Below are 144,179 nucleotides of genomic sequence, written 5' to 3'. Positions count from 1 at the left end.
GGGATCAAACCCGTGACGCTGCGTGCCGGTTAAAGGATGGTCTCTCTGACCGGCGGGGCCATTCTGCCACCTGAACCAAACCCAAACTGAAGGCTAACTGTGCCTGTTGTTTTGATCAGACCACATCCATGAGTCACGCAGGCCAGTGACACAAAGGAAGTAAAACGACACCGACAACACAGAGACAGGAAACAAGAGAACATACTACAATCCAGGCCAGAGACGGGAAAATAAAGCCTGGGAGACAAATTGGGCCAACCAGTTGGTTCTGGTCCTGCTGGTCTCACTGTGAACAACACACACACCGAGGCACCTCTCACTGTGAACAACACACACACACCGAGGCACCTCTCACTGTGAACAACACACACACCGAGGCACCTCTCACTGTGAACAACACACACACACCGAGGCACCTCTCACTGTGAACAACACACACACCGAGGCACCTCTCACTGTGAACAACACACACACACCGAGGCACCTCTCACTGTGAACAACACACACACCGAGGCACCTCTCACTGTGAACAACACACACACCGAGGCACCTCTCACTGTGAACAACACACACACCGAGGCACCTCTCACTGTGAACAACACACACACACCGAGGCACCTCTCACTGTGAACAACACACACACACCGAGGCCCCTCTCACTGTGAACAACACACACACTGAGGCACCCTCTCACTGTGAACAACACACACACACTGAGGCACCTCTCACTGTGAACAACACACACACCGAGGCACCCTCTCACTGTGAACAACACACACACACCGAGGCACCTCTCACTGTGAACAACACACACACACCGAGGCACCCTCTCACTGTGAACAACACACACACACCGAGGCACCTCTCACTGTGAACAACACACACACCGAGGCACCTCTCACTGTGAACAACACACACACCGAGGCACCTCTCACTGTGAACAACACACACACTGAGGCACCCTCTCACTGTGAACAACACACACACCGAGGCACATCTCACTGTGAACAACACACACACCAAGGCACATCTCACTGTGAACAACACACACACCGAGGCACCTCTCACTGTGAACAACACACACACCAAGGCACCTCTCACTGTGAACAACACACGCACACCGAGGCACCTCTCACTGTGAACAACACACACACCAAGGCACCTCTCACTGTGAACAACACACACACACTGAGGCACCCTCTCACTGTGAACAACACACACACACCGAGGCACCCTCTCACTGTGAACAACACACACACCGAGGCACCTCTCACTGTGAACAACACACACACTGAGGCACCTCTCACTGTGAACAACACACACACCGAGGCACCTCTCACTGTGAACAACACACACACTGAGGCACCTCTCACTGTGAACAACACACACACCGAGGCACCTCTCACTGTGAACAACACACACACCGAGGCACCTCTCACTGTGAACAACACACACACTGAGGCACCCTCTCACTGTGAACAACACACACACAGAGACACCGGAAGTCCATTCATCGCCCACGAAACTCAACAACATGTGGACCCATCAACTAGCAGTGTTTCCCCTAGAAAAATGTTCAGGCCTGGAGGGATTTCGAAACGTACCCCGACCGCAACGGCGGGGGCCCTCGCTGGTGACGCTAAACTTTTAGCTAACCTGTTCGCATCTACAGTACGTTCGCAATGGCATCCCAAGTATCATCATACTATTATGGGATGCGATGCGAACAGTTGTATTATGGGATGTGCGTTTCCCAGGCAACGACACACGTTGACACGTTTGGGAACACCGCTGCACGCTGGCACAATGCTCCTAAAAGCAAAATGCTTATTGTTTTGAATGATTTGGCATCTTCTATTACTGTTGACACTGTCAACACCAGTATTGTTGTATTGTAATAATATGCCATAAAGGTGTATTTCAAGTTTGGGGAGAGCAGGGAAAAAAAAAAAAAAAAAAATCAATTTAATTTTATTCTTTTTTTGCATTTTTTTTTCTGGCCTGGCGGGGGCGCCGTTGGCCTTGCGTGTGCGTGTGGTAGTAGCGGTACTGCTCCATCTCATCCATGTCCGTGTCCGTAAGCTTTCAGAAAACATGCACAAATATGGACGAAATGGACGCAGAGTGCGACAGAATAATTGAGCCTTAACGAGTACAAAATGGACAAGAAGTTGACTCCAGCCATTCAAAGCTTCCCAGTTCCCTTGAATTTAAATAAATGTATCAAAAGCGGTACTTGGACAACGCTTGCGTCTATCGTTGGGGTCAATAGTAAGTGTTGAAGTAATTTTTCTGTTGACTTTGGATTCATGCTATGCTACCTCAAAATTGACTGTTTAAAACTTCATAGCTGCAGCAGCAGACCACAATATCAACCAAGTTGTTCCTCGTGTGAAAACAGGATGGCTGGACTGCCAGGCAACATTTCCAGCTTCCAGATACTCAAAACAAAAGTGCTGCATGATTGTTGTCAATAGATAGAACTGCTGATAGAAATGATTTCAGAGAGAATGACTGATTCAGTGTAGGAAATTTTAAAAAATATTTTGGGGGCAACTTTTGCCCTCACTGGGGACATTTACAAAATGTGGGGGGTAATTAGTAATTAGTGCATGAAGTTGCTAAAGCCAAGCATCATGTGAACAACAACACTATTTGTGTGAGTGTGTTCTTCTTCTTCGTCATCTTCTGGCAACCAGCTTGCAGGTATTGAGTGTGTGCAAGAGATAGAAATCGAAATTAAATTAATTGAATGAAAATAAAATGATCCCAATATTGGGAGCCATTTTTGCCCCTCGATCAGTTTTTAGGGGCAATCTGAGATTTCTTGGGGCATTTTTGCCCCTGGCTCATTTCCTACACTGCTTCGATTGCTTTGATAAGTGATTATAGATCATATATACAGTGATAAAGATCATTTGGCTACACAGCAGAACGTTTCACAATAGGAAAAAAAAAAAAAACACCACACTCATGTAACTCCTGACATCACCTCTCATCATCATCGACCACAAGTCGGACGCTTTCACTCACCCTGGTGACGGCAACTTTGGCGCCCTTGTTGATGAGCTGCACCACATTGTGGGCGTGGCCCTTGTGCGCGGCTACCAGCAGGCGCTCGGAGAGTGCGAGGACCGCAGCCGCATCCTGCTGGCTCATGAAGCAGGGCGGAGTGACGCTGCCTGCCCGTCTGCAGACACGCTGCTCCAGGTGGCGGAGGAGGGGGGAGGTGGAGGGGGGGGGGTCTCTCCGACGCCCACACTAACTCATGGTGAAGTCTGGTGCGGGGCTGCAGAGGGGAGGGGCCTGACGCTGCTGCTGCTGCTGCTGCTGCTGCTGCTGCTTCTCCTCCTGCTACGAGCTCCGTTAACTGCCAGGATTGCTGCCCTCCATCCTCTCAGCTGCTGGGAAGAGAGCAGGAAACACATGGAAGGAGAACAGGTCAGGTCAGCACGCTCATATAGTAGCCTGGCAAACAGGAAAACAGCAGGGGGGGGCCGGCCAGTGTGGACCGACATTTCATTCGCGATTACATCAGCAGCGCACCACTGGTGTCCGGACCGCTAAGTCCATGTACAGTCCTCTTGGGTTCAATGGACAGAAATAATCTAGCCTGGTAAAAAAAAAACATATCCTGATTACACCACCAGCCATTTCCAGAAATTACAATGTAACCGGGCCAATCAGGGACCTGCATCGTAGTTGACAACATAGCCGGTGGCAAAACAATAATGGCGGATCCCGAAGCAACAAGTGGAAATGTTAAAGGTCCCATTCCGTGCAAAAGCTGTTTTTACTTGTAAATGCATATATACTGCTGTCAGCCCTCCCTGTAATGAGTGGTCACACGCTCAGAACTGCCGCAGTTGGATTTGTCCCTATCCAGCGTCCCCCTGCAGTCTCCTCCAAGCCACACCCCCAAACGCTTCGTTTGCCCAGAGGGGAATCTGGGGGAATTGGGACGTCACTAGCTTCCTCCTGCATACTGCGCGGGTCTCTCTCACACAAGCTACCTGCACCATTTAGTCTATAGCCACAAAATTAACACTTCTAGCTGGAGCGACGCCAACTGTACGTGATCCAGCAACTGCAGAGGTGCATTCGGTAAGTCTAGGCATTTTGAGATGTCCTCTTTAGCGTAGTACCGTTAAGTTAACGATTACTCGCAACCTAGCGTGCTGGTCCACAGACGCTAATCTGATTGGCCGCCTGGGCCGCTGGGAGCCTGGGGCGGGCTCTCCCTCAGCGGCCAATGGGAACTGTTAGTTCTGAATATATTATAGAAACAGGCCATTCTTGGGAAGCGACGAGATGAGGAAGTGAGAACTCCATCACAACAAACGGGGTTGCTATATTTTCGACAGATTAATCCAGAATCATGTTTTATGGACCAGAGACACACGTTTTTAAGAGGTTACAGCTGCACAAATTGGGACCTTTAAAGAGCGTGGTGCAAGTTGTAGGTAAAAAAAAAATGAATTTACATTATGGACTCAAGACTCCTATGAAAATAGTATTTTCAAACCCCCCACCCCAAAAAACAACAACAACAACAACAACAACAAAAACATGGCCCCAGGGCAGAAATATGGAGAGAAAGCTGGCATTCTAATGCATGTATGTGGTCAATAAAGAGTAATCTGGGCAGATAACACCAGTGACATCACTCCCCCAGCCTGGCTGCTGTACAGCTGCTCAGCAGGCTGTCTAGAGACCAGATCATAACAGTACAGTAGCCTGGCTGGCTGAGTGATGTCACTGGTGTTACGCCCAGATTACTTTTTATTGAACACGTGCCAGCTGCTTTACAAAAACCAGTCTAGATCCTATTGCTACACCCCGGTAAAGCCATCCTTTAACTTCAGTAGAGTAAACACAGCCATAAGTGCAGAAATAGAGTCAACAACAGCAATTAAACAAGAACAAGAATATTTTATTTTTTATTTTATTTCACCTTTGTTTATACAGGGGAAAAAAAGTCCCTTGAGAGCAAGCTCTCATTTTCAAGGGAGCCCTGTTACAGTAAAACATTTACAGTAAACACATGTTACCAGACAGACAGTTACAAACAAAGCAGAGGATACATCAAGTAAAACAAGAGCATACATTCTGTAGGGTATCCTCAAGGAGTGGTCTAAAAGAATTAAAGGAAATAAATTGGTCAAGTTTTAAAATATTCTGGAGCTTGTTCCATCTGTCAGGGGCATAAAAAGAGAAAGCAGTCCTCCCTAGGTCCGTCCTTACTCGCGGAACAAGCAATCTGATGTGCGATTGTGCACGTGTTCTGTAACATGTGTTACTCAGATTGATGAGCGATGACAGATAGGAGGGAAGCTTCCCTATCAGAGCTTTATAAATAAATAAGAGACAGTGTTGCTCCCTTCTAACTGACAGAGCGGGCCAACCCACTTTCTCATATAAAATACATCGATGCGTGAGAAATCTATCACCCGTTATAAAACGCAGGGCGCTGTGATACACCGCATCAAGTGGCTTTAAGATAGCAGATGTGGCATGAGCATATACAACATCACCATAATCAAATACAGACAAAATTAAAGATTGAACAACGGTCTTTCTAGAGTCAAATGAAAAACAGGCTTTATTCCTGTATAAAAACCCGATTTTTCTCCTCAATTTCTTAGTAAGGTGTTCCACATGGGTCTGGAAGGTTAACTTAGAATCCAGCCATAAGCCTAGATATTTATAAGAGTCAACAGTTTCAATTTGAAAACCTTGAAGTGTTCTAATACAAACATCAATATCAACACCAGAGGACCGTGAGAACAGCATCGCTTTGGTCTTGTTGCACCAGCATACTCAGAAAAGACACTTTCGCCGTTCTTCCGACTGGATTTGGATTAGATTTCGTGACGCTGATTGGCTGAAGGAGTTGTCTGTCAAGGCAAGTATACTCCCGCCCACTGAAATCACTGTGTAACAGAATGTGAGGTTGCGCGATCAGCAAGGTTTTTACCAGGCTGGAACTAATCTGCAATGAGAGCCGGGGGAGAGGTCAAATGTGGTCAGAGATTGACAGCCTGCCCCGCGCCACTCACTCCCACACAGCCAAACATAAATACCTCCTGAGCCCAGTCATAACCACAAGGTACAACACACACACACACACACACACACACACACACACACACACACACACACACACACACACACACACACACACACACACACACACACACACACACACACACACACACACACACACACACACACACACACACCCTGAGCCCCACCAGTCATAACCACAAGGTACAACACACACACACACACACACACACACACACACCCTGAGCCCCACCAGTCATAACCACAAGGTAGAACGAACACACACACACACACACACACACACACACACACACCCTGAGCCCCACCAGTCATAACCACAAGGTACAACACACACTTGTGTGGTTTGACGAGAGAGGCGAGGTGTAACCGCAGGGCAGGAGAGGAAGGAACAGGAAAAGGCTGCCACACCGCAACAGTCTCATCTCATTTAAAATCCAACAGCAGATGTCAAGCTGTCGTTTATCTCACTGTCTCTACAAGCTCCTTCCCAATTATACATGTCCATCTCATGCAGGGAGCACAAATCTCACATTTAGCTTTTTAAGTGTGTGCCGTAAATGACAGCTGACATTGTCTCAAAATGTCACAAAATGACCCAAGCCAAACCATGTTACAACGTTCAATGGGAAAAAATCAACCATCTTTTTTCTTTTTCTTTTCTTTCTTCATCAGAATCAGAATAACTTTTATTGCCACAATATGCAAGAATACATACAATGAATTTGTCTTAGTTTAAGCGTAGTGGTCACATCAATATTCAGAGATAAAAAGAAAATATCTAAAAGACAAAATCACAAAATTTCAAGTGCAGTGCAATATACAATATACAGTGTTGGGCAAGTTACTTTCAAAATGTAATATACTACATATTACTAGTTACTTTCATTTGAAAGTAATAAGGTACTTTACAATATTACTTTCTGTGTAGAGTAACTCATTACTTATTACACTACTTTTGCATTACTTTCACCAAAACAACAGCAGCAGCAGAATGACATCGCTGCCCCGGAACCATCCCGAATAATAATGTCAACCGCCTTGAAGTCAGTGTAAACAATCCAAAATTCTAAATGTTATTATTTTCCTTTGTTATTGTCATCTATAGTGGTTATTTGCATAAAAACCACACAGTTTGATTAGTAAATGATTGTATCTTTTTTAAACATGTGCTTTGATTTAATAAAATGTAACTCAATTTGTAACTTTAGTTACTTGACAAAGTAACTGGTATAATATTACTGAAATCCTATCCACCTTATTTTTGAATGCCCCACTGTAAAAAATAATTGTGCGTACAAGGTCCGGTTTAACGTGACTATTGCTGCAGCTTGCCATTTCCTAATGTATTCTACTTGATTTGAAAAGATGGCTGCCTACACTCAGTCTCTTGTACCCTGGCTGAATTGAACATAACTTGGTCGATAAGTATGTAACATACAAAATAAAACAACCCGTAATATCTTAATTTTATGTAGAATGCAGAGGACATGTAACTGTTTAGTTAAACTTGCATTCAAGGAATATTGTGCTCTTAAGATGACGTTAGTGGCTCGAGTCTGTTTTGTCCTGAAACCCACACGCTTTGCGGTGGTGGTTTTAGCGGAACCTATGTGCGATTCGAGGCGTAAAGTATGTGCGTTTTAGCGTAACTTATGTGGGATTCGAGGCGTAACCTATGTGGGGTTTGGCGTAACCTATGTGCGATTCGAAATAACGTATCCGAGATAGAAAACGTTATGAATATAGCCACGTTATAAACAACAAACTAACGCCGGTGATCCGTATGGAAACAGTGTTACTCGAAATGGTTAATATTGGCCACAGCAGGCGATTACCCATGAATGCACTGCGCTCTTAAAGGGATATTTATCGACGAGATTTTTGCCAAGCTGGACCTGATTAGTGATTTGCTCCGTTCGCCCAGACGGGTGTCAAGCTGTCAGCAACAAGGCTGGGAGGATCACACCGGAAGAAGCACCCATCAGCAGATCAGGCAAAAATGGCCGCCAAAAATAAGGTGGATAAGTAATAAGTTATATTACTGAGTTACTGCTAAAAGTAATATATTACATGTAATATGTTACTTTTGTAATGAGTTACCCCCAACACTGATAATATATACCCAAATAGGGGAATTTACAGTCCAAGTTAAATAGGCATTAAATGAATGGCTTTATGCAGATAGCTATAAGACTTACGACGAGTGCAACAGTGGTGTTGTTTGATGCTTCTGTGTCAAAACCAAGGCTGTTTATCAAGCCAGTGCGATATCAATAGTAGGGAAAAAACATGTGAAGAGAGGCCTAATTGTCCCTGATGGACAGCTGAGGCTAAATTTACAGACACATTCTCCCATCAGCTTTACATTAGCTTGATATAACTTTACAAACTAGCCGACGTGACAAGCTGCAAAAAATCTTGAAAAATGACACTATTACCTCTATTGATGCTCCCAAAATCTGACCAAGTTCAGATGCATTCAAGGCATTTGATGCTAAATTGGACTGGCCAACCTGGTGTGTGTTTGTCCATTGAAAATAATATATATATACTGTATAATGTTAGCATACAGAGCAGCAGAGTGAATTGTTTCATGAACACACACACAGATGATTCTGGTGTCTCTGTTCGCATCGCTTAGCGCCCCTAAGTTAGCGGATAAGTTGACCAGCAGGCGAATCTCCCAAAAACTTGCAGTAGCCTACGGTATCAGGTTGGAACTGTGTTCACTTGCGTAGATAAAGTTAGACGGTGTTGGGTGACAGTTGAGAGACAAAGCCAGCAGCACTTCCTCCTTCTAGCAGCTCGGCAGGTTAAGGAGCAGATTGTCAACGCACGATGATGTAATCCACGTCTTTGTAAATCATCCCCTAGTAGTCCCTCAAGCCAATCTATCTCTGCCACAATCTTTGAATGCTCCAGAGAGAGTCAGTGTCTCTCTCTCACTCTCTCTCCTCTCTCTCTGCTCCAGAGTCATGTCTCTCTCTCACTCTCTCTCCTCTCTCTCTGCTCCAGAGACAGTCAGTCTCTCTCTCTCTCTCTCTCTCTCTCTCTCTCTCTCCTCAAGTTTCAAACATCTATAAAAACAGCGTGTATCAGCTGATCATGTGACCAGGCAGTTGGAGGAGGCTGTCAAACCCATGTAATATCATAAAAATGTTCAGTCTGAGTAGGTATAGGTTTCTTCCTCGTCTGATTTGTTTTCATCGCCGGTATCAACTGGGAGGCATGTGATGATGATGAGCACTTGATGATTTGTGGGTGAAAACAGACGCTCCAGTCTGTTTCTCCAAAGCAAGTCTTGACAGGAGTTACTACCTGATTAAAGAGGCCCCATTACAGGTTATTTAGTGCTGTCACTATACTCCATTACACCTCCAGCACACAGGGGTGCCAACTTCTGTAAACTATGTATAGCTGCTGCTAGAAACATTTGATGATGCATGAAGTGTTTACCGGCTGTTGAGTCTAAGCCACCTCTATAATCCTGCACGCTAAGTTCAGCACGGGTGAAACACGGCCTTCAGTACACAGCAGCACAGCACACCAGCCTCTTCAATACGAGGGTTAAAGGGACAGCTCACCCTAAAATCCAAAGTACATATTTTTCCTCTCACCTGTAGTGCTATTTATCCATCGATATCATTTTGGGATGGTTGCCTGAGTTTTGGAGATATCGGCCGCAGAGATGTCTGCCTTCTCTTGAATACAACGGGACTGGGTGGCACTCGGCTTGTAGTGATCGAAGCACCAAAAAAATACATTTGAAAAACTCAACAGCATTGTCTCTTTCCAGAAATCATGACCCGGTTACTCAAAACAATGCACAGACTTTGTTGTGAGGAGTTTCATGTAGGAACTATTTTCTTTTGCAGTCTCATGTAGGAACTAGCTAGCAGCTACCTAGCGGGTGTAGTTCGGTCAAAAGAAAATAGTTCCTCCGTGAAACTGCTCATAACGAGGTCTGTGGATTATCTTGAGTGACGGGGTCATGATTTCTGGAAAGAGACATTGCTGTTGAGTTTATCAAATGTTTTTCTTTGGCACTTTGAGCACCACAAGCCGAGTGCCATCCAGCTCCATTGTATTGGAGAGAAGGCAGAAACTCTGCGGCCGATATCTCCAAAACTCAGGCAACTAACACAAAACCATATAGATGGATAAATAGCACTACAGGCGAGAGGGGATATATGTATTTTGGATTTTAGGGTGAGCTGTTCCTTTAAGTTTTCTGCCTCACCTATCAGCAGCACACACACACACACACACACACACACACACACACACAGAGAGAGCGTCTTGGATCTTTGAAGAGATGAATATACACCGTAACAGCCGGGGCCTATCCAGCCGCTCCAGATCAAACAAACGCCTGCTGATAAGACTTCAAAACATCCGTTTCATCTGGGATCTACTCTGCATGCCTGCATAATTCCCCCACCAGGCTGTGCAGGGAGAAGCCTGGTGCTGTCTGACTCTGTCTCTCATCATAACGGGGCTGTTCTCCGGATCCTGGCAGGTGAAGGAAACGGGCGCCATGCTGGCAGCAGGCACTCGAGGGGCTGCGAGGATATTTCCACCTGCTGGTTAAAAAGCAGGTACAGGCGAGGCTCTGCTCAGTTGAGGCTTTTATCACAGCAAACTCCCCCCCTCTCTCTCTCTCTCCCCCCCCCCCAGTGGTTAATCAAGGTTCTCACAGCCTATCGCACGTGTAAAAGTTGGCCCCAATTAACGGGATTAACGTTGGTGTGTAATGCCAAGCTCAGATTATTACTCTTATGGCTCATTTACACCACTCATACCAGCACAGTACGGCTCTACTCTTGTGGCGAGTGGAGCCGGGCGGGGCTAATACCAGCGGTGGAAATGGGCCAGAAGAGATCACTGCAGGTGCCTCTTAGCCTGAGGCCATCTGATCCCCTCCCCTGGCTGGATCACTTAATCATGTGATCCCCTCCCCTGTCTGGATCACCTAATCATGTGATCCCCTCCCCTGTCTGGATCACCTAATCATCTGATCCCCTCCCCTGTCTGGATCACCTAATCATGTGATCCCCTCCCCTGTCTGGATCACCTAATCATCTGATCCCCTCCCCTGGCTGGATCACTTAATCATGTGATCCCCTCCCCTGTCTGGATCACCTAATCATCTGATCCCCTCCCCTGTCTGGATCACCTAATCATGTGATCCCCTCCCCTGTCTGGATCACCTAATCATGTGATCCACTCCCCTGGCTGGATCACCTAATCATCTGATCCCCTCCCCTGTCTGGATCACCTAATCATGTGATCCACTCCCCAGGCTGGATCACTTAATCATGTGATCCCCTCCCCTGGCTGGATCACCTAATCATCTGATCCCCTCCCCTGGCTGGATCACCTAATCATGTGATCCCCTCCCCTGTCTGGATCACCTAATCATGTGACCCCCCTCCCCTGTCTGGATCACCTAATCATGTGATCCCCCTCCCCTGTCTGGATCACCTAATCATGTGATCCCCCTCCCCTGGCTGGATCACCTAATGGCTCAACCAATACTGAAGGCAGTAAATCCTCCTCTTCACTGTCAACTACCCTCTGCAGTCTGCACTGAGGAGGTGATGCCAACACTGTCTTTAAGCAGGTCTGACCCGTGGTGGAAAGGCTTAGCACATTGTGATCAGCACATGTCATTCTCTTGTAGAGGGACATGTGCTGGTAACCTGAGACAAAGAGAGGATGTGAGAAACAGTGAACTGAAGAGGAAGAGGCATGTCCCATCTGGTCCCTGGAGTCCAATCTATGATGATGACAGCGATGCTAACGAGTCGACAGTGTTTTTCATTTGTGGAAATACAGCAGAGACCAGAGAGAGGGCAAGAGAGAGGAGGAGGAGGAGGAGGAGCTACAGATGAGAGAATGAGACAATTGTGTTGTATTAATAACGACCTGGGAAGATGAGAACCGCGTTGACTCAATCTGACTCCGAAATCACATCAACTCAAGCAGGAAATAAGCTACAAGATGAATCATGGCAACAACATTGTATTTGCAGTGGTTCAATGAAGTGCTTCATATCAATGATGCAATACAATTTCTCAGCCAAATCCTATGTTAGTTTTAATAACCTCTGCCAAGGAAGTTATGTTTTCAGTGGCGTTTATCTGTCTGTTTGCCTGTTAGCAGGATTATGGAGAAACTACTGTTGGATCCAATCTGATTCACAGCAGACTGGACTATTGGCCTTGGTGAGGTCTGCATTCTCTCCAAGTGCCGTTCTAGTTTAAAATAGACATCTCACCTACTACCCCCAGACTCAACTCCATCACAATACTGACATCTACTCTAACCTGTGTGTGTGTTACTGTTCACCACCACATTATGTTAATATCAACAAATTGACACAAAATATCTTGCATTGAAAAGTATCCCAAATGTTTACTGTGCTAAACCAGATTACATCGATGTATTGAAAATTAATTATCCTGTTTAAGTGTCATGAAGATGACTGAAAAAGCCAAGAGCTTCCTCGTTTCTTTCATGAAATCAGCAGATAAAGATGGCCTGACGTGGAGGAGAGAAAAGCATAGTTTTGTCTTCACGCAATCTGCAGAAGGCCATCGCAGAAGCATAGGAAAAGTTGTCTGGAGGTCTGCAACAGCTACAGACAAGTTGAACGCAGCCTTAGAAATAAATAAAAAATGAGACCACACAAACTGAAGAAGAATGTGGTAGAACCGTGCAGGCTTTACGTGCTTCAGGTCATTTTACTCGAGCTGAAAAGGGTGTTAATGCACTATGGTAACGTTTGAATGACTCCCTCCTGCCGGCTGAAGATTGAATAAGATGAAGCCGGGAGGGGGAGAGGGTAGGAGGGGGGATTCTGTCTCCCCCCCTGCATTCCTGCTGGATCTCCAGAAGAGGCCTGTTCAGTGGGAGACACAGACCTGCAGCTAGGCAACGGGCCTTTTGTGTGAAACCTTCGGGAACTCGGGACTCGGTTCAAAAACAAGAAGTGCCAAGCCCTCAGCCAAGCCCTGGCTGTGTTCACATGGCCCAGGCCAGGGAGGAGGAGGCCTCAGCAAAGCCCTGGCTGTGTTCACATGGCTCAGGCCAGGGAGGAGGAGGCCTCAGCCAAGCCCTGGCTGTGTTCACATGGCTCAGGCCAGGGAGGAGGAGCCCTCAGTCAAGCCCTGGCTGTGTTCACATGGCTCAGGCCAGGGAGGAGGAGGCCTCAGTCAAGCCCTGGCTGTGTTCACATGGCCCAGGCCAGGGAGGAGGAGGCCTCAGCCAAGCACTGGCTGTGTTCACATGGCCCAGGCCAGGGAGGAGGAGCCCTCAGCCAAGCCCTGGCTGTGTTCACATGGCTCAGGCCAGGGAGGAGGCCTCAGTCAAGCCCTGGCTGTGTTCACATGGCTCAGGCCAGGGAGGAGGAGGCCTCAGCCAAGCCCTGACTGTGTTCACATGGCCCAGGCCAGGGAGGAGGAGGCCTCAGTCAAGCCCTGGCTGTGTTCACATGGCTCAGGCCAGGGAGGAGGAGGCCTCAGCCAAGCCCTGGCTGTGTTCACATGACTCAGGCCAGGGAGGAGGAGGCCTCAGTCAAGCCCTGGCTGTGTTCACATGGCCCAGGCCAGGGAGGAGGAGGTCTCAGCTAAGCCCTGGCTGTGTTCACATGGCCCAGGCCAGGGAGGAGGAGGCCTCAGTCAAGCCCTGGCTGTGTTCACATTGCCCAGGCCAGGGAGGAGGAGCCCTCAGCCAAGCCCTGGCTGTGTTCACATGACCCAGGCCAGGGAGGAGGCCTCAGTCAAGCCCTGGCTGTGTTCACATGGCCCAGGCCAGGGAGGAGGAGGCCTCAGCTAAGCCCTGGCTGTGTTCACATGGCTCAGGCCAGGGAGGAGGAGCCCTCAGCCAAGCCCTGGCTGTGTTCACATGGCTCAGGCCAGGGAGGAGGAGCCCTCAGCCAAGCCCTGGCTGTGTTCACATGGCTCAGGCCAGGGAGGAGGAGGCCTCAGGGACCAGCTCTGTGCTGCAAAACAGCTCGCTTCTCATGCAAGCTAGCTCACGGCTTCATATCTGTTATTTCCTACCTGCCTGGCACTATAGGGACGATCTGAGAGTGTGTGTTCTTGTACAGCTATGAGGACCGGTTTGAGTTTTATACCTGGGAAGTGAGTCACTTTCTCACACACCTTCAAAGGGCTGTTTGAAGGTTAAGACTTGGTTTTAAGAGTTAGGTTAGAATTGGGTTTAGGGGGTTAGGACCAGTGTTCGAATTGGGGGGGAGCTAAGGGGAGCTGAGCTCCCCTAAGAAGGACATTGGCTCCCCTGAAAGACTGCTTTGTGAAATGTAGGGGGAGCTCTAAAATATTGGCTGTTTCTTTCTCACCAACTCCGTAAGACAGGCCTATGATGTGTTTTTTGCGATTTCCGAACAAGAAAAAGGATAATCTTTTCCGCGTTGCTCTCCGAGACACAGCTGCTGCACTGCCAGCCAAGACGAGAGGAGTAGGACTGAGAGAGGAGAGGGGAGGGGCTGGGGGCGTGCTTGAGAGCACCCACCACACACATGATGCACAGCACAGGGAACAGGGAACCGGCGGAGGAGCAGGCAGATAGACTAGACATGCAACTGAGCAGAGCACACGTTAAGAATGGCTGAAAGAACGAAGCGATCAGATTCTAAAGTGTGGTTGTACTTCACTCGAGTCGATGGTGACAATTCACGTTGTCACAAGTGCAATAAAACCTTCGCTAGTAAAAGGTGGAAACACGAGCAATTTGTCTAAACACTTAGCCAAAGTGCATCACATTCAAACGGAGAAATGCACAGTTTTTTTTCTCTCTAGCTGTTTTGTTCTCTTTCTACTAAAAACAGCAAATATTGCCAATAGCCTATAATAAGATGTCAATGGATATGTCATGCACATAATTGTAATTGACATTGTTATGGAATGTCTGTTGTTTTTAACATTTCAGTTCTAGTTAGGCTACAAGTTACCTAATATATTGGCCTACTGAAAAAGCTTTATTTTTGACTCAGGGTATTTATTTTAGAAACATTATTCTAGAAATATTTTTTGTTAATTAATATTTAATTTTACAGCATATTGATTGTATAGGTTATACAGGATTCTTGAAGGGGTGTTTTGAGCAGAAAAAACGTTGCCTGTGTGTCCCCTTGCTGCTTTTCTTTAGTCTGATTAATAAATGAGTTCGATCATCCAATACGGCTAGTAGAATGTTTTTCACATGGTCTTTAACCCAGCAAGCACCGTTCTAAAAGAGGAGCAAATGATACATTTGTTTATTTATATTGAGACCCGTTATGTTGCCAAATTGCGTCAATTAATTTGCTTCAAAGTGAAAATTTCGGGAGGGGGGGGGGGACTTGCCCCCCCCCCCGAAAGTTAGGCTACAAGTTACCTAATATATTGGCCTACTGAAAAAGCTTTATTTTTGACTCAGGGTATTTATTTTAGAAACATTATTCTAGAAATATTTTTTGTTAATTAATATTTAATTTTACAGCATATTGATTGTATAGGTTATACAGGATTCTTGAAGGGGTGTTTTGAGCAGAAAAAACGTTGCCTGTGTGTCCCCTTGCTGCTTTTCTTTAGTCTGATTAATAAATGAGTTCGATCATCCAATACGGCTAGTAGAATGTTTTTCACATGGTCTTTAACCCAGCAAGCACTGTTCTAAAAGAGGAGCAAATGATACATTTGTTTATTTATATTGAGACCCGTTATGTTGCCAAATTGCGTCAATTAATTTGCTTCAAAGTGAAAATTTCGGGAGGGGGGGGGCAAGTCCCGTACCCACCCCCCCGTCCAAACCCTAAAAAATGTTGGCTCCCCCAGGACCCATGGTCCAATTCGAACCCTGGTTAGGACCTTATGTCAATGAAAGTCCTCACTAAGATAGCGGTACAAACGTGTGTGCTTGGACTGGCATCGAAATGTCCACTAAAGCCTTGAAGGGTAATCATACATTCCATAATTCATACGGCTCTTCCATTATGAAACTTTTGCATTTGCCAATTTCTTAGAAAAGGCTTGGTTGATGAGGAGGAATGAAATGTATAGATAAAATAAGAAAAAGAAAATGTATATATTTTGTGTAACTGTGTCCTATAATCCCATGTGGGATGGGCCACAATGTGGCATGACACGCAAATAAAATAATTATTCATTCATTCATTCATTCATAGACTGTAAAATAGTTGGACTTAGTGAGTGTGATGAGTGTGAAGCCTTGGGTTTGGCATTTTGGCTGCTGCCATCTTGTTTTTTTGGAGCCAGAGGTGACGTAGTACTTGTAACCATATTTGGTTGAGATGGGGCCGCCTGCTATTGGTGTGAGATCGACGAGCTGCGCGATCACTGGACAGGCGACCTGTCAATCACGCCCAAAACAGTCTTTTCTATCGTCTATTTCACTCTAAATGGGTGACATATAAAAATGCACTCCCTATTCACCTTATGTAGAAGAGACAGTCTGGCTTGAGAGACTAACAGGAAGTCTAAACACAATCGGTTTACACTTCCTGCGACTCATAAACCTAGTCTGAGTCATATGTGAGTCAAACTAGGTTTGACCAGGTGAGTCAGACTAGTTTGAGCAGGTAAAACAGACGGCGTTTTGAACAGGAAGTCGTGACACAATGGGTGAAGTGGGGGGGGGGGGAAATTAGATATACAGACCAAAATGTTTTTTTTTTTAAACCAGGCTTGTTTATTTATGCTGTAAAGCCAAGCATTTTAACATGGGGGTGAATGAGGAACGACTTTCCCTCAAGTGGCCATTTAAGGAACTGCAGTCTTTGGCGATCCTGCATTGGCCTCAATGCGACCAACCGGGACTGCCCCCTCGGGGGGAACCAGGTGTCACAGGGAGTTTACACACAAGTATATGGGATGGCTCGTCCACCCAGGTCCTTATCCTTCAACCCCCCCACCCCACCCCACCCCTGGAGGGAGAGGCCCGGGTCAGAGTGGGGTCAGCAGCCTGGGCAGACAGGTCACTCTGACCTCACTGGAATCCACACACTCTGTTGTTTATTCCTTGTGTTTTTTTCCAAAGCCCATCAGCTCTCTTTATTACATTTCGTGCTACATTGGATCCTGAATGTGTACAAAACCTGACCCGCTATAAGAAGTGACATCACTTCTTTATATTTTGGCTCAATTGTAAAACTAAACTAAACATAATCCAGATTCTCAATTAATTCCCATTTCTCGGGAACCTGAATAAAATACCAGGATTATGCGGATAGGCTTGGTCGGGCGCAGAGCCATGTATATAGAAGAGTCGCGACATCTCCATTCACTCCAATGGACCAGTTTTTTACTCTCAAGACTTCCAGGAAGTAATGGATTACTGTCGAGTTGCAGCAAAATGGACAGTTTGTGTTGTACTTTGATTTTTTTTTTTTTTTTTGCTCTGGTCGGGCGTCCATACATGTCTGGGAAGCCGGATTAAGGGTTGCTGACCTGGTCACTGCCCTCTAGCACCACCTCTGGTCGGTCGGGGGAGGGGGAAGTGGGGGGAATAGCGTGATCCTCCCACCACACGCTTCATCCTGCCGGTGAAACTCCTCACTGTCAGGTGAAAAGAAGCGGCTGGTGGCTGCACATGTATCGGAGGAAGCATATGTACTAGGTCTACAATTCTCCCCAGATTTACTCTGCAGCCAGGTGGTGTCATCAGCCTAATCTAATATCTGTGATTTGGAAATGCCCAATTGATAACCACCACAATGCTCTCACCCACAGTCCCGCCCCCTTCCCTCTCATAACCAGGCCACGTTCCTGCACAGCCAAATGCATACTGCACTGTATATATGCATGTTAAGCTCATTCATTTGTTCAGATGTTGGTATGGTGCCAGGGGTTCAGTCACACTCAGAAATGTACACTGATCAGCCACAACATCAAAACCACCTGCTGTTGTACAGGTCTCCCTCGTGCCACCAAAACAGCCCTGACCTGTGAAGGCATGGAGTCCACACAAGAGCAGACTCTGAAGTTGTCCTGTAGTCTCTGGCACCTGTAAGGTGTGAGGTGGAGCCTTCATGGATGAGGTTTGTCCCACAGAGATGCTCGATCAGAGTGAGATCTGAGGAGTTTGGAGGCCAAGTCAACACACCTTGTACTCTTGTGTCATGTTCCCCAAACCACTCCTGAACCATTGTTGCCCTGTGGCAGGGTGCAGCTGGCAGGGTGCATTTTCCTGCTGAAAGAGGCCACTAGCATCAGGGAATACCGTCATTGCCATGAAGGGGGGTACTTGGTCTGCAACAATCTTTAGGTAGGTACGTGGTATACAGCAAGCTGCACCTTGGCTGCAAAAGGGAGTCCATCCCCATTCACCCCCATGTTAAAATGCCCGAATTTACAGCAGAGAATACGTCCATCTCTTTTATTCACCTTATGTAGCCCCGCCCACTTGACCCAGTTGTGTCACGACTTCCTTCCTTCAAAACGCTGTCTGTTTTACCTGCTCGAACCTAGTCTGGCTCACTGGTGGCTCTTAGGGGTCTGCACACACATTAAAGCCCCTCAGCAGTGTTGGCCACAGTTAACACAATTGAACACAATATAGTACTGTACTGTCACAGGAAGTGTCAACACAATAGGAAGTAATTGGCTGAGCCCTGCGTTGGAACATAAGGTGAATACAGTCTATGGTTTGTACAGTACAACATGACTTTCCTAGCACAAGGGATAGTTACATCAGGCATGTGTAGCAAGGCAAAGTGGAACGTCACTTCCTGCTTCAGCGCTGTACCAGAGATTTTCTCCCGCAATTTATTTTCCCCATAGACATTTCGTAAAATGCTTATAAAAATAGTTGTACTTGGTCAAACCAAACGGTTCAGCTTAGAATCGGGAGAGAGAGACCCTAGGGCCTAGAACATTTCACTCAGACCAAAAACAACAACAACATAGACAAATTATTTTCTTTATACCCGCATTTTTTTTAACGTTTTGGTCTGAGTGAAATGTTATGTGATCTCCCCTGTTTCGAAATATATCTGAACCGTTTGGTTTGAACAAGTAAAACTATTTCTATACGCATTTTACGAAATGTCTATGGGAAAATAAAGGGCGGTTGAAAATCTCTGGTACGGTGCTGAAGCAGGAAGTGACGTTCCACTTTGGCTCTCTATTGGTAAACTTTATGTAGCCTACAACTACTTTAACATTTGATAAAGTACCTAAAAACCTAAAAACCTAAAAAGTGTAGTATATAATCACATGCAAAGCTGTACCTCAACAGAGAGGATGGGGTCTTTATCCATTTTAACGCACCAAATGAGCTCACTCTAAATCCTGGCATTACCAACCCTGCAACGATAAACCCTGGCATGTGCCTCTGCATACCAATTCTTCCTTGTTAATGTTATTCCACATGATGTCTGATCATGATCAGGCCTAAAACTAGCACACGAGATAACGTTTCAGCGGAGGGGCTTTTCCATAGTGAATGTGCCAGCTAAGCAAAAACCACCTAAGACTCAGAGATAGCCATGAATTACTCCTTTCAAAACACTATTTAAGTGATGCGTAATACATCCTGAGCAGGTGCTGCCTCCATGACACACACACACACACACACACACAAACACACACACACACACACACACACACACACGGTGTTCTGTTCAACACTTTCACGGTGTAGTGCTGCCGGGGTCAGTGTCGCTCGCTGTCGAACCCGTCGCCACGACTGACCAATGAGGAGACGACTGCCCGTCTTTAAAGACACCACACAGCACTTGATATATTCCAAAGTATGGCAGGAATGTAGGCGCCAGTGGCCCCCTGTCAATACACAGCACACACACAGGGCCATTCACCAATCCAGCCAGCAAACACTTCATTCAAGTGTTGGTGGGTGTGAGAATTTCACATCTGAGAGAAAAGAAGGAAATTCACTGACCCTAAAAAAAAAAAAAACACCCCAAAAAGTCTAGAAAATGTTCTTTGTACTGGATGTCAGGAATGGAACGCCGTGTCGCCTTTTGTGACGACGAGTTTGCACTTATTAACCCAGTTTCATAATGATTAGTGGAGACGGTGGGAAATTCAATCAGCCAAACGCTGTCAAAGTTTGACTCCACCCACTTTGGCAGAAAACATCATTTGGAGCTTCTATTCTTTTTCTCTCTCTCTCTCTTTTTAACTATGGTAGTTGGCTGCTGAAATAGAAAGTATGAAAGTAGCTGGTGACTTTTGGCGACAGGAAAGTGTCCTGATCTGATCTGATCTGATCTGATAGTATAGCTAGAGTTGCAAAAGTATCAATTCCATCCATTCATAAATAAATACATCTAATATAATACATCTTTATTTTTACCGTTTAAGACCTCCCGCTCCCAGAAACGAGATGACACATACTGCATCATATGATCCCCTGGTGGTGAAAATAAAGACCTGTTCACACTTCAAAAGGTAGCTTTGAAATATAGTCCTTATTTACAGAAATGGAGAAATTCCCCCGAGGAGGTCATTAAATGCATTCCGACACCTGGCAGCACAGATTGTGTGTGTGTGTGCGTGTGTGTGTGTGTGTGTGTGTGTGTGCGTGTGTGTGTGTGTGTGTGTGTGCGTGTGTGTGTGTGTGTGTGTGTGTGTGTGTGTGTGTGTGTGTGTGTGCGCTCACTGAAACTGTGAGAGGTCACACAGCCTGCGTCGTGCCGTGCGTATACATCCAGCTTCACACAGTCACTTCCACAGCAACGCTCCAGCTGAGGCTAAAAACTAGCATGGACACACTCAAAACAGAACTCGCAGCATTACCTGTGCAATGAGGCAAGACATGAACGAGCGCGCTCAAATTAACCGGATGGCTCTGAGCTGCACAATGCATTGCTATTATGTGGGTCAACCTTTGCTTCTGTTTGGATGACCGCGCCATGCTGCTCCAGGGCTCCAAGTAACCTCTCCTGGTCCAATTCTACAGCTCATATCTTATATATGAAGCTTTAGTGCAGGGCCAATGCATTGCATAAGACCTCAATGAAAAATACAACCTAAAACACACATTTTCACAGCAGCCATTTAGTGTCTAAAAGGCAGGATAAACAAAGGTGCAACCAAAACATGAATGAGGGTTTCCGACTTCCAATCCATTTAGGTGTTCCAGTGCTGCCTGGGGCCCTCATTAATGTTTTGGTTGCACCTGTGTTTACCCTGCCTTTTAGACACAACGTGGCTGCTGTGAAAAAGGCCCATCGGGGTGGTGTTGGTGTTGTGTTACTGGCCTAAAACAACGCGGAGCTCATTCTCAGCTACAATTGATTAAGTTTAAGCGAGCTAAAACAACAAAGGTAAACGTCAGCTTTTGGTGTCCGATTTTTCCTCATTAACACACCGCAGTGAAAAGATCACATCTGGGCTAGTAGTCATCAAGCATCTTAAGTGCTGATCTGGGGTCAGTTTATCCTTCAAGAAAATACTGAATGTGAAGTGATCAGTGGTTTCAGATCAGTACACACACTGTTTGAGAGGCTTAGTAACTATGGGGGCCCCGGCCGGGCCACAAAAAGAGTTAAAAATCAGATTTTCTTGTTCTTGTGCCAGACCAGCACCATGCTGTGGACAGTCTGTTACTGCTGGGCACGCTGTATTGTTTCCCCTAATCAAATTACCACAAACCAAACTGATTGTGACCCCGGGGGTGGACAATGTGGCCATCTTCCCCGCAGGAGGGCTTCCCCTGTCTGCTTAGTGTGGGATCAGTGATGCGACTGGACGATGTGTGACACCAGCGGTCAGTACAGAGGGGACTGCCCGCCCCCCCCTCCCTCCCCTCCCTCCATCCAACCCAGGATTTCCCTCCAACCCAGCCATCTGTCTTTCCCTTCAGCAGCTCCGTCAGGGAGCGAGAGCCAGATTAAAACAATACTCTGACCCGCTCGCTAATCCCAAGATCGGTTTCAGCGCTACCTAGCTATAGCTCACTGCTGCACCATATCTGATGCAGACTGAGGCAGCAAAGATCCACTTAACTGTTGACAAACCTGGCTGTAAATATGCTGGAAACAATGGCATAAAAGCGTTTACTACTCAGTTCACAAATCACTGTCTGTGTCAAGCAGCTGTGTATTCTGGGCAAAGATGCAGGAGTCTGACAAGATGTTGGCTAATCCTGAGGGTGAATGCTGGTGTTTTCTGTAGTCCGTGTGATGGAAGAACCAGATGTGAAAACAGATAATACAGAGGTCATGCTAAGGATATATAACCTTTTATACAGTCTCTATGGATATAATGTAATGCCTTTCAGTATGAAACAGGAAAACAGACTTCAGCAAACCAACTACAATAAGAAAAAAAAAATCATTGAAAGAGTGATCATCAGTGGAAAAACCACCACCACAACAGGTCTTAAGGCAAATTACATAACAGTATAAGAATGACTACAATATCAAAAAATTACCATAATAACATGTAAATCTACCTGGTTTGTTAATAATGCTGCTATTACCAAGACTAAATAAATCCAAACTTGGTTGGAGAATTGTCTTTCCGCCCGCTTCTTTTTAAAAACCAAACGTAAAATCTAAAATGAATAATAAATGAAAAATGGCTAGAGTGCACCACTGGTGAACTCTTGTCAGATCGATGCTGTATATGGAAACATATTTTCCCCCTGAAAGTTCAGCAGAAGCTAACCGTGCTGCTACTTATCAGTGACACAATGCTTTGTGAAGCAGATGATCCATCTGGCAGGAGGAGAGCCTCCAGGATGATGTTTTACTACTACTTAGGTCTGGGATGGTAGATCTCCAGTGTGCTAGGAGAGAGGCCTGGCTCTCTTATCAATGACCGTTTAAGGACTACACCAACTTTTGGGGAGTTTGATCCATGACCTACCCTAATATACATAACCTAATATGAGACCAGATGATTGACACTATCATAGGGCAGTGGTTTTCAAAGTGGGGGCTGGGGCAGCCTGGGGGGCCGTCAGTGGCCACTAGGGGTGCGTGCGTGCCTCAGCAAATGAATGGAAATGCTATGTGTTAATACTACAGTATAATAAAATAAAGAATATAATACATTTTTAATTATATTTTATAATTTAATTCAATTTAATTTAGTGTAGTGTTAACAAATATAATTGAATCCTTTCCTTCCACATAAAAAATCATATTTGCTTGCCATGCCATTGCGTGGTAGTCTGACTCTGGAACAATGTTTATAATGGAAAACAGAAAAGAAAAGATTTGAGATACAAATGTAATTATTAGGTTAATGCATTAACCCTCTGTCCCTGTCCTGTCTCTTGTGTCACTCTTGATTGTATACTCTCCAGTGAAGTAGAAACCAGGCCACCTGCAGAACATTGTGGTTGAGAGTCTCATGGTCAGGCAGAAGATGTCTGACGTCTGGAGGACACATGGTGTTTAGGTACACGATGAGAAGCTCTTATCACATGAAACACACAGAGCCCAGCCACAGCTGCCAGAGAGGACTTGTGGTAAGATGATGTGAGGATGTTGGCCTACTTTTCGCCTTCTCTCTTTCTGGACTCCCGCAACTTGGGGTTATGACACTTTCTTCGCTTACACTGCAAAAAAAAAAGTCAATCTCAAAGGATAAGGCTGGTGTTTTTAATGCATTGCTTATCTTGAACAAATCCTATGAAAATAACAAAATCAATAATGTGTTGATTATCTTGTTACTTTGCGGCTTTTCTGACTTCTCACGTACCGTTTTTAGCCTTCAACCCAGAAGTCATTGGCTCCAATTGTTAAGCTAAAAAACCTTGAAATACAGCTCACAAAGACATTGTTTTTTTCCATTTTTAAAATCGCTAACTTACCACTAAAAGTCAGGCTGTTGTAGTACAAATTCAAACAGGAACAAATTCGTCATTACGCTGGGGACTATATCTATTTTCGGTGCTACGGAACTAAAGCACTTTCCTGAGTTTGCAAAGTTTTCCAGACGGCTTATTACCATAAGTTGTTTGAGGGAAAAAGTCAGGCCGGATGCTGATGAAATATGCTGCCCAGAGCAGCAGCTTGGCTCTTTGACGGGTTTTTAATTGTCTTTTAAATACAATGGAGTTCTGTGCCTGCTGGAACAGGGCTGCATTGGGCACTGACTACATGGACGAGACTTGTTGGCAAAACATGGACCCAAAATCTCACAGCGTTTTCCATCTTCCTGAATAATTCTGATCAAAATGAGAGGAAAGATGTCCCTTTGATATGTCAAGACTGCGACAAAGAATCAACTCATTCGCTGATATCGCTAAATAAGTACTCATTTTAAGTCTCTGTAAAAGAATAAATCGCAAAGCAACAGTGCTAGTCTCTCTCAGGTCGCTTTCACATATAAGCTGATGGACTCGGTGCGATTCGGGGGGGTGAAGTTGCAACATTGTTGCGATTTTCGTTTGGTCTGGTTCGCTTTCACACAACAATTTTCCAAGCGCACCAAACTTTTTGAACAATGTCACGTGGTCGAAACAGTCACTCATCTATTGGACAGAATAGAGAAGAGAAATCTCTCCACTCTTCAGCAGGCTTCTTGCCTGATCTGAGGGCTGACTGAACAACACAAGTGAATCCGCAAAACACAAACCATGGAGCAACACCACCTGCGATATTGTGATTTCTGGTTTTACTTTGGTGTTACTATCAAATAATTATTTAACAAGAATGTGCCCAATATGAGTATGGATGCACCGATCCACATTTTTTCACTTCCGATCCGATTCCGATAACTGAATTATTTGGATATCTGCCATTACCGATATTATGCCGATACCAATACTTTTCTTGAATATACAGTATAGGCAAAGATTTGGCCAATTAAAGATTTTTTTGTTTAAATATACCTTGCAAAAAGCAGACAAAATTAAGAAAATATACAAGGCAAAGAAGGATACTATTATACATGGGCAAATTACGGCCTGCGCTGGAATTGGAAAAAAAATAAAAAATAAATACATTTAAAAAATCCCCCCTGATTCCGATCCGATCCGTGAATTAGTGCGATGTGTTGTTGTTGTTATGATGACGTTGATGTGACGTGATGAGTGTGACCTTTTAAACTACATACTTTTGTGATGCTCACATTTTTTCACAATACTTGTCAGCTGCCATGAAGGAGGAGACCCTCCTCTCTCCATGCACGTTTTTGAAGACCTTTGCCAATCTAGTAATCATAATCATCTGCCTGGTCCAGGTTCATTGTCCAGGGGCACTGGGCAGAAAAGGCTCCTTGTGTTTCTCAAAGAGAGGCCTACTCTTTAGTGCTGCCTCACAATGAGCTGCACCACCCGTAGGCTGTGTTCGGCACACACTCGCATTCAGCCGGGCGGAGGCAATGCAACCTTTTCAGCAGAATACCACATGGCTATTCAATAAAGTGGACAAAACTCACACATTCCCTCTCACTTCTCTGCCACACATCAGAGCATTTGTGGTCAAGACAGAGACTGAGCCGCCCTCAGGGGGGGGGTTTGGTTGGTCGCAAAACCGCAGTTCCTCGAATGGCCACTTAAGGCTGGCTCCAAATGCAAGTCATTCCCCGTTCACCCCCACGTTAACTTTACAGCATAAATATACATGTTTACAGCCTGGTTCAAAACACAGTTTTTCTCTATACTTTACAGCAGTGTTTCCCAAAATATGTGTCGGGACCCAATTTGGGTCGCGGGCCCGTGGGGGACGGGTCACCAACTGCTCATCATGGCAACTCATTACCGTAGGTTTTTTTTGTGAGTTTGGGTCCCAGGTAGGCACAAAATGTATCTTTTGGGTCCCAAGATGAAAACATTTGGAAACCCCTGGTCTATAGCTAATCCTTTCATGACAACTGTATGGGGGTGAATTTTTATATAATGCTGCCTACACACTAGAGGATTTTCAAATCTTAACCGATTTTAAAAACATGAGAGACCACAGACATAAGGACAATTTCATCAGATTTTAACATTAAAATCGCCTGAACGCACACACTAGACGATTCGGCCAGACTGCGAGACCACACACCAGCCGTTTGAAGTACCGACTCACAGCGATTCCAGCAACTAGACTGTAGGCTGTTTATATCCCACAAAACCGCAATTTTTTCACACAGACAACAGCAGATGGCTCTCCAAACATGCACCGAGCGGCGGGTCCACTTCAAGCAGCGCGGACACGCTCGCAAAATGAGCTAAAACAACGTCCTGTCTGAGAGCTCATATTACAGCATATCCACTCCCTTGAAGCAAACCGCTCCGCTCCGCTCGGCACATGTTTGGAGAGCCATCCGCCGCTGTCCACCCTGTTTTAAGCTGTGAGGATGCTGGGGAGAGAGGAGCTACATGGCACTGCTGTTGCCACAACTCGTAGCGCTGCATTAACATCCGGGTATGACCGTCGACGCGTCCCGGTCTGCTCGCTCTCATTGGCTATTGCGGGTTCCGTCGGGAGACAGCCATCGTAAATATCAAACATGTTTGATATGCCCGATTCGAGATCGGGCCGGCTCCGATTCAATCAATAATTTATTGACACCAGACACTTGACAATTATTTTGACAAAAAATCGGTTGAGACTAGCCTCGAATCGGGCCACGCCCCCCCGAGGGGAATCGGGCATTACATCGGGCCTTTTATCCTCTAGTGTGTGGGAGGCACTCACTCGTTTATAGTAAAATAGACAATAAAAAATACTGGGCCCTATCTTCCGACAGGTGCTATCCCCTAATAGCGCTTGCGCACCTGTTTGCGCGTGCCTTAAGGCAGGGAAGATAGCAGTCCGCCTTGCGCCATCCGCCAGGTGTTCTGCTGAGTTTTGCTCCCCCGCCCAGCAGCAAAAAAAGCATCCCCACCTCACGGGAGCATACTTGTAATGATTTATACAGAAATGTAACTGTTTAAAAGTGATATAATTGTCTGGTAGACGTGACCTCCCTGATTTCTAAGTTAAAACAGCCCCGAAATATGTTGGGGATGCAATTCTCGGCGAGGTGCGCTCACGCCACGTGTCGCAAGCGCAAATTAGAGCAGGTGTGATTGACAGGTCGCCTGTCCAGTGATGGGCATGATTGACAGGTCGCCTGTCCAGTGATGGCCGTGATTGACAGGTGGCCTGTCCCCTGATGGGTGTGATTGACAGGTGGCCTGTCCCCTGATGGGTGTGATTGACAGGTGGCCTGTCCCCTGATGGGTGTGATTGACAGGTGGCCTGTCCCCTGATGGGTGTGATTGACAGGTGGCCTGTCCCCTGATGGGTGTGATTGACAGGTGGCCTGTCCAGTGACAGGCATGATTGACAGGTGGCCTGTCCCCTGATGGGTGTGATTGACAGGTGGCCTGTGCAGTGATCGCGCAGCTTGCTTGGATCCCATCCAAATATGGCTACAAATACATCACGTGTGGCTCCAAAAGAAGGAGAATGCCAAACCCGTCACACTCGACTCCCCTACGTTCATCTGTTTTTTACAGTCTATGACAGAGAGGCAGGTGGGCAGGAGTCTCTTTCTGTGTTTGTCTCCCACAGACGGCAATAATGCTAATTCAAGACACACACTTGTTGGGAATGTACACACAGCATGTACACACAGACACAGTCAATTAGAGCAGGGAGGAGGGGAAGCTGCTTATCTAGTCTCCAGCTGGAGAGGACCAACCACAAGTGAGTGTGTCAGCTGGGGGGCAGAGCATCCTGGGCCCCCCTCCTCCACCCCTCCTCCACCCACCCCACCCCACCCATAGCCATTGTGTCTTTCCACATTGGCCCTGAAAGAAACAACCAAACACCAACATTTCCCCCTCGTCTTCTTTCATCCTGGGAGAAAACTTAATGAAGGCAGATGCAGTGTCTGTGAAAGAGTGAGGGGCCGTGCAGCGCCACAACAGCCCATTGTTTCAAGCCAATAAAGGCCTTTTCAAATGCAGAGCCCCCGCGAGGCAGGAGACTCAAGAAAGCTCCTTTTCTTATGCGCCACCCAAGCCTTTCACTCGCACCTCCAGTAGAGCTCGACTTTTCGTGACGTTCCCCGCCCCGGAAGTAAGTTCCGCATTCATTTTCTCCATAGACAAAAATAAATCAAAAAAATGTTTTTTTGCTTTCGCTCAAACCAAATGTTTTATGGTCACTCACTCACGATTCAGTAGGTCACGACGTTGGCTTGGTTCCAGCCTTAAAACTCGTTATAATCAGGATCTTTCAAAATGTCTATGGAGAAAATGAATGGAGAACTCACTTCCAGGGCGAGAAAAGTCACGTGACTGTTGAGCTCTATGCCTCACTAGGCTTCAACACTATATGAAAAAGTAGCTGCTAAAATGTGCTAATCCATGGATTTGTCCAATTATATCGCCTCCCTTCCCGAGGCTGTTTGTAAAATGTAAACGTGCAAATCTGATTCCGAAGCGATATCATCTCTGAGGTAATACACGTGCTAAAGTGGCACACAGCACCCTAACAGCTTTAACAGCATCGATTTGGACTCATCCTGGGAGTTCCTATTATGGCCATTATCAGCATCTGTAGCAGCACCTGACTACTACTCCTACTAATGGGTACCATCTCACCATCTGACTGACAGGCAGGCAAATCTAATTATCACTTTTCCTACAGTGTCGAGTTTCCGGGAGCCTTTGAACCCCCCTGCCCCGGGGCCCATTAAGGCTCATTATGTGCCCATTACACACCTGGTGACCCTTGACCTCTGACAGCATAGTGCTCTGCTAATCAGCTGCTCCCCGGGGAGCGCAGCAGAAGGAGAGACGGGCGAGTTTGGCCGTTCCTACTGAAAGCGCATGGATGCATTCATCAGCCTCATGGCACAGAGTGCCGATTATACCATGTGGTGAGATGAGGAATTGGGCAAAATGATTATCCTCAGACAGCAAACTGACACTGAATCAACTCAATTAATATCTCATGTTTCAAACCTCAATTAAAATGAATCGAGCTGTCAATGAATGACACCTTGATAGATGGGTGGTAATCTCAACTGTCAAGTTAGCCTACTAGGGGGGATAACACACACACACACACACACACACACACACACACACACACACACACACACACACACACACACACATACACACACTTGTCAAATCATGTCAAATGTGTTTAAAAGGCAAAAATGTGTATCCTCATTCTGAGATAAAATGCTAGAAATATTTCACATGGATTTAAACAATAGCTCTGTTCAAACTGCCATTTCTATAATGGAATAAACTCATTTCAACTTATTTCAACTTACATTTTAACTTATTTCAACTGCACCTCTGACTGCCAATTCTATCTTTTGAAATTAAAGTAATAAAGTAAAATTAAACAGTAGAACCTTCTCAATCCCAAAGAATCTGCCTGCTGTTTTAATACATGTGGAGGGGAGCTAGTAGTTCATATACCCAAACAAGTTCCCTTCCCTCTGCCTGGCTGTAGCTGAATTATCATTTTAACACATTATTGTCTGGCCTGTATACTGCTGTTAATTAACTCACACTTTCTCTCCAGTCTTAATAGAGTTAAATAGCATTGATGTGAACCCTTGTAGTCTTAAATATGTAAAGCCTTAAGCCTGAGGCTAAGCTACATGCTGCTGAGAGGATTTCACTTTGGCCTGCTTTATTTCTGATACTTCTGTACCTTCATTTGCATCAGATAATAGGCTATATGAGGTCTATCATATTTGCACTGGAATTCAGATTTCCATTTGAATGTTTCTGTTTTAGGATTATGTGCCCACATCTCTCACATTGATTCACTAAAGGTGGTTACGACTTCAGGTCAAGAGGTCAGCCGTTAAAACATAAATAGTCATCCTATAATACATTTTTAGGATACTTTTTATGCTCATATCACAGCTGTTTAAGTCCATATATTACTGAGGTCACAGTGAACTCATCACCACAGACACACTATTATAAGTTTAGGAAATATGAGTGATTTATTAAGTGGGAGGGGCACTTCAACTAAATAGAAACACAGGTTTTTAGTTTAGTTCTTCTTTTTTTTAAGTACAATCATTATAAAACACTATTGCGCACCAAAGGCATACTATAACAATGTAGTGATTTGTTTATTTATTAGGGAAATCAGACACCAGCATATCAAATATAAGGTCAGGACCATAGAGACATTATTAATTAGAATACTAAGGGAATATTATAGTGTTGTTGTTAAATTTATCTTTCTCATTAAGGAGATGAACACTTCAGTTAGATATAGGTTAGTTTTAGTGTTAAAAACAACAACAATGCTATGATAAAATCAAAACAGTGGCATAGAGGTCCGAGAGAAAGGCATTTCAACTGAATAGAACCCGTTTTAGTGATTAAAAATAGCCAAAAATAGACAAAATCACTAGCTAAACTGACCAAATCACTTGTCACAGTCACAGACATATTATACGTTGCTAATACTATAGGAATATAGTGATTTATTTAACGTGTTTCCATTCTCAGGTCTTCAACTCAATAGAACCAGACTAGCGCACATGCTTTTCCCCCAACACGCAGCAGTAAAGATCCCACCGAACCGTGCGTACCTACCCAACTGTATTCCAGAAAACCAGCCAAAGAGACAATTAAATAACGGACAAACCTGGAAGAGAAACGTCCACACTTGTGTCGAGTCAGTCCAGACGAAAGGCTGTGGTGTTTAGTCCGAGTTAAATCCCATGTAGCCAAGCCAGAAGCGTCATGCCCATTGTAACTGAGGGGGCAATTGCCCCCTCAGATTTTTGAGAGGTAAAAAAAAAAAAAAAAATTTTTTTTTTTTTTTTAATAAACACGCTATAATATTATAGGCTGTGTATAGTAGTTGAAACATAGTTTCAAGTTTACGTTTATGTATGTTTGTAGTTAAAACAAAAACATAAATACTGTATAGGCTACATACAGTACAACACAAAAGGCTGTTATTTACCCTTTGTCGCCACCTGGTGAGTAAATATATATAACTAAAACCATTAGAATTGACAACCGGTCCGCGACTTTTTTTCCCATGTATCTACCAGTCCTTGGCACAAAAAAGGTTGGGAACCCCTGCTCTAGAGGAAAGATTTCTACCTTCTGAAAAGGCAATACCAGACAAAATAAACATTGTGTTACATTGCTTTGAAACATGTGGTCTCCCTTTTTTGTCAAGTCCATTGAGCCTGGGCAGTGGCAATGTACTTAGTCTGGTGATTATGGATCTTTCCAGGAGGCTGAGCAGTTTGGAAAATAGTCTTATGGTTACACCTGCTCAATCTGTTAATTTAAAATTAGATATTCCTCTAAATCTGGCTTCCAACCCCCCAAATTTTTTGCCGCCCTTTGGGCGGCACCAGAGTTCGCCCCCTCAGATTGTTGGTTTGCATGACGCCCCTGAGCCAAGCTAATGTTGGGCTGAAGACAGACAACAAAAGTGGAAGAAAACTGTGGTTTCTGTCGTCGGTCTCTCCTCCAGCCGCCGCGCCTCCCTCACTCTGATTTGCATGTGAATGGAGGCAGTGACAGCCTCTGTCAACACGGACAGCCTACCAAGAGGAGAGGAGAGGAGAGCCAGCCTACCGAGAGGAGAGCCAAGCCAGCCTGCCGAGAGAGGAGAGCCTACCGAGAGGAGAGCCGTTTCTTCTTCCCAGAACAAACATTTGAGTCCAGCTTCCCTCCTCCTGTCCTGGCTTCCACTGCTTTCTGGAATGGAACTCGTAAACACAGGTGGTTGCAGACAGTAGGCTAGAATAGATCACATCATTTCATGTCAATGTTGTCTACATTAACTTACTAGGCAATTATTATTATGATTATGATTATGATTATGATTATGATTATTATGATTATTATTAGGCCTATTATTATTATTATTATTGTAATATATTAGGACTTGGCTGAGAAACAGCAATATTTCTCATTTTATGTAGGCTACTAGTTGTTTGGTTTGGTTCTTATTTTTGATTGCGCTTGTTTTATCTCATCGGATTTTCAATTTATAAAACCATAAGGTGATATTTTACATATTTATTTGTCTTTCCCTACTTTTAAGCCCCCCTTCTGTGGGTTCCTACTAGTAATTAGGATTAGTTCATTTTCACTGTTCACTCACTCAGTTAATTAGCCAAACCAGAGAATGAAAAAATGACTAGCCTATATTCTTTTTCTGACATATCCACATTTATTATGATTATTATTTATTCAAAGTAGAGAAGCAGGAATAAATGGGCTGGGGGTAGAGGGGGGTGGGGGGGGGGGGTGACATGCGAAAGGTCCTGGGACAAACTGAAACCCAGGACATGGGGTTTACATGGTATACGCCCCACTAGTCACCAGGACGCCCCAGAAAATGATTATGCTGACAGGTTTTTCTCAGCCCTCCTACACAGACCACACAACTCTGCTCAGTTACTGGTAGAGAGAGAAAACGCTACTGTCAATCAAGGGTTTAAGTTACCTCTCCAGCTCTCCTTCAAGAAATACCACAATTTGTTTTAACTTGCTGCTGCCAATCATTTTGTGAGAGTAGCCCTTAATTCAGCTAAATATTGGCCATTATTAGGCATTAGGTGACCATGGTGGTGACACCTGAGCAAGTCCCTTGTCTCTGGATCTCCCAGATTATCTCGGCATCATACCAGCCCCCGCGGCCCCGAGCTATGGAGCCCAGAGTGGGGCCCGTCCGGGGGAAACACTGGGTGTGTCTGCAGCCAGCAACCTGGATGTCTCATTCCTCCTGTCATTGTGCTCTTCCTCATCTGCTGTCAGGTTAAGACAATAGCTTCCCCGAGAGCGCCATTTGATATTGGAGCATATACTGTAGCCTATAAATGTGCCGTGAGACTTTCAATAACGAGCCTGTGGTCAATTCCCTTGGCAAAAACCACCAGCGTATAGACCTATCTTCTCAAACCTGTGGAGAAGTCATTGTCTCAACCAATGAGTCAGAGGAATGGGAGCCTCTCCAAATTGTGTTGGGGTAACCTAAGGGCTTGATCCTGATGACAGGTGAAGAAGAAGAAGAAGAAGAAGACACATCAGGTGTAGATTTCACAGTGAGAGGATAGCGCGGTGAAAGATGGGGGGGGGGGGGGGGTGGGATAATGTAAGGATGAACATCAAGATAATGGAAATACAGATTCACAAAACTTTTTACTTTTCAATTTGAGACAATCTTCACAGACATTGGCACAGTAGCACAGACAAAACAGAGGCAAAAGGAGATAAAAAAACAAAAAAAAAAAAAAAAAACATGATAGCAAATAATATATATCATAGCAAATGAAAGCACATGAAATACAAGTTTATAATCTAATATACATATCTGTCCTATCATGACCCTCCACAGTCGTTCCTCTCACCCTGTCAGCTTTATTCTCTTCTTTAGTTTCGATTTACAGTGATGTACACTTTACTGTTTGTTGCTTGAGTAAATCCCGCGCGCCTTTGGAAAATCTCCCTCCTGAAGTTTCTGAAGTAGACTCCTATGCCTGCACTGATTTGGCTAAATCCACCAGAATGAGTTGAAGACGCTCACAACAGCCATATCCAGTGACTTCCCACACTGCAATCCACACTGCAATCCCAGCATTCCAGTTGGGGTGAGAGGCGAGAGATGAAGTCTGTCATTACTGCTGCACTGGACATGGTCACAACTCACAACAGGGAAAAGGAGGGACTTGAATACCGCTATTACCTGGGTGTGACGGTGTCAAAAACAACCTAACCCTAACCCGGAGATCATGGCTAGTCACTATAATATACAGTATTATTATTATTATTATTACAAAAGACAGGGTTTTTCCTGCCCCCCCCCCCCAAAAAAAAAAGCATTTTACAAGTATCATTTTAGAGAATTTCAAAGTTAAAGTCCCACATTTGTACCTTGAAATGGCTTCCTTTCTGTTCTGAAACTGGAGGTGCTTTAAAAACACATTGCTCCATAAGATCTGACATGACTGATATGGTTGTAGTTATTCAGGATAACCCTGACTACACTACACACACTAAGCCAAAATCAAGCATTTTTACTGTAATCATTTTAGAGAATTTCAAACAGGGTGCTTTAAAAACACATTGCTCCATGTTCAGTATTTTGTGTGTGTGTGTGGCATTTTTCTCTTTATTTAGATAGGACAGTAGGCAAACAGGAAATGTGGAGAGAGAGAGGGGATCGAACCCGCGTCGGCCACGCGAAGGACCGAGCCTCCGTCATACGCAGCGTGACACCAGGTGAGCTACCAGGACGCACTCCAAGTTCAGTCTTTACGTGGAGCGATCACGCTGTTGTGTAGTCACCTCCAAAAGAGATGGCCAAGATTGCTCTCTAGAACCTTTTGATCCCAAAAACCAAGTGTGGAGGTGTGTGTGTGTGTGTGTGGGGGGGGGGGGAGAAACCCCTCAAATGCAATTTGAGAGGCGGAGCTCTCGCGTGCTAAAGCATGGAGTGCCTTTGTGATCTCGTCCCAGAGATTTGGGAGTAAAGATCATTGAAACCTGATCTCTCTCCCACAAGTCTTTACGGGATCCAAACTATAATCCTTTGACCTGGAACTGAGACTCTAAACCATACATGGGCAACATACGGCCCGCGGGCCGTATGCGGCCCGCCGGCGCCCCCTGTGTGGCCCGCGATGGAATTGCACAAAAAAAAAAAAAAATTTTTTTTTTTTTTTTTTTTTTTTTACAGTTCACTTGAACGCAACATGCAATATACCCGCTGAATAAGTGTCCAAATGTTCATGTCATTCTGGGCAATACTCTTCTGTTATAGCATTTCAGTCTGGAATATGGAATATTTATGACTAAAAGGCTAAAAGTAATCTCATGTGTAAGAAATGACTGTTCAACATTGAAGTAGAAATTTAAATAATTAACTTGTTGGTTTTGGATTTATTTAGCTTCAAGAGTGCATTTTTGTTCTTGTGTGACCCTCAACACAGGCTTTGAGAATCCCGGGCCACTTACTGATACTTATGCTTAAATTAACCCACTCATATTCTGGTTTATTTCAAGAAAAACATTTCGGCTACTGGAAATTATAATTGGCTGGTAACTTTAAAATCTAGCAGCCATATTGGCAGGTGGTGAAAAAAGTTAATTTCAAGCCCTGCAGGGAGAGCAGGTGGTGACATAGGAGTGAGTGAGGAAAAGGATCAAATATTGGTGGTTAAGACTGAATAATGACATCACAATTGTTAATTTAAAATGAGTTATTCCTCTAAACCTGGCTTCAAATGCCCCAAATTTTTCACGCTGGCGCCGTTCAGCCCTCAGCAAAATCTGGTAGCGAGGAATTTTTTTTGTGGCCCTCTCTATCATCAAAGTTGCCCATCCATGGGTTACGGCATGACAATATTTGTTCGGCCCCCGGCAACAATCTGGGTTCTCATGTGGCCCCCCATGAAAAATAGTTGCCCACCCCTGCTCTAAACCCCCAAGTGATTTGTCAGGTCATGTCAGCAGCTTTACTGCAGTCATCTGCAGGCTAACCTTTCTGAGGAAAAGGCACGTCTGTGGCTTTGACCTTTGATGTTCAAGAGAGGGTTCCTCAACAAAAGTGGTCAAAGCCATTTTGCCCGAAGTCCATTTCTCTCGTCTCGTCTCAAATGCCAGAGCAGAAATCTGATGCTGCATTACCGCATCACCTTCTGGCTCTTCTCCTGAGTTTTGCCAGAAGAAACGTCTGCGGTGCATCTATGTGAATTGCCACTGAAAGTATAAATAACCTCAACCTTGTGGAATGTGATACAGCTGTCTATACACTGTTGGTCAACACTCTTTCACATGTTTAGAGAAAGCTTGAAACTTGAGCAGGCCAAATAGTAACACGGGCCAACAAGACTGGTGTAGCTGTAGGACATTTCTTAATGACTTCTAAAATGACAGGATCCTCTATTCAAGTTTGACACACTACATGCTATGTCAGTATGATGTGTTTAAAATGATTTAAGCATTTAAAATGACCTTGAAGGGATAGTTCTGATTTTTGGAACGTTAGCCCTATTTGCCATAGCCTGATATCAGACATTTTTCTTCTAGTCTGAGATTGCCACATGTTTAAGTGTTTTCCTTGAGGGGAATCCCACATGGGGAATTCAATTTCCCCTAACAATCATAGAGACCAGCAAATCCCCCTGGATCTAATGATTTTAATCCAGTCGGAAGAACGCAAAAAAATAATAATCTCCCATTCAAATAAATGCCTTCAAAGCATAGTGCCATTCGCTTTTAAAAGTAATTGGTACTTTTAATCGATTTAAAGGGATACACCACTTTTTTTTAAGTTTAGCTAATTTGCCACATCCCCCCCACATAGCCAAGATACCCCCTGCCTTTACCGGCATTGTCCAAGCAGTATACAGTGAGATACAGTCGTGAAGTTAGTCATTATCGCCATAGAATGGAGGCCAATGGTATCGCTGTTAAAAATCTGCTAAAACACACATCTCACGGCGCTGAAATACATGTGCTTCGGGGACTCACCATGATGAAATATCAATCCAAAATGCACGTAGCTGTGTTTTTGGAAGGTCCTCCTACCTACGGCTATGCAACAGTCTCTGATGGTCCGTTTCTGGCCTACCTTGACGAGGTTGGGGAGGACGCGTGACTCACCCGGCTGGTTACTCATAGACCCCTTGCGCGCGATCCCATGTACAATATCTCTTACAAGCACATAAGCACCTCACGTGGCTGGTAGCACCACGTTGTAATATAACATATGTATGCTTTTTTTTGTCGTTTGTTTTTTCTTTTTCCTGTGTTTGTTCAATTTTTTTCTTTGTGTTCTGAAAAAGATTGGAAAAAAAAGAGTAAAAGTTGTAACTGATGTTGATTGGTAGATTACTTTATGTTGTTTTGTATGCTGTTTCACATACGACTGTAGCTCGAGATAGTTAGCCAAAAATCAATCTGGGAATACATTGGTTAAAAAAATAATATATTTTTTTCTAACATCTGGGGGCAAGCTCGTTTCAATACCTGGATAATCGGAACCGGAACTCTATCATCCGGCCACGTGCCTTTATGCTAATTTTACCATCGGCTTACACTATAGAGACAGTCAGTCATGTGGGAACGCCCACAGAATGTTACTATGGCTGGTTCGCGAGTGGGGTAAAATGGGCTGACTCACCAAAGGACGGTGCTGCACTACAGGATTGGGGATTCTAGAGCAGAACACAAGGCGTCTGTTCAGATGTGCGTTTACTGCGGGGGTTAAATCCCCGATCGTGTCTGCCTGGGCTGGGCTAGCAGCTAAGAGCTAAATGTTAACTATGCTGAATGGATAGAACGGGGGATTCACCCCACCCTGACCCCGCCCCCAGCCAGCTACCCCAGCGTCTATGACGAGACGCAGACTATCTCTATTATCAGGAGTGCTACATCCCGATTTTCTTTGCCCATGCCGACAGATTTTCATGTAAATCTCATGTCTTGAGATATTAGCCACAAACCAATATAAGATCAATGGGGTCACGCTCCTGTCTGTGCAAGCTGACTGAGGCTCACTGAAATGTCCTCCACAGTGCACACACACAGTGCACACGCACGGTCCACACGCACGGTCCACACGCACGGTCCACACGCACGGTGCACACGCACAGTGCACACACACAGTGCACACGCACAGTGCACACGCACAGTGCACACACACACAGTGCACACGCACAGTGCACACACACAGTGCACACGTGCACACACACAGTGCACACACACAGTGCACACACACAGTGCACACGTGCACACACACAGTGCACACACACAGTGCACACACACAGTGCACACGCACAGTGCACATGCACAGTGCACACACACAGTGCACACGCACAGTGCACACGCACACGCACAGTGCACACGCACGGTCCACACACAGTGAATTTCAGTGAGGCTCAGTCAGCTTGCACAGACAGGAGTGACCCCATTGACCTTGTATTGGTTTGTGGCTAACTATCTAGAGCTAGTATGAACAGCATTATGCTGAGAAAGGAATCTACCAATCAGCATCATCATTGGTAGCAAGTAGCAAATAGAGCTAGGGTTCCAATAATCAGAATGAATACTATGAGAAATGACTGAGAGCATTAAAATAATGACAAAGGTGGAGTTAAATTTGCAATACCATATACTTTTTTTAAATAATAATAATAATAATAATAATAATAATAATAATAATAATAATAATAATAATAATAATAATAATAATAATAATAATTCATGTTTAAATACTTACAATGACAGAATCTCAATATGAAATGTTCAAGTACAAAACCAGATAAAAACAAAATCCCACCTCCTACAACATGACCATAATCACTTATAGGCCTACCTTGCCAGACTTTCTTAGGATGCAAAACCATAATGCAATCAGCCTTCAAGTGCTTGGTGACCATATGGTGCCATCATGTGGTGAGTTACTGAATAACACCAGTAATATCAACCATAGGTAGCAACTAATGGCATGCAACTGTTGTCACACACAACAAGACAGACACAAGAAAGAGAAAGGCTGCATGCTGCTGTATTAAGCCTGGGCACAAAGAATCAGGCAAGGACTGTGAAAGCAGTGCTTACACACATCACTGCCACAGGATTACTCCTGTGGACATAGACACACTATGAACAGCAATAGACTCCCGACCTGTGAGAGGCAGCAGCGTGCCGCAAGCCATCCAGGCTGCAGGAAAGCCATAAGTAGAAGAAGAAGAAGTAGAAGTAGTAGTAGTGGTGGTGGTGGTGTGCTTGTTCCATTTCCACTTCTGCTTTCAGAGTATCTGTGCGAGCAGCTAAATGTAAGTCATATAAATTGCAATCATATTCTGTATCAGTTCTGTACTTTCTGCGGTGAGTGATAGGGCTGAACGGGTTTGGAAAATCTATTTAATTGCAATTATTTTTACTGACTAGACGTTCGGCCTAGCCTGCTCACATGATGACATCACTCACATGATGACATCACAATTGCTCGAGTCACCATCACTGATCACATCATGGCGTGCTCAAGTGACATCACTCAGCGCACAATTGCTCAACTTCGCATGTCATAGACATTGTGACATCATCAGTGACGTCACAATTGCTCGAGTGACCATCACTGATGACATCATCGAGTGACTCGCCCGTAGCTCACAGAGCCCACCACGTAATTTTATGCAATACAAATAATCATTCTATATGTGATTTTATTGCTCTTTGTGTGTACCATGTATTTATTTTTCTTTTAGATATGTAAAGCACTTTGAATGGAACTGTTGAAAAATCCCAATTGTATAATAGAATCATATTATATCTGACCCTGAAATCACGGGCTGTATATTTTATAGATGTTTTCTGATGTTTCTCTAACTTCTCTGCCTCTTTGTCATTACTGGCTGATGAGCAGCAGAAAAACATGTTGAGATTCTCAAACTGTCCAGGGTGTGGCAATGGAAGCCTGCCTATTGATGAATTGTGCCACGACTAGCCTATCTTGAGATTGCTTCACAGTCGTGTAACGCCGGAGGATTCAAACTCAAAATGACAAAGGAATCATCAGACCTGCCAAGTTACTCTCCCTTGGCATTTTCATTTTGTCATTGGTTTTTAAACTAATCCTAATCTGACTAAATGAGTTTCAGTGAGGGAACAATATGAAATACTGGCTGATTTCATATAGCCCCTATATGGAGCTCATGCATGTCAGAGGCCTGTTTCTACTGCATCCACTTCAAGTCAAGTTTATTCATATAACGCATGTAAATGGTAAATGGCAATTATTTGCATTTATATAGGGCTATTATCCGAAGCGCTTTACAATGCGCCTACATTCACCCATTCGCACAACGAAGGCGGCCAGCGGGGGGGGGGGGGGGGGGGGGGGGGGTTCAGTGTCTTGCCCAAGGACACTTCAACATGCGGACTGGAGGAGCCGGGGATCGAACCACCGACCTTCTGATTAGTGGACGACCCGCTCTACCTCCTGAGCCACAGCCGCATGTCTCAGAGGACCTTGCAGAGACTGCCTCTAGCAGCTAACCAAGCACAATCAATAAACAGAATTGATCAACTGTTATAAAGTTTATAAAAGCAAGTATAGAAGAGAATAGAGGGGGAAGAGAGGAGAGAACAGAAGAAGATCATGAATAACTCAATGATTCTCAATGGGGTCCGGGCCATTGGAGGGTAAATGCAAGTAAACACAGTTTACCCACCTCTTTGAAATGATGCTGAGAGAGTTTACTCACCAAGGATTCTGTCTGAGTTATTGAGTGTTTTGTGATGTCACACTCTGCTCCTCTCAGTGAACTGATGATTCATTGATTTAAATTCATGCATACAGATCTCTGGAGTGACTACAGTGGCTGAGCAGACAGGGGGTTCAGTGTCTGGCTCCAGAACAGGACACACACACACACACACACACAAACATACACACACACACACACGCACACACGCACACACACACGCACACACGCACACGCACACACGCACACACGCACACACGCACACGCACACACACACACACACACACACACACACACACACACACACACACACACACACACACACACACACACACCTACAGCCATTGATAGGCTACTAACTTTTTTTCTCAATTAGTCTCCATCTTTGTTGCTCAGCCTCATTGCTGTGGTGTTTATGCAGTGAACTTCACACATATCACCTGTCAATCAAACGGTGTGGGCGGAGCTTGGAGCCACTGCCACTACTAGAACTACTACTGCATTGCTTTTCATATCGCTCTCTTCTTGCAGCTGTTGAAACGGAGAGAGTGTAATGGAGGACACCCAGCTCCAACATACCCGTTCGAACATCTAATGATGGATTTTGTAGAATTAACACCATCAGAGGGCCAAAAATACTGTCTTGTTGTGTTCCTATAAGATGTTTTTCCACTATGACAACGGATGTTTTGCCCCAGATAAGAGTTTCACTTCGTTATGAAAGACCCGTAGCATGAGACAACAGGAGGACCCCTGTTGAAAAACAAGGATGTGTACCTGGCTACTAGCTGGTTCTGTCTTCTAAGCAGACATTATGAAAGAGATTAGATCCCTACTTTGGACAAAAACAGCTATTATAGCAATATATATATTAATGTGACATTGAGTTGAAGACGAGGAAGCAGGAAAGGCTTAAGTGAACACTGCTCACTCTGATGTGAGACAGACAAAAGATCTCACAGACACAAAGTTTAATTTCAAAATTTAACATTTTAGTAGCAGTAGAATCACCTTCAATTCCGATATCACTATGACAAGCAAGGCTAAAGTGCCTTTAAAAACAGAATTTTAGCCACTAGCCTACTGCTACTGCTGCTGCCAGTAAAGCTGACCAAATCATATTCATCATAACAAGTGCAGTTTCTGTGCAGTCCCACGGTTTATTTGAGACGATGACGTGTCTTTCCTCCTCAAAACCACAAGAGGACTGAGGGAGTTTCACAGCTCATAAGGTGTGAAGCTTCACAGCTCAAGACAAATACTGACAATAATGCAACTTTTATATCCTTAACTAACATTCTGATCAGTAAAGAACAGACAGGATTTGTGCCATAATGGAGTCTGATATAGATATAGAGGAGTGGAGAGTCTCACTCTTAACTGACCACTACAGCAGACATTTTGACATGTAAAGCAAGGCAAACAGGTGTAACCAATAACATTATTGATGGTTCCATTCCATTTAGGTGTTCCCGTGCCAGGGCCATCATTAATGTTATTGGTCACATGTGTTTACCCTGTTTTGACAGGTCAAAATAGCTGCTGTGAAAAGGGTCTATTTGTCTCTTGATCCCCGTGGTGCATTTGCATTATATTGTGGAAAAACACAGATATGAGGGTACTTTAGTACGAGAGTTCCTAGAGAGTACGTTAGTTCCTCATTGCAGCTTGACTCTATTTTCTGCAGAGAGATGTGCAGGACGTGTGTTGGTGTGAACGTTGGTCCAGCCAGCAGAGGTCTGGTGGTTTGGCCTTCTCACGAGCAGATCAGCTTAACCACAGCAGGCTGCCAGGAACAGCCTGTCCTCACTTAGGAAATGATGCCAATTACACAAGTTACCAGTTAAATGCAACTATTTCACGAAGGTGAACTAAAACTAGTTCTCAGCTGTGGCTTAATAGAAATGACACTACAATAGGTTGATTCAAAGTTTAGGGGCTCTGATACCAAATGCCTGATCACCTTTTGAACAATCTAAGAGCCTTTCTGGTAAATATAAGACCTTGTATGTCCTTTAACTGATTACATTCTGTTCTTAAAGGACAGGATTGTGTGCCGTGAGGAAGTCTGATAGCAGGGGCACCGTGTAGAGGCCGTGCAGCGGTATATTCCCTACCTATCAACACGAAGGTCGCAGGTTCAAGCCCCCGTGTTGCCTCCAGATCAAAACGAAACAAACCAAAACTGATAAAAAGAAGAAAAAGACTAGGCAAGCCATAAAGCCAGACCCAGACTGCAGCAGCTTCAGGCCCGGCCAAGAAATGTCTCAGGGGCTGACTGACTGACTGACTGACTGACTGACTGTTTCTCTCCTGACTAGTCTAGGGCTGTGACGACCACTATACCGTGATACAGCGTTATTAAGCAACCACGGTTATCATACAATAAGCGTTCCCTTTGATACCGTGCCCACGATATTTTGTGCAATATGCAGGCTGCCACACCTCACTACAAATAACATCCTGCTCTGCTAGCTGTGGCATGGGGCTTCCACCATCCTGCTCTGCTAGCTGTGGCCTGGGGCTTTCACCATCCTGCTCTGCTAGCTGTGGCCTGGGGCTTTCACCATCCTGCTCTGCTAGCTGTTGGCCTGGGGCTTTCACCATCCTGCTCTGCTAGCTGTTGGCCTGGGGCTTTCAGCATCCTGCTCTGCTAGCTGTGGCATGGGGCTTCCACCATCCTGCTCTGCTAGCTGTGGCCTGGGGCTTTCACCATCCTGCTCTGCTAGCTGTTGGCCTGGGGCTTTCACCATCCTGCTCTGCTAGCTGTGGCCTGGGGCTTTCACCATCCTGCTCTGCTAGCTGTTGGCCTGGGGCTTTCACCATCCTGCTCTGCTAGCTGTGGCCTGGGGCTTTCACCATCCTGCTCTGCTAGCTGTTGGCCTGGGGCTTTCACCATCCTGCTCTGCTAGCTGTGGCCTGGGGCTTTCACCATCCTGCTCTGCTAGCTGTGGCCTGGGGCTTTCACCATCCTGCTCTGCTAGCTGTGGCCTGGGCTTTCACCATCCTGCTCTGCTAGCTGTGGCCTGGGGCTGGGGCCCACTCCATCCACCCTGCTCTGCAGCCTGAGGCCCACTCCATCCACCCTGCTCTATATAACTCTTTATGACTATAACTATAACTCCAATGACTCTTGGGCCCACATACATGGTCATGCACGCACAGTCCTACTAGTCCAGTCAATCTAACTCAAAAAAGGGCCCAACATAGAAGTAATTGCAATAGTAATGTTTCATAGTTTTTATTGGTCCTAATACCCACCTACATCATATATTAAAAGTATAACTTCATGGATTTAGTGGAACATACTTTTTTCCAAGGTCAAAAGCAAATTTTCCATGTTTTAGAGTGACGCAGTCTGGGTAAAATGGTGTTAATATTAGAGGGTCTATGTACACCTATCCAACATGTTTGGTGTCTTTTTCTAGGTTTTTGGGGTCAATCTTTCCAATAAAATACTTTTTCAGAGGATATTCTAATGTATTATACCTGTATTTGAGGTACTACTACCTTTTTTAAGTCAGAATTGAGTTAAAATCGAATATTTAATCTGCAATCTCTCAATGTTTTCAATCTAATATTTAATTAAAGACTAAGTAAAAATATCTGCTCTGTCTGCATAGTTGCATTTGGATTGTGTGCCCAAGTAGTATATTCCAACCTGCCAGCATGCACTACATACCACAGTCTGTGGGACGATGCGATTGGGAATGGTGCAATGTCCAGCTTGACACATGGATAATCTATGGACCATGCCAAAGACTTAGAGGAACTAGCAAAAGCCTCAGATCTGTATGACAGTGTAATGGCTGTCACTGCAACCGGGACAAATGAAAGTGAACTACTCCAGATCATAGCCCACCGTTTGGAGGCAGAGAAGACAACCATGGTAGATGACCGAACAGCAGCACACTGGCTACAGTACATGGAGATGATCGATCTAGTCCATGCATTCATCAGATCGGAGAGAACTGGAAATTGGGTTCAGCACCTTGATACCCTGACAGACATGATGCCATTCATGGCCGCCTCTGGACATAACTTGTATGTCAAATCATTGAGCATATACCTCCAGAAAACGCAGCAACTAGAAAACACGCACCCCCAAGTTTATGAAAGATTTCAGGAAGATGGTCTACAAGTTGTCCGTAGGTCAGATAAATACTGGGCTGGACTCTCCCCAGACCTTGTGATAGAACAAGCCCTCATGCGAAGTATGAAAACGACCGGAGGACTGACACGGGAAGGGGTATGTCTGAAACACAATGTTTGGTGTGGGTTCTTTCCAACCCTACAACATCTGAAATCAACAATGTCATGCAAGAACTGACAGGGTTAAATTACGAAACTAGTGAACAGCACAAGGACCTTTCTGCATCAAGACAGGCAAGAGACAACGTGGACACTATCAAAATTCTTAGTTTGTTAGAGTTGCAAAATCCGTTTGCCGGGTATGACCACCTTCAACATTTAATCACTGGTGTGACAGCCCATAATACGGTGAATGTGGACCATTCAAAAGAGGTTGGTAGAATGGTCCTAAAGGACATGGTAGGGAAAAAGGTGACAGAATATACGTTCAAGAGGAAAGCACATGCATGGACTCCAAATCCACAGTCAAACTGAACAAAGAAGAAGTTGTCAATATCGATCCGCAGCTCTTGTTTCAGAGACTAGTGATTGCTGGGACACAGGCAGACAAGTTGGCTGAAGCCTTCAAGTACGAACTTTATGGGTATCCACCTGCCCTCTTTGAAACGAAAACGGTGTTTCTCCCAGCGAACAAACCGCAAATTGCAAGAGATATATGGAATGCTGTGCCTCATGATGATGTGCCAGAAAGAGACATCCTGTATGTCTTAGATGGAGGGGCCCTCCTCCACCGACTACCCTGGGAGATAGGAAAGACATACGGGGAAATAGTGGAAACTTACAGTGGTTACGTTCGAAAACCTTATGGCCAATCAGTGGTGATCGTGTTTGATGGGTACAGTAGCCAGCCATCTACGAAGGATGGTGCCCATAAAAGGAGGAATGCAAAAACTGGCCGGAAGGTTTCATTCACGTCAACCATGTCACTGACGTTGAAAAAACAGGAATTTCTGTCAAACAATGAAAACAAACAACGCTTCATAAACCCGTTGGGGGAAGGACTACAACTTGCAGGGTTTGACGTTCAAAATGCTCAGGGAGATGCAGATGTGCTCATAGTTCAGACAGCAGTTACAGCAACATTGAAACAAAGAACTGTCCTTGTTGGAGATGACACTGACCTCATTCTTCTGTTACACCTCTATCAGCAAGGAGAGCTGTATTTCATGTCTGAGCCCAAGAAGTCGTCTTTGTCATGTCGCAGTTTTTTGAACATTGGGCATGCAAGAGATGTGTTGGGTGAGGATGTTAGCAACAACATCTTATTCGCGCATGCCTTGCTTGGCTGTGATACAACATCCAGAGTGTTTGGAGTTGGGAAAGGGGTATCTCTGCGTCTGGTTCAAGAAAGCGACTCATTCAGAGTGCAGGCCAGCATTTTTCAAAAACAATCTGCTACCAAGGATGAAATTGCTGCTGCAGGGGAAAGGGCAATGATACTAATCTACAAAGGCGGATAAACAGATTCTCTCAATGACCTCAGGCTGAAACGTTTCTATGCTAAGGTGACTGAAAGCAAAACGGCTATCCACCCTCGCAACTTGCCACCAACATCTTCGTCTGCCATGTTTCACAGCTTCAGAGTGTACCATCAGGTTCAGGAATGGAGGGGAAACTTGCTACCACCGGAGTAATGGGGCTGGAGGATCCAAGACTCATGTCTTATTCCCATCCATTCCGATCAGGTCCCTGCTCCTCAGTCCTTGTTGGAGCTTGTGCGCTGCAGATGCAAGTCAGGTTGCGGCACTATGCGCTGCAAATGCCGTCGTCAAGGACTTGATTGCTCCCGAGCCTGTTCAGAGTGCAGAAGTGTGTGCGCCAATATGTCGGCACATCATTTGGATGAGGACATGGAGTGAAGATTACATGTTGGCCTCCAGTCAAGGCATGTTTGAAGCTTACCAAGACAAATTTGTATGTACAGAAAATTCAATGATAATAAAACGTTTATAACCTGATTTTATTGACTTTGTTTGGATTTTTTTTAAAGGTAATTTTGGGGTAAGGATACTAATACATTCAGAACAGGTCATATCTGATGGTTTTATGTGAAAGAACACCCTAAAAAACATGTTCAGAAGCAGAGGTACTCACTTCTTTATGTGAGACAGTGACAAGAAGGCCCCAGATATCAACCCCTGAATTTACATTGATCCACTAAATATATAATCTTATACTTTTAATATGTTATTTATATGACCCTAGGGATCACATAAAACCTTGAATGATTACTATTGCAATTTGTTCTATCTCAAACCACAGATTGACTGGACTATACCCTCTCCTTCCTTTCTTTTTGTTGTTTGTCTGTGTTTTATGTCTGTCTCTGTTGTGTTTTATGTTCAGAGGCTGGCCCTGCTCCGGTTGAGTGAACGCTGGCGCGTTTGGCTGCCGCTGCTCTCTGGTTGCTATGGCCAACCCCCCCGCACCCCCCCCTTCCTTTCCTTTTGTTGTTTGTCTGTGTTTTATCTGTCTGTTATGTTTTATGTTTGACCCATGTATTCTGTAAAGCGACTTTGAGTTCTTGAAAAGCGCTATATAAAATAAATTTATTATTATTATTATTATTATTAAATAAGTTACAGTCACACATCATCCATCTTCACAAAATAATTCAATTATATATGATCCTACCCTATACTGTTAACTTGACATAGGCCTACATCGTTCATTTACTAATGTTCCAAATGTTATTTAAAAAATAAGATTTTGTTCAATGATATTATCATTTCTTTCTTTCTTTCTTTCTTTCTTTTTACACAGATGTTACAATAGCACATCATATAGGTGTGTGTGTGTGTGTGTGTGTGTGTGTGTGTGTGTGTGTGTGTGTGTGTGTGTTGTTGAGTGACATTTAATATAGAATTCAGGTAACAATTCGCCCTAAAAGAGATGCATAGAATAAAACTTTAAAAGTATAGTAGCCTACTTATCTCCACCTTCCACTGTGAAAGCCATGGCACATGGATGAATTATGATGATACATGATGACACAATGTGTGACTGAGTATTAAACAATCTTTTATTTGCAGATAATATAAATGAACAGCAATAATCAGCTAACAAAGAATATAAGAATATACTGACTCCATTAAGGCCCACAGATCATCAAGCATGATATACAAAATCCAGGGAAACATGTTGGACTCCCAACAAACAAGTTAACAGTACTACTAGCATAATGATAACAATGTTAACAAGTTACCTGTAAGAAACTATAAAGTTCTCTAATTTGCTCATGTTGTTTCAAAGTGTATGATTGCAAATGCATGATCACTATCTGTAAACTAAACTCTGTAACAATTTAAGAGCTTAATTTGTTTAATCTAAAACTTTTGTTATGTAGGCCTACATGATATGTTGTGCTGTGTAATATAAACTGAGGCTAAGCTACTTACTTCAAAAGCAATACATACAATCTTAAAATTCTTAAAATCAAGATGCAAATTAAACATCAAGCCAATTCAAGGCAACTAAAATAGGAGTTCTATGATCTGTCCTGATAGATTAATTAAAATCCTAGCTGCTGCATTCTGAAAGACACATTTTACAAAGACTTATAATAGTTAGTACAAGATGAAATAACAGCTTGAATATCTTTCTCCAAGACAGGAAAAGATAGAAATTACCTATACTCTAGAAAGATGCAATATATACAGAGTGGAGCACACCCAAACAAGTTGAAGAGGTGCAGACTAACAAAACATCAAATAATAGAAAGGAAAAAAGAAAGTCACACACTCAAAAATTCTCCTCTGCTGAAACATGTTGGATAATTTTTGAGTGTGCAACTTTCTTTCTTTATACTATACTCTAGAAAGAGAAAATAATATACTCTATGATATATACATGATGATAATAGAACAATATGATACAATACAATATGTAGCCTACAAAATGTTGTCTCTCAATAATCAGTTATAACCATAGGGAAGATACTGCCTCTAGACCCTTTTCACAGAAACCGTAAGGTGGTAAAGCACTAAAAGCAGGGGGCATACACAGGTGTAACTAATACCATTAATGATGGTTCCATTCCATCCATGTTCCAGTGCCAGGGCCCTCATTAATGTTATTGCTTAACTTACACCTGTGTTTACCCTGCTTTTACACTCAAAATGGCAGCTGTGAAAAGGGTCTGGAATTCAGAAAACATTGGGGACTACTACAACATATAAAGGTTTTGTTGTTGTTGTTGTTGTTGTTGTTTTTCAGGTTGGTTCAAAGTGTCTGATTGCAAATGCATGATCACCGTCTGTTAAATAAACTCTGGAACAATTTAAAAGCTTTCATAAAACTGTTATTCTGTACATTGTTCTGTGAAATATAAACTAAGATACTTAAAAAGCAATCCATACAATTTTAAAATAAACCCAAAATTCAACTAAAACAGGAGTCATGCTCTGTCCCGTTAGATCTAGTTTAAATCCTAACTGCTGCTCTATCTGCAGATGGGAAAGAGCAACAACTGAGACAGGAAAAGACACATTTGAATAAAACAGAGAAATAATACTAATAGAGAGTCAAAGTGAACGTCACTTCCTGCTTTTCTCCCTGTACCAAGCGCTGAAAAAATATGAATGGCGGTGAGCGGAGAATAACGTTACTTTTTTTTATCCCGTTTGAATATACCACGGGGTGCCAAGTTTGCCAACATAAATTTGGTCAATTTAAAACATAACTTTGCAAGAAAATCGCAGTTTGTCGCCAAACTGTTGCACTAGAAGTTATAAATCAGAAAGACTACGGTACATACACTGTGACCTAAGTGATGTCACTTTCTCTACCGGCAAAGCTGAAGACCGGCGAAATGCCACGAGCTTCCACAAGCTATGTAGTTTTTATACGAAATTAACCCCTACGTTTCAGTTTGACTACAAACCGTGACTTTCTTGACATGCAAAGTTATGTTTTAAATTGACAAAATTAATGTTGGCACCCCGTGGCACAATTCAAACGGGATAAAAAAGTAACCTTATTCTCCATTCACTGCCATGCATATTTTTCCCAGCGCTGGTACAGGGAGAAAGCAGGAAGTGACGTTTCACTTTGGCTCTCTATTCAGAGTCAAAGTAGGTGAAACGCACACCTGTGATAAGGTGCCGGCCGACGAGAAACAAATGAAATCACATCTTAAATATCTTTCCCCAAGTCAGAAAATGATGGAAATTAGCTATAGTCTAGAAATAGTTTTTGTAACCGTTATTTATACAGGGGGAGTCTAGTCTCACTGAGAGCAATGTTTTTCAGGAGCGCCCTGTTCACATTCACACCTGGAAGCTTACCAGTACAACCACAGTCTGTCTACTGGCCACTGATCAGCTCCACTGGAGCGGTTAGGGTTAAGGGCCTTGCTCAAGGGCACCTCAGTGGTGCTAATGAGGGAGGGGCAAGCGCTGCTTTTTCACTTTCCCCACCCAGATTTATCCTGCTGGTCCGAGGAATTGAACCTACGACCTTCCGGTCAAAAGCTCGATTCTCTAACCTTTAACGCCCACAAATAATACATTGTGGGCATTCATATGAATACATAATGTTCCTTACTTTCATACCTGCAGTCTTTTTGTAGGCCTCAGTTACTACTCTTGATTATTTCATGTCTCTGTCCGGTATGTTTATGTGAGAAAGCATGCCATTCAGTTGTGTAAATTGGCCAATAAAGTCATTATCTTAATGTTAGTAGCCTATTAAATTAGCTGTCTCAGATTTGATCTTTGATATTTGCTCATGATCATTGAATTTAGTACATATAGCTATACTAGGCTATTGGCTTCAAAATGCTTCCAGGTGTGTGAATGTTTCCCATCACCTGAAAGTTCACAGCATCTACTGTTTGTAAGTGCACAATGACTAATAGTGCTAAGATGATCTTTATCTGCTGTGGTCTCTTATCTCTGGTTAGTTGACGTTGGTGTGCAGGTTGTTGATCAGTGGATCAGGACAGAGACAGATGGGGCTTCTGCGTTGACATAGTTCACATCATCATCATCATCATCATCATCATCATGCACCTGTGGATCACAACACAACACAATGTAATGCAGCACAACGCAACACACATGAGGTTCTGTTAGTGTTCAATGTCTTGGTCGATGAGCAGCTCCACTGGAGCAGCTGGAGTTTTAGTGCCTTGCTCATGAGAACTTCAATGATAGTTGTTGAGGGAGATCATCAGACTCATTCTGAGCAATACTGAATTTATAATTCAAGCAAATCAAATACTTAATTAAATGAACATGGATTAATCTGTGGAAAGGTCAGTTGTAAATAAAATGTTATGAAATGACTAGAATTGTACTGAATATATTGGAGTTGAATGTAGAGACTAACTACTCGTCTCCGCCCACACCTGGTCGTCATAGCGACCGCATATCTGTCCTCCGCCCATAGCCGAAGTAGCCTATAACGTATAACGTTCAAATGAAATCCATACACGGAACTTTTAAACTCGTTATGAAATACTGGTGCCTCTAAATGACCTACAGTGTACATGGGTAAATGTGACAATCGGCTAGGAGAATGGATATCACTTTGTTGTTACTCAAACTCACATGCATGCGCTGTGCGGGGGACGGGAGTACGCTACAGGGAGAAGGGAAGCCTCTACCCCGGCGGCAACTCACCAGGCAAGACCTAGCGGAGCCGACGTTACACATAACTACAAAGGGCTTCCCGAGGAGCAGACTTTTTCTCTCTCAAAACAATTGAAAACCACCTGAGCAAGGAGATCGATTTTATTTCACCAGAGCCGAAGGCAGCAACACAAAAGACTAATGGAAATAACATTAACAGAAGAGAAGGTAACCCCCACTAAACTGGTATCCAGCATTGACAGTAAATACAGTAAACATGATTCTGCCTGACCAATCAGTCGTCTGCAGTGTTTTCATGTCACTGTATGGTACCGGGTCCACAGCGCTGGAACCTCAACAAAGCAGGGACCAAAACTAGCACGACTCAACCCCGACTCAACCCGAGCTGTCCACGTTTTTGATCGGTGGAATGAGACAAAGAAGCGAGACGAGCTGGGCAGGGCCGCGTTGATACCAGCGGCGGAAATGGGCCATTATATTGCCAGGGCAGCCATTTTGAAACTCTACATGGAAGAGTAGGCTACACCCCAGCTCTGTCTTTCTGTTGTGGACCAAGACACATGTAAGTTAGGAAGCAGACATTTATCACAGTTTCACCACTGAAAAATGTATAGTATTAAATGAGTGGCTCTATAGAGGAATTTGAAACTTTGAGGCCATTTACACCTGGCGTTAACATGCGTTTTCTGCCATCAGATTGCAATCAGATTGTATTTTATCACTTCAGCCTGATTCCAGTTACACCTGGCGTTAACATACGTTTTCTGCCATCAGATTGCAATCAGATTGTATTTTATCACTTCAGCCTGATTCCATTTACACCTGGCGTTAACATGCATTTTCTGCAATCTGATTGCAATCTGATTGCAATCAGATTGCAGAAATGGTTGTCCTCTCAATCCGCATACAGTTGCTGTATCCAGATTGAGAGGACACATTGCATTTACACTTGTGTTCAATGTGTACACAATGCATCCCTGTGCACCTCCCGGAGGTGGTTTGGCCGATCAGATTGCAATCCTTCTTCAATGCGTTTTGGGGGTGTTTACACATGTACTTTCAAGTGATAAAACACAATCTGATTGCAATCTGATCACAGAAAACGCATGTTAACGCCAGGTGTAAATGGCCTCTAAATCTAATGGACCACGATAGGTAGGCCTATAGCAACTGGAATATAGCATATATAGCTATAGTAGCTGATTTAATGCAATTAGTGTTGTAGTTCTGAAGATTGGAAGTTAATTTGAGAGCCATCAGTTTGATCTGAAGTTCACACTTCAGCACTAATGTGTTGCACTAACACTTTATGTTGTCTTCAGGTGGAGTTTCCTGAGTGTGAAGTCAGTTCAAAATGGGCGCCATGAGAACAAGGTGCTGGTGAGTTACGCCTACATTCCACTAGGTCCGTGTTCGGTCCGTCTGCGCTGCGGTACGGCATCGGAGCCGATACGTTTCCACTCTAATCATTGTGTCAACTCCCACCTACTCCGCTGCGTTGCGTGTCTACTCCGTCCCAGCTCCGACGATCCGGAGCTCTCCGAAAAAGATACGCAAGGGTTCTATTTTTCACGGATGACGGAGCAAAGCCGCAGCAAGTTGGGCGGAGCCAGGCATGAAATCAACAGGGCAGAGGTGTTTACAGCATTCAATATCAAGCCAGAGGACAAATATGTATGAGGAAAAGTTCATAATTGAAGTGGAAAACCACAAAATAATATATGACACAACACATCCTTTTTACAAGGACAACACCAAGCAAGTCCACCCCTCCTCTGCTCCTCCAGTTGGGAACAATGATCTTCTGCCTGTTTGTCGTTGTATTTATCCCACATACAAATTGTCTCGCTCGATTTTACAGTGATAACCTGTCGGTCTCGTCACTCTAGCTGTCTGGCGCAGCTGAGCCGTGACGTGCTCTACACGCAGCCAGTGAGTGTTGCCGCAGCACAGAGCACGGAGTAAAACCGGAGATCAGCCGCAAAGCAACGCAATGCAACCAGTGGAATGCCGGCGTTAAGCGCCCGGCATGGTTTTGCGCAGCCACGACTTGGAGCCTTGCCGACGACGAGCGGCGACAGCGAGACTGTGCATACTCGAACGTAACTCGTCCAAAACACGTCCAAAACGTTATCGTGTCGTTTACCAAGAACTTGCAATCATGTCGGTGGGGGAACATTTTATTGTCCCTCCATTTCAAAACTCATTCCGGTGAGCCTGCAGAAGGCTTTGCTAGATGAGGGACAAGCACGTTAAATGAGGAAATGGCATTTCCTCATTCCTCACAACAAAGTTGACGGCACTAGAGAGTGACACAGAGTGACATTTTTGAGGAGCTGCACGCCCCCTACGCCGAGCTGCGCCGATAGGACGCCCAGCTGCGGCGACCCCTTCGGCGCAGTCAGTGCCGTCGATTTCACTCGAGCATAATTAGCGCTTTACTGTATGATCTGACCTTTACCTGACCGGCTGCTGGACCAGACTGGCTCACTGCAGGGCTGCTCACTGAGTGTAACACCTGCACAAAGACAGACACACAGTTAGTCGTACAGCACAGTGATGAAGAGCTATGACAATGGACAGTTACCACCAACAGCTTGATCATTTTACATTCAACGTTACAGTCCTGACCACAGACATATTACGAACAACCTAGACATTGCATTTTTAAAGTCAGTTCAGTTTTAGTTTTAAACTCACAATGTTGTGATCAGGTGGTGTCTGTTTCCCTGGAAAAATAAATCAGAGAGAACGGTTAAAATTATGATGTATGATAAATTATATGATAAAATAGGATTTATCTGAACCATAACAACAAATGTTTGTTCTGAGTTGTCTGACCTGTAGGCCTCGTCCTCCAGCGTGTGAAGAGAAGAGCAGTAACGACAGTAATGAGGAACAGCTCTGCAGCGCGCAGAGCCAACATGACGTAGTTCACAACAGAGCAGTCTGTGTCAGCTGTGGGACATGGAGAAAAACATGTCAGTAAAGACAGTTAAAGACAACAGAGCAGTCTGTGTCAGCTGTGGGACATGGTGGAGAAAAACATGTCAGTAAAGACAGTTATTAAAGGGAAATAAGTCTGATTTAAATGATCATAATTATATCTAGGCCTATATATCATATAGGGCTGATAGTGTTGTTGATCATTACTAATGATCACTCAGCCAGCTGAGATTTCTGGGTTTCAAAACTCACTCTGTGTGTGTGTGTGTGTGTGTGTGTGTGTGTGTGTGTGTGTGTGTGTGTGTGTGTGTGTGTGCGTGCGTGCGTGCGTGCGTGCGCTCGTGTGTGAGAGGCTTGCTTGATCAGTTAGAACTGTTCCCACAACTTATAAATTATCATAATTGTTCAAAACCCAGTCAAACTTAAGATAAGTAAGAGCTCCTGATGATCATACCTTAAATGAATAGGGTAGATTTAATAAAGGCATGTATATCATACAGTATTAAGTAAATGAAAATACTTTGGTCACATCATGTTAACAAAGAGATATATACCGGTGTGTTACACACACACACACACACACACACACACACACACACACACACACACACACACACACACACACACACACACACACACACACGCACACACACACACACACACACACACACACACAGGGAGAGAGCGAGAGAGAGACAGAGGTGGAGAGAGATAGAGTGAGTACCTGTTGAATTGGTTGTCGGCCCTGAAATGAAATAACAAAGTCCAAAATAAATATAGGGTCAGTCAAGAGCTCACATTAATCGTAAATAAGTAAGAAATAATAAAACAATATTTTGCATGGTCAGAGAGAGAGAGAGAGAGGGGGAGAGAGAGGGGGATTGAGACAGAGAGACAGAGAAAGAGAGAGAGAGGCTCAGCTGTGGAAACATGTCAGATGGACAGTGATACAGTACCTTGTGGTGTAAAGTTGTGTGTAGGTCCTGTTTCTTTTGTCACTGTCGTTGTTGCTATTGTTGTTGTTGCTGTCTTACCTAGACAAATGAAATAACAAAGCCCAACAAAAATAGGGTCAGTCAAAAGCTCACATTTATCATATCCAGTAAATAAGTAAGAAATAAATCAAATTAAAAAATATATAGTTTTCGTTATTTTTCATATCAAGATGCAGATATTTTAAACAGTTCTTTATCATATTCTCAGAGCTTTCTCACCTGAGGACAGAGAGGTGAAGTTAAACGTCTGCACTGTTCCACGACCAGTCACTTCACACTGGAATCTCTCTTTGGTACGATCAGAAGTCAGAAAGGTCACAGTGGCGCTGCAGAGAGACCGTGATGTCTGAATGCCTTCAATGGTTCCACTCAACCTCGCGCCCTCATACCGCCAACTCAGTCTCTCTGTACACCCTCCATATGTCACCACAGAGCAGGACAACGTCAGTTTACCTGTGTCCTCCTGTTCAGTCACTGTGAAGAAGATATTGTGAGAGGAAGACTATAACAGGAACATTATCTCAGGATTATGATCATGTTTTAGTATATTGTTCAAAGAAGGTAGTTTGAGCTGAATATGTTATAATGTTAATACTCACTGTTTACAAGAGACAGGTAAACATAAGCAGCAAAGTCAGAGCGTCCTGCCAGGTGGCAGGTGTAGACGCCAACATCCTCAACTGTGACGTTCTTTATAGTCAGAGAACAGTCGGCTGTAACACTCAGTCTGTCTGCTCTAGCTTTAGCAAACTCATTTGATGCAATCTGACCACTGGAAACCAGCTCTACTTGACGCTTTACATAATGATTGAAGTTCCAGCCACATTTATCCTGACTCACATTGTCACAAGGCAGAGTGACTTCATCTCCATCTCTGACATAGAAGGAGTGCACACGTTGTCCAGTTACTGCTGTGGAGAAAATGATAGAGAAATATGATGAACATCGAATGTAATCAGAATAGGGATATGGCTGCTATGTTCATTATTTCAAGTTTGCAAATGTGCCCTGACAAGTCAGAACGAGTTCACTAAACAAATCATTCATCTTGTTAACATAAATGGCATCATTGACCATCTCACTTCAATGAAGATAAATTCATAAAGTTGAAATGAAGATGAATTAATAAAGTGCATAGTGAGTAATATTAGTACGTTTTGTAATGTATTTGTTATTGCAGCCTTACCTGTTACATGAAACACGAGTATCAAACACAAAGTGATTTGAGTCAGTCTGAATTCAGCCATTCTGCTCCTTCTCTCAGTCTCTTTAAATCTTATTATCCATCTTGTTCTCTCACTCTCAACTGTCAAAGTGTCTGAACTGATGCTTCTTAAGACAAAGATATACTTCCTGTGATTAGACATGTCACTTCCTCATAGCGGCCAGTGGCCACAATTACTTTTCTCTCTCTCTCTCTTCTGTCTCTGGTTGTAGTTTTCTTATCTCTCTGAACTTCTTGCAGTTGAAACTGACAGCAAAAGATCTGACCCACAGAAAGATGTAATTTAAAATGTTACACTTGAGCATCTAAAGTGACTTACAATGAGTGCAACAGTAGAATCAGCTTCAATTCCTATCACCAATATGACAAACAAGCCTAGAGCCTTTCAAAACTAAATTTGATCTAAGTACTAGAACTGCTGCTGCCACTACTAGCTGACCAAATCATATTCATCATAACAAGTGCAGCTTCTGTGCATGTAGTTCCCTCTCAAAACCACAAGAGGACTGGACTTCCACAGCTCACCAAGGTGTGAAGATTCACCGTTCTAAGCAGTTTTGAGTACTTTGCCAAGTGTTTATAGTCTGCCTGTCTGCCTGCCTGTCTGTCTGTCTGTCTGCCTGCCTGCCTGCCTGTCTGTCTGTCTGTCTGTCTGTCTGCCTGCCTGTCTGTCTGCCTGTCTGTGTGCATGCCTGCCTGTCTGTCTGCCTGTCTGTCCGTCCCTCTGTCTGCCCCCCGGTATGCCTGCCTGCCTGTCTGTCTGTCTGTCTGTCTGGCTGCCTGTCTGGCTGCCTGTCTGCCTGTCTGTCTGCCTGTCTGTCTGCCTGCCTGTCTGTCTGTCTGTCTGTCTGTCTGTCTGCCTGTCTGCCTGTCTGTCTGTCTGTCTGCCTGTCTGTCTGCCTGTCTGTCTGTATGCCTGTCTGCCTGTCTGCCTGCCTGTCTTTCTGCCTGCCTGTCTGTCTGCTTGTCTGTCTGTCTGCCTGCCTGCCTGCCTGTCTGTCTGCCTGTCTGCCTGTCTGTCTGCCTGTCTGTCTGTCTGTCTGTCCGTCTGTCCGTCTGCCTGTCTTTCTGCCTGCCTGTCTATCTGTCTGTCTGTCTTTCTGCCTGCCTGCCTGTCTATCTGTCTGTCTTTCTGCCTGCCTGTCTTTCTGCCTGCCTGCCTGTCTATCTGTCTGTCTGTCTGTCTGTCTGCCTGCCTGCCTGTCTGCCTGCCTGTCTTTCTGCATGCCTGTCTGTCTGCCTGCCTGTCTGTCTGTCTGTCTGTCTGTCTGTCTGTCTGTCTGTCTGTCTGCCTGTCTGCCTGCCTGTCTGCCTGTCTGTCTATCTGTCTGTCTGTCTGCCTGCCTGTCTTTCTGCCTGCCTGTCTATCTGTCTGTCTGTCTGTCTGTCTGTCTGCCTGTCTGCCTGTCTGCCTGCCTGTCTGTCTACCTGTCTGCCTGCCTGTCTGTCTACCTGTCTGCCTGCCTGTCTACCTGTCTGCCTGCCTGTCTGCCTGTCTACCTGTCTGCCTGCCTGTCTGCCTGTCTGCCTGTCTGTCTGTCTGCCTGTCTGCCTGTCTGTCTGTCTGCCTGTCTGTCTGTCTGTCTGTCTGTCTGTCTGCCGTCCCTCTGTCTGCCCGCCCATATGCCTGTCTGTCTGCCTGTCTGTCTGTCTGCCTGTCTGCCTGTCTGTCTGTCTGTCTGTCTGTCTGTCTGCCTGTCTGTCTGTCTGTCTGTCTGTCTGTCCGTCCCTCTGTCTGCCCGCCCGTATGCCTGTATGCCTGTCTGCCTGTCTGCCTGTCTGTCTGCCTGTCTGTCTGCCTGCCTGTCTGTCTGCCTGTCTGTCTGCCTGTCTGTCTGTCTGTCTGTCTGTCTGTCTGTCTGCCTGCCTGCCTGTATGTCTGCCTGTCTGTCTGTCTGCCTGTCTGTCTGCCTGTCTGTCTGGCTGCCTGCCTGTATGTCTGCCCGGCCGTCTGCCTGTCTGTCTGTCTGCCTGTCTGCTTGCCTGTCTGTCTGCCTGTCTGTCTGCCTGTCTGTCTACCTGTCTGTCTGTCTGCCTGTCTGCCTGCCTGTCTGTCTACCTGTCTGCCTGCTGTCTGTCTGTCTGTCTGTCTGTCTACCTGTCTGTCTGCCTGCTGTCTGTCTGTCTGCCTGTCTGCCTGTCTTTCTGCCTGTCTGCCTGTCTGTCTGCTTGTCTGTTGCCTGCCTGTCTGTCTATCTGTCTGTCTGCCTGTCTGCCTGCCTGTCTGCCTGTCTGTCTACCTGTCTGTCTGTCTGTCTGTCTGTCAGTCTGCCTGTCTTTCTGCCTGCCTGTCTATCTATCTATCTGTCTGTCTGTCTGTCTTTCTGCCTGCCTGTCTTTCTGCCTGCCTGCCTGTCTTTCTGCCTGCCTGCCTGTCTATCTGTCTGTCTGTCTGTCTGTCTGTCTGTCTGTCTGTCTGTCTGTCTGTCTGTCTGTCTGCCTGTCTGCCTGCCTGTCTTTCTGCATGCCTGTCTGTCTGTCTGCCTGCCTGTCTGTCTGTCTGTCTGTCTGTCTGCCTGTCTGCCTGTCTGCCTGTCTGCCTGTCTGCCTGTCTGCCTGTCTGTCTGCCTGCCTGTCTGTGTGCCTGTCTGTCTATCTGTCTGTCTGCCTGCCTGCCTGTCTATCTGTCTGTCTGTCTGTCTGTCTGCCTGTCTGTCTGCCTGTCTGTCTACCTGTCTGCCTGCCTGTCTGTCTGTCTGCTTGCCTGTCTGCCTGCCTGCCTGTCTGTCTGTCTGTCTGCCTGTCTGTCTGTCTGTCTGTCTGCCTGCCTGTCTTTCTGCCTGTCTGTCTACCTGTCTGTCTGTCTGTCTGTCTGTCTGCCTGTCTGCCTGTCTGCCTGTCTGTCTGTCTGTCTGTCTGTCTGTCTGTCTGTCTGTCTGTTTGTCTGCCTGTCTGTCTGTCTGTCTGTCTGTCTGTCTGTTTGTCTGCCTGTCTGTCTGCCTGTCTGCCTGTCTGTCTGTCTGTCTGTCTGTTTGTCTGCCTGTCTGTCTGTCTGTCTGTCTGCCTGTCTGCCTGTCTGTCTGTCTGTCTGTCTGTCTGTCTGTCTGTTTGTCTGCCTGTCTGTCTGTCTGTCTGTCTGTCTGCCTGTCTGCCTGTCTGCCTGTCTGTCTGTCTGTCTGTTTGTCTGCCTGTCTGTCTGTTTGTCTGCCTGTCTGTCTGTCTGTCTGTCTGTCTGTCTGTCTGTCTGTTTGTCTGCCTGTCTGTCTGTCTGTTTGTCAGTTATTGGCGACCAGTAGGAATTGCAACAACATTGACTAACCCGATAGAAAGTACAGGTAAGCTAGCTAATAAAAGCATAGATCCAATAGAAATGTTTACTGAAGAAGTTATATCACCATGCAAAATATGTAATAATAATATTGCTTTATTTACTTTAAAATGTTTCTTATTGCCAATTTAAATGATAAGTTTATTTTATTGTATTGTTAATCAAAAGACAACGCACAGGCCTTCTTGAAAGAAAACTGAACAGAAACGTTTCGACTACAAAGCCATCTTCAGTCTGCTTTGTAGCCGAAACGTTTCTGTTCAGTTTTCTTTCTTTTGTTTCACATGGTAGCACCTTTGTATTGTTTTGTATATTCATTTATGGACCATTAAACATATGGCATCTTCACATCCGTGAACCTTTGGAGTGGACATTCCATTTTTTCTATCAGTGTGCGAGCTTCTCCTGGTTCCTTCTTGACAATTTTCTGGCCTACGCACCTGATGTGAGTGTTTCTTTGGACTTGTAGCAAGAGCGCAAACACCCTATCTCATTTTTGCCTGTATTTGAGCAATGAAATGTTTACCAAAGGTATGCTAGTTGATTTATCCATGATGTCATGATTTGGCACTATACACTATACGTTTTTAATTCGTCTGTCTTGTGGTGGCAGACAGCTGCTTTTGACTTTATTATATTATACCTTTAAAAAAATATTCATTTTGTTGACATGTTTGAAATTTATCTTTCACTTACAGGTGTAACATGTTAAAGAATACACTCCCATGCTGCAGTATTTTATGAAGACTTTGCTATCTGGATTGAATATGATATTGAAATATTGCTTAACTGTGTGTTGTCTGCCTGTGTATCAGCCATGATGAGGTTGATTGAATAATTTGCTCATGACTTTTTATGGATACTAACACTGTCAGGATCAAAGGTTCCTCGTTGTCACACTTTCATCTCAGAATCTCAAATTCAGTAAACAGTTACATAGCCTACAGTTAGGTTATTGTTTTATTGTTTTATTTGCACATGCAGAGAGGAGAAATAACAGCAGATAATACAACAAGTAACTTAATACAAAATTGTGCAGGTGAGGGGCTTATAGTATCTCACCTTATTTAAAAGAAAATCTAAATAAATAAAACACTATAATAAATGAAAAACAGACAATCAAACAATGAGTTAAAACAATTCTCTACAAGAAAAGATAATAAAAAGCAGAAAATAAAATAGAAAATACAACAAAAAAACAGCCACGTTCCTGAAGACATAACAGTTATATAGCATATTGTTAGGTTATTGTCACAGTGAAACAGTTTTCACTTGCTAGTTAATTCTTCATATGATTGCCTCCACCTATTTACCAATAAATGCCCCCAAAATAGTAACTTTTAGCTGCACTTTTTGGCCCACTGGCTGCGATTTTTTCCTTTTGGTGAATCAGATTTGTGACAGCTCAGATCAGGTGTGTGGGTCAAGTTATCTGTTATAATACAGTAAGTTACTGCAGGCAAGCATGAAGTTCTTCTGCATAAGTTTACTGGTCAGTTACGGTACAACACGCTCACATTTAAACATTCCATCCCTGCATAATGTCCTGTTTCAACCTATGGTTTCCACCAGAAAATGAAATCATTGCATTCCTTTCACATACTATATTTAGTATTTGAAGAAATGTTATTAACAATGACAGTACAGGTTGGACATTTGTCACAAACAACCTCATGGCAAAGTTGTCACAGTGTAGGACGGGTTGCTTTCAACTATTCTAGTATGATGAATAAGCAGAATAAAATAGCGTAACTCAAGGCTCATTTGAACATTAGATGGAGGAAACATCATGCAATCAATCAGCATGCACACACACACACACACACACACACACACACACACACACACACACACACACACACACACACACACACACACACACACACACACACACACACACAGACACACACACACACACACACACACACACACACACACACACACACACACACACACACACACACGTTGATGGAAACACATTGGCATGGGAATCAAACCTGTGACCTGTGACGGTTCCATAACATTTCAGTTATGGAATTGTCTCTCAAAGCGCTAGGTCGCCACCATCCGTGCACCAAGAGTTTCCCAGGAGACACATCTGCTGCGTTTGCCACTACACAGGATGTGGTGGAAACATCCTTTGCGCCATTAACATTCATAATTATTTTGCATCATCATTTTGCCAACATGAAAGTCGCAATTGAGTTGAGCATCAACAATCTCCTATCCGATCCCTCATGCCAATTTCTCTTCTTTCTCTGATGCCAGCGTCTAATTTTGTGCACAACAACACTGATGAGATGTGTGAAGTCCTCAGGGTGTGTTTGTGCGTGCTCGCCGTGGCTGTGACATGCCTGTCTGCACATTTCACACCTTTAGAAAAATAATTAACGAATGCACCGCGGTGACCCGGGGCTCAGCAGGCTAGACATGTGCGCTAAACACCTGATGTGTTTCCAGCCTGATAAGTTCATTCTCATGCAGTGCTTTCTATCCAGCCTTACAGTCCCTTTGAAGCAACCTAAGCTGGTCTAGTGCAAATTGCCATTATGCATCGTCCCTGAAATTAACATTTAATCAGCATTTCACCTTTGACCTTTTGAATTTGCTTTGCATTCATATCAGGATATAATGAGAGAGAGAGAGAGAGAGAGAGAGAGAGACACACACACACACACACACACACACACACACACACACACACACACACACACACACACACACACACACACACACACGCACACACACACACACACACACACACACACACACACACATTGATAACCTGATTTATTTTTCCATATTCAAAACTTACACTTTGGAACATTTGGTGGCAGAAGGAGGAATGCAATAAGAAGCTTGACATGAACGACGAAGACAAGTGGCCTAAACACACTTGGAACAGAGAGATTAAAGGAGGTGAATCATATATATGTGTGTCATATCCAGTGGGATTGACAGTGGTGCTGGAGAGAAATGTCAGCAGTGTAAATATTGTCTCTTCACAAGCGGTTGGAGCGGTTGAAAAGCAAACTTGGGAGTTGTCAAGTCTGTGAAAGTCACAGGAAGTAGAATGGCTGTGACTGACTGCACTTTGAGTCACAATAAAGCCGATGGGACACGGAAGCTTTCTTCCACGTCACCTGACAGCAGCTCAAAAAGGACTGGCAGGTGGCATGCCACCACACTCAGTGCTCAGAAACCTGAAGAGGCAGCAAGTGTTTAAATATTGAAAAACATGAGATCAGATATGAATAAAACATACATGGAGCCAGGCCCTGCACCATAAAAATGTACAAATATGCATATTATAAGATACTTTTTGATAAAGTATCTTATGACCTGCGGCCTATAGCCTTAACATCATTGGTGATGAAATGTCTGGAGAAGATTGTCAAAAGTGAAAGTGTTAATGTAACCAGATCAGCTCTTGACCCCATGCAATTTGCATATAAGCCTGAGAGAGGTGTTGATGATGCCAAGTTATTTATTTTGAATTCTGTACATGAACACCTGGAACAAAAAAACACATATGCAAGATTACTTTTGTTGATTTTTCATCAGCCTTTAATACAATGCAACCTCACATATTAGTAGAAAAACGTATAAATTATTTTCACTTGGATCATCAACTCATCAGATGGATTATTAGTTTTCTTACTAGTAGAACTCAGACAGTAAGTATAAATGGAAAAACCTCCAAATCGATTTTAATTTCCACTGGGTCACCGCAGGGCTGTGTTCTTTCTTCCTTTCTTTTTATTTTATACACAAATGACTTTCTTAGCAAATATAAAACTCACCATATTATAAAATTGGCTGACGACAGTGTTATCTTATCTCTTCTCAGTCAGTCAGACCAATCACATGGATCCATAATACAAGACTTTGTAGACTGGTGTGATCGCTCTCTTCTAGATTTAAATGTGTCCAAAACCAAAGAAATGGTAATCTCACCAAAACACATAGACATCGCTCCAACAACCATCCAGGGAGCTGATGTGGAAATTGTCCAGAACTATAAATATTTGGGAACTGTGTTTGATGACAAACTGAGATTCAGTGACAATACAGATGTTGTTGTGAAAAAAGGCTTATCAGCGTCTGTACTGTCTTCATAAACTAAACTCCTTTGGAGTCGACCAGAGAATTCTGGCCACGTTTTATTCTTCCTTTATTGAAAGTATTTTAACATTTTAATTTATCTGCTGGTTCTCATCCCTCTGTCAAAAAGACAAGAACAGACTACAAGGTGTTACCTTAGCTCTAAAATTATAGGCAAAACACAAAGATCCCTAGTAGGCTACAGTTTAATAGTGCACAAGTGCTCAAGAAAGCGCACAAGATAATCAATGACTCCACACATGTCCTTCATGTCTGTTTTGATTTAATGCCATCAGGAAAGTGCTTTAGACTGCAAAACAAACAGAAGGAAGTTTGGTTTTGTTCCAGAGGCCATACGACTGGTGAACAGCCACAGTACAAGGAATGGTCAGTTTATATAGACTTAGTATGCACCTTGACCTTTTGATTTTAACCTTTTGAACAAGTCTAATATGCACTTTAGATTGTATTGACTGAATTTAATTTATATTGACTTGACTCCTATATTCCTTTGTGGTGTTGGATACATTGTAATCAGGGATCCTTGCTTTATCAGTGTCATGTATTGTCTTGTTTCTTGTTTTGTTTAAATTGCCCCTTGCGGGACTAATACAGTTTTTTGAATTGAATTGAATTGAATTGAATTGAATTGAATTGAATTGAATTGAATTGAATTGAAAAAGGTGTTGCCAAATGGCATGTTCAATGTTTGAATGTCTCCAATGTTTAGTTTGTTTCTTACCCTGTGAGACCAATTTCACAGCTTATACAATACTGCATTTACACTGTATGTATTAGTACATTCTCTACAAACAAGTTTGTATGTATCTCTGGACACTTTTTCTGTAGATACAGTATAACACTTCCATCCACAAATATATTCTGATAAAATTAGGAGATTTTACTGTACATAATATGGTACCTAGCCTACGTCTGAAGTTTTTGATAAGGTAGACTGCCAGTAATGCACTACAAATTGTTAGTTTGCATATAGGCTACAAATATTTTTTTCTAAATGTTTCTCTACTGCTACTACTACTGTTGCTATTTTACATGCCCTCTTAGGCCTACAATCAATACATTTCTGCTTGATATTCTAGTGTTGGTTTAAACTGTCAGATGAGTATGTTGACATAACTCAATCCCATTTTCCCTATCCATATAATTCTATTTTCTGTTGACGTCCTGGTCCTGTTTGCAACTAGTTATTCAAGTTTAATCGATATCTCAATCAAATTATTATTAATAACACTGAGTTTGCAATGTTTTCTCGTGAAATAAATTGTCATTGAAAGATCACAAAATATACAGCTTTTTTGTCTATTCGTCACCTGTGGCTGTGTGGGGCAGCAATGCGCCTGGTCCGCTCCAAATCTCTCGAGATAGGAAGACGAAGAAGAAATCAAACTTCCTGTTTACGTTTTCACAGATGACGTCACACGGCTGACATCTATCAGTTTCAAGCGGTTTCTCAAACAGAAAGAACAGCAGATAACTTGTGAAACAACTCTTAACATCTTTTTGCCACGCCGGCATTTGAATATATTCTATATTACAAACCTACTGGATTATCGAGGCGATTGAACGACACCCAGTTTTGACTGTCTTGGTCAGAGTTGAGGACCGAAACCAGCTAACGTTAGCTAACATTCGGTAGCTTGTTGTTAGCTAGCTAAGTTAGCCGCAGAAACTACATAACAGGACTTGCATCGCTAAAGACTGAATCGTTATGGAGAATAAGTATAACCTGAAGAGTCCAGGTAAGCGTACAAAAGCAAACATTATTTGTTATCTTATTCTGGAAGATAACGGGTATCTAAGCAGCCAACTGAAATATAACTATATATAAAAATATAGCAGTAACAGTTGGTTTTACATTATCTGATTTTATCCATCCAGTCCGAGTCACATGAGCTACATGCTAAATAAATAAAACAATATTTGTGCTAAAATTGCTCTTAAGGTAGACAGTGTGTGAGTTACTCTCTAGTCCTTGTCTTTTTCCTACACTGGCAGAACCTGTTATAGCTTTCTTTCCGAGCTCCAAATGGCATTTACTGGGACTATGCGCTGCTGTGGTGCTGACTATACAGCTACCTTGTTTGGAACATGTCTACGTGTTTAAATGTGTGGACAATGAGTGAGGGTGTGAGCAGTGAGTGTTTTGTGCAGGGGGGTTACTATGTGGGGTACCGCCGGATGACAATTGTGGTGGTCATGATGGTGTACTGTGGTGATGTACGTAGATAGGCAGCGATCCCAGCAACATGTAACAAGGCTCCACAGTATCAAATCTCGATCTTTTGTGATCAGAACAGCAACAATGCTGAGGCAACTGTGGTGATCCTGTGTAGCAAAAGTAGAGCATGGCACTAAAACACTGACGGGGGTTTGGTGTTTGATTTCCTCCGCAGCAAGTTGCTAAAAATGTATGTTCTCATGGTGCTGTAAGCAAGCCATTATGGATAAAAGCAACCACTAAATGGCATATGCGACTTCTTGGACATTGTTTTCTAGCAGAGTAGCCCAAAAAGTCGCCCTGTCATCGCCCTGAGTAAAATATGACCTCTCTAAATGATGGTTCCTTACCTGCAAAAAATAGTGCGAGTAAACAAACTTACAAGCTACAGCCAAAGTTGACCAAAAGAATTCATTTGAAATTGTATTTGTTGGCATTTTTAAGACATATGGAAATCATTTTTATATTTGTGGGGTTTCTGTGTGTAACAGGCCTGGGCAAATTACGTAATGACTTTAGTATATCATATGGTAACAGTATATTAGAAATGTAATGATAGAGTCAAATGCACAAGTCCCCTAGCAGTTTTCAGCATTGATATGGCCAAGTGGAGTATTTCACACTTCTGTCATCATGTCATAGTTTGCCGCTGGGCTTACAGCGGACCTCCTTCACAAGCAGGTGACTACTTATCATAGCATAACTACTTTTCTGGAGGAAATGGAAACTCAGAATTTATCAGGCCAAAAAAAAAACGAAACTTTGGGCTGGCTGCCATACAGAAGGCAAGGCAGGGAATACGGCACAAAAGCCAAAAACAAGATAAGCCAGACAGACACACACACACACACAGAATCTTAGCAGTGAGTTAATGCCACGTATCACCAAGTGTGTCATAGAAACTTGATGTTTGCTCTGCACTCCAGATTTGTCTTGCCCCAAGGACACATGCAAACACACACACACACACACACACACACACACACACACACACACACACACACACACACACACACACACACACACAGGTGTTCAGTAGACCCCTGTCACACTAGATTTGTTTAGATTTGGTGATTTATAACGGGGTGGTTTCGGTTTTCAGATCGGTAGGCACCAATGTACCTTGAAACTAGCAGCAGCAGCAGCAGCAGCAGCCTGCTTGGTTCTGAGCGAAATGCTAGTAGGAATGTTAACAACCTGTTTTTTGAGGAAGTAGAGAATGTGGAAATATTTGCCCTTTAATATGACAGGACTTGAATATAAATGAGGAAAAGTAAGACTGTTACAAAATGGTAAAAAAAGGGTATATTCTACACTGAATTGAATTTATGCAAAACATGGAGGAATGAGGTTCCAAAATCATAGCTTACTTCTCAAAATAAAACATGAATTTATATGAAAATTCCCTTGAAAATGTTAAAAGCTGGTCTTATTCATAGCTTTCAAGGGGCGTTACGTGCTGCCGGGAACACCCACCTGACGGTCAAAAAAAAACTTGTTCATTCCGCTGCCAGACGAGTCGACTAGTTTCTCACGCTTGAATGAAAGTAAAAGTAGAAACTATCCCAACACACCAAGCTTATCTTTGCTTGTGATCAAAATAAATGTCCCCAACAGGGTGTGGGTGAGGAAATCGTGTACATGTATCAGCTACATACAAACGTGTCGATGGCTGATGTTCTGGCCTTGACAGTAGACCTTGAGTGGTGCAGCTGTTGCAGTATTGACTCAGCCTGGCCTCGGCCTCTTGTTTTTCCTGATCATTTCTCTGATGACAGTCAGTGTTGTGGTTCCCTCTGCCACCGGAGTTGGACAGGGGTTAGCCCAGGGGTTGGGGTTCCCCAACCTTTTTTCTTTTTTACTTGTGACCCCACTTTGACCCCACAAAGCTCTAGTGACCCCAGACATTCAAAACACAGACAGGTTTTTGCTCAAATTAATGTGTTAATAATACATGTAGGTGTAAAACTATGTTGCAAGTAAACATTCAATTTGGACCACATTAGGCTATTTGTGGATGACGGCCAGAGGCAGAATAGCCAGGCCGAGCCACAGATTAGTGCACAATGTGAGGATTTTATTTTGGCAGTGCAGGATATGTACAGGTGAGCTTGTGTTTTGCAAGGCTGCAAATGAATGCAGAACAAACAATGGCTCAAATTAACACATTGAGTGCCAGCCATTTTTTCAATCCTGTAGGTAAGTTGTGCCAGGTTTTTTTTTGATGATTCTGGCTCATTTTACAAGAGCCGAGGATTATTTTCTGTTAAGAATTCGTGAACACCAATCATCTAAAAATAACTAATAGAATGTGTGCTTTCTCTGTCTAAAAGAGTTAGTTTGCAGAGTTAGTAGTTATGTAGATATTAGCCGTTGAGTACAGCATGGTTTCAGAGATTTTCAGAGAGTTTGGAGATAAATGGATTTTTAGAACCACCTCACGTGCCTGTGATTATGGGTGCCCTTGTCTCCCACTCTGTGCGCTCTCTCTCTCTCTCTCTCTCTCTCTCTCTCTCTCCTCTCTCTCTCTCTCTCTCCTCTCTCTCTCTCTCTCTCTCTCTCCTCTCTCTCTCTCTCGAGAGAGAGAGAGAGAGAGAGAGGAGAGAGAGAGAGGGAGAGAGCGAGAGGGAGAGTTGCTTCAACTCCTCCCTCCGTGGGCGTTCTTCTTGGCTGCAGCGGCCGTCACAAGCTTGTCACCAGTCTCAGTGCTTTGCTGCTGTCCTGTGCCTGTGGCTGCGCGGCCGCTGTTTGAGGAAGTCGGGATGGACTCGCTCGCTTCTTGGAGTTTTGGTTGAGAGAAGCTTTTGCGATTCTGGTCATATTTATGCTGCGTGTTTCAAAGTGTGTTCCACCTGTAATCTATTATGTAAATTTGCAATCCCGCATCGCCAGCAATCAGCGCGAAAACGAAAGCGTTTTCCCCCATCCATTTTCATGAGAATGGCTGGGGTGAGAATGGCGTGACAAGTTAAAAAAATGCTTGCCTTCCTCTAGTCAGGAGAGCACTGTCGCCACTTAGTGGTCGGTAAAATAGATTATACACATTCTCTTGCTCCAATAGTGATCTCGAAGATGTAAAAGGGGTTGATTGATGTCCCACCGTCAAAAAAAAAAAATGTTTATGTAAGACGAGATAGCTCGTCTATGGCACTTAACCGCTGGATTATGTAAGACGAGATATCTCGGCTATGGCACTCAACGTGTTAACAATGAACAATGAAAATGAAAAAAAGAGAGAGACAATTAGGCTACAAAAAAAAAAATTGCCATGCAATTTTTCTATTTTCTTGCAAACTTTGTTGTTTATGTTTGAGCTGGGAATGTGCTGGTCATATGTGGTCTCGTAAGTCATAGACCCATGGCATCAAGATATGCCTTAAAATATGAGTGGAAGGGAAAAGACATTTAGTTGGTTTAAATTGTGTGTGGTTAAAAAAAAATCAGGTGACCCCATTTGAATTTCGCAACCCCAAGGTTGGGAACCCCTGAGTTAGCCTATGTCCCCCCCATTCCACCTGTCTGGTTAGCAGGATACCTGAGTTAGCCTATGTTCCCCCCATTCCACCTGTCTGTTAGCAGGATATCTCAAATGTTAGTCTATTAATTGATTCAGACAAAATTCTGTGGAAAAATTGATCATGGGGCAAGGAAGAAGTGATTAACTTGTGATACCAATAGACCCTTCTCACGGGGGCCATTTTGTGTCGAGAAGCCAGGGTAAACACAGGTGCAAGCAAAACACTAATGAGGGTTTCCAACTTCCATGATTGGGATTTGGAAACCCTCATTAGTGTTTTGCTTGCACCTGTGTTTACCCTGGCTTCTCGACACAAAATGGCCCCCGTGAGAAGGGTCTATTGGGCAAAGATGGCTGTGAGGGTGGGCGTGGCTTCTTACAAAAAGGGCATGTCATGTCCAAGCTTATTCACCTAACACCATCAAACTTTGCGGGCGGGGCTATAGTATCAGCAGATCTATAGTATATATATATATAGTATCAGCAGATCTATAGTATATATATCTATAGTATCAGCAGATCAAAGAAGAGGCAAACGTTCATTATTGGCTCAAACAAACAGCACCGGAGAGCTCATTTCCAGTTTAGACCGGCTTTTGCCCCAGAGACTCCTGAGTCACGCCCCGCCCCCATTTTCAGATTTTGTCATGTGACTCAGTCAGAGAGTCCGGCGCTGCCGCCCTAGAAACCGGAGCACCCGGAAGGAAACCCGCATGAACACAGGGAGAACATGCACACTCCACACAGAAAGGAGTTCTGTGTGGGGGGGGGGGGGGTCCCGGGGGTTCGAACCCGGGATCTTCTTGCTGCGAGGCAACAGTGCTAACCACTACAAGTTATGAGTCAGCCACGACAGCCAGGGATCTCAAAAGATTGACTTAACTACACCCGCACCATACATTATCATCCTACCCCACCTTATTCAAAGTAGCGTGCTATAATAGCACGCCATTATTATAGCATAATCACGAGCCGACTGACAGAGTAGGATTATCTCTCCTCTGTACTCCTGGCTTTAGCTAGCAGCTGAGTGGGCTGAGGGACACAGTGGCAGGACAAGAGCAGTGAAGAGTCCTCAGACTTTGGAGGAGGTGGCAGTGAACGTGAAGGATCTCTTCCTCTTGTCTACCACGCTCTGTGTGCATTTCTCCTTTGGCGGATGGCTTGTTATTATGCAACAGTGTGGTGTCTCCCCCCACCCCCACACTCCCCTCTGAACCATCCCTCTGTATCAGCCCCGGCAGCAAACACTCCAAATGTGGCTTACGTAAAATGATTAGGCGTACAGAGCTTATCGCCCTATGGCTTTGGGCCAGTGACCGGACCCTCTGTGACTCACTGGTGGGCCGGAGGAGGAGGCACTTGTGCGGGAAAGGGGCTTTTCCTTGTCACTCCCGCTTACTGTTGTTATGGGAAGGAAAAGCCCCCACATGGGCATGGGATGTGAAACTCCACGGGGGGTGCTGCTGCTCCTGAGGCTAGCACTGCACAGCTTGTCACAGTGTGTTCAGGCATCTGAGGTGACAGCGTCCATCACCGCTGGCCTTCAAGTCCACCTCTGCTGCTCCGTCACATGTGCTCCAGTCCTACTCTACGTTCAGGCATTATGAACTTCCTTGTGAACGCTAGAGAAAACCACAGTACAGTCAGTAGGGCTGTCGAAATTGGCGCAAAATCATATTCTAATATTTCCCTCTAAACAAAACATATTTGTTCGAATATATTCAGAATACTTTTTTTTTGGCGTGCGTGCGTGGCAAGGCAAACCAATGCAACCAGAGAGCTTATATAACTACTTGGTATATTTATTTGAACATATTTTTATTTTATTTATTTCAACATAAAAAAAAAACTTTCATATTTATTCAGTCAGTACTAATACAGTAATAGCCTACACTTTTGTAATGTTTTCAAATAACCAGGCAAATGATGTATGTTTTTATGTTGCCCTCTTGGCCAGGTTTTTTACCTGGTTAAATGTATATATATATATATATATATATATATATATATATATATATATATATATATATGAAAAATAATAATAATCATATTAATTTTCATATTCAAATATTCTTTTAATGTTTATATTCGAATATATATTTGCATATAAAATATTCTTTGACAGCCCTACAGTACAGGGCCTGATCTACTCTAAGATCTCTCCAACAAGGAATTATCTCTGGACGATCATGCAATAATGTTACATGTTGTCCAAAATGATTGATTATTCAATCAAGAGCTTCATAACCTCCTTCCCTTACTTCTGCCATTACGCCGACCCTGGCTACCTGATCAGATTACCGGTGCACTGCACGACATTTAGACACGGCCGCTTTGTGTAGAGCTGACAGCCAATCAGTCCGATTGATACGGAGATTGTTTTTCTTTGATTTGATTGGCTCACAGTGAGAGGGCGTGTACGGTGGCCAGCAGGGACAAAGTTAGAGAACAGGCAAAGATTAAAACGGAACAGTATGGAGATGTTCAAAATGTTATCATCTCAAAAATAAATTAGCCGTCAGACAGTATAGTGAGAGAGGCACTTGTTCATTTATTCCCCAAAAGACTAATTGTAAATGGCATTTGATGCTTGGCGGGCGTTTATTTTGGACGCTGGGTGTCCCCTGTCCCCCCCCCCCCCCCCCCACCAGAATACGTTTTTAAAGATGTCCGTTTTGTGGATGGATGGATGATGGATGAGTAGACGGAGGCTTGACGGAGGAGAGACTCTAACTTTGCCCCGTCAGTGAGATCTGGGCCAGGCGCCCGGGGGCAGTGTGGCACCGTGGCCAGGATATCCTGTCCATGACCTGAGGAGCTTCCAGTCGCATGCTGAGGCTGAGTCTGAGTCTGTTGGCCCCGCCATCAAAGCTGGAGCCGCCAGCCACCTGTCCCAGAGGATCTGTGTGGATGAGGCGCTGAGCTGACAGTCCCGAGTGGCTCTTCTCTCTTCCCGATGTGCCTGACTGTCCAAACCTGATTATAGTCTGTCCCCCCCCCCGGTCCAAACCGCACGGCGCTGATCCATTCCCCAAGTGGGAAATCATGACTTGAATCATAACGATATAGTTCTCTCTCTGTCTCTCCATTCCTCTTTATCTCTCTCTCTCTGCCTCTGCCTATCTGTCTCTCTCTCTCTCTCTCTCTGCCTCTGCCTATCTGTCTCTCTCTCTCTGTCTCTCCATTCCTCTTTATCTCTCTCTCTCTCTGCCTCTGTCTCTCTCTCTCTCTCTCTCTCTCTCTCTCTCTCTCGGGTATCAAATCTTCCAGAAGGGTGGGATGTTTAAAACTCTCTCAGATTCTGTAACAACCTTGCAAAAAATAATTTGGAAGCAGAGACCAAAGAATAGTACTGTATACTGTAGGTTCAGACACTGAACTACTTCTCCCCCCCACCGCCCCATGAATATGTTATCTATCTGGTTAAGCCTACAAAAATACGTCATCCCTGTGGTACTCTATTATCCATAGTGTCGTGTAAATGAATGCATAATAATCGTGAAACCGTGATTTTTCCTCAGACTATAATAGGGATGCAGCGGTTTCCGGTTTGAAGGTATACCGCGGTTTGAAAAAGTCACTGTATCAAACCCACTAAGATTTGCCGTCATACCTTCACCAGGGTATCAGCTGTTTCCCCAAAACAAAGTGCCCAGGTCGCTTGCAGAGTGCAGCTCCGTCCTTGCGCGAGGATCCCCCTGAACTTTCCCCCATCTAAAAAGACGACGTCGGCTGTATGGGAATATTTCGGCAATTGTAAAAACACAGATGGTCCGCACATAAAGGTCTGCAATACCGCGATACCGTGAAACCATGGTATTTTTGTCCAAGGTTATCATACGCAGTGTTTCCCTAGAAAATTTTTCAGGCCTGGAGGGATTTTGAAACATACCTCGACCGCAACGGTGGGGGCCCTCGCTGGTGACGCTAAACTTTTAGCTAACCTGTTCGCATCCCAAGTATCATCATACTATTATGGGATGCGATGCGATGCGAACAGTTGTATTATGGGATGTGCGTTTCCCAGGCAACGACACATGTTGACATGTTTTGGAACAGCGCCGCACACTGGCACAATGCTCCTAAAAGCAAAAGGCTTATTGTTTTGAATGATTTGGCATCTTCTATTACTGTCAACACTGTCAACACCAGTATTGCTGTATTGTAATAATATGCCATAAAGGTTTATTGAAATTTTGGGGAGAGCAGAAAAAAAAATCAAATTTTGTTTTTTTGCAATTCTTTTTCTGGCCTGGCGGGGGCGCCGTTGTAGAATGGTAGCTGTAGAATAGTAGGGGAAACACTGATACGGTCAAAAACTTATACCGCTGCATCCCTAGTATAATGTACCATCAAAATCTATAATCGTTTGGATCCCTATTACCTAATGAGGCAATAAAAGTGACTCTCATTGTCTCATTCTCATATATGCAGTAGTTACATACTGTAGCTGTGGGAGTTACGGTGGGTGTGAACAAACTTTTTCTTGCTCATAATCACTCTCTGGAGTGTGTCTCTTCTGCACACTCAGTCCTCCTCCACACCTCCTTCATGTTCCAGCTAACTAAATGCCTCATTTGCTGACGAGGAGACGACCCGGGTGCCGCTGCTACGCGGAGACGACCCGGCAAACGATGTGCCGCTGCTACGTTTAGACGACCCGGCACCGCTAGCTGGTGCCAATAAGCCACCCACCACCACCACTGCTAACTCACAGCGACAGGCTGTCGGGGGCATTTTACCCCACACGCGTCAACTTCACTTGTCACCTCCAGCGTCGGGCAGGCAGGCATACTACCCACCTACCATCAGCACAGAACAATGAATACTAAATTCAAATATTCAAATGCAGTCAAGTCTTATGAAATGTAAAATGTGTAGGAACCCAACAATAAAAGAAACACACGGACAAAGACAGACTAAAGCAGACAGGCGCACAGGGATTAGAGCTACTATAGTGTGTCCACACTGTCCCCCTCTCATGCTCGTGTCCTGTCCTCCCCATCCTCTTCTCCATCATGTAGCTGACTTTGCTTCGGCAGCACCGGCAAACTTTCTCCAGAGTCGAGATCAAGACTAGAATATTAAGGAGCTTTTTCAAAAGTTTCTCTCCTCCCCGGCTTCTCAATGGTGGGGTGACATTCCCACTCCGGTCACAACAGCAGCTCTCTCCCCGTCTTCGGTTGTAGATTAAAAAGTAAAAAACACCTTTTCGAGAGGTAGCTCACGTCACCTTCTGAATCCTCTCCTCTCTCCTCCACTCACGATGACAGAGTTCAAGTCATATTTCTCCACTACTCTCTGCTTTTGGTTTTTCCTAGCTCTTCTTCTGTCTTGCATTCTGCGGTCGCAGGAATATTGTATGTGAGGACACGTCTAGTCCTTCCTTGCCTCGATCCTTCAGCTAATTGCTATTGGTTTCTTGTCATTTTGGTAACGTAGCATCATAGGATGCTAGTAGGTCTGGTCATCTAGGTTGGTCCTTCTCCTTCACATTATTCCTGCCTTGTCTCTCCACACAGTCAGCGTAGTTGGAGATATCTCAGCTCATTTTCCTAACTTGAGAAGAAGCCGTTTGCTGCCATTCATTTTTCACTGGTATGAAAAACCTCTTTAAAGGTACATTCAGCGATGTTTTTGTGTTAACACATTGGGTGCCAGCCATGTTTTCATTCCTGTAGGTAAGTTGTGCCAGGGGTGTTTTTGACGATTCTGGCTCATTTTAGAACAGCCGAGGATTATTTTCTGTTAAGAATTCATGAACATCAATCATCTAAAAATAACTAATAGAATGTGTGCTTTCTCTGTCTAAAAGAGTTAGTTTGCAGAGTTAGTAGTTATGTAGATATTAGCCGTTGAGTACAGCATGGTTTCAGCGTCTGGAAATTTATTCAGAGATAAATGGCTTTTTGTGAAACAGTCACTTTAACCATTCATTTTTGGCATCAGTAAGACCGTCAGACATTCTAAACAATAGTTTTGAACAGTAATTTCCTCCATAACAACAGGAAACACCCCTCTCATTCAAACTCCTCCCTCCGTGTGTCTTCTCCTCCTTCCTCCTGGCTTCAGCGGGCGTGTCAGAAGCGCGTTGTGCTGCCTGCCTGTCTGTCTGCGTGCCTGCCTGCCTGCTTGCCTGTCGGGCAAGACGAGTCTGAAATGGATATGGATTACTGTAAAATCGCGTCGCCATTTCCTTGAATGGCTTGCTTCCGCGGTGTGTGTGTGTGTGTGTGTGTGTGTGTGTGTGTGTGTGTGTGTGTGTGTGTGTGTGTGTGTGTGTGTGTGTGTTCGCGCGTTGCTGCGCGGCTCTGGGGGGAAGGGATCTCTGTCCGTTCTGTGTGTGTGTGTCCGGGCGAGGCGGCTGCTTTTGTGGCTTTTGGGTCCCGTGGCTGTGACTTCTCTCGGTCTCTGTCGCCACTTAGTGGTCGGTAAAATAGATTACACACATGCTCTTGCTGCAAATACTTATCTCGAAGATGTAAAAGGGGTTGATTGATGTCCCACTGTCAAAAAAAAAAAATCTTTATGTAAGACGAGTTAGTCCGTCCTTGGCACTTAAGCGCTGGATTATGTAAGACGAATTAGTCCGTCTCTGGCACTTAATGTGTTAAAATAAGTGTTAAATGGCTCTATATTCTGACAGCAATCACTGAAATAGAGTGTTTGGTCAGTGACTTGAAACCCCCCCACCCCCCACTGTAACTCGTATAGACTCGGGGATGGCGTAATTGGATTCGGGGTGAAAAACTACATATAGTTCTGTAACGGCATCGAGATTGGACCTTCCGTTTCTCAGAAAATGTCAACTTTTCTCTGATTGGATCAAAATTGGCGCCGACCTCAAACTATCCAATCAGAGAAAAGTTGACATTTTCTTGGAAACGGAAGGTCAGATCGCAATGCCTATAAAATACTATATGTATTTTTCCACCCCAAATCCAACGCTGCCATCCTTGAGTCTCTACAATTTACGCTTGCGGAGATACGTCCGTCCGGCCTGCAGGACTACAGGAGAGAGATAGAGGACAGTGGGGGGTTGGGGGTTTTCAAGTCACTGACCAAACACTCTATTTCAGTGATTGCTGTCAGAATATAGAGCCATTTAACACTTATTCTAACACAAAAACATTGCTGAATGCAGCTTTAAATTGCCCAAGCAGCTAGATCCTCCATCCAGGTATACAGTACATGAAGCTTTGCTTTGGTCTAGTCAACATTTCTCTGTTTTATCGTCGTTGTTGTTTTTTAATTGTTCATTATTTCTCAAGTAGTTTCATTATGCCACGCGGAGTGTCTTATTCACAACTCTGTGTACGACGTGGAAGTTTCCTGAAAGCTCCCCAGTTCACCATATTGTGTACACCACTTCCCATGTTGTTACCACGAGTTCCATTTGAAGGCAGCGCGAGACAAAACTTTTCCGCAATCGCTGACATCTGTTGTGATGACTCTGCTGCTTACTGTCAATCAACTGACGCCCACAGGAGGAAATGGAAATCTCTGCTGGGAAAAATCAAAAACATGTCGCCTTGCAAACTGTGTCACATCCGTACCTCATTAGCTGGAATAGCAGTCAGTTTCAGGCTAGGCCTGACACTTCACAACAAGCTAGGCCTGACACTTCACAACAACGACAAACAAGTCAATGTTGGGGAGAAAATAAATGACATATGGCATGCAATTGCAAAATAGTTGGGCGCAATGTCAACTAGACCCTAGACACTATGGGATATAACCTAATGATATGCCTCCTCCTTAAAGTGTATTCTGCTGTTGGACTCATTGCAAGTTGCTCTGGACAAGAGTGTCATCTAAAAAAAAAACGTAATAATTATTTCATCATTTGAAACACGGCATAAATGACAACAACACGTCGTTTACATTTGAGACATGTAGCTCATTGTGAGTGAGGGAGCAGGTGGATGTTTCAGCATCTCGCTGAAGGAAGCTTCGACAGGCTGTTGTTGCTGGACTCTTCTGATCATACTTCTTCTGACCTTCTGCTGCCGCCAGGACAGTCTTTCTCACTGCAAGGCCGCCCCCGCCCCCACGAGCCTGGGCACTCTGCACAGCCTAATACGCGGAGCTTGAATTTCTCTTTGCATGGGATCGGTTTCTCATCTGCCCCTCAATGAAAAAAGGAGAAGTTTAAGCTTCTGATTGGAAGCAGCCTGTGACCCTGAGGCAGGGGGGGGAGAGCAGTGAAAGAAGCACAGACGCCCACAGCCTGTCTGTCCCCCCATTCTCCCAAGTGCATCCAATGAGGGGATTACTGTGTGCTGCCTGGTGCCGTCTTCAGTGAAGAGTGTCTGGACCCGGGCTGCACCAGACAGAACACGTGGTGTCAGCCCATCTCTGTGCTCCACTGCTGCACTCCCCGATATAACCACAGCTCGCCCCCCCCGGCCCCGCCCTCCCCCCTCGCTGCCTCTCCTCTCCTCCTCTCTGCATCTCACCGCATCGCTGGGTTCATCTCAACACTCTAGCAGTCCCCCCCCCCCTCCCCCCTCCCGTGAATACCTCTTTAGTTCCGCTTTCATTTTTACAGTGTGTTAAAGGATGAAGGGTTGGATTTGATAGGATTTGACCCCAGGTGAAGAAGCCATGGGCTTCATCAGCTATACTTGTTAGAGATAGAGATGCATGATATTGGATTTTTTTTTTTTTGCCCTTATATTTTCAAACTTTTTTGACCAATACCGATATTTGCACGCATTTTTATTGCACCTAATTTCAGAGAACATCAAGTCTCTCCTGATGGTAAAACATTATTATTATTATTATTGTGCCTACTGTTATTGTGGGCATTTGGGTATAATTAAAGCGTAATTTTATCGGCCTGTCGTAAATGTTGGTTTCAGGCTGATGGCGATATTTAATTTAATTTAATTTAATTCTATAGCCTTTATCTGCTGATAGCGATATGCTGATATCATCGTGTTGCATCCCTAACACTCGTGCAGCCAGTAGCCACCCATCCATCCCAGAGTGATGAGGTTGCCTGTATTCAGGTTAACCCAGCAGGCCTGAATGTGTTGTGGGCTGTGGGCTGGGCCGTGTCACAAGGGTTAATAACACCAGCTGATTCTCCGAACACGTTGTGTTTTTGCACGTCAACTTCCAAAACCCTGTCGCACACACGATGGCGCTGTGGGTAAGTAACCCTGCCGCACGCTGCCGCACGCTGCCACACGCTGCCACGGGTAGTAACACCCCTTAAACACAAGAGAAAGCTTGTTGACTTCCACCCCGTCTTGTGTTTGCTTTGTGCAGTGGCAGCTTTGCCTCCTGCTCCCCAGCATGACTCCTGGAATCATTATGCTAATCGTCTGCTCATCTCTTCTTAACCCATTGATACCTGATGCAGCATTTGTGTGCGTATCCCTTTAAGACTTAAAGGGATACGCACACAAATGACGGATATACACGCAAAAGCTGCATCAGGTATCAATGGGTTAACGTGACCACACCAGAACAGTGGGTGTTGCCATGGCAACTTGGCATGTATCCGTATACATTTGCGAAATGTTTGAAGTCCCAATTAGGATTATTTTTTCATTGGGCAATGGGCATGTGTTAATTCTGTATAGAAAATATTTTAGTTTTCAGTTCCCAACTGTAACTTAGTGTGGATGTTCTTTCTCTCTCTCTGCTAAATAAACCATTTATTGCATGTAAAACTCATGAGCAGCTTACCACACACATCAAGAGCTTCCTGGAAGAAGATGAATAGTTGTGGAGCAGCAGCAGTGGCATTAGCCTTTTTCCCCTCAGACATATTGAGGCCATTTACACCTGGCGCTAACTTGCGTTTTCTGTGATCAGATTGCAATCAGATTTCAGAAAAAGCATGTTAACGCCAGGTGTAAATGGAATCAGGCTGAAGTGATAAAATACAATCTGATTGCAATCTGATCGCAGAAAACGCATGTTAACGCCAGGTGTAAATGGCCTCTTTGTGTCTAAAATGCAGGAAGTAAAACAGGTGCAAGACATTAACGAGGGCCCCGGCACTGGAACCCCTTAAATGGATTGGCAGTTGGAAACCCTCATTAATGTTTGCCTGCACCTGTGTCACTTCCTGCCTTTTAGACACAAAATGGCTGCTGGTGAAAAAGGCTATGGGCCTTTTTCACCACAAAAGCTATGGGCCTTTTTCACCAGCAGGGGTGTTTTATCCAGATTCTGGATTGCACATTTGAAGGAGCATTCTTGTGGCAGTCTTGTGCGCCTCCACAGTTAGTTATTGCCCTGAATGCCCTGAATGCCCGACCATTCGATTTGTTCTGTAGCCGAACCTGCCACCAGTCACCTACTGGCAACCCGCTTGACCCGGACAACTTCGATAAACAAGCATAGCAAGAGAAAAACAAGAAAACAATCGAGCTATTCTGCAGCCAAAGACCCAAAGTTAGCGACTACCGGCAGCCCTGGGCCTTGGCACTGATTCTCCTGACCTGGGCCAAAATGTAGATACCGGCCTAAACATTTACAGAGTCATGGACAGCAAATCAATGAAAGCAAATCAATAAAGAACAAAACACATAGATAATACAAACTTGTAAAAAATGCAAATGAACAACAACCATGTCAGGCACTAACCTCAGGCACTAACCTCAGTGTTTGTGTGTCTTTGTTTTCTCCTAGCTGTCAAGAGGCTGATGAAAGAGGCAGCTGAGCTGAGGGAGCCCACAGAGCATTACCATGCTCAGCCACTGGAGGTAAGTTCACCACTGTACACTAAAACACTACAGAACATTACCATGCTCAGCCACTGGAGGTAAGTTCACCACTGTACACTAAACACTACAGAGCATTACCATGCTCAGCCACTGGAGGTAAGTTCACCACTGTACACTAAACACTACAGAGCATTACCATGCTCAGCCACTGGAGGTAAGTTCACCACTGTACACTAAACACTACAGAGCATTACCATGCTCAGCCACTGGAGGTAAGTTCACCACTGTACACTAAAACACTACAGAGCATTACCATGCTCAGCCACTGGAGGTAAGTTCACCACTGTACACTAAACACTACAGAGCATTACCATGCTCAGCCACTGGAGGTAAGTTCACCACTGTACACTAAACACTACAGAGCATTACCATGCTCAGCCACTGGAGGTAAGTTCACCACTGTACACTAAACAGAGTACAGTACTGTAACAGTAGGTCTGCTATACTGTATACGAGGGATCCGTGTTGGCAAACAAACGGCTCACCTGGCGTAATCCAAGTCTCCACAAGCCCTGAGATGCCAAGTTGACATGAAAAGACATCATTTACACCCTGTTTTTGACATCTTCACTGTAGCCAGAGGGTGCAGCAGCCCCACTTCTGGCTACACACCTGGCTACAGTGAAGGTTTTTGCGAAAAATATGGTTATTATATACTATACACTATACTGTACTATACTATAATATACTATACTATAGTGCTTCCCAAACTGGGGTACGCATACCCCTAAGGGTATGTGGAGGTAATAGAGGGGGGTACTTGAGAGAAAGTGGAAAATGGAAAAATGTAAGAATAAATCATGAAAATAAATGAAACATTAAAATAAATGTGTCCAGGAGGCTCTAACTGAAACTCTTTCACTCCATTTCTTATTTTGTAATGTTATATTCTTCAAAAGGTGGGTTATCATTGATTCATCACATCATATGCCATAGTCTTCTCCTGCAGTTTTCTAAGCAAAATGTTGGAGTCGGGTAAAGGGGGTGCTTGGATTCAGAAATCAGGGAAAGGGGGTACTGAAGCCAAAAACGGTCGAGAACCACTGCTATACTATACTATACTATACTATGCTATGCTATGCTATGCTATGCTATGCTATAATGGTTATGCTCCCAAAACTGGGACCAAAACTGGGATGCGCAAAGCCAAATGAAGACACTTGTTTGCGACTGATCTAAATTAGAATTGCCACCAAACAGCAGTGTAAACAGAAAAAGCTTGGCAGAGGGAATCTCTCCACAGGGCACATGATCACATCACCATCTGCCAGCACTGCCCCCTCAGGGAGACAGGAGAAGTTCATGCCTTCAGTGTTTTCCTGATCAACGTGTTGCTAGTTTGCGCTCCATGTGACATGTCCCCCCCCCCATCCCCCGCAGGATAATCTCTTTGAGTGGCACTTCTCTGTTCGCGGGCCCTCAGACTCCGACTTCGACGGCGGGGTTTACCACGGCAGGATCGTGCTCCCCCCGGAGTACCCCATGAAGCCCCCCAGCATCATCCTCCTCACGGTGAGAAACCCCCCCGCGTCTCCAATCACATCCGATTAGTCGCCCTGCAGAACGCATCGCGCCCCACGATCAAAGAGGGGGAAATGGACAGCATGTCATTGAACCCTCAGCCATTTTCTGCCTGCACACATCACACAGAGTGACAATTATCAGAGACCAAATCAGAGCTGTCACCACGCTGTCGCACACAATTGCGATGGTGCGATTGTGTTATTATATTCAGGCAGCCGTTACAAGACCTGTCCTGCACTAACGACAGCCTGATAAAAGCCAGTCTATTCTGGGGCGTCCGGGTAGCTTCCCTGCCTACCGACACGAGGGTCGCCGGTTCGAGCCCCCGCGTTGCCTCCGGCTTGGTCGGGGCGTCCATACAGGCACAATTGGCCGTGTCCGCGCGGGTGGGAAGCCAGATTAAGGGTATGTGTCCTGGTCGTTGCACTTAGTGGCTCCTCTGGTCGGTCGGGGGCGTCTGTTCGGGGGGAGGTGAACTGGGGGGGGGGATAGTGTGCTCCTCCCACACGCTACGTCCTGCTGGCGAAACTCGTCGCTGTCAGGAGGAACGAAGCGGCTGGCAACTGCACATCTATCGGTGGAAGCGTGTGCTAGTCTACCATTCTCCCCAGATCGGCGGAGGGGGGGTGGAGCAGCGACCAGTACAGGGGGATTGATCAAGGAGAATTGGGGAGAAAAATGGGGTGGGGTCAGAAAAAAACTGACAGTATTCTGAATTGTTGTGACAGATTGATTGATTAATTGATTGATGTATTTTATTAGATGTTTTTATGATGTCCAGCTTCTCTTCTTTTCATTTTTTTTTTACTCTGGCAAGTTTGCATTTGTTCTTTGAAGGCTCTTACTTTCTTTCCTTCCTGACTAGCAGCCAGAATTGCCTCTTTGTTCTCACTCAGCTTCAGTCTGCTTCTTATCACTTTAGAAAATGTTCTCTTTTATATATTCATCTCCACCGACGTAACCGCCCACACCCTCTTTTTCTAGCCAAATGGAAGATTCGAAATTGGGAAAAAGATTTGTCTGAGCATCTCTGGCCACCATCCGGAGACCTGGCAGCCTTCCTGGAGCAGTATGTATCTTCAAAAACACGTAGACAGACAGCGCCCTGCATGCGCCTCATTCACAAACTTCTGCAAACTTCTCCTCCTTCCATTTCTTTCAGGCTCCTACATAATAGTCTGCAGAGTCTGGAAGAGTATGAAAAATGAACTTTTTTGGGGGGGTTGGAAAAATGTGTGAATCTCTAGGAAAGTATGGAAGAATATTGATGTTCAATTCACACATTCTATGGAGTTGGAAACACACTGTCATTTCACCTATTGTGCTGCGAAGTCTAATCTTCAGTGACAGAGGTCTGCTTTACAGTTTACAGATTCAACTAGATAGTGTCCACGGGATAATGTCCATGTAAAATGTCCAGTAAAAGTCCTTTGTCTAAGTGATATATTGTGTGTGTGTGTGTGGAAGGGGGGGAAGATAGTGTCTGTGGGATAATGTCAGTGATTAAGACATTGATATTGCCCGTCCACTGAAGTCATTAAAAACTTGGAATCCAGCCGGGTGCTGAGACTATTGACAGCCAAATATTATTGATGTGCGAATTAATCGCACAGAAGGGGGGGGACGCTCCTGTGTGTTAGGGCTGTCACTTTTTCCCAAAATAAAGTTCGAACGAACTTTAATTGCCCGCAAAATGTTCGAATATATTCAAAGTTTTTTGGTTAATTAATTAATTTTTTTGCAGGCCAGGCCACCGGGCATCGGCCCGACGTGTTAGCTTGGACGCTCACAGTCACAACACTGCCTCACAAACTTGGCTGCATCCAACTCGAGACAACTTTTCAGACCCTGGAGACAATCTTTGACTAACGAGACTAACGCGACAAATCTGGAGACTTTTTCTGACATGGGATTAACATTACCAGCAAGCAGCAGTTGGTTAATTTTGGTTAATAAAAAAAAGAAAAAAAAAATAATAATAAAAAAAATAAATAATAATAAAATAAAATAAAATCGAACAGGTCAATTATACATTCGAACATGCCCTCCTCCCCCACATTCGAAGTTAAATTCGAATTTTGAATAAAAAGTGACAGCCCTACTGTGTGTAACCACGGGGATCCAGATGTTTTCTTTAGTGGAGGACAGAGGAAACACAGCCACACAGGCATGACAGCGACACAAGCGACCCCCTGACCCTGACTATATTGTGAAACGTGTCCCGTGCCAGCTGGAGAAGATGTGACGCATGGTGGATGATGTCCTCACCGAGGCCCGGGGCCGCGCTAAATCCAGGCTTACGCAGCACAGAAAACAAAGCATTACTCCCGCTTATGTAACACGGATGCTGAACCCATCGTGTCATTTAACCTTCTCTGTTTAACTCCTCTTGTCTGGTTCTCTTTCAGTTCGGACTGCCTTAATAGCCATTATCGGATTCATGCCAACCAAAGGAGAAGGTGCCATAGGATCCCTGGATTATACCCCGGAAGAGAGGAGGGCTCTTGCCAAAAAGTAAGATTTGGTAGCTGGAAGACCTTTCCAGTGTTTCCTCTCTGCGGAGCATGTGTTGTGTACACACAGTGGATTGGGTAGAGACAGATAATGAAGTTGAATGTGGGGCCACCGTGCGGAACAAAGCCTATCATATAGATCAGTGCTTCTCAAACCTTTTCACGTCAAGTAAACAGACATCAATTAGACCACAGACCCCCCTTTTTTTTCAGATTTTTGTACTTGGCCAATTCCCCCTGCTGCACCGGTCGCTAGGACGTAGCACGGCAGGACGTAGCACGTGGGAGGATCACGCTATTCCCACCAGTTCCCTTCTGCCCCGAGCAGGCGCACCGACCGACCAGAGCAGGCGCTAGTGCAGCGACCAGAGAACACATACCCCCATTCCGGCTTCCCGGCTTATAGTGAAAATAAATGAATCCCCCTTTTGCTGGGGACCCCCCTGAAACCCCCTCAAGGACCCCTGGGGGGTCCCCCAGAACACCACTTTGAGAGCCACCGGTATAGAGAGTGATCATGAAAGTGAGTGTGGGCCACAGTGTGTGTGTAGATGATGATATGCATGCTGCATCACTACTAGGGATGTAACGATAACCGGTTTTTAATGATAACCGCGATCAAATTCCTTACGATAACCGTACCGTTTCAGATTTTCATTATCATTAAAACCGTGATTACTGTGTTACCGTGGTTACAGGGCTTTGAAAAACATGGTAAAAAAAATCCTGTCCAGCATCAACCAAAGTTGGCAACAGTCTCCCAGATGCAAACATGCAGCCTTGGAGAAATTATTTAAGGGAGTGTATCAATCCTTTTTGGGTCTGAGTTTTCAATATAAAACGTTGTAAAATGATTTCAGTGAGTCTCTCAGTACTTTTTGAACAGTAATTTTCTACGAATACCATGATCATTCATTTTGGTCACGACAATCGTGATGTGAAATCTTCATACCGTTACATCTCTAATCAGTACCACCTGCACACACAGGTTGGTAGAATACGATCAGTACAACAAAACAACAATCTACTGGAGCACAGGACAATATGCCCGAGAAATTAGCAGCTGAGCCACAGCGGAGACGTGCCTTCCTACAAATAATGAGGGAAATAAGGGAAGCGAGCGCTCCTGAATTTACAATATGACAAATTCATTACGGGCGAAGTAGTGTGTGTGTCTGTGTGCGGCGTGTGTGTGTGTCTGTGTGTGTCTCTGTGTGTGTCTGTGCGCGGCGTGTGTGTGTCTCTGTGTGTGTCTCTGTGTGTGTGTCAGTGTGCGGCGTGTGTGTGTCTCCGTGTGTGTCTCTGTGTGTGTCTGTGCGCGGCGTGTGTGTGTCTCTCTGTGTGTGTCTGTGCGCGGCGTGTGTGTGTCTCTGTGTGTGTGTCTGTGCGCGGCGTGTGTGTGTCTCTATGTGTGTCTGTGTGCGGCGTGTGTGTGTCTCTGTGTGTGTCTGTGTGCGCCGTGTGTGTGTCTCTGTGTGTGTGTCTGTGTGCGGCGTGTGTGTGTCTCTGTGTGTGTGTCTGTGTGCGGCGTGTGTGTCTCTGTGTGTGTGTCTGTGTGCAGCGTGTGTGGGCATGTTGCTCTTTGTTTAACACTGCGCTCTCCTCAGAGGAAAGCGTACATATCCAGGATCCGGCGGCGTGGGCGTTGTATTAGCACATGAGGCGGAGGGTCTAGATCAGCCGTCTGTTTCATTAGCACATGGAGATGAGATAGACAGGAGCACGCTCTGTGCTCTGAGATCGACAGGAGCACGCTCTGTGCTATAAATACATGGCTGCTGCTGATCTCCCTGATGATGTGAAAAGCCTTTTTTTTTCTCCACCCAGGCTACAGCTGAGGCAGCACTTCACTTCGCTTCTTCTCATCTCCTGTTCTCGGGGCCCCTGGGTGATTTGTGAGAGCTGTCAGTCAGTTTGCCGTGTGTTTATATGACTGACGAGTGAACTGCGGATTATACTGCATTCAATAATAATAATAATAATAATAATAATAATAATAATAAACTTTATTTATATAGCACTTTTCAAAACACAGTTACAAAGTGCTTTCCAATAAAAACAGGCAAGACAATTTAAAATGCACAATGAATAATTAAGGACAACTCGGACCTCGTAACTTTCAACTCGGAATTTGAAATAAACAGAATTGAAGGTGTTTAGTATGTCGTTACTGCATGTCAAAACAGTCGCTATCGTGCGTCCTGGTAGCTCACCTGGTAGCACGCACTACCACAAAAGCTCGGCCCTTCGCGCGGCCGACCCGGGTTTCGAATCCGACCTGCGGTCCTTTGCCGCATGTCATCCCATCTCTCTCTCCCCACCTTTCCTGTCTGCCTACTGTCCTATATAAAAATAAATAAAGGTGAAATGCCCCAAAAAATAATCTAAAAAACAAAAAAAACAGTCGCTATCTCCAGCTCAGACAAGTTGCTGGGCTTTAGCGGTTCATTTGTAAACAGCCTCTCAGAGCCAATCAGGACTCTGCGATTTCACATAGCCCCAGGTTGCTTCACTTTTCCTCCTAGTTATCTTTTTCTTTTTCTTTTTTGCTTCCTCGTTTTGAATGAATTTTAAAAGGCTTTTTTTGCCTTGAGCCCTCATTAAATTTCTCACCCTGGTAGCTGTAACGTTTTCATAATTTCTGATCTTCAAACTATTTCATCTTTTGCATGTAGCAGAATCTTAATGCCATGTTAGTGCTGTACCTTTCTGCCAGAGGATGCTATTGAAATGAAATTGCAGGAACAGCACTCAAGTCACAGCCGACTTGAACAACTTCAAACTGAACGTTGTTTGTACCAGTGAATCAAACGACAACTCGTCTGTGTTGCCTGTAGTTAAGTTTTACAAAGGAAGTCCCAAAGTTTCTGAATTCCTTTTCGAGCTCAAACGGTATGTGAGCTGCCATCAGCCAGCCGTGGTGCCTTTGTGCTTGTGAACATATAGATTGGCTGTGTTAAGCCGTCACAGTCCAGTGACTTGACTTGATGTCTGGAGGCTTAGGAGAACATTAATCATACATCACAATATGTAAGCCTGGCCTAGGCTCTGCCCCATCTCCATCTATCTCCATCTAACTCACATGAAGGGGGAACCAACTGCCATACTTCCACTATAGAGAGGCAAAGTGACCGCCTACTTCCTGCTTCAGCACTGTACCAGAGATTTTCATCCGCCACTTATTTTCCCATAGACATTTCATGAAATGCTTATTAAAATAGTTTTACTTGTTCAAACCAAACGGTTCAGATATATTTAGAATCGGGAGAGACCATAGAACATTTTCACTCGGACCAAAACGTTAAAAAAATTGCGGATTGAAAGAAAATATTTTTTCAATGTAGTTTTTTTAAGTTTTGACCAAGTAAAAGCATTTTACGAAATGTCTATGGGAAAATAAATGGCAGATGAAAATCTCTGGTACAGTCAGTGCTGAAGCAGGAAGTAGGCGGTCACTTTGCCTCTCTATAGAGGAAGGCACTGATTTGGATGGCTTAATACCCCCTATTGTGTGATTCATCCCCTCTCAACGTGGCTTTAACATCAATCCATTAGCCGCTGCAAATACTAATTATGTTTTCGGAGACAAATCTAGCCTCTTTTTACGTTACATTTTCACTTAAAGCAGGACTAAACCCCAAAACACTTTTTTCAGCTTTTAACCAATATATATGACTTTGGGGGTGGTGTGTGAAGAATTCTGGTCAGAATTTCCACATTTGAGACCAAAATGTTACCATTGTACCATTTGTATCATTTCAGCCGCATAAGTGCCCTCTATGGGTCCAAACCTGCTTTTTTTTGCCCTCAAAACTGCACAAAATGTGGTACAACCTGACGTCACGATGAACCAAAGACTATGGGATTTCAAGATAGTAACTCCCCTACTCCCCCTGTACCCTTTCCCGGCTCCTCACAACTCCAAGCCTATTCCCATGATGTCACAAGCATTTTCCTACCAATATGGCGCTACAATACACACAGCTCATTGGCTGTTTGTGTCACTTGACCTGTTAATCACCTGTTAATTGATTACAATCGCCTGTTATTTTCCTACCAAGATGGCCATGTGGTGATGTAACATAATACTATCAATAAAAGCCACTATAATCATAAATAGAAATAAAAGGAAGGGAATGGCATTGTGTTGCTGTAAATCATTCCCAACCTTGTTCATACTACACATTGGGGCCATGGACCCCCAATATGATGAGATTTGGTTTCTCAGATGTAGCCTAGATATGATTTTGTCCAGAATTCCATATATATTAGGTTGAGAGACAACAGAGATTCTTGGAATCCGCCCAATGACCACTGGTGGTCCCCTGACCCCACATTGAGAACCACTCAACCAGGAGGAGGGAGGGGGAGAAAGTTGTGTTTGTGCTGCGGCCCAGCTGCAACTACTCCACTCTGGTCTCACGCTAAACGAGAGGAAAAAGCAGAGGGTGATTCTTTCATGGCGCACTGCACCTTTTGACATGAATCACGAAAACTCCCCAAACGAAAATTAAAACGGACTTCATGGCGGTCTGTGGAGAGCACTGTCGCCACCTAAGGGTTCTGTAAAATAGGTTAGACACATCCAATAGCTATAATATTTGTACATCAGAGGCAGAAGGCTTTGATCGACGCCCCACCGTCAAAAAACGCAATTGACGAACATGTCCGTCCTTGGCACTCTACGTTACTATTTGAAATGACGAACATGTCCGTCCTTGGCACTCAATGAGTTAACAGTCCGAGTGAGTGGCAGGTCGAACGTCAAAGGCACTTCATCCATATTTATGATCTGCTCCGGTTCGATGGAATATTCCTTGATCTTCCTTTGTGTGAATTCGCCGAAGTTTGTGATTTTCTCCTGGTAGTCGGGGGAGGGAGTTGATGGCCGAGTGGCCGTTTGCTTACCGTAATTACCATATGTAAGTGGTCACGCACAGAGGGGATTGTCGGGAAAGAGATGGCTGTTTGAGGAAGCTCCCATTTACCGTATTACCGTAACATTTCAACAAAACAACATAACACAACACCACCGTTGTTTATTTTTACAGTGCACACAGTGTCCGCGGTGTGGTGAAAAGAGGGCAAGAGAGGAAATTAAAACAGAAGTGGATTTATAGTTAGAAAGAGTGCTAAAAAAGAGAGATTTTATTTGTATTTTTTTTTTTTTTTCTGAAAAAATCCATAGATAAGACGCACCGTTATATAAGCCGCAGGGGCCAAAAAACGGGAAAAAAGCCGCGGCTTATAGTCCGGAATTTACGGTACCTACTTGACTGTAAAGCGCTTTGGATAAAAGCGCTATATAAATGCAGGCCATTTACCATTTTACCATTTAACCTCGCGTTAACGATCGTTACATGGGAGTCGATGGCAAAAAAGTAGTTTGCCACTGAATGACCAAATTGATATAACTTTCAACCATTTTGAGCAACGCTGTTTCCATACAGGCCACCAGCGTTGGCTAGTTGTTGATATTTATAAAGATTTTGTAGCTCTCATATAACTTATTTTTTAGGCAGTGGGCAAACTGTCATGGCGTCGATTTCCGGTAAAAAGATTCTGTCTGAGGACAGCCAAAGAGCATAGTGAGACATAGGTTTTTTCAAATCAAGCAGCATGCCGTTCTGCCAGAAATCTGGGGGGTTTAGTCCTGCTTATAAAAACAAAACGTTTTTCATGTATATTTATATACATCACTGCTCTCTGCGGCTGTGTTGATCCTACTCTCAGTGATGTTGGAGGGTGACAGTCTGACAGATTTTGACTGAAGCTTGCTGTGAGGACAGGTACATGACTGAGGGGCACATGACAGTCTGGGGAGTTCGCGGTGAGCTTCTCAAAGTTTGTCCTTGTTGGCCATGGTACACACTATCTGACTGAACAAAGGAATGGCTCTGCCTGTTACTCCTGGATGGTTAATTCGCCTAAAGTTTCTTAAGGATATATGTATCAAAATGTGACATGACAAAATGGTGGTGTGTGTGTGTGTGTGTGTGTGTGTGTGTGTGTGTGTGTGTGTGTGTGTGTGTGTGTGTGTGTGGGTGTGTGTGTGTGTGTGTGTGGGTGTGGGTGTGTGTGGGTGTTTTGGGGGTGTTGTCAAAATGCATGTAATATATTTTGAATTGAATTACAGGTTTGCTCCGTTGTGTATGTTAGTCAGCAACTTTTAAACTAACACACACTATCTGATTCTGAATACAAAATAGCATTGAAAAATGTGTAGGGCGAAATATTTTGATGAACATTTGGAAAGTATTTGATTATTTTGGCTTGTAAAAATGTATCTTGGCAGTTTCTTTTGTCAGTTTGCCAGCCCTTGGCAGGTTAGCCGAAAAAGTAATTTCGGCCACTGTTTATACGTTTTGTGTGTTATAATTGTTGTGAAGCATAATCACATCACATCGCTCATCACTGGGCATCACTGGGCACAGACTAAAATGGTAAAGTCCAGGGAAGAAATGAATGTGCAAAACCACAGTGTATAAAGTGCTGCCTGTGCACTGACAGGTCCCAGGACTTGTGCTGTGTATTAAGTGCTGCCTGTGCTCCTCTGACAGGTCCCAGGACTTCTGCTGTGAGGCGTGCGGCTGCTCGATGCGCTCGGCCCTCCTGGCTGTCGACCCCAACAGCAACCCCAGTGCCGAGGAGCACAAGGCCAAAGAGCTCGCCCAGCAGATCCACTTCAAGGTACAACCACAGGTCAGGGCCACACAGCAAGTGTTTTCTCAGCGGTGTTGTGACCAGGGCCCAGGTACAGGTACGTTGTGGATGACGGTAGTTTCTCGTGTGAACGCAGGCAGAGTCCAGCTCGACCAGACAGGCCAGTGAGAGCGGAGGGGCGGAGAGCGAGCCGTCCACCATCGCTGCCCAGGAAGAGAGCGCCACCTCTGGGCAACAGGAGGACGCTGACGAGCCCCTGGCTGAACAGGTAGGCAGGACAGCATGGCACTTGCCTGGGGTCTCCGGGACAATCGACTCCGCCCATTCCACCCGAGTCGGCTGGCATCGTGACATGCAGCAGCGAAAAAGCGACTAGTCCGATGAGTGGCGACTGGCGAGGGCGACTAACGATTAGCTAATCGGCGTCAATAAACAACGTAACGGGCGGGACTAACGTCGCTGTCAAGCTGTTGTCAAGTGCGCCAGACCTAATAATAACAATGGCGACCGCTACAGTATATATGAGATAGAGGCTGCTATATCGAGGCTGTTTTAAATCAATTAAAAGTATCAATTACTTTTAATCTGAACAGCACTCTGCTGCTTTGAAGGCATTTATTCAAAGGGGAGATTGGTTAGTGATTGGTTAGGATACGTTGATGGTCTCTAGTGATTGGTTAGGATACGTTGTTGGTCTCTAGTGATTGGTTATGGAAATCACCCTGGTGGATTTCCCTCATGGAAATCGATTAGAGTGGTGGCAATGTCAGACTGAAGATGTAAAGGGAGTTTAACAAGTTGACAATTCAGACTGATATCAGGCTAGGACGGCACGGCACATATCTTCATCTGCTGAAAGTAGAACATTTCTCTGAGCTCACTGAAAAGGCGATTTTCAATGAGCATGGTTCGTGACATCACAAATATTGTAGCCAATCCCTCTCCAGTATTCAGCAGTTAAAGCCCAGACACATTCTGTTGAAAGCCTGTGTTGTATGCTGTGATTGGCTAGTTCCGTTTTAGATCACCTTGATTCATTGGTTGCTTTGTATTTTTAAATGCGGCAGAAGGAGGGGAAATTATTTTAAGGATTTTAACAAGATAATATATTTTAAAAAATTGTGTGGGGGGAAAACCATCAGACACAAATTATTATTCAAAGTAGAAGATTTTATATACATCTTAAAGCCCCATTCAGCAACTTTTCCAAGTTTTGCTATTGGGGAAACTGCGCCCTCTGGGTGCAATAGCATCGGTATCGATATCGCCGTTTATAGTCAACAAAACACAGCGCGAGAAAGCTCTATGTCTATGTACATGTTGTGACATTGGGTACTCACCACGTGATGAAATAATAATCCATAGTTACGTGAAACGTCATTTTCGTAGCAAATCCGCACCGAGTTACTTCCTTGTTTTACTGAACACAGCACTTCAGCTGTACAGCGCATGCGCAAGTATGTGCCTCCAGGCTGCCACTGGGACGCAGGCATGAAATAGCTTAGTCCCAGGAGAGACCTTTGGAGGGCGGTGTGTGACCAATAGAGGTGACATTCTCTCTGTTATAAGTCACTGTACCATCTCCAATGACTAAAAAGCTGTTATATTAAGGTGAATAAAAATGCTTATTGGGGCTTTAAAACATGGCTTTAGGGGGTCTTTAAATGTGTAGGAGGAGAGAGCAATAATGATAATATAGTCAAATGTTTCCAGTTGAGAATCACAGCCCTTAGTGGAAACTTAACCGATCTTTTGGGTTCTCGTCTATGGGCCTTTTTCACAGCTGCCATTTTGTGTCTAAAAGGCAGGGTAAACACAGGTGCAACCAGCCCACTAATTAGGGCCCCAGCACTGGAACACCTAAATGGACTGGAAGTTGGAAACCCTAATTAATGTTTTGGTGCACCTGTGCTACTTCCTGCCTTTTAGACACACAATGGCCACGGTGAAAAAGGCCTATTCAGGCTGCTCTCGTCTGTTCTCATCTGTTCTCGTCTATTTCGGGCTGCTGTCGGCTCTCTCTGCCTCTTCTGTGATGGATTTCTCCCCGTTTGATTGTTTAGCCTGGGTGCAACATGGCAGCTCTAGGGAGAAGCCCTCGCTCTTTGATTCAGAGGAACCGACGTGAAAACTCTGTGTTTACCATGATGCTTTACTTTAAGATAGATGAAGAAAATATTCGAGCTTTGGTGGAACTATCTCAACATGATATCACAGCATCCACATTTGGCCCGTTCTCCACGAGAAGAAGAAAAACAAACGGACGCACGTATGCAGCCGTTTTGGAACTGTTTTGGCGTGAACGTTTCCTCCTTCCTTCCTTTAACGAGCTGTCTCCGTCACCGACTTGGGACATTATTCACACTAAGCGTTATTTACGATTTGCTATACCGGAGCGTTAAATCTTCCGCCTGGCTGGAATGTCTTTGCACAATTCTTCTTAGGTCTGTTTTTTCCCGATACGGTTAAATGTTCCCCCATTATGAGAGCTACTTGGCACAGCGGCCCGGCACCCAGAACACCTCGTTATCTGGCTAATTACCTGTCTTTCATGGTGTTTTTTAATTGATGGCCTGGCTGACATCCCCACTGTGCTGCTGTTCACTAACTTGTAACGGGTACAGAGGAAAACGGTTCTGCATGCTGACTGACTGCACAGGCGGCACCATGCCAGCCAGCTGTTGCCAGCGTGCTCCCAACAGAGTCGAAGTGACCGTCTGAAGGGAGCAGAGTAGGAGGCTCAACTTAGATTAGAGTTGAGTCCCATCTGAATTTTGGATGACCTGAGCAGGGCCACCTCAGAAAGTAGGACTCACCTTGAAGTTGTAAGGAAGAGATTTAAAACTTGTCCCGGACCAGACAGGCCGGTCCATGGACCAGACAGGCCGGTCCATGGACCAGACAGGTCGGTCCATGGCCGCTGTGCTTCTACACTGAGAGGTGCATTACATTACATTACATTACATTACGTCATTTAGCAGACGCTTTTGTCCAAAGCAACTTGAAATATCACAATTTGTCAACAGTACAGAAAACCACTATGCCAGTGATACTCAACTGGCGGCCCGTGGGCCACATGCGGCCCGCGGGCGCTCCCTGTGTGGCCCGTGATGGAATTGCGAAAAAAAAAATAAAATTTTTTTACAGTGCCCCTGAACGCAACAGGCAAGATACCCGCTGAATAAGTGTCCAAATGTTCATGTGATTCTGGCCAATACTCCTGCCCAATAAGTATAGCATTTCAGTCTGGAATATGGAATATCTTTCAATAATCTATGATTTAGCTGCTAAATTGTCAAATACCGCCGTCTGCTCGCTACCCAGGCACTTATGTATGTACTTAACCTAACTAACTATCCGGTGTGCACAACATTGTCAGACTAAACTCCGGCTGACACGCCAAAAACCTACAATCCGCTACAGAAAAATGTATATTGATTGTTTATTAACTGGCCCCTGGCCTTCTATCATTTCACGAAAGTGGCCCCCGGGCAAAGCAAGTTGAGTATCCCTGCACTATGCAACACAATCAATGACAGCTAAGATATTTTGATAGACTAGCACCATGTAGGAAGTAGTTTCAGAAGGAATAAGTAACATGTAGTAGCATTAGTATTTTTTTTATTTTTTTATATAGATGTTAGTTCAAGAAGGGCCCAGGTGTATGTAGCGTGAAAAGGTGAGTTTTTAGTCTCCGCCGAAAGATTGGCACGGCAGTGATTCGGCCGTTCTGACCGAAGGGGGTGCACAGAAGAAAGCAGAATAACTTCTTAGTTTATTATGGGCTGGGCAATATGGACCAAAAATCATGTCTGCGTATTTTTAGGCGGAATGGCGATACACGGTATATCTCTGTATTGTCTTTGAAATGGGCTAAATGTTCAGTTGTAAGTCAAAGTGAGATGTCCCAACTTAAGCACTTTGAATTAAAACAAGACTGTGATCAAAATAGAATGCAAACACAGGGTTTCCTTCCCTGACTATTGGTGCTTTCACCATCTGGGAACCCAGAGTCTATTTACGTGCCGAAATAGACTCTGGGTGCTTTCACAACATATTTACACAATGAGATTTTGATAAATAATCATCAGTCATGTGGATATAATGAATAAGTGGGCAAAGGCAAATAATAGAACAGCTAGAACAGTCTGGTAAGTTCAGCTCGCTGGCTAGCCATCCCCCCTGATATGTGTAAACCTGAGCCTAACAGCATCGCTCGCTGGCTAGCCATCCCCCCTGATATGTGTAAACCTGAGCCTAACAGGATCGCTCGCTGGCTAGCCATCCCCCCTGATATGTGTAAACCTGAGCCTAACAGGATCGCTCGCTGGCTAGCCATCCCCCCTGATATGTGTAAACCTGAGCCTAACAGGATCGCTCGCTGGCTAGCCATCCCCCCTGATATGTGTAAACCTGAGCCTAACAGGATCGCTCGCTGGCTAGCCATCCCCCCTGATATGTGTAAACCTGAGCCTAACAGGATCGCTCGCTGGCTAGCCATCCCCCCTGATATGTGTAAACCTGAGCCTAACAGGATCGCTCGCTGGCTAGCCATCCCCCCTGATATGTGTAAACCTGAGCCTAACAGCATCGCTCGCTGGCTAGCCATCCCCCCTGATATGTGTAAACCTGAGCCTAACAGCATCGCTCGCTGGCTAGCCATCCCCCCTGATATGTGTAAACCTGAGCCTAACAGCATCGCTCGCTGGTTAGCCATCCCCCCTGATATGTGTAAACCTGAGCCTAACAGCATCGCTCGCTGGCTAGCCATCCCCCCTGATATGTGTAAACCTGAGCCTAACAGGATCGCTCGCTGGCTAGCCATCCCCCCTGATATGTGTAAACCTGAGCCTAACAGCATCGCTCGCTGGCTAGCCATCCCCCCTGATATGTGTAAACCTGAGCCTAACAGCATCGCTCGCTGGTTAGCCATCCCCCCTGATATGTGTAAACCTGAGCCTAACAGCATCGCTCGCTGGTTAGCCATCCCCCCTGATATGTGTAAACCTGAGCCTAACAGCATCGCTCGCTGGTTAGCCATCCCCCCTGATATGTGTAAACCTGAGCCTAACAGCATCGCTCGCTGGTTAGCCATCCCCCCTGATATGTGTAAACCTGAGCCTAACAGCATCGCTCGCTGGTTAGCCATCCCCCCTGATATGTGTAAACCTGAGCCTAACAGCATCGCTCGCTGGTTAGCCATCCCCCCTGATATGTGTAAACCTGAGCCTAACAGCATCGCTCGCTGGTTAGCCATCCCCCCTGATATGTGTAAACCTGAGCCTAACAGCATCGCTCGCTGGTTAGCCATCCCCCCTGATATGTGTAAACCTGAGCCTAACAGCATCGCTCGCTGGTTAGCCATCCCCCCTGATAGCCTCCTGTCCTCTAGAGAGCCAGCTAATTTGAGCCGCTTAGGCTACTATACTAAATAAAGAGGCTCATCATAACTTTCATCTCTTATCCTTAACTAACTTTAACAGAAAGATTTTACAAAGGAGGAAGTTTATAATGGTGAGGACTTTTTAACTTTTTAATATGCTGATCTAAGACAATCATGAATCACACCTACCATAAAAGCAAACGCTGGTCTTTTTGATGGCTCTTAGGAAGAACGCACAAAACGCAGCTTGGCTGGTTAAAACACAGCATTATAAGGGATGTCTCCAGGTGTGTTTTGGTCCAGTGATCCGTACTGTATTGGCTGCTTTGGATGTGACTGTGAGGCGAGTTGAACCACATGCAGTGTGGAATAATTTAAACTGCAGGGAGAGAGAAAGCCAGTGCTTGCAATGAAAATATTTTTGAGGCGCAGCAGCAACAGAGCTGCTGTCAGTGTATTTATTTTCATACTTTTGTTTTTACTCTGTAGAGAGATTCACACACACACACACACACACACACACACACACACACACACACACACACACACACACACACACACACACACACACACACACACACACACACACACACAGGCCAAAACAAATCAAAGTACAAGAACAAAATAAAAGTCTCAACAAAACTTCTGCACTCTTTGGTCCATGAGAGTCTCTGTCTTTCACCGAGCTTTCAGTCTAGTCAGTCCCCGTTTTCCCCGATGAAGGCCAGCTAGACCTTGGTGAAATAAATAAAACTTGCATGGGCCTTCCCTTCTGATACTTAACTTTTTTTGAACATGGAAACATATGAAATATAAAAGACATACATGTAGCCTGGCTGTAGGCTATTTATTTTTAATTGAGTACTAAGCAGCTTATCTTACCTTGCTTGGTTTAGTTTAGTATCTACCTCCGCAACCGAGCAACAGATTTCAACACGCTTTGCACCTTTGGAATCAGCGTGACTTGGTGCTCAGTGGCGTATTGAGCCTGTAGCTACTTACCGACGTAGTCTAGTGTACTAAATCTGCACCGCGTACTTCACAACCTACCCGGGTGTGATCTTTTTCTCCTAAAAAGATTTTTTTCTACATTCTTCCTTGTTTTAGTTTTAGTTTATTTTTAGTTTTTATTTAGCATTATTTCATAATGCTATTATAGCATTATTTCTTTATTTAACAAGGACAGTGATGCAGCACATTAAAGAAAATATTATGCCAGAATTAGCCAAGAAGGCTAGTTTTCATCTGTACTCCTTGGACAAGTATAAAAGAACAGGCTTTGGACATTATAGACATACATTGGTTCATAGGTAAAAAGGAAGTTACACTGTCAATGTCAATAAGTATATATATCCACAAGTCAAATAAGTACATATCTTAACGTCAGCACAAAATCATTATACCGTTGATAAAAGGAAAAGATAAAGATAAAATCACATCAGTCCAAATGGAATTAGTGACTGCATAGTTGATTACTGACAAGCCATGATTTCAAGTGTGAAGATTATCTGTAGGCGGTGCACTTTCATATGTTTTCTGGTCATTTATTTATGCTTTGAGGGTCAGGACAAAGATCAGGACATCCCTCAACATACTGGATGTCTGGTGACCTGCAAAAACCCTTCACATGGTGAAAATTTTCCATTTCCATAAATTAGAAACTCTCCCCTATACATGTATATACTGTACCCTTAACTGTTAATTATTCACTGTGATGTACTACAGAGGTGAAAGTAGTTGAGTCACTCAATCTCAAAATACCTGCAAAACTGCTTGTTCACCTACTTGGGCTCATCGCTAACACTTTGTAGCAGCGACATCATGTGAAGGGCTCTCCAGAGACCAGCACACATATTCACTGTATCCATTCTCTGTTGTGTCGTGCAGGGGGAGGCTTCTCCGGCTGCTGAGGAGGAGGCAGCAGCGAGGCCCTCTCCGCGGCCCCTCAGCCCGCGCCAGCGTCGCGTCCAGCGGCAGCAGGGCCAGTGGGACCTCCGGGCCACCTTCCCCGTCCCCCGCGCCCCCCAGGACGCCAGCCGCGCGGGCTCGGCTGCCCTCATCGTGGTGCTCACTCTGGCCCTGGCCGTGCTCATCTTCCGCAGGATCTGCCTGGCTAACGAGTACAAGTTTGACTACGAGCTGTGACGGCGCCGAGCCCCGCAGCCTTCCCCCCCCCGCCACGCTCCCCGATCCTCCCCCCACCCCCCCCTGCCAGGCGCCGAGTCTACCACCCCTCCTCCTGCTTGCCGCCCGCTGCCCCGACCGGACTACGAACTGCCTCGCTTTGACCCGCGGTCGGCCCACGGCCCGGTGCGCCGAGCGAGGCGATAGCTGACACTGTTGACATTCTCCCTGGCCCTCCTGCCTGTGTGCAGACAGTTTACAGCGAGGGGGTCACTTTCATTCCTGCGCAAGAGGCGGCTGACTCACCACAGCTAGGGCTGGGTATCGTTTCAAAAAATACGATACCAGTACCGATACTAGTACCCTTAAAGTGATACTGATACCATGATACCAATACAGTACTCCTGACAATACAATACTTTTTTTTTTGGTGACATTTTGCCACGCTGAGCTGCCAACGCCGTGTCGACTTCACCGCCATACGGTCGTAGCTGCTGCGGTAGTGGACCAATCACACGTCACATTAAATCAAAGAGCGCAAGTGATTGGTTGTGAGGAAAACCATTAAAAAAAATTGAGAATGAAGGAAGGTAATCTATTCGGTGTGTAGAGTATAATCAGACTCACGTTTCGATTGACATGACTCTGATGAAGTGTGATTATACTCTGCACCAAATAAAGGCATTGAATTGGTCGAGCTGCTCCAGATTCCTTCCTTCATTTTTGAGGCTGTGTCCCGTTTCTGTGACGCGTCGGACCTGCCTACTGTGTCTGACTCCCTCTCTAAAAAAACCCCATCTAGATCTGTGTACAAAAGGGATGGAACGCGGGTATTGTTTGACTGGAGAAGTTTCAATACTACTTGGTACTGGGTTATCTCAGTCAATAACCTCAAGGTATCGTATCGAGCACCGATACCCAGCCCTAACCACAGCACCTCGGGCCGTCTTTTAATCCATGTGAATTTTGCTCTCTGGGGTTTAACACCTTTTTTCATAAGGGGAAGCTTTGTTGCGTTTGTGATCCGTCACCAAACTCGTACATGACACTTCCTGTTTGTTTCTTCTTCTTTTTTTTGACTGTTGTCTATCCTCAAGCTGCCGCTTGCACATTATTTAATTAAAACTGTAATATAACATGTAAAGTACTTTTTTTTCTTTCTTTAGGGGGATTTTTGTCTCATTTACTTGTGGAAGCATTGTACGCGGGTTATCGGCTCCTCGTGCGCTCCACCTTGCTGACGTGTTGGGTCAGCTCACACGTCACAACAGTTGGGTGTCACAGCAAAGACGTTCCCACCAATCCTGTGAAGGGAAAGAGCCCATCTGACTGATTGCGCGGCCGCTAAATATGCTTACTGAAGTACATGCTTTTGGACTGTTATCGACACAGCAGCGCTTAATAGTGTGGCGATCTGAGAGATGATTTGCGCTCGTACAGAAAAACAATAAATAATGTGGTAATAATAATGTGGCTTTTCTCATCGCTCTTCAAAAAGTGCTCAAGCCAAAGAATAAACCAGCCAGTTGTCCTGCTACTAGCAACACAAGCATGGCTCCTTAGATTCTCAGTCTGATTCTGCTTTTTACTACTGTACCCTCCTGGGTAACACATTTGCACTGGCCATTTTACTGGGGGTGCGGGGGGTGCAGTTGCATCCCCTAGTGGTCAGATGAAATTTCTATACGTGTACCATATGTCTGCAGCCGACCATTGCTATCTTTTAGAAGCTGTAGCAGGTTCATTTTTAAAGCGAGAGGGAAGATACTGGTATCATAATAAAACTAGAAGAGGCATCGATTGGTACCAACCAACCATGCTAGCTTGCCGGGAACTAAAGTGGGCTAAATAAGGCTCCAAAGTTAGGCAAAATTTTGGCCAGGTAAAAACTGGCACGGCCATTTTCAAATGGATGCCTTGACCTCTCACAGCATGAATTTTTCTATGGTGTTCCCCAAGGTCTTGGTGTCTTAATGTGGTATTTTGGAGGGATTTTTCACCCTTTGTAATTCAAGGCCCACTTCTGATTGTTGAAATAATAATGAGGACCACAGGTTCCCAAATAAATGATAGGCAATCATTCCGATATCTTGATGTGAGAGGTCACCCGCGGCCCACTAGATGGCGCTCTGAGGCCCAGTGCGCCACGGCCCAGTGGTTGAGAAACACTACGCAGAATATATAAGGAAGGAGACAATCACTTCTTTCATCATTGTAAAGCCACAGCATAGTAAAGAGGATATTGTGATGTGTGTAGTTCTTCATAGATCTAGCCTCTTCATTTTGCTCTCAAAGTGCACCAGATTGGTGCATTTTCATTTCAAATGTACAAACGTTTTCTTCCCGACCCTACTGAGTTATACATCGCTGTCTCATCTTGCACCCCCTGGTTGGAAATCCTACAATCGCCCGTGCACATTTGGATAGTCCACCAACAGACTCTTCACTATTGTAACATTTCAACAGCGTATTAGTTGACATTCATCAATTCATTCAACAATTCAACTGTTTGGCTTGTCTGCAGATGTTTTAACAGCTTAATGAGATTCAACAAACATATTTTGTTTGCTTCCTGTTCCACACACCTGCACCTAGCGTCATAAATTATGTAGGTATGTGTATGTTCATGAATTGTCCCATATACTCTATATAGATACGCTGTTAAACAGTCAACTAATAAGCTGTTGACATGTTGCAAATACTCTGTAGACTCTCAGTAGGCGGACTATCCAGATAAAGTGGTACCCTTTTCTGTATTCTGCCCCATTTATTTAGTTTTCCTCCTCCTCCTGGGCATTCATCTCTTGTTTTGGCTTGCATTCTCTGAAGCCGGATACAAACAGCCGCCACATCTTTTCCATGCCAGTTTAAAGAGACTCAAACACTGTCTGCCAGCCCCTATTTTGACACTTTTAGTTGGGTTTATCATTCCGATGAGACTCCGCTCCGCTCGAGAGGAACTGGGGATTTAAAGTTGTTTCTTTGTAGCCAGCGGCTCTCACTTCAGTTAGACCTGTGCAACAACTTGGCAGCATACAAATAGCCTAGAGGTAGTCTACCTGTTGAGCGGAACAAATCTGCCTGCAACGGACCCACACTACCACACTTGGTCATTTTTCTTCTTCTTTCATTTTTTCTTTTTCATGTTTGAGCGATGTCTAATATGTGTCCAGGTGTTACTTCAGGTCAGGAGAAATCCTCTGTGAACATCTCTATTCTGCGAAGATCTTCATACTATCTGCCGCTTCAGTTGTTGTGCCCAAGGCCTATATTATAATGGGATATAAACAGAAAATAAATCACTTGAATAAAAAATAAAAAATAAAACACACTTTGAATGTGTCACATTTGATAGTGCCTTGAGGGCGTTTCCGATTATTAAGGGGGAAAAACTCGAGTCCGCACGCTGCGTAGTTTCAGACTATTAGACTTTGGGATCCTACAGGGATTATAGTCATTCTATAAAAAAATAATAAAAAAAATACTGGTGAAGAATTTGGTATTTCCAGGTATTGATATGTTTGATACACATTACAGACATTTTGGTGATTTTAGAAGCCCCAACATTGTTCCGATATTTGTCACTGTGAAGAATAGCTTTCACCAAGAGTCCCTTACAGAAAAACCACATGAACTTCACACGTGCGAAATTACGTGATCACGTGCACAATCACTTGTGATCACATGTGATTTTGCACGTGCAGTTTCACATGTGAAAAGATGTTAAATTTCACATGTGGAACACGTGAAACCCCATGGGAAGCGTGTGGTTTTGGAACGTGAAATGTGTGAAACCCATGTGATTACATGTGAAACCCATGTAAATGTTTTGTGGAAGACATGTTGCTATACTATGTTTTCACATGTGAAATTTAACATGTGTGCACAACATGTTTCACCACGTGGTGAAACATGACGACACGTGAACCTTGTGTTTTTTCTGTAAGGGGTGAGTGATATGGCAAGATGACTATCTGCATAAATCATAAGTACAGAAATCTTCAAATCAAGAAATCAAAGTTAGGAAAAATTGTTGTTTATCAAAATGGTTAGATCATTTCACAAGTGGGATCGCACATCAGTTTCTACATACACACACAGTAGACTTTAGATTTTGATTTAGCTTTTGCTAAATCTGGGTGTCCGGGAAGTGCAGCGGTAGATTCTCTGCCTACCAATACGAGGGTTGCAGGTTCGAGCGCCATGTTACCTCTTGCTTGGTCGGGCGTCCATACAGGCACAATTAACCATGTCTGCGGGTGGGAAGCCGGATTATGGGTATGAGTCCTGGTTGCTCCACTAGGGCCTCCTCTGGTCGGTCGGGGGGCCTGTTTTGGGGGGAGGGGAACTGGGGGGATAGCGTGCTCATCCCACGCGCTACATCCTTCCACTGAAGCACCTCGCTGTCAGGTGGAAAGAAGCAGCTGGCGACTGCACATCTATCGGAGGAAGCGTGCTGTCTACGGCTCTCCCCAGATTGGCAGAGGGGGTGGAGCAACAACCGGGACAGCAGGGAAAACTGGGCCCTGCTGCACAACTGGGGAGAAAATGGGAAGAAATGGATATATATATATATATATATATATATATATATAATTTTCACACACAAAAAAATAGTTTTACTACAGCATATATATATATATATATATATATATATATATATATATATATATATATATATATATATATATATACAGTATATATATGCTGTAGTAAAACTATTTTTTTGTGTGTGAAAAATCCCAGGTTGAGAACTACGGTAACTTGCCTGCCTTGGACCCTCAGTCTGTTTCAGGAAACGGTCTGCATATTTAAACTGCAGATGGAGAAACCTTTTGTCATAACTCCACACTCTTTGAAGCCTAATGGAAACATTATTTTGACTGGATAATACATTTTAATCCCTCCAGACCAAATACTGTTTTGTGTTGGTGGGAAAGTGAAATGGCATTTGGGAGGAAAGTAGACCTAAAGCCTAATGTTCCTCATAACAACACACTGTCACCTTACTGTCTGGGGCAGAGTGAGAGGCGGCTCATGCACCATGGGCATTGTAGCTACTGTATCAGTAATGGAGGGCAAAGGTCAAGCAGAAATCGCCAGAAATCTATTTGAAAACCTAAAAATAAAATAAAAAATCATATCGGGAGAGTGTTCAGGAGGAATGTCCCTCTATGTGTGGATGTGTAATAGCTAAAAATGTATTACAAAAAATATTTCGTCTCATTTTGTCCCCTGAAATTGAATTAATAAATGCAGGTTTGGCAAATTATATTAGATAGCGAGGGCGGCTTTAGCTCAGGAGGTAGAGCGGGTCGGCCAATGACGCAAGGGTTGGCGGTTCGATCCCCGCTCCCTCCCAGCTGCTGTCGTTGTGTCCTTGGGCAAGACACTTAATCCTCCTTGCTCCCGATGGTGTGTAGGCACCCTGCGTGGCAGCCTGCTGCCATCGGTGTATGAATGGGTGAATGTAGTAGACTACCTACTGATTGTAAAGCGCTTTGGATAAAAGCGCTATATAAATGCAGGCCATTTACCATTTACCAGATACACTACAAAGAATTTCTATCTTAACATTATTATTATTACTCTCATATTCAGTCTTAAAATGTTATTTCTTTTAACAGGTGAGTGATATGATTTCTTTGTTTCCCGGTCACAAAAGGGGGAATAAAAAACATCGGTAGGCTATAGGCTATTGGCCAAATTGTCAGTATCAGTATCAGCCCAGAATTTTGCAATCGGTGCATCCCTAGTTGATTCTGTGACAGCTCTTTTTATTCCGTTTCTGCACTTTGTGATGTGCCTAGGTCAAATATGTGAGTTTTATTTAAAGCCACCTATTTCTGAAGAAAATGGTGAAAACGACATACCCAAACTAAAATGCTTTACTGTGGCTGAACCGCTAGGGTTACAGACAACTGCCTGACCTTTTCTGAAAGGTAAGACTTTGAAGTTTCTGTTCCAAGTGTCAGAATGACTATGTCTATTACTGACCCTGAGTAACACCAGCTCAAACACAGTGGTTGATTCTCGCCTAGAATAAAAAACACTTTTAGAGTGTAAACAGTTACCTGTGTGGTTGTTGTATTTATGGCTAGAAACCCAATGGAGACATAGCCACAGGCCTTACCACATCCCAACTCAAAGAAGATGAAAAAATACCAAAACATGAGTATTTGGCAGTGGTTTTTGTAGGGAGATACCTAGGCGAATTTCCAAAAAGCCATTTGAAAAAGCCAAATAATCTGAAATGTTGTCTTTGTACGAAGACGGCTATAACTTCCGCTGTGTTGATCTGATCCAAAAAAGGAAGACATGGTTCGATGCGCAAGATTCAGCCGATTAATTTGGTGTGTAGCATGAACAGCATTGTTCAGAATTAACTACCTAATTCATCACGTTAATGACAGATGAACAGCAAAAAATCAGGAACGTAACGCCCGTGTTACGGTGCACTGCAAGAGGTTAACCCAAACATTGCTATTATGCTAGATTAATTTGCACTGCATTGCCCGTATGCCCACATACAAATATTTATGAAATAAAATATATAGGGAAATACTTTTTGTGTTGATCAGAGTTGTAAAGTGTTGGCTTGGCCATGGAAGATTTTCAGTGTTCAAATTGGGCCAGCAGCATTCTTAAAATCTGGGAATGGCTGTGACTGAAATATAACTTACTTGGTATATTATGTTCATTACTTTTATAGAAAATACAATTAATTTATTTTCTTTGTCTTGGTGATAAAACTGTTTCATTGAAAATATTTCACCCAATTAAATTTGTAGCATTACTTAGGCTATTTAAATGAGATCAGCTTAATACTTTAAATATATCTACAATTACCCTTTTGGCAGACACTTTTATCCAAAGCAATGTACATAATGAGATCTACAGGAGAAAAAAGGAGCTTCTTGGATACTTAGATTTATGAAGTAAAGTAGCCTACATGTCTACAATTAACAATGTACATCTTCAATGAACAGGGGCACCTGTTCATTGAAGATGTACATCGTTTGATTAACTATTGTAGTAGGCATGTACTTTACTTCGTAAATTAAAAACCTATGTATCCAAGAAGCTCCTTTGTTCTCCTCTTGATTCACTTTTGGCCTGCTGAGCTACCTTGTGCCACATGTGCTTCCATATGAGATCTACAACACAGCAAGGTTCTAGTCAGGGCAGGATATAGTAAGTTCCATAAAGCAAAGTTCTGGTCCAACACCTAGGTGCTATGAGGCAGTGCAGTGCCCGATAGTTCTTGAGTCCATCAGGTCAGAAGATGTTGCCTAAAGAGCTAGGTCAACCTTTTAACACGTTAATTGCCAAGAACGAGTTGAGTCGTCAAACACAATCCAGCTGTTCACTGCCAACGACGAGTTGAGTCGTCAAAAAAATTGTTTTTTTTTTTTTGACGGTGGGGCGTTGATCAATCCCTTTTACGTCTCCTATACAATTATTGGAGGTATTGAATGTGTATAATCTATTTTACCGACCCACTAAGTGTTGACAGTGCTCCCCCAGACGAGCGAAATCAAAGAAAAAACTGCCGCGGGAGCAAGCCATTCAAGGAAATGGCGAGGCGATTTTACAGTAATCCATTCCAGACTTGTCTTGCCCGAGAGCGGCCGCGCAGGCAGCAGCACACAGAGAGCGGAGAGCGATTTGCAAAATAGATTATAGGTGAAACACACTTTGAAACACCTCAGAAAGGCCAGAATCAACATCTGCCCATCGCCCACGCATTCCCCGGCCCATCTTGACTCGCACAAGGAGCGTCCGCACGCAGGCAAGCAGGCAGGCAGGCACGCAGGCAGGCAGGCAGGCAGCAGCAACGCGCTTCTGACACGCCCGCTGTAGAGCCAGGAGGAAGGAGGAGAAGACACACGGAGGGAGGAGTTTGAATGAGAGGGGTGTTTCCTGTTGTTATGGAGGAAATTACTGTTCAAAACTATTGTTTAGAATGTCTGACGGTCTTACTGATGCCAAAAATGAATGGTTAAAGTGACTGTTCTATCGAATTTCACAAAAAGCCATTCATCTCTGAATAAATTTCCAGACGCTGAAACCATGCTGTACTCAACGGCTAATATCTACATAACTACTAACTCTACAAACTAACTCTTTTAGACAGAGAAAGCACACATTCTATTAGTACTTTTCTGAACTTTGTGTTCACAAAGTCCAACCAGAAAATTATGCTCTGCTCTTGTAAAATGAGCCAGAATCCTCAAAAAAAGGCCTGGCAGAAGCTACCTACAGTAAAAAAAAAAACGGCTGGCAGTCAATGTGTTAAGGAGCACTGCCAATTTTCAACCAGCTTTGTATCATTACAAAATCAGTAGTGTATCCCAAAACTTTTGGCAGGCATTGGTTTATTTTGACACCACTCAACTCAGTAACTGTCAAGCTAAATGAATACCTGCAAAACTGTTTAGTTTTCAGATACACCGATTTTGTGATGATACATAGCTGGTTGAAAATCAGAAGTGTTCCTTTAAAGATTAAGGGATTCTTTGGATCTTTTTCTAACTTATTCCACCACGGCACCGAGGAACCACAGAAAATACTTGACTTGTTTAACTAGTCCATAAAAAGGTCTGAATACATACAAAAGAACAGCTGTCAGAAATTGAGACTGTAGTGTCGCCAAGTGTAGCTTGTTAAAATGACCCAACAAACAAGTACAAGTTACAAGTTAAAATTTTAATAGGGGAGGTAGAAGCAGAGCAGGTACATCATACACCTGAAGACAACTCTTGCATCCCTTCCGTCACAAAACCAAACTGGTAGAGGGAGACTGAGGTCGGCACATTGAGGTCAATTGAGGCTACCGGCTTGGGGTGGGAACAGCGGTGGTGGTGCTGGTAGCTTGTTCTGCATGGGCGGTCACTGCTGTAGTGTTGGCTGCATAGTCCCCTCCTACGTGGGCAGTCACTGCTGTAGTGTTGGCTGCATAGTCACCTCCTATGTGGGCAGTCACTGCTGTAGTGTTGGCTGCATAGTCACCTCCTACGTGGGCAGTCACTGCTGTAGTGTTGGCTGCATAGTCACCTCCTATGTGGGCAGTCATTGCTGTAGTGTTGGCTGCATAGTCACCTCCTACGTGGGCAGTCACTGTTGTAGTGTTGGCTGCATAGTCACCTCCTACGTGGGCAGTCACTGTTGTAGTGTTGGTTGCATAGTCACCTCCTACGTGGGCAGTCACTGCTGTAGTGTTGGCTACATAGTCACCTCCTACGTGGGCAGTCACTGTTGTAGTGTTGGCTACATAGTCACCTCCTACGTGGGCAGTCACTGTTGTAGTGTTGGCTACATAGTCACCTCCTACGTGGGCAGTCACTGTTGTAGTGTTGGTTGCATAGTCACCTCCTACGTGGGCAGTCACTGTTGTAGTGTTGGTTGCATAGTCACCTCCTACGTGGGCGGTCACTGTTGTGTTGGTTGCATAGTCACCTCCTACGTGGGCAGTCACTGTTGTAGTGTTGGCTGCATAGTCACCTCCTACGTGGGCGGTCACTGTTGTAGTGTTGGCTACATAGTCACCTCCTACATGGGCAGTCACTGTTGTAGTGTTGGCTACATAGTCACCTCCTACGTGGGCAGTCACTGTTGTAGTGTTGGTTGCATAGTCACCTCCTACGTGGGCAGTCACTGTTGTAGTGTTGGCTGCATAGTCACCTCCTACATGGGCAGTCACTGTTGTAGTGTTGGCTACATAGTCACCTCCTACATGGGCAGTCACTGTTGTAGTGTTGGCTGCATAGTCACCTCCTACGTGGGCAGTCACTGTTGTAGTGTTGGTTGCATAGTCATGTTCTGCATGGGCAGTCACTGTTGTAGTGTTGGCTACATAGTCACCTCCTACGTGGGCAGTCACTGTTGTAGTGTTGGTTGCATAGTCACCTCCTACGTGGGCAGTCACTGTTGTAGTGTTGGTTGCATAGTCACCTCCTACGTGGGCAGTCACTGTTGTAGTGTTGGTTGCATAGTCATGTTCTGCATGGGCGGTCACTGTTGTAGTGTTGGCTACATAGTCACCTCCTATGTGGGCAGTCACTGTTGTAGTGTTGGTTGCATAGTCACCTCCTACGTGGGCAGTCACTGTTGTAGTGTTGGCTACATAGTCACCTCCTACATGGGCAGTCACTGTTGTAGTGTTGGCTACATAGTCACCTCCTACATGGGCAGTCACTGTTGTAGTGTTGGCTGCATAGTCACCTCCTACGTGGGCAGTCACTGTTGTAGTGTTGGTTGCATAGTCATGTTCTGCATGGGCAGTCACTGTTGTAGTGTTGGTTGCATAGTCATGTTCTGCATGGGCAGTCACTGTTGTAGTGTTGGTTGCATAGTCATGTTCTGCATGGGCAGTCACTGTTGTAGTGTTGGTTGCATAGTCATGTTCTGCATGGGCAGTCACTGCTGTAGTGTTGGCTGCATAGTCATGTTCTGCATGGGCAGTCACTGTTGTAGTGTTGGTTGCATAGTCATGTTCTGCGTTGACTGTGGTTGTCACCGTTGTCGTGGTAACATCGATTTTTGGAGTCGGAGACGCAGATAATGCATCAGCTTCCACTTCATTATTTTCCAATCGTACTGTTGAGTAAGAAAATAAAAAGTGCAGTTTAGCTTTTTGACTGTTCCTGTAGCGTTAATTATTGTTCCAAAAATCTGGCTTCAGTTCTAAAAGGAGCTGGCTAAACAGGTTGTGCGTCTGTCGTGCTCAAACTTGTTCATATCAAGGACCCCTAAAATGACAAATTATACGACAGAGCCCCAGTTAAGATTTTGTCCCAGGGTCCCGCATCTAGATGTTTTACAAAAATAAAATATATTTAAAACAAATCCCATGACCAAAATAAGTCATACATTCTGTCAATGGGTTACTTATGGATGGTATTCTAGTGAAAATAAGTCATCCCCTTTTTGCTGGGGACCACCAGAAGCCCCTCAAGGACCCCACTTTGTGAACCACTGGCCTAAGTAAGCAATTACATTTCCTGTGCAACTTGCCCAACACTGGAACTGAACACTAGCACATCATTAGCACATCCATTTCACAGCAACAGTTTTGAAGTGGGAAAGCAGGAAGTAAAGCAGGTCTAACCAATATCATTAATTATAGTCCCATGTACCAGTGCCATGCGCCCTCAATGTTATTGATTACACCTGCTTTGCTTCCCTCAAAACGGTCCCTGTGAAATGGGCTAACACACAATTGCCTTGTAGTGGTTTTTCAGAGAACCATGCTTACCGTCTTCAGCATCTGCGTCATCGACGATGGACTTCATTGACTTAAGCAGTGCAAAGGTCTTTTTCATTGATATCTCATTGGGTGAAGAATCTGCAGTACAAGGGAAATAAGAGTTAAGTCTGGAAATAGCTCAAAAAATTACAGCTGCCATATGCCATGTGCTTACCTCCCAGTACGTTTGAACCATCCTCCCGTGTGCCACCAACTGGTAAACACCATCCTGTAGATGGTGCACTTAGTTAGTAAACATTAGTGCAGGGCAAAGCCAGTCAAATTTAGCCTCAACAGTTCTCTCGCCTTGTCCAATGCATGTCCTCGTGTTCAGAAACAGAAATTCAAAGAACTAAGACACAGTCATCGTCAAAATATATGGACAACCAGACGCTGCAAGGCTGCTCAAAAATATTGTGAAATTGTGTAGCCTTAGTCTAAAAACATGCTGTGGCCTATACTGTGCTCAAGTTAAACTGGTTTAAATCACATTATAGAGACACACACTCACCATTGGCAAGCCAAATGCTCAGCACACAGAGAACCAAGGTCCAAAAAGTTGCCATTGTCACCAAGACAAACTAACATGCAGCTGAGCTCACAGCAGGGTTTTAAAAGCACTTCCTCCTGGGGCCACAGCTGTTGCTGATCATCTCTAATGACTAATCGGCTCTTAAGGAATCATGCTGCATTCATGTGCTCCTCGGATATATCGGATTTACCAGGAGTGACGTGATAATTACGACACTCGTTTTCTCGTGGCTGGTGTTTTCTTACTAAAAGCAAGTAGTGGGTCATTATGGTAGCTACATAGGCCATAATGTGCAACTGCTAAAAAATAAATGATAGCTACTATGAACAGAATCACAAAATATCTAACTTTTTACAGTAAATTGGTGCCACGGACTACTTCCCGCCATTGTTGTAGTCCCGAATCCTCATGCAACATCACAACGTGGGAAACTCGTGTAGCGTTGAACTCTACGAAAATTCCCACTGGTAAATACGACATTGAAGGGCCGTTCATGTGCTCACAACTGGTAAATACGGGAAATCCAATATATCCGAGGAGCACATGAATCAGTGTCAGTGCTGCTGTAGGTTCAGCATTTCATGACAATTTCTCAATAACCATAAATCTACTTGAATATTTATAGACGATTATTTTTATTATGTATCTGCAACAGTCTGGGGAGAAGAAAAAAAGGTCACACAGAATCAGTTTTGATTCCAGATCATTATGCTTTACATTATGCTCATTTTTCTGTCATTGTGAATGTTTGTACGACACACCATTTTAACACTGCATGAGTTGTCAGGAACAAGTTAGCCCTGAAGCCTTTCTGTAAGAAACCCATACTACTATTCAAACATTTCATTGGATTTCTATTTTTGTTTTAAGAATGTTGGTTGTTATGGTTCGGGTTAGGCAAATAGCCTAAAAATAAAGTTTAAGGTTAGGTTAGTGTTTTCTTATTTAACCACGACCAAACCCATACCCTAACCCTAACCAAATTGTTGTACTTGCCTAACCCTAATAAGCAATCTTTTGAACATAATTTAACATTTTAAAATAAGAAAGTCTAAAGTGTGTCTGGTTTAACCGGGAATCGAACCCCCAGTTGTCAGATTGAAAGACAAGCACCATTACCCAATTAAACCAGAAGCCCAAGCACACCCTGAGTGGAACATTTTCAAGCCCGAACCCCAACCATAACAACCAACATCCTTAATACAAAAATAGAAATGCAATGAAACATGTATGGTGATTCCTCTGTTCTGTGTCATGGCTTTCTTACAGAAAGCCTTCAGGGCTAACTTGTTCCATGTGCTGTCAGCACAGACTTTGGGAACCCTTTATTTGGATAGTCTGCCTACACAGAGAGTCTACTGAGTATTGTAACATTTTAACAGCTGATTAATTGAGTTGACAAGTTAACATTCAACAATTCAACTGTTTGGTTTTGACTGTAGATGTTGTTTTAACAGCTTTAAGCTGTTAAAACGATATAGCCTAATAGTAATATTTTATATTATTAGTTGAGATTCAACAACCAGATTCTGTTTGCTTCCTGTTCCACACGCCTGCACCTATTGTTATTATAGCTATGTATGTTCTTAAGAATTGTCACATAGGCCACTATAGTGCATAGGCTCTAATACGAGGGATGAGCCGAGCAGCATTTTGGTAAACAAACCGCGTCACTGGGTGGCAAGTGACGTCACGCTGATTCGTCCTATAATCTGTTGAACATCTGTTAAACAGTTGAATTGTTGAATGTCAAGTAAAAAGCCGTTGAAATGTTACAAATAGCCCAGTAGCTTCTTTCTTTCTTTCTTTCTTTCTTTCTTTCTTTCTTTCTTTCTTTCTTTCTTTCTTTCTTTCTTTCTTTCTTTCTTTCTTTCTTTCTTTCTTTCTTTCTTTCTTTCTTTCTTTCTTTCTTTCTTTTTTCATTGTGCTGGATGGATGTGGTCCTGATGCTGCGGACGGTCCTTCCCGCGTGCGATATGTTGTCCCTCAGGTCGGCGAAGGCATGTCCCGCCCTACTCTGCCTCTGATTGGCCTACCCTGATATTTTACCCTAATTTAACCAATCGTCCTAGCCTTGCCTAGACCCAACCAATCACCACTCCTCATGCCTAAACCCAACCCAATCAGAGGCAGAGTGGGCGGGACATGCCTTTGCCATCCTGGGGAGAAAGAACAATCTGCATCGCGTCTCATCCAGTGAGCAACCCATATCAGCGCAGTGAGCGCACTTCACATCCCACGATTCTCACCTCTTCCCCGGGCAGGAGGCAGCCTCTGAGCGGACGGAGGATGGTACCATGCTCAACCCGCCCTGCTGGACACGCACTGAAGGGCTTACTGGACGTCTGAGCGCATAATGCCACACTACAGCAGGCTTCTGTTTGTACTGTTCTGTCTGATCCTCATCGGAGAGTGCCGCAAACACAAGAGTCGGAAAAAGCGCTGGTCTGCGCCCGCGGATTCCCGCAAACAAGGCTCGTAAGTCTGATCACCTTTTGATTTGCTTTAGCCTCATTTGTAGCCTACCAAGCGGTCATTTAATAAAATAAACTACCAGCCTAGTCGGGTGGTGATAACATCCACCAAATAACGAGAAATCACAATTATGATAAGCCTAAGGAATAACCTAAGGAAAAATATAAACGCTTTCCTGAAATAGGCTGCCTATATTTCAGAAAGAGCGTTTATGTTTTTCCTTATAGCATAAACGTCAAAGAAGTTCAAGAACGCACATTTCCCATAACTTGCATCAGTTTGCTACTTAGACCATAGAGTCTATAGCCTATACCCTATACGGTTCATTTAGCCTACCTAAATATAGATTAGCCTATGTCAGCCAAACTAGCTGGTGAGGTGATTTAGTCCCACCTAGAAGTTATTATAGGCTACTAGTCGTGCGTGCGTTCCTTGATGGAAAGTTTGGAAACTATATCACAGATTCCTGTGGAATCCCGGTCCAAAATATCATTTTGTAAGGTTGTTGTAGTAATGTCACCGGCAGTCACGCCGTTATTTTTTTGTCGGGGTTGCCCAAATCTGTCTCGGAAACGAACCGTGCGTAAAAAGTGGCGAACCAACCCAGAGCGCCGCGCCACTCCACTCCACTCCACTGCGTGGTGCACGTAGCCTATCTTTTCAATACAGCTGCAAAGATGTGAAGTAATCAACCTCTCGAGTGTTTCATGACATCATGCTATGATGGATTTCTCTTGCCCTCTCGCCCCTCTCGCCCCCCGGTTAAAGATTCGCTAGGCAGGCGCCGCGTGGCTCAGATGAGAGGTCAAACTAAATAGATTAATTTTAGGGAACTTCAAGATTGGAAAGGATATTGTTTACCGGAGGATTGTATTTTCTGTATCACTATTCTAATATCTCCAGCTCCTGTAGCCAATATCAAGTAGACCTACAAATGCATCTGCTGTGTTTGTGTCAGTATGGCAATGATATGAAATCATAGCACCAAACAGTATCCATTGTTTTGTACATGATTCAAGTCAACATGTCAAGATTCCAATGTCAATCTTTGCTTCATTTTTCAAGATTACACCACATGTAAACCACAATTCACATACAGGGGAAAAAAAAGTTGAACTGCCTTACCCTCCCTCCACCCTCTAAAACAGTGGTTCTCAACATGGGGTCCGGGGACCACCAGGGCTCCTTGAGGGGGTTCCAGGGGGGTCCCCAGCAAATTGATGAATTGTTACACTTCACCATTGCTTAACTGACAAGAAGTTAAAACAATGATGTAGGAGAATGTCTTGGTCAATAGTTTGACTGTTATCTCTCTACCTATACAATATATAATATATAATATATTGTTATATCTCTACCTATACAGTATATATATATAATATATAATATACTGTTATCTCTCTACCTATACAATACAGATAGAAATGTCACAAAATGTCATTAAATGTGGGACAGTGGCCCCAATGTGTACCAAATGAAGGGTCGTTCATATGAAAACATGTTGAGAATGCTGCTCGACTGCAAGACACAAAAGTCTATAGCTGCATCGCTCAAATGAAAGAAAAATGTGTATTTTGCGTGTTTTGCCACCAGTCCGCTGGCCAAGAAGGTGGCGGATGGAACCAAAGCTCGCAAGGTGAAGACCGACCACCTGCTGCGCGTCGATGACCACGACTTCACCATGAGGCCAGCCTTCGCAGGTAAACAACCAACCAACACTCAGCTCAGCTGCAAAGCCACCATCACAGCCTAGAAATCCCCGCATTGAGTCGATGCACAGATAATCTTGTTGATGGCGATGTATGTGGACATCTGGGTCGCAATATCGCCCATTTGTCCAATCTTCTTATGGTGTGTAAGCATATGCATGGACTCTAAATCAGCGTCATTGCGGAGTATCATTCTAATCTGTGCCATTTGAATAGAACTTTGACATATAGAAGCTTTATTGAGTGTTTTAACTCTTGAAAGGCTGGTAGAGTTGGGCGATCTAAGACAAGATTCTCAGCCCATTTTCACATCGAGGACCCCTAATTTAGTCCACATTACAGACGTTTGATGAGTTTTTGTCTCTCGGCCTCAAATCTGAGAATATTTTTTGCTGGATATGATTTTGTCCAGAATTCCACAGAAAACTATGATCAAAATATAATTTAATATAAATAATACTGAAGTTTAATAATTCATCAATCTGCTGGTGACCCCCTGGAGGATCCCTGGACCCAGGGGCGTCATGCAAACCAGAATTCTGAGGGGGCGACATTCGGTGGCGACCAAAGGTCCCCGGCTAAAACATTTCAGTGGCGACCGAAGGTCTGAATAGATCTGCAATGATTCAATCAGTCTGCCCAGATAAAGTGTGCTGAATCACTCATGATTGAATCAGTGCATTTAGCTATTTCTAAAATGTTGGCCATTTGAAGCCAGATTTAGAGGAAGATCTCATTTTAAATTATCATTGGGATAAGAGCGTTGTGATATCATTATTCGGTTTTAACCATCAATATTTTGCTCCTTTTATCATTAGGGTAAATACTGTATATTTATTTAGAGATAAACATTCGGCAGCGAAGGTCCCCAGCAAAAAAGTTTTGGTGGCGACCTAAGGTCTGAATAGATCTGCAATGATTCAATCAGTCTGCCCAGATAAAGTGTAACAGCTCACTGTCATAACAGCTCTGGCTAACATTACAATGCTAACATTAGCTGCATGGTAGTACAAGTATAGCCAACTAACTTGCTATGCAAACTATACCTATAATAACTAACAGCATGAATTTGACTTCCCCCTTCTTTTATTTTTTTCAAAAAATCTGAGGTGGCAACTGCCCCCTCAGTTTCAATGGGCATGACGCTTCTGCCTGGACCTCAGAACCACTGATCGAAGTGAAGGCCAAGATGCCGTCAGTTGAATGAGTTAAATATAATGATAACTACTACACATATATTTACTTACTTGCCCAGGCCCAGTTGCACAAAGCACCTTAGGTTAAGATTTCCCTTAGAGTCAGACTTAAGGTGTCCATAAAATAGAATCGGCTGCACAAAACACCCTTAAATCTTCTCCATAAGGTTAAACATTTTAAGGAAAACATAAGCACAAGAAGCACAAGGCCAATTTGTGCAGCCTCAGAACCAGCCTTCCAGAGAATCGTGAGTGACCATAAAACATTTCACTTTCAATCAAATTAGATATTCTTTTTTATTATGCATTTATTATTTAGTTTTTACTGAAAGTGAAATGTCTTATGGTCACTCATGATTCTCTGGAAGACTGGTTGGCTTGGTTTAAGCCTTAAAATTCATCATTATATAAGGTTTTTCGAAAATGTCTATGGAGAAAATGAACGGGGAATTCACTTCTGGGGCAAGAAACGTCACATGACTGTTGAGCTCTATATAGGGGGGACGGGAGAGCTTGCAGGCAGCCCCGAGCAGCAGACAGTAAGAAACACAAGAGGAACTCAGAGAAATAGTCAGCAAGTTTCATTAGACTATAAATAAATACAGAAATAAAGTGGAGAGAAAGTAACCCTGCAGCGCCTTGTAGAAAGTAAACACAAAAACCCAGAGCTCTGCCCCCTCCAGAAATGGAAAAATCCAGCCCAATCGGCAGAATAAAATGTCACCATTGCACATTTCTGGAATGTAATATGAACATTTCTGAACCAAGATTAAAGTTTTAACCGGACGGACAAACCCCATCTTTGTCACAAGCACCATCATGCGCTGGACAGCTACAGTGGAGTGCCCACCGGAGAGCGGACCAACTTCTTCCAACCTCCGCTAGTCAGACGACGATCTTCTGCATGTTTTTAGTGTGGGTTTGGGTATGGAGGAACCCCAGGGGAGCACAGGGAGGACATGCAAACTCCACACAGAAAGGCCCTTTTCATGAGATAGCCCACCTGTGGCTATCTCATATATATATATATATATATATATTGTAGCGTTTCAGGTAATCCAAGTATTACCTGTAATGTGATGTGCAATAGAAGTGTCTAGATTGCACCTAGGAACTAATGTGTGTGGGTGTGTTCCTAGGGGGAAGGGGGGATATAGGACCAGCGGCCGGGGGCCGGGAGTCAGTCAGGCCATGTGGGCGAGCTGACCGGGTGGTTGCAGAGCTAGCAGCGAAGCTAGCTGCTAGGAGCTATATTGTGAAGACAAGAATAAAAAGCCTGTACCAACTTCAAGTCTCCAGTTCCTTTGACAAATACTCACTTCGTTACATTGGTGTCAGCAAGTAAAGCGGTAACGCCTCTGATTCGGCCGAGAGGGGAGAGGGTGAGAAGGAACAGCAAAAGAGACTGGGTGGTGCGGTTTTTGGGCTCTAGATCTAGCGCTAGTAAGTTAGCTACCAGGGGTGCTAACTGCTAACTGCTAGCTGCTAAGACCACGTGCGATGGTGCGCGGAGAATGGCCATCGGTGAACGGGAGGAAAGGGGAGCTGACGGCGGGGATCAGCTCGATGCTGGCGGGCATGGAGGCCCGTGTGTTGAGAGAGGTCGGACGGCTGGTGGAAGAGACTCCTGCCTGGGCAGTAGAGGTGATGCGGGCACTGCGGGAAGTCATGCAGCGGGTGGACTTGATGAGCGCGGAGGTATGCAGCAGGGAGAGCGGCCGGAGGAGCCACGGAAGAGACTGTGTTGGACCTGCGGTGAGCCGGGCCACGTGGCGAGGTGGTGCCGAGGCGGTCCCGGGAGACGGACCGGGTATGCGGGACAACGACATGGACAGCAGGGAGCCTGCTGGGCATGCGGCGAGATTGGACACCTGGCTAGAGAGTGTCAAAAGGCTGTCGGGGACCGGAGGGCAGCGGGAGAAGAGAGACGTGCAGGCGGCGGACAGGTGAGACTCTGCTGGACTTGCCAGTCGCCGGAGCACTTGGCCAGGGACTGCACTGAGAGTGGGGAGGCCGGAGGTGAGACACGGGCTGGGGAGAGTGGGAGCAGCCGGGGAGAAGAGAACGTTGTGACGGATAGGAGAACGGTGCTGCAGGGGAACAGCCAGAGGGAAGAGAGGGATATCGTCTGCAGCGTTGTTACAGTCGGGAGAGCGACGCTCGTGTCTCCGAGTGAGCGAGGGGGGTTACCGCCGGGGGAACCGGCCCAGCCTAACCGCTATACACCCCCTAACGTTGCACTGCGGAGAACCGAGGGGAAGATCGACGCCGGTGGTGTTCGCTCTGCTGTCCTCAACCCTGGAGGAGGGGGACGGAAAAACGAGCGAGTGCGAGGCCGGGAGGACGACGCCAGGGTCATCTGGAGAGTCGACGGGCACGAGTGGAGACCGGAGGACGAGGATGTCGATCCGGTGCTCGTTCGTGCATTTGGCTACTGGAACAAACAAAAGGGGGGACCGAAAAGAGTGCTTCAGGTGGGACAGAAGCTGGGAAAAGGGGGGGATGGAAATGGGGTTTAAAAGAAAAGTTAAGGAAAATGTGGGGGCTTGTGTTTAATTGAGATGTGGGGGTTATTGTTGAATGGGAAATGTGGGTTGAATTTAAATGTGTGAAAAAGAAAGGAAATAATGGGAAAACTAGACATTATGGAGTGCCTAATGGGAAACTAGACATTATGGGGGTACCTAATGGAAAACTAGACATTACGGAGTACCTAATGAAAACTGGACATTATGACGGGGGTGCTGAAAAGAAAAGACTGTTTGTTGGGGAATTAGAATTTGATGTGGTGATGGGAAAATTGTTGTGTTGGGTGTGTTTTGGTACAGGGGGATGTGTGTGGGTTGTGCATGTCGCGTGGAAGCGACATTAAAGTTGGGTGGGGGAAATGTAGCGTTTCAGGTAATCCAAGTATTACCTGTAATGTGATGTGCAATAGAAGTGTCTAGATTGCACCTAGGAACTAATGTGTGTGGGTGTGTTCCTAGAGGGAAGGGGGGATATAGGACCAGCGGCCGGGGGCCGGGAGTCAGTCAGGCCATGTGGGCGAACTCATAGAGGGCGAACTGACCGGGTGGTTGCAGAGCTAGCAGCGAAGCTAGCTGCTAGGAGCTATATTGTGAAGACAAGAATAAAAAGCCTGTACCAACTTCAAGTCTCCAGTTCCTTTGACAAATACTCACTTCGTTACAATATATATATATGTATATATATATATATATATATATAGAGAGAGAGAGAGAGAGAGAGAGAGAGAGAGAGAGAGAGAGAGATAGAGAGATAGATAGATAGATAGATAGATAGATAGATAGATAGATAGATAGATAGATAGATAGATAGATAGGCTATAGCCTATCTCTCACCTCAGACGGAGAGAATCGAGGTGATGCTGCGAGGAGGTTTTTAGATGTGGTGGATGTAAAGTGGATGAAAAGATCTAGAGACAATATACCGAGGGCAGAAAAGACAAATGAGTATGGGTGACAGAATGGACAATTTTATTATTTGGACTACTTTGGGTGGACATCGTTTTGTTTTTCATACTGTGAAACTGCTCAAATTCAGAAGGTGGCGGTAATGCACAAAATGCTGTTTGCCAACCGTCATTAAACAACAGAAGAAAAAGAAGAAGAAGAAGAATTCGGGAGAAGAAGAAGCTCCGAGTCCCATGCGATGCAAACGTTCTTGAACGTAGCTAGAGTAACGTTGGCAGTAGCGTATTATTTCCCGGTTTAATACGTCCAGATGATTAATTTACAAGCAGAAGTCTCGTAGGTGCGGGTGATATTATCACGAATATATAAAGTGGAACCGGGGTTCCGTTAAATCAGGACTCAATGGACTCCATTTAGCTGTGAAGCTAACGTTAGCTGTGAAGCTATTGGAGCTTTGAGGGATAAAGTTGGTCGGTAGTATTTATAGTTTAGGACGAAACGTTCCTGTCACTGTGTGGAAATGAAAATGTCTAAAGTCCAGAAACTGAGAGCTGTGGTGAAGCAGCGCCTAACTGCGGCTGTAGAAGACATAATTGGGCTGTTTGAAAGAACGATAGCAGAATACGAGGAGGAAGCTACTCGTTCAAGGGAGGAGATCGACCGACGAGGAAAACTGCTGGACGCTGTGCAGTTACACAGAGAAGCCTTGCCTCCAGACATCCAGCAGCTGTTGGTCATTGCAGAAGATGTCCCCGCTGAGCAGCAGGAGTGGAGCTTCAGTCTGGACCAGGAGGACCCAGAGCCCCCACACATTAAAGAGGAACAGGAGGAACTCTGGACCAGTCAGGAGGGAGAGCAGCTTCAAGGGCTGGAGGAGACTGATATCGCCGAGTTCCCATTCACTGCTGTCACTGTGAATAGTGAATATGAGGAAGAGAAAGCTCAGTCCTCACAGCTTCATCAAAGCCAAACTGAGGAGAACAGAGCGGCAGAGCCTCTAGCCAGTAGCTCAACTGAACAGATAAAAACAGAAGATAAGGGACCATCAGAACGAGTCAGGAACTTATATCGTATATACTTATGTCCAGCTAGTCATTCACAACCAACTAGTGATGACAAGACTTCAGACTCTTCTGAGACTGAAGACAATAATGACAAATGGATGGAAACTAGTGAACCTCAGTCAGGTTTATACTCACAGAAAAACAGTGAAGTTCTTGGGAAGAAACACTTCAGCTGCTCAGTTTGTGCTAAAAGATTTGGTAATAAAGCACACTTGAAGTCACACATGATAGTCCACACAGGTGAGAAAGAATTTAATTGCTTGGTCTGTGGTAAAGGTTTTGGTCGTAAAGGAAACTTGAAGACACATATGATAGTCCACACAGGAGATAAACAATTTAATTGCTCTTTCTGTGGTAAAGGTTTTGGACAAAAAGGAACCTTGAAGACACACATGATAGTTCACACAGGAGATACACAATTTAAATGCTCAGTCTGTGGTAACGGTTTTGGTCGTAAAGGACACTTGAACAGACACATGATAGTCCACACTGGTAAGAAACAATTTAATTGCTCAGTCTGTGGTAAAGGTTTTGGTCAAAAAGGATACTTGAAGACACACATGATAGTTCACACAGGAGATAAACACTGTATTTGATCTGTCTGTGGTAAAGGTTTTGGTCAGGAAGGAAGCTTGAAGACACACATGATAGTCCACACAGGGAAACAATTTATTTGCTCTGTCTGTGGTAAATGTTTTGGTCATGAAGGAAAATTGAAGACACACATGGTACTCCACACAGGAGAGAAACAATTTAATTGCTCAGTCTGTGGTAAAGGTTTTGGTCCGAGAAACGCAAGGACAACATGTAGAAGAATCCTTTCCCACTCACGCAGGACAGAAGAAGAACTCAACTGCTCACCCCATTTATCCAGTCAGCTGGAGCCTTGAGGAGAAGTCTACCGAGACTCAATTGTGTTAATTGACTGCACTTCACTGCAGCTATTTTGAACCTCCGTCACACTAGGGTCTGGGGAAACTCCAGATTCATGGCATAGCCTACATATAAAATTAGCATTACTTCAAGGTCAAATCTGAACAACTTGAACTTAAAGACCCCCTAAAGCAGGGGTGTCAGACTCATATTAGGTAGAGGGCCGGATTTGTTCAACTGAGACCTCATGGGGGCCGGATTTTTTTTTTTACTAAAATCAATTTGACTCATTTACCCATTTACTTCACAAAAGAAATACTGCTCTTTCCATTTCTCTTGAAACTGCCTGCATTCCATGTCAACCTTTCTCATTTTCGACAGCATCTTGTTCAGGGGCGGACTGGGATCATAATTCAGGCCGGGCATTAGATACCAAGCAGGCCAGGCCGATACGGGCCGACGCGCGTGCCGTTTGAAGCCAGATTTGGGCCGTTTGAAGCCCAATTTGGGTCATTTAAAGCCCAATTTGGGTCATTTAAAGCCCGATTTGGGCCGTTTGAAGCCCGATTTGGGCCGTTTGAAGCCCAATTTGGGCCAAGTCCAATTTTACAATGAGATGCACCCACTTTAACCCTGAATAAAGTAATAAAACCACTAGTAAACCAGTAGGCGGCGCCTGGCCTGCTGTTCAGTGAGTGGCCTGACTGCGGGCACAATTTTTTTTTTTTTTTTTTTTTTTTGCAGGCCAGGCCAGGCCACGGGGCATTTGCCCGACGTGCCCGATTATGCAGTCCGCACCTGATCTTGTTGATTCTTTTGTTTTTTGGTAGGTAGCTGAATGCGCGATTCAATTCCAGCGTGGCATCATGGCGGCTTTGTTTACACCTGATGACCTACTGACATACTTCCTTGTGCAGGTTAATTAACTTATGAATGAACTCTTAGCTTGCTTATTAGCCACACGTAGTTCATGATAATGGGGTGCGAATTTAATAATTTTTTTTTTTTTTTTTTTTAATATTCCAAAACATCTCGCGGGCCGGATGAAACCTGCCGGCCCGCGGGCCGTATCTCTGACATCCCTGCCCTAAAGCCATGTTTTAAGATGTATATAAAGTACTCTACTTTTGAATAATAATTTGTCTCTGATGGTTTTTCCCATACAGTATACATTATATATTTTTAATTAAATTGTTGAAATCCTTAAAATGACTTCCCCTTCTTCTGCCTCATTAAAAAATTCTGAAGTAATGAGTGTTATCTAGAACATAACTAGACAATAACAGCATGCAAACAATTGTGGCTTTAAGTGCTGAATACTGGACAGGGATTGGCTCCAGTATCCGTGATGTCATGAATCATGCTGGTTGAAAATGACCTTTTCAGTGAGCTCAGAGAAACGTTCCACTTTCAGCAGATGATTGTGAAAACAGCCTTACTGTTAGACATAATCAGACATAGACATTCTGTACAGTGAAGCTCAAACATCTAACGGTAGGAACAAGAAGAAAAACATATTTTTGACTTGGGGTCTACATTTACACCAGGCCGTTATTGAAAATAAGAATTTGTTCTTAATTAACTTGCCTGTTTAAATAAAGGTTGATGATGACATTTAGTGAGGTCAACTGTGAACCCATACTATCCCTCCAGATTCTTATTAAGGTCAATTTGTTTCCAATACATTTTCGAATAAATCTTTCGATCTTGGTATACAACAGCAGGACATTTTGGTTCTTGTTTTAGAGTTTCCCAACCTGAGAGGGATGTACGTATTTTCAAAATGGCTGCCATTGTATGAATAAGGTTTGTCTGACATAGGATGGGGTCTGTGTATCTCGTAGTTCCCTGCAGCTGGGAATCAAACTCGGAGCCTCCGACATGGGAGGCGGACGCTCCAGCTAGGAGGCTTAGCGAGTGAGCTTTACTCACTGTGCACATGACTACATCTCACTGGCTAGTGGCTACATGACCACATCTGTCCACTTGAACTATCAGTCTATTGGTGAAGCCTTGACCTATGACCTATACACACTGAGAGACTGAAACCCTTCGCATGCAGCTTCTCAATAAACATGTGAATGCAAACTCTAATATATTTGGTTGATATGAATGCAAACACTAATATATTTGGTTGATATGAATGCAAACTCTAATATATTTGGTTGATATGAATGCAAACTCTAATATATTTGGTTGATATGAATGTGCAGGTCCAGCCGTCCCTGTGGGAGTAGACGTGCAGGTGGAGAGCCTGGACAGCATATCAGAGGTAGACATGGTAAGTGCCATGCGCGTGAATCCAACTCCATACAGTAAGGTTGTGGGGGGTAAAAAATCATTATAATGGCATAAGTTGGTAATCTGACTGCAAAAATAGTAACTGAAATTGGTTTCAGTTACTGAAAAAGATAATTAAATTTACCTTTACTTTGAAAAAAAGTGTATAATTCAATTACAATTCAAAATACATACTACAGCATGCGCTGGGACGCGTCATCAGTGATGTTAACTGGGGTCGTAAGGTGTTTCGGGTCTATCGAACATCATACACCCTCGCCCAGTAGACCCAGCCGAGGCCGATTAAGTGCGTGTCACGCCGAAGCCACGCTGACGCCTTGCTCAAGCGATCGTTCAGGATTCACGCCTATTTTCCAAGCGTGATGCGTCCATCCGGGCATGAAGTCAATGGGAGTTGTGGGTGGGTTCAAGGCGCGCCGAGTAGGCGCTGAGAGGAAAAGAGAAGGCTTCTTGTGTGAATGGTTCGGCGTCCTGTGTGAACAAGGGCTAACACATGGGGCAGCTAATGAGGCAGTACATGAACATTCTTCATTAACAGCATGAAAGGGGACACCGTGACCACATGAGTTTCAAAATGACTAACACTCTGCCTGCTATTTTCATGGTACCCAGAGCAAACAGTCAATTTGCACTTAGTAAGTGCAAATCGACTCTGCTCCGAGTACAGACGTCTGCTGAGATCTCGTGAGTGCCACTAGCTGAAAATATATTTCCGCGATCGCCGCAACTTGGAGCCTTGCCGGCGGCAGCTGGTCCTGTACACTCGAACGTCTGCTTGACGAGGGCTCGCAGGGGAGTCCCCAGCAAAATGAATGAATTGTGTGATTTCACGAGGATTTCAATGACTAGAAGTTAGCCCAAGGAGAGAATGTAGTCCATGTCCTTGGTAATAGCTGTCTCCTGTTATCTCCCCATCTATATTTTATTATACTTGTGCTGTTCGCGTCTGCTGCGTCGAGTCACATTTTCGAGGAGCTGCACGCAGGCTGCTCGCCGGCCGCGGCGCACCCCTCCGCGTATTCGGCGAGGGGTTTGGCGCGGAAGTATATCAAGGCTTTTAGGCTACCAGATATCAACAGAAGTGTCTTTTTTGCCAATGGCATCAAAGAGACTATCTGTTCTGGGAGGTCCTCAGCAAAGACAAATGCAGGAGGAACTATGATCAAAACAGTCGTTCTTCCACATTCTATAACTGTTACTTTCTTGTAAATGAAATAATGGTTGAAGTTGAACAATTCATGAATTTGCTGGGGAGCCCTGCTGGTCCCCGGACCCCATGTTGAGAACCACTGCTCTACGACCAACACAAGCTCTGGACTGTACTTAGTAAACATATGTGCAAGTGTACACGCTTAATCGTAAACAATCCATATAATCCATCGACTATGGGTCACAGCAGCATAATCCCAGCAGCATTCAATGAGCCAGCAGGCCAAGTAGAAGCCCTCTCTCCTCGTAACACTTAATCCATCATCGCCCCTCCCCCAGGTCCCTCAGGACTTTACCATGACGCTGTATCTCCCCCGGTCCCTCAGGACTTTACCATGACCCTGTATCTAGTTCCTCAGGACTTTACCATGACCCTGTATGTAGTTCCTCAGGACTTTACCATGACCCTGTATCTCCCCACGGTCCCTCAGGACTTTACCATGACCCTGTATCTAGTTCCTCAGGACTTTACCATGACCCTGTATCTCCCCCGGTCCCTCAGGACTTCACCATGACCCGTATCTGGTTCCTCAGGCCTTTACCATGACCCTGTATGTAGTTCCTCAGGACTTTACCATGACCCTGTATCTCCCCCCGGTCCCTCAGGACTTTACCATGACCCTGTATCTAGTTCCTCAGGACTTTACCATGACCCTGTATCTCCCCCAGTCCCTCAGGACCTCACCATGACCCGTATCTAGTTCCTCAGGACTTTACCATGACCCTGTATGTAGTTCCTCAGGACTTTACCATGACCCTGTATCTCCCCCGGTCCCTCAGGACTTCACCATGACCCGTATCTAGTTCCTCAGGCCTTTACCATGACCCTGTATGTAGTTTCTCAGGACTTTACCATGACCCTGTATCTCCCCCGGTCCCTCAGGACTTTACCGTGCCCCTGTATCTAGTTCCTCAGGACTTTATCATGACCCGTATCTCCCCCGGTCCCTCAGGACTTTACCATGACCCTGTATGTAGTTCCTCAGGCCTTTACCATGACCCTGTATGTAGTTCCTCAGCACTTTACCATGACCCTGTATCTCCCCCGGTCCCTCAGGACTTTACCGTACCCCTGTATCTAGTTCCTCAGGACTTTATCATGACCCGTATCTCCCCCGGTCCCTCAGGACTTTACCATGACCCTGTATCTGGTCCCTCAGGACTTTACCATGACCCTGTATCTCCCCCCGGTCCCTCAGGACTTTACCATGACCCAGTATCTAGTTCCTCAGGACTTTACCATGACCCTGTATCTAGTTCCTCAGGACTTTATCATGACCCGTATCTCCCCCGGTCCCTCAGGACTTTACCATGACCCTGTATCTGGTCCCTCAGGACTTTACCATGACTCTGTATCTAGTTCCTCAGGACTTTACCATGACTCTGTATCTTCCCCGGTCCCTCAGGACTTTACCATGACCCTGTATCTTCCCCGGTCCCTCAGGACTTTACCATGACCCTGTATCTGGTCCCTCAGGACTTTACCATGACTCTGTATCTAGTTCCTCAGGAGTTTACCATGACCGTGTATCTTCCCCGGTCCCTCAGGACTTTACCATGACCCTGTATCTGGTCCCTCAGGACTTTACCATGACTCTGTATCTAGTTCCTCAGGACTTTACCATGACTCTGTATCTTCCCCGGTCCCTCAGGACTTTACCATGACCCTGTATCTTCCCCGGTCCCTCAGGACTTTACCATGACCCTGTATCTGGTCCCTCAGGACTTTACCATGACTCTGTATCTAGTTCCTCAGGACTTTACCATGACTCTGTATCTTCCCCGGTCCCTCAGGACTTTACCATGACCCTGTATCTTCCCCGGTCCCTCAGGACTTTACCATGACTCTGTATCTAGTTCCTCAGGCCTTTACCATGACCCTGTATCTAGTTCCTCAGGACTTTATCATGACCCTGTATCTAGTTCCTCAGGACTTTACCATGACCATGTATCTCCCCCAGTCCCTCAGGACTTTACCATGACTCTGTATCTAGTTCCTCAGGACTTTACCATGACCCTGTATCTCCCCCGGTCCCTCAGGACTTTACCATGACCCTGTATCTAGTTCCTCAGGACTTTACCATGACCCTGTATCTGGTTCCTCAGGACGTTATCTATGACCCTGTATCTGGCCCCTCAGGACTTTACCATGACGCTGTACCTGAGGCACTACTGGAAGGATGAGAGGCTGGCCTTCCCCAGCTCCACCAACAAGAGCATGACATTTGACGGGCGGCTGGTGAAGAAGATCTGGGTGCCCGACGTGTTCTTCGTCCATTCCAAGAGGTCCTTCATCCACGACACCACCACTGAGAACATCATGCTGCGCGTGTTCCCCGACGGCCACGTCCTCTACAGCCTGAGGTGAGGAGATATAACAATCCATCGCCAGAAGAAAACGTTGCCATTTTATGTGTCTGCAAACCAGGGATTTGTAGAATATCAACATAAATTTGAAATAAAACGACTGGAAAATACGTTTATAAAACGTGGCATTTTACATCTCTGCAAACCTGCAATCTCAACGCAAATTTGAAACAAAGCGGCGATAAATTTGAAAACCTCGCTGCCTTTCCAATGTTAAAAGCAAATAAAACTACGAGCAGTTGTGGTTATGTTTAGGCAAGTCAAACAACTTGGTTAAGGTTAGGATTAAGGTTAAATGCGACCACCACCGCGCTCTTTCAATATCAGACCCTATGACGTGTATAACGCCGATATTCATGTCTCTAGAAACATGATGATATGCAACGTATTTTGGTTCAGAAATGTACATATTCTACATAATGCGTGAGCTGCAGAAACGTAGCCTAGAATGCTGACATTTTATTCTGGTGACCAGGCCGAGATAACGCTTCTCTGCACACAAGCTCTTTTTTACTGTTTCCCCCGGTAACCCGCAACAAAAGATTTCCGCGACAGACATGGGGGCAGCAGAGAAACCAGCATGCCCTCGCAGGCTCTTCCCATGAAGCCTGTCCTGTCCTGCGGTGGATCAGAGGGAGATGAGGCTTGGCAGGTCCCGGTGTAGCAAGTTAGAGCCAGCACGTGGTTCACCTGTGTTCATGTCCCCAGGGTTACAGTCACTGTGTTTATGTCCCCAGGGTTACAGTCACTGTGTTTATGTCCCCAGGGTTACAGTCACTGTGTTTATGTCCCCAGGGTTACAGTCACTGCTGCCTGCAACATGGACTTCAGTCGTTTCCCTTTGGATTCGCAGACGTGCACGTTGGAGCTGGAGAGCTGTGAGTGCTTGAGTTTCCCCACGTTTCCTACTTTTTATACTCTCTCTACTCTCTATTCACCTTATGTAGCCCCGCCCACTTGACCCAGTTAGGGTTATGACTTCCTGTTCAAAACACCGTCTGTTTTACCTGGTCACTGGTACTGTACTGTCACAGGAAGTGTAAACACAATAGGAAGTAACTGGCTGACCCCTGTGTTGGAACACAAGGTGAAAAGAGAGAATAGAATGATGAAGAACTTGCAACTGTTAACAGTCCAATGCATTATTGCAGTATCCCCCTTTGAATCACTGCTGCTCCTATAATGTCTTACTGTGATTTACTGTAAAAGTTCACACTTTTACATGTCTATCCTTTTGGATTTTGTTTGGCTATATCCATAAATAAAATCAATCAACCAATCAATCAATCAATCAATCAATTTATCCTGATTCAAGACTTTTTTCACTTAGTTATTGGCTGGCCAACTGCTGTGAAACAGACTTATATTTGTACTTCAGATGAGTGTACTCCTACTAATATGCGGTGAATACTACTGACTACTGCCACTGCTACAGTATAGTAGGGATGCTGTCACTGTCTGATGATGATAGTACCTTGCCTGATGGCAGACTGAATTGTTGACTTGTTACACTCAGTCTGACGTTGCCTCCGCTCTAACCGATTTCCATGGGGGAAATCGTGGATTTGATTTTCCCTAACCAATCACTAGAGACCAACAACGTATCCTAACCAATCACTAGAGACCAACAACGTATCCTAACCAATCACTAGAGACCAACAACGTTATCTGCCTGAATCTAATTGAGTGGGGAGAATGCATTGAATGATGCTTTGAAGAAATGCCTTCAAAGCAGAGTGCTGTTTGGATTTCAAAGTAATTGATACCTTTTAATCAATTTAGAACAGCCTCAATAGCAGCGTCTATCTTGTCTATAGCGGTCGCCATTGTTATTACTCCTTGGTCCGGCACACTTGACAACGGCGCTAGTCCCGCCCATGGTGCTGATTGGCTAATCGTCAGTCCCCCTCGGCGCTAAAGCTTGGACCGATAGTTTTTTTCAACATGAGAGACCGCTGTTGCACGTCACGATGCCAGACCAGAAGCAGTCAACTTGGTGGAGTGGGCAGATTCACTGTCTCTACTTATAGAGTATCGCATGGATGACATATTTGTGTAGGCCTACCCAGAAATCGCCACTATGCTGGTTCATAAGGGGAAAAGTCAATGGGATTTTTGTATGGGGATTTCGGTTAAATGCCTGAAATAAGGTCTGTGGTTAATAAAAGTTTATGAAACAGCAACGTTTGTGTTCAGCAAGATAATCTTCACAAATGTGGACCACTTTTATGACCTTTCAAGCATAAATGCGTTTTTGTTTTTTGTTTTGTTTTTTACGCGATTTTCAGGAAAACGCTTCAAAGTGCTACTTCCGGACTCATTCCTGCGGGACTCGATACAACTAAAACACTTTCCTCCTGTGTGTGATGTATGTGTTGGGCTTTTATTGTGAAGGGCTGTGTGTGAAGTGTGTGTTGGGCTTTTATTGTGAAAGGGCTGTTTCTCACTGATGACATCACAAAAGATCTGGACCCAGGCAAGATAGCGCCTCTGCTAATACAATTCTGGACTGTATCTTCATTCTGTAAATTCATGCTTTCTGTCCTGTCCTGTAGACGCTTACACGGATGAAGACCTGATGCTGTATTGGAAAAGTGGAGATGAGTCCCTGAGCACCGACGACAAGATCTCTCTGTCTCAGTTCCTCATCCAGAAGTTCCACACGACCTCCAGACTGGCTTTCTACAGCAGCACAGGTACAGCAAGACAGAGGCTGAATGGAGCCAGAGAGCCATCCATTGCAGTTTAACTCAATCAGGTTATTTCTGCTTCAGAAAAACGTTTGTATCACTAAAACGTAAGTCATTTGTCCACTCATTCATTTGAGTGAGGGAATGAGCAGAGATTGTGTCCAGCCACAGCTATGCCATTTCACTTGCGATCGCGCTAGTAATGTGGATATAATGACTACAACAGTCTGGTAAGTTCAGAAAAATGGCATCACTTTAATGGAGCCTTTATACGCAGGAAAAGACAACACTTACTGTATGCCATATCACGATGGTAGAATATCCAAAATCTAAGACGACATAGTCCAGGTTTCCCACGGGTCCTCGAAATCCTTGAACGTTTGTGAATTTGGAAATAAATAAATAATAATCAAGGCCTTAAAGGTGTGTGAAAATAGACATGTGTCCTTCAAAGTGGTTGAATTTAGGGTAGCTACGTTCCGCTCTCTGCGATGCATACAGTATGTCTCCCACCATCTATGTGTCCGGTGATGCACCTGCCTCAGTGAAATGGTCACGTGATGTGCGTGCGTACAGGTCACGTGATGCGGCTTTAGCTCAGGAGGTAGAGCGGGTCGGCCAATGATGCAAGGGTTGGCGGTTCGATCCCCGCTCCCTCCCAGCTGCTGTCGTTGTGTCCTTGGGCAAGACACTTAACCCTCCTTGCTCCCGATGGTGTGTAGGCACCCTGCGTGGCAGCCTGCCGCCATCGGTGTATGAATGGGTGAATGTAGACTATCTACTGATTGTAAAGCGCTCTGGATAAAAGCGCTATATAAATGCAGGCCATTTACCATTTACCATTTACGTGATGTGCGTGCGTACAGGTTGCAGATGCAGGATCAACAGCGGCGGCTAGCAAGCGAGAAAGCCAACATTCAGCAATGCCTGGATATTGTATCGCAATGTATCACGATACATTGCGATACAATACATATTGCGATATATTGCAATACCCTACACAATTTACTCAAAATTAAATAATAGGGCTAATGATACAACACACTGTGTACCACCCAGGTAGTGTAATAATATGTACATCACTTTATACTGATAACTTCTTTAGACAAATTTAGTCAAAACTACTGAGTGTTGAGTGTGTTACTGAACGCACTGACATAAAAAGTATTCTTATTGTGTCACTGACCACACGGCTGTGCAAAAACAACGATATGGGAAATATCGATACAGTATCGATTAGGGGTGAGAATCACCAGATGCAGATGCCCGGTGGCCTGGCATGGCATGGCCTGCATTTTTTTTATTTTTTTTTATATCGATACTTGGCGTCCAAATATCGATACAATATCGTCAGGCAAAATATCGCGATATATTGCCGTATCGATTTTATTACACAGCCCTAGTGTTTGGTCCTTTGGGGAAATTTGGGGAAAAGGTTCTTGAAAGTCCTTGACATGTCCTTGAATTTGATGTTGAGGAAGGTGTGGGAACCCTGATAGTCTCATATCACAATATCGATATAATACCAATATATTGCCCAGCTCTACTTTGAAACATGTTTAGGAGGGAAAGAAACATTGTTCTATGTATTGACACACTGTCACCCACACAACCATTAACACACTCATTCCCCCTACAATTCCATTTCATTGTCATTTACACTGTACGTTTTGTGACCCAATCCAATTCAGATTCTTTGCTTGGCCATTTTCATTGTTTGTTGTTTTGTTCATTCGGTGCTTTGCATTGAGGCGAGATGGGTTTTTACTAACCTGACGCTGCCAGATGGACGGTATAGCTCCACATAGTTTCACTAAACCAGTCGATCTGGGAATGAAGTAACCAGACCCGCTGACGGAGGCGGGCACTTTTTCCAAGCTACTTGGCAGGTGATTGGATGACCCATCTGTCTATCACCGCTGGTGCGTGTTAACTTCAACCAATCAGATCGGCATGCCTCTGACGTCACGTTTGCGACCGGAGGAAGGTGCCTGTCTATCATTGATTGAGTCCTCACCGTCCTCACGGTCGTAAAGTCACATTCGAAGCATTTAGTTAGATTATAACGAACTAGTTGTGTGGCTTAGCCTTCCCAAATGTTGAGGGTCGTTTTTTAGAATTTAATACATAGAATTGGGAACGTTACATTCAATTTCATTCAGACTGCCTGTCACTTCCGCGGCGGCAGCCATGTTGACGAGTGAAAAGAACTACTTGCCCAGACGAGCCTGAGCCCGCCTACGGCTGCCGCTGATTCGTTGGGCCGGCATGGCTCGACCAATCATCCTAACTGCCTGCGCATGACAAGATGGATTACGTCGAGAGAATCTCTTTTGATCTCGCGAGGTTATGGTAAATAATGGTAAATGGCCTGCATTTATATAGCGCTTTTATCCAAAGCGCTTTACAATCAGTAGATAGTCTACATTCACCCATTCATACACCGATGGCAGCAGGCTGCCACGCAGGGTGCCTACACACCATCGGGAGCAAGGAGGGTTAAGTGTCTTGCCCAAGGACACAACGACAGCAGCTGGGAGGGAGCGGGGATCGAACCGCCAACCCTTGCGTCATTGGCCGACCCGCTCTACCTCCTGAGCTAAAGCCGGTTATCCATCTTGCAAGCAAGGTTAGGTTTTTACACCCCTTGGGCTTGTTTTTAATTCCCCCTGCACAGAGATTAGGCATTCGCATCTCCTCTTTCTGTTGACCACCTTTATCACATCTCTTCTGTGTTTGATCACTGCACAAAGAAACCAAACTACCTGCACTTATATCCCGGTTTGTGTTTTGTTTCTTCCGGTCTTTCCAGGCTGGTACAACCGTCTGTACATCAACTTCACCCTGCGGCGGCACATCTTCTTCTTCCTGCTGCAGACCTACTTCCCTGCTACTCTGATGGTCATGCTGTCCTGGGTGTCCTTCTGGATCGACCGCAGGGCCGTGCCTGCCAGGGTCTCCTTAGGCAAGAGGACAGAGATTGATAGATATTATCAGTTGATTCTGTGGAAGTTAAAAACCGAATCTAAGAAAAACCCTCAGATACCCTCAGAAACCCTCTAAGAAAGAGACAGTCACACAGTCCTGGAATAGATAGTTGGTCTGCTTTATTGTAAGTTCACAGCTCTTATATAGCCCTCCTGGCACGCAAGTCTCATTCAGGAAGTCACAGGGACCACCCTGTTGCTCTGAGGCGGCCCTCTGCTTCCCGAGATAAGACCTGCTCACAACTTCCTTAAGAGAAACCATTTCACTGTTCCATGCCTGTGCGTCTAGCAAAATTCCACCACAATTCATGTCACTTCTCCACATACATGTAGTCAAACAGAGCAACAAACACAGTAAGCCAACTAGAAATGCACTGGGAGAGCGCAGAACTCCGCCAAGGCCAATGCCCCAGTCTGCTATGCTATGCACATTTTCTTAGTCTAATCGGGTCCGTGCCAAAATGTAATGGGTTCTCCCCTCGCCCATGCTACACCCTTCCACCAAGTTTCACCAAAATTGTCCCAGTCGTTTTTCCGTAATCCTGCTAACAAACAGACAAACAGAGAGAGAGAGAGACAAACGGCACTGAAAACATAACCTCTGTGGTGGAGGTAATAGAACAGGAGGTTGAGGACTTACTTCAGTGTATGACTACATGGGCTTCTGATTTCACAGAAGCATCAGGGTACAGAAGCGTCTATCTATCGGGTGTTTGTGTACCAGTTTCTATAGCTAGAGGTGCAACTCTACATCTGAATTTAGCAAAGGCGCTTGTGTGCTGCCTTGATAAAGTATTTGGTACATGTGGCTCTGTATCAAAAGCACTTTTAAATCAGCTACAAGTGGCAGTTTGTTACCCTCAGGTGTATTACCTGGGAGGTCATGTTTTCACCTCTGTTTATCTGTCTGTCTGTCTCTCTGTCTGTCTGCTGCCTGTCTGTCTGTCTGTCTGTCTGTAAGTAATAAGTAAAGTTATTTATATTACTTTTTAAACGAGTAATAAGTGACCAATTACATCTCCTGGGTAACTTCCCCAACACCGGTTAATACAAACAGTAATTGACTCAAACGGCTCCATGACTGCCATGGTGACTCAGGGTTGTACTGTGTGTGTCTGTGCTTCAGGTATAACCACGGTGCTCACCATGTCCACCATCATCACTGGGGTTAACGCCTCCATGCCCAGGGTCTCCTACATCAAAGCTGTGGACATTTACCTCTGGGTCAGTTTCGTCTTCGTCTTCCTGTCGGTGCTCGAATACGCCGCCGTCAACTACCTGACGACCGTGAGGGACGGTAAAGACCGCAAGCTCCGAGAAAAAGTCAGGGAACAGGTATGGGGGAACCCTTCCAGAACTCACACGCACACTAGTCTTTCACCTTTTCTACTCGATCGGGGTAGTGCAGCGTTAGATTACCTGGGTCCGAGCCCCCGTGTTACATCCATACAGGCACAATTGGCCGTATCTGCGGCTGGGAAGCCAGATTAAAGGCAGGTGTCCTGGTCGCTGCATGACACCTCCTGACCTTGTTGGTCAGGGTGCCTGTTTGGGGCGGAGGGGAACCTTGCGGAATAGTGTGATCCTCCCACGCACTGCGTCCTACCGGTGAAACGCCTCGCTGTCAGGTGAAAAGAAGTGACTGCACATGTATTGGAGGAAGCATGTGCTAGTCTACAACTCTCCCCAGCTCGGCAGAGGGCGTGGAGCAACGACCGGGACAGCAGGGGCAATTGGCCAAGTACAACTGGGGAGAAAATGGTTTCAGATAAAACTTGATAAAAAAATGTGTTTACTCGATATTTGAATCGTTTTCTTGACCCGTTTTCCTTCCAGTCCCAGGCGATCCCCTGCACCTGCGGCATGTCCCACGCCAGGACCATGATGCTGGACGGGACGTACAGCGAGGCGGACGCCAACAGCCTGGCGGGGTACACCCAGGCCCCCATGGTGGCCGAGGACTCGTCGGAGAAACAGGAGCGCATGGTGGTGCATCTCTCCCTGGACAACGAGTCCACAGGAGCCAAGAAGAAGGGCATCCGCGGCTTTCGCATCATCCGGAACACCCACGCCATCGACATCTACTCCCGCATGATCTTCCCCGGCGCCTACATCTTCTTCAACCTGATCTACTGGTGTGTGTACTGCTGAGCGGCTCCATCAAGGGACAAACCATAGACTCTCTACAAATCACACAGGTGTCGAAGTATAAGCGGTGCAGGTTTGCAGGTCCCACCCTTCTCCTCCGATACCCCCCCTCCCCTCCCCTCTCTCTGACACTGTGTGTGTGCGTGTTTCAAGCCGCTCTCTCCATAGCGTGCCAAAGTCTTGCCAATGAGGAAAGGAATTTCCATTCATTTCCGGACGTTTCTTAAACTGTGCATACATGCACACACACGCGTGTGCATGCGTGTGTGCATACAAAATATGGACGGAGCCTCTATGACATCATCACCCATGTGGACTCGAGTTTGGCGTGTTGATTGTCGCCATCTTGTTGTTATTTTTTAGCCAGTCAGAGCCGCAGCATCGCCTGCTATCATTCTGTGATCGACGAGCTGCACGATCACAGGACAGGCAACTTGACACCCCCCCCCCCCGCAAAGCATAGTCCACTTTATCGTCTATTTTACTCTGAATGGAACCATAATTTACTAAATGAACATCATGCTGTATTGAAGAAGACTTGAAGCTCATGATTGAGACCATCAACTCTCATTAAGAAAGTGTTTACGTCGGGTCACTTCCCCATTCTCTTCTATACAAGCGGACTCCTTTTTGCAGCCATGAAGTGTATAAACGGGTGTGATGTATAGAAATTGTCATGTAAGGTGAAATTAGCTGTAGAGCCCAACGCCATTTTTGTACCAGGGTGTAAACATGTTTATTTCTGCTGTAAAGTTGGGCATTTTAACATGGGGGGTATATGGGGATTTACTCGCTTTTGGAGCCAGCCTCAAGTGGCCATTTGAGGAACTGCATTTTTCAGGCTTGGGACAAACTTATGGAACCTGAGCCGAGAGACGGTCGTTTCCGTCCTGCATGCCGAGGTGAAGTTACACCAGGCGGCCGAGCCAACAGAAGATATCACCGACTTCTGGGTGTGAATATCTGCATCTCTGGCTCACAAACCACTGCCAAACTTCACACGCGTGTACGCGAGCCATAGGCTGAGGCGATGTCTCGTCATAGACGCTGGGTTAGCTGGCTGGGGGCGTGGTCAGGGTGGGGTAAATTCGAATGGCTCCCGTTCTATCCATTCAGCAGAGTAAGTATTTAGCCCCACGATCGGGGATTTAACCCCCGCAGTAAACGCACATCTGAACAGACGTCTATGTACCTGCTCTAGAATCCCCAATCCTGTAGTGTAGAGCCGCAGCACCGTCCTTTGGTGAGTCAGCCCATTGAGATATATGGGCGGTTTTACCCCACTCGCGCGCCAGCCGTATAACATTTTGTGGGCGTTCCCACACATGCCGACTGTCTCTATACAAATGCAGGTATCGTTTCGGTTGATACCGTAAAGCAGTGGTTCTCAAACTTTTTCATATCAAGGACCCCTAAACGGACACAAATTAGACCATGATTTGATAAGATTTTGTCCCAGCATCCCCCATCTGATAAGATTTTAGCTTTTGTGACAACCCTCCCACCTTTGTTGTTTGTTTGTTTGTTTGTTTGATGTCATTTTTATTTATTATTTATGTAGTTGTTATTGTCTAGTTATTTCCCTTTAGTTTTAGTTAACTTTTACTTTGGTGTAGCATATGACTCCCTCCTGCTTGTAACATATCAGGGGAGTCATACACCAAAGTAAAAGTTAAAGGAACACTCCGCCCATTTTCAACCAGCTTTGTATCATTAGAACATCAGTAGTATATCAGAAAACTGTAAACTGTTTTGAAGTCTGTTATTTAATTTGACAGTTATTGAGTGTTAAAGTGTGGACCAGTGACATCACTGGTCCACACTAACTCAAATTAATAACTCATTAACTCAAATCAACTCTCAATAACTGTCAAACTATTCATCATTCATCTAGTTTGACAGTTATTGAGAGTTGATTTGAGTTAATGAGTTATTAATTTGAGTTAGTGTGGACCAGTGATGTCACTGGTCCACACTTTAACACTCAATAACTGTCAAATTAAACAACAGACTTCAAAACCGTTTACAGTTTTCTGATATACTACTGATGTTCTAATGATACAAAGCTGGTTGAAAATGGGCGGAGTGTTCTTTTAAAACACCAATTTATTCATTAAACTAATGGGAAATAACTAGACAACACAAACTAGGCAAACAAACAAACAGAACAAAAGGTGCATCGGTGAGGAGGGAGAGGGACCAAGGAGTGCACCGGGCCCAGCCCAATCGCCCCAACACCAGGCTCCTGCAAGACAGGGCCAGGAGAGTTTAGATGTTTATAGAAAGTGTATGAAACCCATGACCAAAATAGTCACACATTCTGTCATTGTGTTATTCATGGTTGGAATTCTAGTGAAAATAAATGATGACTGTACCCTTTTTGTTTGGGACCCCCTGGAACTCCCTCAAGGACCCCTGGGGGTCCTGCCTTAAAGAGATTGAGTAGTGATAGCTAGTCACACAAGTGAATGTTGTCCTGAGCAGAAGGCTAATGAGACAACATGTGAAGTAAATAGCAGATTTCCCTGAACAACACGTCAGTGATGCTGCCAAGGTTTCAGTTCATGTGACAGTAAAGCCGCCTCTCGCTACCCCTGGACTAGCGTTGGCATCAATCGCAATAGGCCTCTTTCACAACAGCCATTTTGTGTCTAAAAGGTGTCGAAATGAGTACGCGAAGGTAGACTCTCCCCCCTCCCCACACTGTCGCTGCGGGTAAATCAGGCTGAGACTTGCCAGCTTCCACTCGGGCGTCCTGCATAATGCTACATGCAAGCTAGCTCTCTGGATCAGCACCGGCGCTGGCTGATTCAGCACCGCTGCCTGGCACTCGTGTTGGTCTGAGATGACAATCCCACAGCTGCGACGACCTCCTGTCTGGCCCTCGGGCACCAGCCCAGCATTAAAGGCAGGAAGTAACACAGGTGCACCAAAACATGAATTATTAGGGTGTCCAACTTCCAGTCCATTTTAGGTGCTCCAGACGGTGCTGGGGCCCTAATTAATGAGTTGGTTGCACCTGTGTTTACCCTGCCTTTTAGACACAAGATGGCGACTGTGGAAAAAGGCCCATCAAGCAACACTCAAAAACGGGACTAGATACAGTAATTACCATGACTTTATGCTTTAAAGCACCTACGAGCAAGATTTTCGATTGTTATTAAACAATCTAAATGTAATATTGATGCATCACATCTTACCTATAATAGTAGCTGAGACCAAAGCCGTGTGAATCGGAGATTGCTCTCTTGATGATTATAGAGTCTGTGTCTGTCTTCCAGCGGGCCGGATAGACCAGGAAGTGAAATGAAACGGTTTACGGCAGCTGCCTGCCTTCAACCGTTTCGCTCTGCCTAGCAACATACCATAAACACGGAGAACGCCTTGCTCGCTACATCCAGGGGCTTGCTACTCTCGCGAACATCTCTCGTTATATTCTAACAGTTTGTTTGGAAGTAATTTTGTTATTTTGTGGTTATGGCCGAAGTGGCTGCCGCAAACCGTTTCATTTCACTTCCTGATCTGCCCTGGCCGCAGACAGACTAATCATCAAGACAACACTGGCCGATTCACTCGGCGTTCAAGCGAGACTACTCTGCGTTGGTCTCGTCTACTATTAGAGGTAAGATGTGAGGCATCGATATTAAAATTAGACTGTTTAATAACAATCTAAAATCTTGCTCGTACCTGTAGCTGCTTTAAAGCATAATACATCACTGTTATTGTGCAAATAATTGATTTATTTATGTATGTACGGGCTTGTTCATTAAATCTAGTATTTATTTACTTTTTTTGACCGTTAGATCCATATACCATTACACCTTAAGTTGGCATGTATACAATTGTTTGACATTGGGTTAACATTTCTATTGGAGGACACAGACAGCATGGAGTGTGTGGGTGAGCTGCTGACGCACACAGCAAGACAGAGATGTACATTTCTCAGAAGGGATTTATAAACATCTCAAGCTTTATCAGTGATGTAATGAACTTGAACCGCCTTAAGTGAAGATTATTTGCCACCATGTGTTTTTTCTTCTTTGGATACCATGGGTGACTGCATAGTTCTGTTGGGATTGTCTATGCAGCATTCAATCCAGCTATTAAATCATAATGTTATGTAATGGGAGCTTATGACTGACCAGGCTGTGATGTGGTCTCTCCATCACAAGCATTACTGCCGACATTTAGACCGGTTCAGTCAATATTGAAAAAAACAAAAGCCATTTTATCCTCAAAAGCAGAACAATTTTGTTGGCTATAATGTCTCCAGCGGACTCGTAATCTTTTCAGTAATCAATAATGTGCTTTAGTTTTCATGCCAGCAATCAATCAATCAATCAATAATATCTCATTTTGAAATGAAACTCGTATATCAGCAAGTCAGAGGGAATAAACAACGATATCAACAAACAAACAAACATGCAGCTGTTGGTCCAACAGCTTCCAGCCCATATCGGTTGTAACTGCATCTTCACAAAATGTCCAGAATGTATGCTTTCAGAGCAGTTTTAATAAAGTCTTTCTTTCACACATTTATAGGAGTCCTGATTTATGCCCCTTGAAGATTTGACATTTCCGTTAAAGCGCAGATAATTCCCACAATGCCGAGGAGGCCGAGGAACAACTTCACTGAAAACGCAGCCGCAACTTCCAATAATGATCTGTCAGACACAATCCAATCCACATTCTCCTCCAGATTTTAGAGAGCACTCTGGGCACATCTAATCCACAAATAAAGAAATCATGGCAGATTTGCCTATGACTATGCTACCACTACTTAGGATATACAGCCATAAGGCAGCTGATGATCCCATACTTTTATCCATAAAGTAATGCAATGACGACTCATGTGCTAAATGGACTGGATTTATGTAGCACTTTTGCCAGTCTGACGACCGACGACTCTCCCTCTCCCTCAGTCTCTCTCGCCCTCTCCTCTCTCTCCCTCAGTCTCTCGTGAGCTTCAGACTGATGACATCACTGATGACATCATCACTGATGACATAATCAGTGATGTAATCAGTGACATCATCACTGAACTATAGCCTCAACCTTAGGGCAATTAATCTGTCCTAATTTAAAAATCTGGCTCCGTCAGGTCACCCGCAGGGGTGCTCTTTACACCCCCTGAAGGTTTTCATCCCGATCGCACGTAAAACGGCATAGCCGTGCCCGGCATGCTCACACACACACACACACACACACACACACACACACACACTTCTCTAATTATAATAAGAAGATATATATACCGTATATAGATTTTTATTTTTTATTTTTTACTTTTGATGTCGTGTGTGTAACATATCAGGGGAGTCATACACCAAAGTAAAAGTTAAAACACCAATTTATTCATTAAACTAATGGGAAATAACTAGACAACACAAACTAGGCTACAGCAAACAAACAAACAGAACAAAAGGTGCATGGGTGAGGAGGGAGAGGGACCAAGGAGTGCACCGGGCCCAGCCCAATGGCCCCAACACCAGGCTCCTGCAAGACAGGGCCAGGAGAGTGGGTGTGCGCGCGTGCGTGCCGTGCGTGCTATTAGTAAACGTGATATGACTAGGCCTACTACTTGAATGAGTTTGAATATTCAACAGTAATTAAAGGGTAGCACACTCTTGTTGACACAAACATAGTCAAGTCAAATCTATATTTCCGCATAGTAAATATACATACGATTTGACTGATAATGTGAGAGATATAATAATTTACCTGTCATGATAATGTGAGCTGATCACCCACAGCTCCTGTCTCCTGATGTAGCCTAGTGTAGAAATAGACTGATATAGGCCTATTGATTTCCCAATATTTAGCTTTTATTAAAAATCGTATAGCCTACGTGTTGTCCACTGCTAATATGATTTTTGGCATTTTACTTATTCATTTGTTCAAATGGTTTTGGTAAGTATTACTTAATTTAAATGTATAATGTATCCCAGACTTTCTATATGGTGGGCAAAATTAAACTCCATACAGGCACAATTGGCCATGTCTGCAGGTGGGAACCGGTGTATATGAGTCCTGGTCGATGCACAGCGCCTCCTCTGTTCGGTTGGAGCGCCTGTTCGCGGGAGGGGAACAGGGGGGAATAGCGTGATCCTCCCATGCGCTACGTCCTGCCAGTGAAATTCCTCACTGTCAGGTGAAAAAAAGAAGCGGCTGGCGACTGCACATGTATCAGAGGAGGAATGTGCAGTCTACAGCTCTCCCTAGATCGGCAGAGGGGGTGGAGCAGTGACCAGGACAGCAGGGGGAATTAGCCAAGTAGCCTACAATTGGGGAGGGGGGAAAAATACAAATCTGCTGGAAACACTGAACATTTCAAATTTAAAATAAAAAGCATATTAGTCAAACCATAATGTTGTGACAAGGGTATTACTTTTGCACAAAGCTTTTTGTAAAAAAAATTGAAAATAATAAATAAAAGGCAAAAAACAGACAAATTCCCTCTGGCCTACTTTTACTCTGCTCATCCTCCCATGCAGTCCCATTGATTACAGCTTTCACAGTGAAGATAGCTCTAGTATGGTTCCAGTTCATTTAATCATTTCATTAAGAAATCTACAAAAGTTATGAAAATCAACTGAATGTACTTCAACGGCTCCTCACATAGGCCTACCGGAACAGTCTGCGACTGCATGATTGAAATATCTCTGTTAACACCTTCGCAGCATCGTTTCAAGGGACTTTGGTAGGCTATGTCATTTTCACACGTCTCCATGGGCCATATCATCAGCTGACAGTTGGTTTGTGCAGATTAACCTCTAATGAAGGGAGATTGAGGGGGAGAAAAGCTTTATGTAATGGTTGGCTCTCCATCAAGTGCTGCAATCTTCCATCCACCAAATCCAGATTATCTGGTTGTGTGTGTGCGTGGGCGGCAGTGGGGGGACAACTGGGGACGAGGAGGGCTGGATCTGTCATTTGTAAAGAAAAATTGCCAGATTCTATGCAAATTATTAGTCCATACTATGGGATTAAAATCTTGATTTGAAGCTGACAGCCAAACCATATTTCTGTCATAGGAGTAGGCCTATTTATCAGTGATGAGTAGGCCTATGTGTTACCACTGTGTTTGATGACAATAAATTCACAACACTTAGGCCCTATGCCTAGTCTTTTTATGCCTGAGATAGGCTGCTTCATATCATACCAAAGCATAGTCTGTGCTGCCCTCTACTGGTTAGAGGGATAAAATACAAAACGAGAGGGAAGGGAACCATACCATGCTGTAATCCTTCTTTTGTCTACACTGATGTTCTACTGTAGGCATGTGGTTTGATTTGATAATTGCTTGATAGCTGTTCTCTGATTCTGTCCTTCTCAGCATTGACTGTTCTCAGTCTTCAATCTGCGCCCCCCCCTAACCTCGCGTCACCAGGCTCTTCTCAGCCCCCCCCCATCCCCCCGACTGCTAGGCTTTCTTTGGTGCCGCAAGGCACTCTGGGTATTGTGGTGACATCACGTGTTGTTGAAGCTCCGTTCTTGAATGTAACAAGAGCAGTGGCGTATTATTTCCTGGTTTAATACTTTCAGAACATACATTTACAAGCAGAAGACTCGTATGTGCGGATTATATTATCACGAATATATAAAGTGGAACCGGGGCTCCGTTAAATCAGAGGAAGAAGACTCAATGGACTCAGTTTAGCTGTGAAGCTAACGCTAGCTGTGAAGCTATTGGATCTTTGATGGATAAAGTTGGTCGGTAAATAGTTCAGGAGTAAACGTTCCTGTCACTGTGTGAAAATGACAAAGCGAAAAATGAGCTGCTTAGAGTTTAAAGATAAATAAATTTAATAAGAAGTAATTTGTACCTGCGTACTTCACAGTTAACAAACAGTGTACATCTTCACATAGTTGATACGGACAAAACGCAACGCGTTTCAACCGTCGGTTTTCATCAGGCTGTATGGGAGGGCGTCGGCCACCGCACCAGGATAAATAGAGAACAGCCTACGTGGCACAGGTAGTGTGGAGTGACGTGAAAGGGGCAGAGCCCTGACGTCAGAGGAAAAGGTCTGCTCTACTAGGATAGACAGAACTAGCAGAGATCCATACATGATGATTACAAAAATAGGCTACATGTCACATCAATAATGCTGTAGGAAAATACAGGTCCTATCATGTTAGACTGTGTGAAAATGAAAATGTCTAAAGTCCAGAAGCTGAGAGCTATGGTGAAGCAGCGCCTAACTGCGGCTGTTGAAGACATAATTGGGCTGCTTGAAAGAACAATAGCAGAATACGAGGAGGAAGCTACTCGTTCAAGGGAGGAGATCGACCGACAAGGAAAACTGCTGGACGCTGTGCGGGTACACAGAGAAGCCTTGCCTCCAGACATCCAGCAGCTGTTGTTACTCAAAGAAGAGGTTCCCACTGATCGGCAGGAGTGGAGCTCCAGTCCGGACCAGGAGGACCCAGAGCGCCCACACATTAAAGAGGAACAGGAGGAACTCTGGATCAGTCAGGAGGGAGAGCAGCTTCAGGAGGGACCAGAGCCCCCACACATTAAAGATGAACAGGAGGAACTCTGGATCAGTCAGGAGGGAGAGCAGCTTCAGGAGGACCCAGAGCCCCCACACATTAAAGATGAACAGGAGGAATTCAGGACCAGTCAGGAGGGAGAGCAGCTTCAGGAGGATCCAGAGCCCCCACACATTAAAGAGGAACAGGAGGAACTCTGGACCAGTCAGGAGGGAGATCAGCTTCAGGAGGACCCAGAGCTCCCACACATTAAAGAGGAACAGGAGGAACTCTGGACCAGTCAGGAGGGAGAGCAACTTAAAGGGCCGGAGGAGGCTGATATCACCAAGTTCCCATTCACTGCCGTCACTGTGAAGAGTGAATATGAGGAAGATAAACATCAGTCCTCACAGCTTCATCAAAGCCAAACTGAGGAGAACAGAGAGGCAGAGCCTCTAGCCAGCAGCTCAACTGATCAGATGAAAACAGAAGATGAGGGAGAGGACTGTGGCCTATCAGAAGTTGAACCAGTCAGGAACTTATATCCAGCTAGTAATTCACAACCAACTAGGGATGACAAGACTTCAGACTATTCTGAGACTCAAGACAATGATGATGAATGGATGGAAACAAGTGAACCTCAGTCGGGTTTAGACTCACAGAAAAAAAGTGAAGTTCTTGGGGAGAAACACTTCAGCTGCTCAGTTTGTGGTAAAATATTTGGTAATGAAGCACACTTTAAGACACACGTGATAGTCCACACAGGTGAGAAACAGTTTAATTGCTCAGTCTGTGGTAAAGGTTTTGGTCAAAAAGGAACCTTGAAGACACACATGATAGTCCACACAGGTGAGAAACGATTGAATTGCTGTCTCTGTGGTAAAGGTTTTGGTTGTAATGGAGACTTGAAGAAACACATGATAGTCCACACAGGAGATAAAAAATGTATTTGCTCAGTCTGTGGTAAAGGTTTTGGTCAAAAAGGAAACTTGAAGACACACATGAAAGTCCACACACAAGATAAACAATGTAATTGCTCAGTCTGTGGTAAACGTTTTGGTCATGAAGGATTCTTGAAGAGGCACATGATGAAAATCCACCCAGGAGAACTAGAACTAGAAACTAGTGAACCTCAGTCAGGTTTAGACACACAGAAAAAAAGTGAAGTTCTTCTTGGGAAGAAACACTTCAGCTGCTCAGTTTGTGCTAAAATATTTGGTAATGAAGCACACT

At 44.5% G+C, this 144,179-nt stretch overlaps 4 protein-coding genes across 4 annotated transcripts in view; 2 read left to right on the top strand and 2 right to left on the bottom strand.

Annotated features, from left to right (window-relative positions):
* Positions 1 to 3,159, bottom strand: part of ankrd6b (ankyrin repeat domain 6b) — a gene marked incomplete at both ends in the record, with an annotated part of 31,622 nt that extends 28,463 nt beyond the window's left edge. Inside the window, one exon of the mRNA XM_083642542.1 lies at positions 3,034 to 3,159. Coding sequence (XP_083498668.1) covers positions 3,034 to 3,159 — 126 coding nt within the window. The remainder of the gene's footprint in view (positions 1 to 3,033) is intronic.
* Positions 3,160 to 49,639: 46,480 nt separating this feature from the next.
* On the bottom strand, positions 49,640 to 56,224 carry LOC310782069 (uncharacterized protein). Its single transcript, XM_083642733.1, has 9 exons — positions 56,117 to 56,224; positions 55,530 to 55,841; positions 55,150 to 55,404; positions 54,892 to 54,969; positions 54,660 to 54,680; positions 53,831 to 53,947; positions 53,690 to 53,718; positions 53,451 to 53,507; positions 49,640 to 50,407 (listed from the first exon to the last, which is right to left on the bottom strand). Exons 1-9 carry the CDS (start codon positions 56,175 to 56,177, stop codon positions 50,324 to 50,326), a joined length of 1,014 nt encoding a protein of 337 aa, XP_083498859.1. The 5' UTR covers positions 56,178 to 56,224; the 3' UTR covers positions 49,640 to 50,323.
* An 8,737-nt stretch (positions 56,225 to 64,961) lies between these two features.
* ube2j1 (ubiquitin-conjugating enzyme E2, J1) lies at positions 64,962 to 101,606 on the top strand. The gene is made up of 8 exons (XM_083643180.1): positions 64,962 to 65,287; positions 79,937 to 80,010; positions 81,412 to 81,543; positions 82,540 to 82,624; positions 83,964 to 84,069; positions 90,629 to 90,758; positions 90,868 to 90,999; positions 98,002 to 101,606. The coding sequence occupies exons 1-8, from the start codon at positions 65,257 to 65,259 to the stop codon at positions 98,257 to 98,259; spliced, it is 948 nt and encodes a 315-aa protein (XP_083499306.1). The 5' UTR covers positions 64,962 to 65,256; the 3' UTR covers positions 98,260 to 101,606.
* A 10,768-nt stretch (positions 101,607 to 112,374) lies between these two features.
* On the top strand, positions 112,375 to 134,474 carry LOC310782588 (gamma-aminobutyric acid receptor subunit rho-2-like; the record flags this gene model as incomplete). The annotated part of the gene is made up of 9 exons (XM_083643263.1): positions 112,375 to 112,496; positions 114,087 to 114,193; positions 122,983 to 123,050; positions 126,420 to 126,643; positions 127,442 to 127,524; positions 129,202 to 129,342; positions 132,149 to 132,301; positions 133,450 to 133,658; positions 134,160 to 134,474. 9 exons carry the CDS (start codon positions 112,375 to 112,377, stop codon positions 134,472 to 134,474), a joined length of 1,422 nt encoding a protein of 473 aa, XP_083499389.1.
* Between the last annotated feature and the right edge of the window lie 9,705 nt (positions 134,475 to 144,179).

This window comes from Poromitra crassiceps (assembly GCF_964638095.1).
Source record: "Poromitra crassiceps genome assembly, chromosome: 9".
Lineage (NCBI taxonomy): Eukaryota > Metazoa > Chordata > Actinopteri > Beryciformes > Melamphaidae > Poromitra > Poromitra crassiceps.
The sequence above is the reverse complement of the archived record's forward strand: the minus strand, read 5'-3'. Positions and strand labels throughout refer to the sequence as shown.

Excerpts from the sequence above, each read along its gene's own strand:
- LOC310782069 (XM_083642733.1), bottom strand. The coding sequence starts at position 56,177 with ATGGCTGAATTCAGACTGACTCAAATCACTTTGTGTTTGATACTCGTG. Across the intron at positions 55,405-55,529 it reads TTACCTGTCTCTTGTAAACA|TGACTGAACAGGAGGACACA; the intron begins GTGAGTATTAAC and ends TCTTCTTCACAG. Across the intron at positions 53,719-53,830 it reads CTGGAGGACGAGGCCTACAG|GGAAACAGACACCACCTGAT; the intron begins GTCAGACAACTC and ends TTATTTTTCCAG.
- ube2j1 (XM_083643180.1), top strand. The coding sequence starts at position 65,257 with ATGGAGAATAAGTATAACCTGAAGAGTCCAG. Across the intron at positions 81,544-82,539 it reads CCAGCATCATCCTCCTCACG|CCAAATGGAAGATTCGAAAT; the intron begins GTGAGAAACCCC and ends CTCTTTTTCTAG. Across the intron at positions 91,000-98,001 it reads ACGAGCCCCTGGCTGAACAG|GGGGAGGCTTCTCCGGCTGC; the intron begins GTAGGCAGGACA and ends TGTGTCGTGCAG.